The sequence below is a fragment of the Felis catus genome, chromosome B2 (assembly GCF_018350175.1).
Source record: "Felis catus isolate Fca126 chromosome B2, F.catus_Fca126_mat1.0, whole genome shotgun sequence".
Lineage (NCBI taxonomy): Eukaryota > Metazoa > Chordata > Mammalia > Carnivora > Felidae > Felis > Felis catus.
The window spans coordinates 119,027,525-119,171,703 of NC_058372.1; the positions used below are offsets into that span (position 1 = coordinate 119,027,525).

A 144,179-nucleotide genomic window follows, 5' to 3' on the forward strand; every position below is an offset into this window, starting at 1 on the left:
TTGAGCTGAGAGATGCATCTTCTCCCGCCCTTGAACATCAGCACTCCTACTTCTTGGGCCTTCAGATTCAGATAGGGATTTTCATCATCAGCCCCCATTTCTCAGACCTTTGGACTCGGACTAAATTACACCAGTTCTCCTGCTTCTCCAGCTTTCAGACAGATGTCTCTGACTTCACAACAATGTCTGCCAATTCTTATAACAAATCCCCTCTAGTCTGTTTACCTGTCGTGTACCTATCATTGATCTCCTATTGGCTCTGTTCCTCTGGAGAATGTTGATGAATATAGACCTCATAGGATGGCCATACTACGCAGTTTCAAATTTAAAGTTCATTTACACTCTCTTTATTTTAGAAAGCTGAGAAGATAGACAATTTTTAAAGTTTATGTATCTATGTTGAGAGAGAGGAGGCGGGAGAGAGAGATCAAGCAGGGGAAGGGGCAGAGAGAGAGGGAGAGAAAGAGAATCCCAAGCAGGCTCCGCACTGACATGGGGCTCAAACTCACGAACCCTGAGATCATGACTTGAGCTGAAAGCAAGAGCTGGTTGCTTAACCAACTGAGCCACCAGGTGCCCCAAAGATAGAAAAAAATTTAAAAAAAAAAATTTTTTTTTTTTCTAACGTTTATTTATTTTTGAGACAGAGAGAGACAGAGCATGAACGGGGGAGGGGCAGAGAGAGAGGGAGACACAGAATTGGAAGCAGGCTCCAGGCTCTGAGCCATCAGCCCAGAGCCCGATGCGGGGCTCGAACTCACAGACCACGAGATCGTGACCCGGGCTGAAGTCGGACGCTTAACCGACTGAGCCACCCGGGCGCCCCGAAAAATTTTTTAAATGAACCAGAAAAGTATACCTCCCGTTTAGGAAAACTATGTTAATATCTATTTTATTTTTAAACAAGCCTACATTGTGAACAACTCGGTTCATTTAAAACAAAATAAAACATAGGTAGTTTTTTGCTTATTACCCAGCACAAACTTTTTGAAAGTAAGAGCTGTATCTTTTCTCCCTGTTCACCTTGCATACAGTGCAGCCCCTGATATTTAGCAGGGACAAAATATGTGTTTCATCTAATAATTTCTATTCAAGCAGAAATATTAATAGAAATATTAAATATAATAAACATATTAAATTTTATAGTTCAAAACATAAAAGTTAATTTGCACAGCTTTCATGACTTAACTGGTTCCTCCATTTCATGATAAGAATCATATCTGAATTCTCACAGATAGGAAATGTAAAGGTTTCTATTCATTGAAATAATTCAGTGAAACCAGTATGTTTTTATTATGCCAGACACCAGTTAAACATTCAGGTTCTTGAGATAAAATCTAAATTTAGCAACACTTCTCACAAATGGATGTTGGCAATAAATTGAGGAGTGTCTTATTGTTTGTTTCAATTGGAAGTGTCTAGGAACACTTATATGTCATTGTTTTTGATAGATTCCACTGTGTGCTAGACAAGAGACTGGGAAGCACTGTTTGGGTTCAAAACCAGTACTGTACTTTATGACAAATGTCTTTGAAAAGCATATATAATAAAGGGTTAGTACCCAAAATCTAAAAAGAATGTATCAAACTCAACATCCCCCAAAAACAAGAAATTCAGTTAAGAAATGGGCAGAAGACATGAACAGTCATTTTTTCAAAGAAGACATCCAGATGGCCACGAGACACATGGAAAGATGCTCAATATCACTTATCATCAGGGACACACAAATCAAAACTACAATGAGATACCACCTCACACCTTTTGGAATGGCTAAAATTAACAACACAGGAAAACAACAGATATTGGTGAAGATGCAGAGAAAGGGGAACCCTCTTACACTGTTGGTGAAAATGCAAACTGGTGCAACCACTCTGGAAAACAGTATTGAAGTAAAAAGTTACAAATAGAACTACCCTATGATCTAACAATTGCACTTGTAGGTATTTATTCAAAGGATACAAAAATACTGACTCAAAGGGGCACATACACCCCAATGTTTATAGCAGCATTATCAACAATAGCCAAATTATGGAAAGGGCCCAAATATCTATTGACTGATGAATGGATAAAGATGTGATACACACACACACACACACACACACACGCATATACACACACACTGGAATATTTCTCAGCCATCAAAAATGAAATCTTGCCATTTGCAATGATGTGGATAGAGCTACTAACCAAAATAAGTCAGTCAGAGAAAGACAAATACAATGTGATTTCACTCGTATGTAGAATTTAAGAAACAAAACAGATGAACATAGGGAAAGGAAAAAAAAAAGAGGAAGCAAACCATAAGAGACTCTTGATAATACAGAATAAACAAGGTTGCTGGAGAGGGGGAGGAGTGGGGAATGGGTTAAATGGGTGATGGGTATTAAGGAGGGCACTTGTTGGGATGAGCACCGTTATATGTAAGTGATTGAATCACTAGGTTCTACTCCTGAAACCATTACACTATATGTTAACTAGAATTTAAATAAAAACCGGAAACAAACAAAAAAAGATGAACTTTATTGTTTTTATTATGCAATAATAATAGAAAATTAGGATTGCATTCAAGATTTCTATGCAGATCCTTAAATGCCCATCCAACCTTCTGACAAAATTCAAATCCTTATTAAATTCTTATCTGGATTCCTTCCTGAGAATTTACCACTCTCTTTGCAGACGTGACAAATCTACCACAAGAGGGCGCTGTGCTCCTAATTGGCTCCAAAAAGAAGCTAAAATCAAAACCGCATTTAGCATTCTGTCTTGGCTCATACACAAAGGTTCCAGCTGTTGCAAAAAAAAAAAAAATGTTTACATGGTTCTATTGTATCTGGATGGTGATAAAACAGATGCCATTATGAACTCAATAGTTCCAAATGCAAGGAAATAAATATGTAATGAGAACTTTTGGCTTGCCTACACTTCAAATCATTTTTCATTTGTACCACAAGATGGCGCCTCCTTCCTGCTCATAGCTATGTTGACCGCGCTGAGCCAGCAACAATTTCTTTTTTAACACTTTGGTTTAAATAATCAGCACTGTCATTCTGAAAGTATTTCTTACAGGTGGAAGTTTTATTAAGAAACTTTGTTAACTGTTAATTTAGCTTTTTCGTATTTTTCATCTATGAAAATGTGTTATTTGTAGAGAATGTGTTTCTGTTAAAGATGAGCAAATGTTAAGACAATAAAATGGAACTGTTTACTATGTCTGAGGGATTTTCACTAGTCCATTGAATATCGGCACGGCTGTGTTTCATGTGTCTTTCATGTCCAGTATTAGCTTTAAAATCTGTCCACAAAACTGATAGAAATCTTTCTTTCACACAATCAGCAAAAATTCTTCCATGAACCATGAGGAAGATAAATTATTTTTTGAGGAAAATGATTTCATTTCTTGGTGTTGCAATTGGGTTTTGGGCTCTGAGTTTCTGGATCGTTTTCTAACTCAGAAGGCTTGCCCGTGTTTTGCCTTTTCACTTGCGTGGTCCATTGTTACAGTTCTCAAGCTTGAGGCATTTCTGGGTTGTCTTGCAGCATCTTGAACTGTGACTTCTTTTTGTAGTATGAAGGTGATGTACTTTCCTCTCTAGGAAGAGGGAGGAAGAGGGCAGCATGAGTGTGTGTATGTTTATTAGAAATATAGACCAAGATGATATAACAATAAAGAATTTTGATGAGTACTTTTGACAAGCTATCACATTGCTTTAACTAACCAATTGTGAGCGTTCCAAGCCCATCCTCTGAGATTACGCTTCAGTAGGTATGACATAAGGATGAGACTGGGAAGTTTTATGTTAACAAATTATTCCAATATGATTCCGACACATCCAGGTTTTGGAATCACTGACAAGGTAACTGGCAAAAGACCAAACGAAAGATAATAAGAATTTGAATTGGGGGTGCCTGGGTGGCTCAGTCCATTAAGCGGGCTAAGCGTTGGACTCTTGATTTTGGCTCAGGTCACGATCTTACAGTTCGCGGGTTTGAGCCTCCACTCAGGCTCTGCACTGACAGCTCAGAGCCTGCTTGAGATTCTCTCTTTCCTTCTCTCTTCCTCTCTCTCTCTCTCTCTCTGCCCCCCTCCCGCACTTGTGCACACCTACTCTCTCTCTCTCCCTCTTTCTCTGTCTCTCTCTCAAAATAAGTAAATAAACTTTAAAAAATACAATTGAACTCATAACACTCAAGGATCTATGAGACACAGGGACAGATGACTATGAAAATTGAAGAGGTGGGTGAAATCTATGATGAGTTCAAATTTTCCAGTTTAGGTGAGTGAGAAGACTGTGGGATCAGTTCACGGAAAGGAAATAGATAAGAAGATGGACTTTTTTGGAGCAAGGTGAGTTCTAATAAAATTTGACCTAATATAGATGCCATATATATTCTTACAAAATATAGTATATACCTATATAACATAACATATAATATATGTTATATATTATATAATATATAATGTAACGCCATATATATAACAATATAATTATACACACACACATATATATATATGTATATATATATATATAAAATCCATGTTGCTGTATCTAGTCCAATATGTTGGAGGCCAGGAATTATCATGATACAAACAATAATGAACCCCAAGAAGGACAGAACCCTAAAGAGCACCAACATTGAAGCCTGAAAGTTGCTGGATCACATAAATCCATTCTGTATGGCTGACTCAGCATTTTCTAAATTTAACTTAATTTTAAAAAATTGAAACTTTTAGTTTAGGCTTGTGTTCTTCAATTTGACCAGAGACTTCTTCTTTCCAAATTTTCTAATAATTGACAAGTACAATGCTTATTTATATTACTGGCTTGGCCACCATAGTTACTGAATTTGCCACCTTAAATTCAAGGAGTGGGTAGGGTTTAGGAAAAGGAAGTCTGGGGAAGAACAAGAAGAGAAAACCTGAAGAGAGAAGGAGGTAGTGATCCTTGCATTAAATGTGACTGGGAAATGAGATGAGACTGGTCTTGGAAGCAACCTGGATTATCATCTAATAATTTGTAAAAGAATCCATTTATTCAACAAGTGTTTATTGAGCACTTTCTCTGTACCTGGTAGTATGTTGGGAGCAAGTGAGACAACAATAAACAAGATGGTTAGAATTCTTATCTTTGTGGAATTTAAAGGTCAGAGGACATAGAAAATGATGCAGGGAATATATAGTAATGAATCTTCTGAAAAAGGGAGCACATGATATTATTGGGTAATAGACGAGGAACCACCAATCCAGATGTGAGGGATGGGAAGAGTCAAGAGACCCCTGGAGAAGTGAACACCTACAGCTGGCCCCTTCTGTCTGGATGTCTGACTTCCTGTGGCTTGAACCAATCTGACTCAAACTCAGAAAACTCAAGAGGTTTCTGCTCCTCTTGCTTCTACACTCTTCCCTGACCTTACTGTTCCCTTTTCAGCTGGGCCCCATGAAATGGATGGAAACCTCCCATTCCTGCCCCACACCCAAGGAACCCCGCTGACCAGGTAGGTAGGCTTTTCTCCTTCCTTGTGGGAAAAGTAACAATTCAGGCAGAAACCAAGTCATTTCAGATATCAACCCATAATGAGATTTGTTGACATATAAGCTTACCAATTTCATAAGTATTTATCTAGGCTGTCCTGTTCAGTGTCAAAGGAACCCAGTAATCTCCCCGAGTTGAGGAGACAGAACGGGGCTTACAAGAAAGCCAAGGATGTTAGTATTCACAGGAAGGGTATAGAGAGGAAAGAGATGAACAGAGAGAAAACCCCAGGCATCTGCAGGGATCCTCATTAAGCATTCAGTTGACTACTAATCAGCTCAACTGAAGCCAGGGGAAAAACCATCTGAATTGTTTGGAGGGAATAGTGCCTGGAGGTTACACTACACTGAAAGTAATGCTAGAGTCTGTTTCCACCAGAGTGAAAAACTCATAATTAATGGGGGCATTGGTTAAAATGCTGAGACATTTCTTGCTTCAGAAGTGAGGAAAAAATTAACCCTAGGCTAGATGTTTCCACCAACAAAACTTAAAAGATCTGGGGATTGAACTGTTTCCAAGTAACTTAAGAGTGATCCAGAGCAAAATTCAAGAATATTCATAATAACACAAAAATATCCAGCAACCACTACAGCAAATTTCAAAGTGTCCAGCATTTAATCAAAAATTACTGCCAAGAAAGTCCTTTAAGGATACAAGAAGATACAGTCCATGGTGGGGGGGGGGGGGGGAGTCAATCAGTTGAAACTGATCTAGAGAGGGGAAGGTCATGGGATAGTAGCCAAGGGCATTACAATAGTTATAACTATATTCCATATGTTTCAGAAACTAAAGGAAAGATAGAGCATGCTAAATAGAGAAATGGAAGATATAAAAGATTCAGTTAAAATTTCTGGAGATGAAAACTACAATGTCTTTGATGAAGAATACAAAGAGTGGTAATAGAGGGGCGCCTGGGTGGCTCAGTCGGTTGAGCGACTGACTTCGGCTCAGGTCATGATCTCATGGTCCATGAGTTCGAGCCCCGCATCGGGCTCTGTGCTGACAGCTCAGAGCCTGGGGTCTGCTTCAGATTCTGTCTCCCTCTCTGTCTGCCCCTCCCGCTCTCTCTCTCTCTCTCTCTCTCAAAAATAAATAAACATTAAAAAATTATTTTAAAAAGACAAGGAGTAGTTAATAGAGTGTACATTACTGAAAACACATTACTGAAAAGACATAGCAATGGGAAATGACCAAAATGAAGCACAGTGAGAAAAAAAGACTGATCTGAAAAAATAAATACATAAAGCACCAATCACTGTGGCACAATTTCACGAAACCTAATATACAAACAATTGGAGTCCCTAAAGGAGGAGGCTGGAAGACAGAAAAAATATTTGAAGAAACAATAGCCAAAATTTCTCCAAATGAGATGAAAATTCCAAATCCCAGATCCAGGAATCTCAACAAGCCCCCAGTGCAAAAAAACATGCTGAAAAATACATCAAGGCATATCATAATCAAATTGCTCAAAACTAGTGATAAATCAAAAACAGAGAAAAAGACCCACTATGCACAGAAGACCCACTATGCACATAAAGATGATGATAGTACATTTTTGTCAGAAGTAATGTCAAGAGCAACGTGTTTAAAACACTAAAATAAAGAAAAGAAAGAAAACTAACAGCCTAGAAATCTTTACCCAGCAAAATGTCTTTCCAAAAGAAGGTGAAACATAGACTTTTTCGCAATATAAGCTGAATGAATTTAATGCTCGAAGACCTGCACTGCAAGAAATGTTCAAGGAAATCTGACAAGCAGAAGGCAAATGATACCAGATAGAAAGCTGGATCTACATAAAGAAAGGAAGATACTGGAATGTTGATTGCATGGGTCGAATGCTTTTTCTTATCACCGAAATTTCTTTAAGGGTAATACACTGTTAATGTCACATATCATGGGGTTTATAACACATGTAGAAATAAAGTATATGACAATGACAAAAAGGTCTCAAGAGGAGAAATGGGAACATAACGTCGAGAAGTTCTCACACTGTGCACAAAGTAATGAGAAATCACTTGAAGGCAGAATGAGAAAAGTTAGAGACACACACTCTACCCCCTCCAGTAACCACTAAAACAACATAACTAAGAGTCATAAGTCGTCAGCAAGAAAACAAGGTGAAGTTATAAATAAGATTCAGTTAATCCAAAATAAGGCAGAAAAAGAGAGAAACGTGAACAAAAACCAGATGGAACCAGTAGGAATCGGTAAGGTAATAGGTTTGGAACCAACCGTATCAATAATGATATTGAATGTAAGTGGTCTAAAGACATCAGTTAAAACACAGAAATGACCAGATTGAATAAAATAGCAAGACCCAACTACACACTGCCCCAAAGAAACTCACTTTAAATATGAAGACGCATATCAGGGAAAAGTAAAAACACGGAAAAATAACTACCATGCTAACACTAACCATTATCAACTAAATAAATGAAAATTACTTTGCTAAGAATAGCATCAGTCTGCTGACTAAATTTATTTATGTGAGAAATATATAAGGGGGCGGGCCATGGAATATGTGAGGAATGTCTGTACCTTCCTCCCAATTTTGTTGTAAACGTTAAAGTGGTCTTTAGAAATAAGGTCTTTATGGGACGCCTGGGTGGCTCAGTCAGTTGGGTGTCTGACTTCAGCTCAGGTCATGATCTCGCAGTCCATGAGTTCGAGCCCCACGTCGGGCTCTGTGCCGACAGCTCAGAGCCTGGAGCCTGCTTCCGACTCTGTGTCTCCCTCTCTCTGGCCCTCCCCTGCTCACACTCTGTCTCACTCTCTCTCTCAAAAATAAACATTAAAAAATGTCTTCTAAATAAAAATAAGTTCTTAAAAAAAAAAACAGTATCTACAATTAAGTGTCTTCTGTTAAGCACTTCTGTTTGTCCCTTAAACATCATCCAAATAATGTTTCATATATTTCCTAACTGTAGGAGAGATGAAAATGTTGTGCTGTTAGGGCGTAGTGACATTTTAGAGCAACCACTAAAGGAAACCGAGTGTTAAATGAGAGAGCGGACCTGAGCAGCGGTATATGTATTGTTGGTATCCAGACATTATCAAGGGAAAACGTTATTTTGCCCCCGTACACTCTGACAGAATCAAGTTGGCAATGATCTTTGAATAAGAAAGACTGTTCTACAGAAGTTGAGAAAGTCTGGCTTTTGGAGGGAAAGGTTTTCATTAAAAATCACATCAGCCCTGGCAACGAGGCTGAGACCATGGAACATTCTCAGACACACCAGGGGCCTTCGCAGCTTCAGCTGAGATGAGTCACCAGACAACAGAGGCGGCACAAATGAGTTCAGCTGAATTAAAGGGCACAGCAGCCCCCGTCCTCGTTGTAACTGCAGCTGGCCCCAAGCTGGAGCAAAGCAGACGTTCCAGATGATGTTTCTCAACTCCCATTCCTGAAATTGAACGTTCTCCTGACACTCCGCACTCCCCCACGGAGGACAGATCCCAATCCTAATAGTATTTGTGTGACTTCTCCAACAAACACGCAGTGAAATGTTTCTGGTACTTAAAAAATTTTTCATGTACACTTCTTTATTTTGGAATAGCTTAAGATTCACAAGGAGATGAAAAATTAGTACAGATAGTCTGTGTACCATTCACCCAGCTTTCCCGAATGACGACACCTGATATAACCATAGTGCATTGTCGAAAGGAGCAAATTGATGCTGGTATAATACAATGAACTAAACTACAGACAGTGTTGGTATTTCGCCAGTATTTTCATGAACTTTCTTTCTTTCTTTCTTTTTTTTTTTTTTTTTTTTTGGAAGAGAAGGGTACATAGACTGAGAGATCTCATCACATGTATATATTTGTGTAACTATCACAATCAAGAAACAGAACTACTCCATCACCACAAAGAAACATCCTCACTTTATTCCTTGATAGTCAAATCCTACACCCAACCCTAATTCCTAGCAACCACTGGTCTCTCTTCCACCGCTATGACGGTGCCATTTTGATAATATTATATAAGTGGAATTGTACATTGTGTAACCTTTCTAGATTGCCTTATTCGCTGGGCATAATGACGTGGAGAACCATCCAAGTTCTCGTATAGCAGCTCATTCCTTTTTACTGCTGAGTGGCTTTTACAGTGGTTGCATGTACCCCGGTTTGTGTTTCCATTCATCCACTTAAGAACATTTGGGTTGGGGTGCCTGGGTGGCTCAGTCTGTTCAGTGTCCCACTCTTGATCTTGGCTCAGGTCACGATCTCATGGTTGGTGAGATCGGGCCCCACATTGGGCTCTACGCTGACATCGCGAAGCCTGCTTGATATTCTGTCTCCCTTTTCTCTGCTCCTCCCCTGCTCATTCTCTAAGTAAATAAATAAATGTTATAAAAAAGAACATTTGGGTTGTTGTTTCCAGGTTTTAGTTATGCAAATAAAGCTGCTGCGAACATTCATGTAAGTTTTTGTGTGAACACAAGGTTTCCTGTCTCTAGTATAAACACCCAGGAGTGTGAAGGCTGAGTTATATATTAAATGAATGTTTCCTTTTATAAGAAACTAACTGCAAACTTGTTATCAAAGTGGCTGCACCATTTTATATTCCTACCAGCGATGTGTGAGTGATTGATACATTTTTGCTTCATTTCCTCATTGGCATTTTCCCAGTGTATTTTTATTTTAGCCATTCTAACATATGGACAGCGGTATTTGTATGATTGTTGTTCATTATATTTCTCTCCCATTAGGCGGTCGGTTCCAGAAAGTTAGGAAATTTGTCATGTTTCTGGCCTGATCAAGTTGGTGCTAAACACGTGCTGTCCAGCTGAGAGGAGGTAAACAAGAAGAAAGACAGGAAGGGAGAGTCCGAAGGTTTAAGGTGGAAGGTAGCAGGGAGGGTGGGGAGACATCACGAGGGAAGAAGAATGACGAATCTAAGGGGCCACAGTGTTGGCTCAAATGGCTGGATCCCCCAGTGATGGAGAATGTTCCTGCCGCTGGCTGGGCATCTGTTCACACAGTGGAGGCCACGTCCCTTAAAAGCAAAGGAGGCCTTCGACAATATGTGGCTCCTTCCGTTCTTTGGTAGGAAGAAGGTCACACCTACCCCCAAGGGACAGGAGGGAGCCCCTCTTTTCCCTTGACCTCCCTCTCCATAACTTTGTTCTTATTTTTTTTTCAACGTTTATTTATTTTTGGGACAGAGAGAGACAGAGCATGAACGGGGGAGGGGCAGAGACAGAGGGAGACACAGAATCGGAAACAGGCTCCAGGCTCCGAGCCATAAGCCCAGAGCCTGACGCGGGTCTCGAACTCACGGACCGCGAGATCGTGACCTGGCTGAAGTTGGACGCTTAACCGACTGCGCCACCCAGGCGCCCCTAACTTTGTTCTTTATTAGTCAAGCCCATTTCTTCTTACAGCAGACTGAAAGACAATGCACCTGCTGTTTAGAGGGCGCCCGTTTTCAACTTTGCACTAGATTCTCCTCTTAGGATAGAAGCCTCTTGTTGTCCTTCTTGTTTTATACAGACGCCGCTTTTGTGGGTGACAGGAGAGGATGCATTAAGGGCTAATTATCTTGCCAAACCTTGGGTATGGCTTATGCACACACCTACTGCGGACGAAGAAAAAGGGAGAGAAGTTTGCTTTTGGCTCCTTTTTAGCGCCTGTTACCTCTTGTAGGAACACACGTTCATTCTTTTACCGGAAGACCCCTCACCCAGCACATCTCCTCAAATCCTTTTACTCCCACCACATCCTACTGAATTCCTTCTCTTTTCGGAAGGAATAATGAGGTTGGCTGTATTATTTTCCCCGTGACCAAATACTAATGTTCTATTTTTCAAATTTTAGGCAGCAGCCAGGGGGGCAGAGTTTTTCCCTTCATCCCATACGCCTTCGAATTCTTGAAGCTGGATCACATGAATGGTTATCAATTTTGCCTATTTACAGAATGAGCCCTGCCTACAAAACCTGGCCTTATACTAGTTTTGTTTGCTGTGTTTTTCCACCAGAAATAAGCTATCCCATGAAAGAACTTCACACGAAAACAATTTATTTTGTCTGATGTTACATCAGACATTTGTATTACATTTGGTACAAAACACTCTAAGTTCAGATTTTTTTCTAGAATTTTAAATACTAAATATATTTAGCTTCTTGGGATTTGGCAACCTACTTTAAAATTTTTTTAGGGGCGCCTGGGTGGCTCAGTCAGTTGAGCATCTGACTCTTGATCTTAGCCCAGGTGGTGATCCCAGGAGCATGGGATTGAGCCCTGCATCAGGATCTGTGTTGAGTGTGGAGCCTGCTTGATTCTCTTTCTCCCTCTTCCCCTCTCCCCTGCTTGCTCTCTCTTTTTCTCTCTCTAAAATATTTTTTTTTAATTTTTAAAAGATTAAAAAATTTATTTAATGTTTTATTTATTTTGAGAGAGTGGGCAGGGGTGGGACAGAGAGACAGGGAGACAGAGAATCCCAAGCAGGCTCCACACTGTCAGTGCAAAGCCCAACGAGGGGCTCAAACCCATGACTGTGAGATCATGACTTGAGCTCAGATCAAGAGTGGGACACTTAACCAACTGACCACCCAGGTGCTCCAAAAAATTTAAAAAAAAAAGCATAATTGGAGAAACTGTAATCTACATATTTCACAATTATTCAACAAATATTTATAATGAAAGGACTAAAGACAATTTGCTGTGCTAAAGTCTAGAGGGGTTACAAAGGAAAACGATAAAAACTTTTTGGCTAAATCACATTCTACAGTCTAGTGGATGTGGATTTTTCAATAACCATCAAAAGAGGATTTTTTAAAATTCAATATTGTATCATACCTTTTTCATTGTACTTGGGTCACCTTTAAATCAACCCTTTGTTCACTGTAATGAAGTAAGGCAAAGATTTAAAGTCAATTCCTCACGTCAAAATAGGTTCTTAGAGCTACTGTGAGCTTCAGACTAAGCATGCACAATTGTCTTCTGTAGATACACAATATTGGCCAAGGGACACAGTCCAAGCTCTCCTCCCCTGCAGGCTCTCCGCTCACACATCCCGGCCCCCAGTTCCCTTTTCATTCTGGTAGGTAGAGTGTTCAAGAATATAATTTATAAACTAAATAGAATAGGATAGGACCAAATCACATGAAAAATAAAATTTTTATTAGAGATCCAGGCATATCTTACTTAAAGAAAGCTCTTTTATTTTTTTAAGTTTATTTATTTATTTTGAGAGACAGAGAGAACATGAGTGAGGGAGGGGCAGAGAGAGAGGGAGAGAAAGAAAATCCCAAGCAGTGCTCTGTCAGTGCAGAGCCCGACGTGGGGTTTGAACTCATGAACCCTGAGATCATGACCTGAGCCAAAACCAAGAGTCAGATGCTTAACTGACTGAGCCACCCAGGTGCCCCAAAGAAAGCTCTTTTAAACTATTGATTTAAATAAATTCATCTACAGATAAAACTAAAAGTAAGTTAAGATTTCTAAAAATACCACTGACATTGAGGGGAAATAGAAAACTTAGCTGTATACAATATACCTGTCAAATATTGCAAGTAAAGATGTGTACTATAGGTGAAAAGAAACTATGTCCTATGGCCATCAGAATTGATGCTATATTAGCTATAAAAAGGGGCTCAAAAATTAGAGTCGTAAAAATCCAACCTACAACCTCTGTTTTTCTCACTATATTTGAGTTTCAGCTTTTTTTGTTTACCAGTGTATTTCTTTTTTTTTTAATTTTTTTTTTCAACGTTTATTTATTTTTGGGACAGAGAGAGACAGAGCATGAACGGGGGAGGGGCAGAGAGAGAGGGAGACACAGAATCGGAAACAGGCTCCAGGCTCTGAGCCATCAGCCCAGAGCCTGACGCGGGGCTCGAACTCCCGGACCGCGAGATCGTGACCTGGCTGAAGTCGGACGCTTAACCGACTGTGCCACCCAGGCGCCCCTACCAGTGTATTTCAAGTCTGTAGCAAAGTGTCTGACTCAAGGTTGAATATGACTGATGAAAAGTTAAATTTGTTTAAAGGATGCATAGAGTTCTTGCAGAGCGCATATGTACAACCACATCTCAAGTAAGAAAAGACGGACTGCAGGAAATCTGTTAACCATAAAAATAGAGATTTTAAGAGAAGGAGAGAGAGAATTTCTGTAGCTAATGAGGAATCACAAAAGCAACAGAAGAAAACTGGCAGCCTGAGAAGTAGGCTCAGTATACCGTATTTGCCCAGTTCTCCAAGTGCAATTACTGTATATGGCTCCTGACCAGAGTCTGAAATTGTCAAAATTAACTCCAAACCCTGTGGTTTCATAACTTGGAGACTATGGAGTTTTAAAGAACAGAGTACTTCATATGAGGACTGAATGGATCTATGGAAAGCAACACCATTCTTACAAATCCACTGTGCTGAGTGATGGAATCTATGACTCTAGCATCTGTGACATTAAGCATTGGGGAATTTTCAACTGTCCTGGGAAACCCTTTACACGGAGCCAGTGATGTAGATTCAGAGAGTTTTAGGGGGGGGAAATTCCTCCACTGCATCTTGTTTGCAAAGTGCATCCTCACAACTGCTCATGATTTCTGCTGAAGGCCTTCGGGCTGTTAAAGTTTACTTTTAAAGAATCAAGAACTAATGGACGAAGTAATAAAGAGACTGGGAAGTAGTGATCAAGATGGTTAGATCCAAATTAAAAGTGGAAATTAAATTAGAAAACAAAACCAAAAAAGGGAGAAATGAGAGAACAGAAGGTTAAAGAACCAAATGATTTCAAAATGGAAGGTGAAGTATGAAAGGCAAGCTACAGTAAAACAGCAATTTGGAAATTTTAAAAGGAAGCTTAGAATCATCTCTGTAAAAGCTTAACAGACTTAAGATTGATCTTGGAGCTAAACCCTCAGAAAGAAAGTTTAAGCTTCAGGTAATTGAAGTTAGAATTAGCTCCGATAGGAGCACCTGGGTGGCTCAGTTGGTTAAGCATCCACCTTCGGCTCAGGTCATGATTTCGTGGTCTGTGAGGTCTGTGCTAATAGCTCAGCCTGGAGCCTGCTTTGGATTCTGTGTTTCCCTCTCTCTCTCTGCCCTCCCCAGCTCTCTCTTGCTCGCTCTCTCTCCCTCTCTCTCAAAAAATAATTAAAAAGAAAGAAAGAAAGAACTCCAATAAAAGTAATAGGGAAGGAAGTAGAGTTGGTGTGAAAGGTCAGAGCAGGTTCTGAAAAGACCAGCAGATACACAGAACGCCCTCTAGTGGCTAATAGAAATACTTTCCTTGTAATACAGATCCCTCTCCCACACCATTCTTTAATTTCCCCTATCTTTCCTTATTCTTGCTTAACAGAATATCACCATATGTTCGGAAAAGCTTGTTTTTCCAGATATACACTATTAAAAGAAGTCAACTTACAGAATAATTGCTCAAGGTGATGTGAAGTTACTGGTAATCAAACATGGAAGAAAACGTTTCACAAAGCAATAAAAGAGCAGAATTTATAGCCATTCACATACAAAACTAATCATATGAAAGACAATAAAGGTAAACTGGTTCATTTTAACTCTGAACTAGCATTTCAGTGAGAAGAGATTATTTCCAAGAGGAAAAAAAAAGCAAAATATGGTGTTTTTCTTCCTCAGAAACATAAGACATAACTAGCAGTCATGAGAGATTCTTTCGAGTGAGTGATTGTCAAACTCACTCATATCTAATATTCATTTGATTAAGTATCATTCACTCAGCCAAAGTGATTTGGGTAAAGTCAAATTTTAGTTGATTATATCTGAAAAGTAAGAGAAAAAAATCACCATTTCTTGTCTGAGAGTGTGCATCTCAATGTGAGATCTTGAAAAGAGAGGAAGAAAACTAACCTTGACAGCTCGGTGTGCCAGGCGCTATATCTTCATCACCACTTTTAGTCCACAAGCAACTTTATAAGGTTAGATATTATTATTCCCACTTTATCAGTGAGAAGACAAAAACTTAGTAAGTCCAAGTAATTTGGGTCTGACTTATCCACGTGTAGTTTGTAAAGTGATTGAAACGGGTCTCCCATGATTCCATGCTGTCTATTTAGCTTTTCTGAATATAAGCATTCACTTATAAGAGCAGTTGTAATTAAATGAGAAATGTTGTGAAAACACTGCAAGTTCCAAAGCATTATATAAATGCACAGCATTATTTTGCTTGTGGATATTTAATAGGGTTATTTAAAATTATTAAGGAGGCAATTGGTTCAACTCAGGCTTGCATCCTACACTTGTAGATTATGCCCCACCTTTTCCAATACCTTTTTTTTTGTATTCCGTCAGTTGCACACCATTAGTCTATGTCTATCGATCATAAACTTTCCAAAGACAGACAGCCTTATTTGTCAACTTTTCTCAAATACCTTATTCATCCCGTGTAATTCATTTTAGTATATTTCCTTTTACTATTTCCTCTTAAATTCCTTTTTAGAACTCTCTCTATGTATTATACTACCTCTAGATTGATAAAAATGTAGTGTTTGTGTGTTGGCAAAGTAAGAACCGGAAGGAAGGAATAGACCAGTGAGCACACATGAAAGGCCTAGGACTGTCGGGCTATGTTTTGTAGTTGCCCATGAACAGTTTGGAATCTTCCAAAACCTTGTTACAGAAACCTGAAGATGTTCTGCCAGGAAGGTAGTGTGCCCCAAAGCATGTTTCTTGGTGAATGTTGCTTCACCACAGCATGGTACATTGGGAGATGTTTCGTATTACACAGCTTCTCTTGGACTTTCAAATGTAGATTTATATTTTATTTTATTTTTTTAATGCTTACTTATTTTTGAGAGAGAGAGAGAGAGAGAGAGAAAAAATGCAAGTGGGGGAGGGGCAGAGAGAGAGAGGGAGACACAGACTCAGAAGCAGGCTCCAGGCTCTGAGCTGTCAGCACAGAGCCTGATGCAGGGCTCGAACTCGTGAACCACGAGATCGTGACCTGAGCCGAAGTCAGTCACTCAACCAACTGAGCCACCCACGGGCCCCTTGTGTATTTATATTTTAAAGACTCTGGAGAGTTCTGTTGTAAGCCTGTTTAACCCTGAAATAGTTTTCCATGACTTTTTATATTTTCCAGAGAACACAGCTCTAGCCAGGGGAGTAAGGGTTGCTGCCATCAGTCTATTCAATTATCCGTTTTCTGCTCATGAAGTACCAGTTTGACTATGCTGGACTTGGGAGATGTTTCATAGTACACGGCTTGATTTTGTAGGGCTTAGATGATCAAACTAAGATATAAACTAGATTCATGGTCCAAGTCTACGGAAAAAGGATGGTCCTTGATGATGAATAAGCTTTTCACAAAGCTCAATCTATTCAAGTGGAAGGACTGGCATTTATTCTGAATACTTCCGCTTTTCAAAGCGAGATGTCGGCGATGGGAGATTTTAGCTGACTCAGTCAGCTATGAGCCTCATCACAAGACTGTCATCTCCATCACGGCAGAGACAATATCTGCTTTTGAGTTCTGAGGCCAGCACTCTAGGGTAGAGCCTGGTTCCAAGCAGGCTTTCAATGGCATTTGTGAAACAGCAGTTATTCTGACTAGCGCTCCATTTGACAAAATGTGCAGTTGGCACCCCTCTACTGGTCTGATTGTTTCCAACTCAAAACTCTTGGAATCACTGAGCTAGGTGAAAGTCAATTGTGCTAAAAATATGTATTTCAGCAGAGACAGCTTCTCCCCTATTTTGCTACAGGCAGCTTATAATTAAGCATAATACACCCAGCCCCATTTACATCCTAGTGAGGCCATGTGACTAATTTTAACTGACAGAGTGACTCTGGAAGTGATTTATGTCACTTTTAGATCATGTATCTCTCCATTAGCAAGGTGAATGCACAGGACCCTTAGGATCTGGGGTTGTCGGAGTCACCAGCTCTCGAGTACCTGAATCACCTTAACAAGTAGAGTCAGTTACCAAATGAGTCACATGCATTGAACTATTAAATAAACAGGAAACAAACCTTGTTGTGTTAAACCACTCATATTTTGGTATTTGTTGCATTAGCTAGTGCTAGCTTGTATCAACAGATGGATTCCCACAGATATCCTTTCATGGGCATATACTAGAAGCATATGCACCAAAAGGTTAATTCTCTAGGTAATAGGGCTAACAGAATTTGCTATTTCCTTTTTCAAAGTTACCATATTTTCTAGATTTCCTTCAGCGAATAGGCATTATTACACATTAGGTTTATAATCAGGGAAAAACACAAATAAATTATAAATATTTTTGAATGATTCCAAACTCCAAGACCTCTTGCTCTTTTGTTTTGGGGGTCCTTCCTCACTCCCTGGATTTTTCAAGCCCTTTGTTCTGGACCTCCAAACTAGGCATATGCCCATCTGTAGCCAGAACCGGCAAACTGAGGAATAATCCCCCAGCGGCATATGAGGAATAGTCCCAACCCAACTTCTCTTCTCGCCTCTCCAAAATGGTGGGCTAATGCCTAGTAGAGAAAAACCACCTGGGTCACTGTACTGTCAGTGGATCCTTAATTATTTCATTCACATTTGTAACTTTGTATTCTGAAATAATTTCAAATGCCAAAGAAGAGATTTTTAAAAACCCTTCACCCAAAGTCTTCAATTGTGATCATTTTACTATATTTGAATTATCATTCTCTTACTGTAGATACATAGATAGATATATAGATAGATAGATAGATATAGACAGATAGATGATAGAACTCTGAACCATTTGAAAAAACTTAAACAAGTTGAAGACATCTGGCAATATTCATCTAAGTTCAACTTACAGTTAGTAGTTTAAAATTCTTGAAAAACACAACTATTAATTCTGTAATTTCATTCAAAGTAATTTATTGGAAGAAGATACTTATAATCACAGCAAAGTTTATCATACTGAAAAACAGACGGCCTATGTGTCCAACAATGAGTTTGGGTGAGCAAATTGTACAGTGTCATCACGTACAGGGCACTTACAGTGCTTCCCTACGTCGTCCTGTTTGCTATTCATCATTGTCTCCATAGCCATTAAAATTGAAGTTCAAAGTTCTTAATAGGTCTGCCTCTGTGCATTGCATCTGTTTTATTATCACTAGGACTCTCTTGATCCTGTCTGAGACCACCTCAGAAAAAAAATGATCACCCCAAATACCCTCAACCTCACATGGCTTTGATGAATGTTCACCTTATCACATGTTTTTACCCACCCTTCCTGCATTAAGAATCAAAGCAGGGATCACCAGACGTGGACACTCCATCCTCCACTGGTCTCAGGCACTTCTCCCTGCTGGCCTAGGAGACAGGTAATGCAACTTGACGAAGGGCAGCAGCAAAAAAGCCGGGGCTGTTCAGGAAGGTCTGCTCATTGTAAGAACAAACTAATTTAGAATTGATCAGAATCCTACCAGGTTTTCAACAGATAGCCTATCCTAATTTCAAATAGAGAGTCCTGTGCCTCAAACACATACATATTCATGAGAATTCCTAAGAGAAAAAGAATGTCAGCTTTATTCTTTGCAACATCAGCTGAAGAAGTTGATTCCCTGGTTCCACCAACGCAAGCGGCCAAAAGCTGTGTATCCCTTTCTAGCCTGTAGATTCACCTTCCTGACTCAGAACACTGAAAACAAACATATCACTATGGAAGTTCCGCAGGAAATCACTTTACTCTGACATCTCAAATTCAGACATTCTGCAGTAAAATAAACATGCAATTTCAAACAGGGAGAGTTTGGGATTATCGTGTTCCTTGTATAAATATCTGTATGGAAAATCACAGAATTCGATATAGCACTTATGAAATAAAAACAAGTAGACTATGAGATACGCCTCATAAATAGTACAAACATTTCAGTAAGTGGATAAATTCTGACAACCAGAAAGGAAACACTCTAAAATACGGTATTTATTCAAAAGACGATATTGTTTGCAGGAGAGAAAGGGCTTAAAAGAATGGAATACAAAATGCAACATTTTCAATCAATTTGGCTGGAAACATCAGTACTGAATCTCTTGCTTCTCTCAAGGAGCATACAAGACACCACACAAAAACTTAATTTTATTGAGTTTATTCATACGATCCCAAAAGACTTTGCTTAAGAAATGAGGAAAGGACACACAACAACATTTGGCTGAACTATACCAAGGGAACCTAAAAGGAGACAAGATCTTCCACTGGGGACATTCTACTAAGGAAGGTTAGTTCACTAACTAATATAAAAAATAAATCTACAACAGCAACTGTGACTCAAATTGAGCCAGGATGCGGCACGTGTGACACCCAACGTGGTCAGGGAGGTACTGCAGGGACCTTACGCCCTCCTAGGGTGGCTCAGACTATCCCCCTTTGACCTGACACCTCATAAAGGACCCCTCACGGCATGGGGTTTGCAGCCAGCTACATTTTCTCCTCAGCCTACAGTCCACCATATACCATTTCCGTGTTTCTTATAGCTTCTTTCTTTTTAGAGAGTGATAGAGCTCAAGATAAACTCACCTGTCCAGTGCAGAGCAGGGAAGGATAAAGAAATGCTTTAAGATGGGTTTGGGGTCATTTGGGGGTACCAAGAGACTCAGATAAACCAAGAAACTAGAATGGGCATCTTCAAAAAGCACAGAGGTAAGGGGCCCATTGGTTTTTCCCAATCCCATTGGATTGACAATGAAACACAGAAAGAACCATTGTTGCCCTGGGGAAGTCACACCCAAAGAACAAGAAAGAGGAAGGAACACGGGGAGAGAGAGTGCTTCCTTTTACGCTGTTAAGATGGAAGTCTTCTGAGAAAGGACTATAGAAGCCAAATGATCAAGTAAAAAGTGAAATGGCGATGATGAGTGTTTACATAAAATGAAATATGGAAGGAAATCAGACACTCTTTCACTTCCACTTGACTTTGTCCGAATTTTTAAAAAGGTGGTGTTAAGTCAGTCCAGTTTTGCTTTATTGGCAATGGATACATTTTATCAGACGTATCTCAGCAAAAGAAAGAGAACCCAATCAGCATCTCTTGGGTAGACGGGGAAGGATGGTGTAGGGAGGAAGGGCGTGTGTGACGGGAAGGTCTCCACACTCCTCACGCTCTGCTCTTCATGTCCAAAGTGTCTTTGACCTGACACGTTCGGATCACAGAAAACACTGTCCCCCAGCACAGAATTATGACCACAAGTGGGTGCTGTGCAACAGGCTGCAGAGTACCATGAAACACACGAGCAGCTCAAGAGGGTGGTTTCTGGGCGGAGAAGAGGAAGAAGAGGTTCCACACACCAAGGGCTCTGCTTTATACGGTCTTTCCACATGTGGAGGTAATGCTGTCATCCCTTGAATCTGAAAATGAAAAAGTAAACAATGCCAGTGATTGAAGAGCAGGTTCACGGCCAGGCTCGCTCAATGCCCCCCCCCACCCCCCGGACTTCTGCAGGGTAAAAGGGGTGGGTGGCATGGGTGGCTGCTTAAGGAGTCAAAGGTCAAAGGAGTTGGAGCCTGAGGGATTCTGAGGGACGTGGAGAAGAAAGCCAGATGCGCCTTTGGGATGGAGAGACACAAACCAGGCTCTGTTGCTTTTCGAAGCTCTCATCTCATCCTATCCCCGCTTCATTCCAGCCTTAGCTTAACAGCCAATCTCCCTCTTCAAAGGGAGTGGAATCAGGAGTTTTCGGTCAACCCGAGCAGTTATGGAACAAGTAACTTATCAGACATATCAAACGACAACTGAAACATCGGATTCATGGATATTTGTCTGTTCCTTAGATTTTGCCTGGAGGAGATTAGGTAACATGTGACATCTGGCTTCTCCAAAGATTCAAACAAAGTAGGGCTCACCGACCACTCCGCGTTGTCCGTCTTGGAGCATCTCACGTTCACCGGCAAGCTAAGGACAAGCTTGTTGAAAGAGAGACCTTCCTTTTTAGCCCATTTAAATTTATTCATTGCGTCCATGAAAGAGAGGTTTTTATACTGCTTGGGGCTTTTGATAATGAAAGGCCAGGTCCTGAAATTAAAATAACCACAATTAGTCAGGTTCAGAACAAAAGCATGACACGTTTCCATCACTGTTCAACATTCTAAAATAGACCTCACGCTGGTCCATTTTTACACACATAGAAAACCTAACGCAAAGGATTGATAGACCCATCAGCAATTGCCAGAAGAAATACAGGCCAAGTAAGGAGTCTTTTGGAAAGAATGAAATTCCTTATTGTAGTACCAGATGGGCAATACCCTAGACAAATAATTTTGACTCAGAAAGCTTCCCCAGCCTCACAACTCCTTGCTTATGTGTTTTGGCTCTAGGTAACAACGTAACTCAGTACACGTCCAGTTCTGCAGAATGTAACGCGAATGGCGTAATGAAGAAATCTGTAGGCTTTTTTGTAAGAGACAGAAATTTCAATTCCACACAGTTGAAAAGCCTGACCCCTGCTGGCTGCCTTGTTTTGGCTTGCCTAAGAGATAATAAATGTAACAAATCTGGAACTGGACCAGTGTTCTAAAAATTCTACTGAGAAAAAAATACTCTTGCTTCTACTTGCCACTCTAAAAAAACACATTAATGTCCAAGAACGGAAGAAGAGATCCCAGAAGAATGATACAGTCTGCTTGAAAAGATACTCTTCAAGTGATGTCTTTGATTAAATGTTAAGTTTTGTGTTATTGATTCCTAAAAAAAAGAAGTGTAAGGAAGTGTTGCAACACCACCAGGATTTACATGAATAAATCCATGGGTCTTCCCAGAGATTATCATGGGTAACCAGCAGGCATTTGGCTCCCACAACATCCCAAGAAGCTATTTCAGTGGTTTTGGTAATTACCAACCAATTAATTTCCAGTTGAGGCATTTACACTTTTAATATTGGATCTTCTTCATTTATTTATGCCTTTAATTAGTCTCTCTCTTTCACACACAAGCTACTCACGCACTTGGAATATTAGCTTTTTAATTAAATTGAACATCTTTTATTGACCTTTTAGAGATAATAAAGTTTCAATGTCTAAAATAAAATTATTTCCCCCTTACTCTAATAAGTGAAACAATGAGTAAAACATTGGGTAATATACAAGGACCTTTACATTCTTCATTTCTAACTTCCTTTTTCTCTTAATTAAAATCAGTATATCTTTGTTGAGTTTTAAATGCATTATTTTGTACAGAGACCTTAAAGTACCTAACTTTAAATAAAGAAAAAGCAACTGGCATCACACTACACTAAACACAGCTAGCAATGACCTAAAATCTATAGCATTCACAATTTAAACATCCTGTGAAGACTTGTAGAGATGTAAATCAGAATTCGTATAAAATAATAACTTGAAAGGGGCCCATTATGTTTACATACAAAGTCCTTTTAAACACACGAAAAATTACAGCTAGGTTTTATTAAAAATAAAAGTTTTAAAATCAAATATTAAAGGGGCGTCTGGGTGGCTCAGTCGGTTGGGCACCCGACTTCAGCTCAGGTCATGATCTCGTAGTTCATGAATCGAAGCCCCGCATTGGGCTCTGTGTTGACAGTTCAGAGCCTGGAGCCTGCTTGGGCATCTGTGTCTCCCTCTGTCTCTGTCCCTCTCCCGCTTGCGTTCTGTCTCTGTCTTCACAGAAATAAATAAACATTAAAAAACTTAATTAAACATTAAAAATAAAATTTGATTTTCAAAAAAATAAGATGTCTCTCTTGAAAAAAAGAAAATCAATTTCACAACCAGGGAGAAATGCTGGAAGGAAATCAGCAGCCTGTAATTCCCTAAAACACCACAAGGTGGCACTGGAATCTGTACTAAGGCGCTAAAGCGGCTTAAATCCGCTGCGCTGTCTGCTGCCTTGCAGGTAAGAGTGAATAGAGTATTACACGTAGATGAAATCTTTAAAAAGCTTTGCTGCTAGAATAAATCAGGAAACTAGTTGTTGGGTTTGTTTTTTTTTTTGAGATTTCACAGCATAAAGTAACAGAAGTGCTGTCAGCAAACTTGCTAATTTACTGTAAATATATGAAAAAGGATCTAGAAAAGGGCAAACCTAATGGCTCACGTGATGACAGCATGACTGGGGCTGGTGACCTCGGGACATGGCTGTGAGCCTCTCTCGTATGGCAGCTTGACTCATATTTATTGTCTCCTCTCCATTCCTGCTGACGTCGTTCAGGCCTCTATTCTATAATGACATCACCCCAACAAACCTCCCACCCTCTCCAGCCTGCTACCCCATATTTCCTGATTACCCCTGGAGAAAAAAGAAGAAGAGACAGAAAGAGGAGAAATTCTGAAAAGGTAAATATTTTTCCTTAAAAGACTAAGCTTTAAACCAGAAACAGGTAACTTTGAAGTAGAAAGTTCTGCTCTCACCTGGGACCGGGAGCTGGTTAGGAATATTGGGAATGGTCTAGAAATTCAGTTACATTTCTGCATATCTGAGCAGTGTGTAAATGTCTACCCAGATGCATCTATAAATAAGAGGGTATTATTTATATATCACTGTAGTTGATAAAAACAAATTATATTAACATGATGATTCATTATGGGTGAGAAGTCTTCCTTTGCAAATTTAATTGACAAGTTGATTTAACTATATATATATATATATATATATATATATATATATATATATAAATGAACTTAGACTACCCTAAATAATTCAGGGAAAAGAAAAAAATGACAAAATTTTGGGACTTACATGCTCTTATTTCAAGATCTATCATAAAACTATGATAACAGAGAGTGATACAAGAGAAAGGCTAAATATGAACATCAATGAAACAGAATTCAGAGTCCAGAAATAGCCAGTATATGATCTAATGATTTTCAACAAACATTCCAGGGTAATTCAATAGGAAAAAGGTAGGCTGTGTTTTGTTTTTGTTTTTGTTTTTTTAGTCAAATGGTTCTTGAATAACTTGATATTCATGTGAAAAACAATGAACCTAGATATTTACCTCTTAACACACACAAGAATTTACTCAAAATGGATCATCAACCTACATATAAAAGCTGAAAACTGTAAACTTTTTAGGGAAAAAAAAAGGCTATTCCAAAGAAAGCTCCTATGAACATTATTGTATTAGTCTTTGTTATGGGCACATGTTTGGCATTTTCTGAGCTAGCACGTAGTGGCTGAATCACTGCATTGGATACTAAATTTATGTTTACCTCATAAGACTCTCAAAATATTCCCCAAAATGATGTACCTTTACATTCTTTACATTCTTTACAAAAAAAAAAAAAAAAAAAAAAAAACAGGAGAAAGAAATCTTGGGTAGGCAAAAATTTCCTACACAGAATATCAAAAGCACAAAATAAACAAAAATGATAAAATGGTCTTCAAAAAATACAATTAAAAAATGAAAATGAAAATCTCCACAGACTAGGAGATCTTATTTGTAAAATGTATCTGACAAGAAGCTTCTATCTTAAGTATAAAGAATTCTTTAAAAATATAAAGAACTTGGGCGCCTGGGTGGCTCAGTCGGTTAAGTGTCTAACTCTTGACTTTGACTCAGGTCATGATCTCATGGTTCTTGAGTTCGAGCTTTGCATCAGGGTCCACACTGACAGCACAGAATGTGCTTGGGATTCTCTCCGTCTCTCTCTCTCTACACCCCGCCCCCTTCGCTCGCTCTTGTGTGTGTGCTTTCTCAAAATAAATAAATAAACTTAAAAACTTAAAAAAAGAAAACAAGTAACCCAATGAAACAATAAACAAAACTCTGAACAATTAAAAAGAAACATATATAAATGACCAATAAGCATATGAAAAGTGGCTCAACACTGTTAGTCATAAGAGAAATGGAAAATAAAACCACAATAAGGTATCACTACATACACATTAAAATAAATAAAATCTAAAATATCAATAATACAAAACACTGGGCATAATGTTAAGCAATAGGAGCTCTTACATATTATTGGTGAGAATGTAAAAGGTACATCATTTTGGAGAATATTTTGAGAGTCTTATGAGGTAAACATAAATTTAGTATCCAATGCAGTGATTCAGCCACTACGTGCTAGCTCAGAAAATGCCAAACATGTGTCCATAACAAAGACTAATACAATAATATTCATAGGAGCTTTCAGAGACTGGAAACAACCCAAATGCCTTTTTTTTTTTTAATTTAATGTTTATTTACTCTTTGAGAGAGAGACATAACATGAGTGGGGGAAGGGCAGAGAGAGAGAGAGAGAGAGACAGAGAGAGAGAAACAGAATCGGAAGCAGGCTCCAGGCTCCGAGCTGTCTGCACAGAGCCCAATGCGGGGCTCGAACCCACAAACTGTAAGATCATGACCTGAGCCAAAGTCAGATGTTTAACTGACTGAGCCACCCAGGCGCCCCAGACCCCAAATGCCTTTCAACTGGTGAGTCAATAAATGAATTTTGGTGTGTCCACACCAAGGAATAGAACTCAGCAATAAAATGGAATGGAATTCTGACACGTGCACCAGCATAGATGAATCTCAAAAACCTCCAAATCAAAGAAGTCAGGCATGAAAGAGTACATGCTATAAGATCCCATTTTTATAAAATCTAGAAAAGATTGAACTAATGTGGCGACAAAAGGCCAGTTTGCTGTTTCCTGGGGTTTTGTGTGGGAAGTGGGGTTGTCTCCAGATAGCAGAATAGAACTTTTGGGGGTGATGAAAATGTCCTATATCTTGTCCGTGCTGGGGTCAAGTAGGTATACACATCTGAGAAAACAGTATAGTTAAAACAGGTGCATTTTGTCGTAAGTTCTACCTGTAGCAATTGGACGTTAAAAAATAAATAAGAAAACAGAAATCAAAACATACCAACAGGCCGATGAAAAAAAAGCGACAGAATGCCATACATTTTATAATCTAATTGTTAAAGAAGAAAGCCAGGAAGTCTGACCTAACAAGATATAACTTCTAATCCTTTTGACACCCCAAGAATATATGAATATTGGGAAGCCCACAGTAAAGTTGTCTCCCTAACTGTAGAGAAGACCCCATGATGTGAGGCCTCAGACGTTCCTTTGTGAAAGGGGATTCAATCCCAACCAGTTAGGAAACTTCCTTGGGGCGCCCCTGGCTCGCTCGGTAAAACACATGACTCTTGATTTCTGGGTTGTGAGTTCGAGGCCCATGTTACGTGTAGATTACTTAAAAATAAAAATCTTTAGAAAGAAAGAAAGAAAGAAAGAAAGAAAGAAAGAAAGAAAGAAAGAAAGAAACAAGCCTTCCTCAGTAGATTTTCTAAAAAACATCCGAGGAAGGAATAACCCATGCACTGTAATACAAAGTTAACAGTCCCACCTCTATACCCACAGCCCTTTACCCTCAAAATATAGTAAGGTGTGTACATAAAATATGTGAGCTGAACCTCAGACTGTGGTGTAGAAAGATAGAAAGCTACTGTCAGATTTGTTTAGAAGGTAGACAAGAATTCACTCACATTTTTTTTCAGAGCAAAGAGAAGTGTTAGACAGAATTAGCTCAGCATAAGCAAGAAATGACATAACAACCCTGCAAACATAGGGTAAAGAACTTCTATTACATTTCATGAAAAGAGACAGAAAAAGTTGACTCTAGTAGCAAATATAAACCAGTGATACTGGAGAGAATTCCCATAAGTGTTTCATGTTGTAAATTTATTTAATAAAAACATGAATTGAATTAAAGAAGAGCCCGCATACAAGAATTTAGAACAACTGAATGAGATGAAAAGGGAGATAGCAGACCAATGGAAATAAATTTAGGACAAACCAAATTTAACACCAAATAAATCAGAAAAAGCAAGAAGCAGAAGAACCCTTCCAAAAAACTACAAGAGAAAGTACTTGTGAAAAATTCCAAATAGATTTTCAAAAAACTTTGTAGATATAATATAAGAAAATTTCCCTGAAATGGAAGAAAAAAAATAAGTGAATATATGAAAAACATTTCATGTTTCAGGAAAATTGAATGCAGATGTTCCACACTGAAGTATGTTCAGTTTAACTTATGAATTCTACAGGTAGACGAAGAATGTTCGCATTCATCCAAAGAGACTTCCCAAGGGAAGGGGAGGGTATGACCGCAAAACGTTATATCCAACCAAATGCTGTCCAAATATAAATGCAGAAATTCTCAAATACAAAACAAAACAAAACAAAAAGCCCCAGTCATAAAGCATCTGGAAGCCCCGCTTGATTAACTAACTTGCAGATAACATTCTGATGAATCAAACGAAAGAACTCAGAAATGCAGAAATCCTATAAGATTAGGGATTACCACTGAATCTATTTAACTTTAAAATTTTCATTAAATATTGTGGGACTTTGGTTTGAGAATTAGATGCATAAATTTAAAACCTTGCAAATACAAAATTATAATATGAGTAATAAATACTTGGAAGTACGGAAAGGGACGTGGGAGAAAATATAAAAGTATGAATGTCCTCATCTTTTATGATCTAAAATTGAAACATGTAAAGTGTGTGGGACATTTTAATGTCTTTTACAATCTATGTTCTCAACATTTAAGACCCGTTTACAAAATATTACCCCTTGTGGCTAAAGCCAACAGCAGCAACAGCATTCATCTGAAGTTCAACAACTGTTCAGTTTTAGTTTAGTGGTTTTTAAAAAAAATTTTTTTAATGTTTATTTATTTTTGAGACAGAGAGAGACAGAGCGTGAACGGGGGAGGGTCAGAGAGAGGGAGACACAGAATCTGAAACAGGCTCCAGGCTCTGAGCTGTCAGCACAGAGCCCGACGCGGGGCTTGAACTCACGGTCCGCGAGATCATGACCTAAGCCGAAGTCGGATGCTTAACCGACTAAGCCACCCAGGCGCCCCTAGTTTAGTGTTTTCATATAAATTAAACAAAATCACGATTTAATGTTTTTATTTTAAACAGTGCACAAATTATAATCTTTATTACAGTTAATTTATTCATCTTTATAGCAACACCTACATAGAAAGACATCTGTAATAACCTTCAATTAATGTTAATATTGTTTATTTCTTTTCTTATGTATTAAGGTTTATTTATTTTGCGAGAGAGAGGGCGCGTGCACGTGCACATGTTGAGCAAACCAGGGAAGGACAGAAAGAGAGGGAGAGAGATAATCCCAAACTGCCTCCCTGCTAGCACTGAGCCTGTCTCAGGGCTCAATCTCACAAAGCATGAGATCATGACCTGAGCGGAAATCAAGAGTCGGACACTCAATGAACTGAGCCACCCAGGAGCCCCAGTATTGTTTACTTCTAACAGAATTTGAGATGATTGCTTGTGTCTTTTTTTTAAAACCTTTTCTTCTGCACTCCTTAAAAGCCCTATAATAAGCATGTGGGATTTTTACACATTGTAAACATAAAGTGACTTTTCCTACAAAGAAAAATACAAACACGACCCTTGATTCTTTTTTAGAAATAGAATAAATTATATCAAACTTTCCATCACATAAGCCTCACTGGAACTACATCGTGTTGATGTGTGGTGCAGCAGAGAATACAGAATTTATCTAAACTCATGATCTATTCTGTTATCTGATCTTTATGAGTGTTTTGTTTTTCCTTAAGCCTCGCCAGATCTGCAGGAGGCAGAGAAAAACTGCATCCCTTAGAACAGACAAATCCTGAGACAGGATGTAGTTGTCTCTATGTTTCTATCAGCTCCTCCTCTAATCCTAGGATTGTTACTGAATGTTTGAAATAAGACAAAGCACCTAACTAATCATTATATTCAAAGCACTGAATACGAGATTTGGGGCTACGTTTTAAGTGATATTCCTCTTGAGTACTGTATCCTGAAACCAAATTCACAACATTCTCTTAAATAAAACAGAAAACAAAATCACCCCAACTGTCTCTCTTTCTGATCTTTTAGCCAGCACCTTGTTGGTTTGGCTTTCAATAACATTTATGTCAATGTGATAAGCTAACTTGAAAGACTGATTTAAAGCTTAAACATAATTTTATAACAGAGCCTCCTTTTCACTTGTATTTTTGAAGAATGCCTAAATTTAACCATGTAGTTAAATGGTTCTGTGTGGGCAATGACATCTCAAAACGGGTCCTGTTCTGTGAAGCAATTCTCCTTGTCTTTTTAAGAAATGAAAAACCCAGCTTCAATATTTCCTGGAGGAGACCAAAGGTGTGGACTCAGAGCTCTCTGTAACTTGGAAGCGGAGCATTTTCAGAGGATCTACACAAGTTGAACACCAAAGAAAATAATGAGGCCGTAGAATACACTTTTGAACCTCATCACCTTGTAAAACAAACAGCTTTCAATGTCCATGCGTTTTCAAGATTCTCTCGGATTAACCCTTGAATAGGAAAAGTTTCTAGCCAATATGTAAAAACAAAACAAAACAAAACAAAACAAAAACCAATATTCTAAAGGGGAAAAAAAAAAGACTACCAAGTCTTTGTAAGAGATAATGTTGATATTTTAAACAAGACTATCCCCTAGTGTTTTTAGAATGACATTTTACATACTGTTTTGATAGTCACTACTATTTTATTTTTTGCATATGTAACTATTTATTTTGAAGAAACAGGAAGATATCTAGCTACCTACCAGAGGTAGGCGAACAATGCAAACACTAGCTCCTTCATTGCTTATGTAGATATGATGTTGAACAGCCTCTTAATCCCTGAATTTCCATTTCCTCTTCTATAAAAATAGGATTGTAAGCCCTGCTCTACCTATTGGAAGTGTGTGAAAACAAATTAAACGAAATTATACATATGGAAATACTTTATAAACTACAAACTAATTTACACAAGCATTTTGTTATTTGTATTTTAGTAGATACAGATTTCTGACGGTCATTGGGTTGTCTGGATAGGAACTCACTAGAACGTATTCACAGATAGTAAGTACAATTCAAAAGAAGAGTGCTCTTAGTTCATAATCTACAATCTCTATAATATTTTGGAATAAAAAAGTAGACCATAATTATATTCGACTCAGTGAGTGCATTTACCACTTAAGGGTTTTTTAATCCTTAAACACACTCCCTCAAAGATCTATGTGTTTCTTTTGCCCAATTTCATCAGTCTCTTTTATTTTGAAAAGTCCTAATCATTAGAAAATTCTTCCTTATATTAAAACAAAACCTATGCTCCAAAATTTCTACCAGCCACTCTAATTCTTCTTTGTGCTAGTACCAAGAATGAATAAAATCATTTTTCCTACATCAGCCCTAATATATTCAAAGGAGAACTTTTGATTTCTGCTTCAAATCTGTTTCCCTACAGCACTCACACATCCTCATTTTCCCCTTCCTCTTTTTTTCCCCTCGTCATCTCCCTGAAATGCCATCAACCAACAAGTCCAGTGTGTGCTATCTTGAGAAAGTAACCTGCTTGCAACCATTGCTCATTAGTTCTACTGCCATCACTTGGTCCCAGACACATTCACCTCTCAACTGGGCAATCACAACAGTCTCCTGGTTGGTATTATTTCCAATCTGGTCCTCCTAGAGTCCTTTATCAATTCAGCAGCCAAATCAATTTTGTTTATATCCAATAGCATTTTCTTTGCACTTAAAACCCAAAGTCTTTATGTCACCTATAAAGTCCTACATGATCTTTGTGTCACCTACAAAATCCCACTTGAAGTCAGACCTCCTCACTTATTCTCTGCCGTGTTTCACTCTGTTCCAGCCAAACTCGCTTTCTGGCTGTTCTTTGAACATGCTACCTTCATACCCACCATAAGGTCATTACAGTGGCTCTTCTGTCTGCAAACAGTATACTTTAGATCTTTCCATGGCTGGCTCTTCACCACTGAGGTCTCTGCTCAAACATCACCTTCTGCCATGGATTGAATGTTTGTGTCCCACCCACCACCACCGCCCCTGCCCCCCCCCCCCCCCCCCGCTGCAAATTCATATGTTGAAATCTTAACACTCAAGGTGGATGGTATTATGAGGTGGTATTATGAGGCAGAGCCCTCATGGGATTAGTGCCCTCATAAAAGCAGCTTGAGAAACCTCCCTTGCATCCTCTGCTATGTGAGGTTACGGTGAGAAGATGGCCATCTCCATCTACGAGGAAGTAAGTCCTCACCAGACACTGAATCTGCTGGCACCTTGATCTTGGACTTCCCCGCCTCCAGAACAGTGAGCAATAAATTTCTATTTATAGGCTACTCTGTCTATGGTATTTATGTTACAGCAGCCTGGACAGACTGAGATACCTTCCCAGAGAGGCTTTTACTACCCTACTGACAACAGCTACATACCTTCTTCACTGTCTCAATTATTTTCATAACATTTACTAATATCTAAAATATTATATTTATATTATTTATTCCCTCTCTCCCCCTGTAGCGTATATTCCCAAGAGGGCAGGAATAATATGTATCTTGCTAATTATTTATCTTAAGTAGTTTCTATGATGTGCAATTGTGCAGACAGAGTGAACCTAGCAAGCCTGAGACTTCCATCCGTAGAAATGCCCATCTGGAAGGCTGGCCTTTGGCTGGTGTCAAGGAACTTAATTAGTAAACAATTTCCTATACTGATATAAAACTTTCTCTAAATGAAGAGTGACTCATTGCGCCTTGAGTATTTGTACAAACAATGCAATTTATGTTGACCATCTGCTTTCCTTCTAAGAGTCTAGATTTTGGTACTTACTAGGCATAGAACACCTATGTAACCAGCCCTTCATAAAAACTCTGAGTATTGAGTATCCAATGAGTATCTCTGGTTGACAACATTTCATGCATCTTGTCATACTTTGATGCTAGTGTTATTAAGTACATTCTGCGTTATTCCACTGGAGAGGCCCCTTGGACACTTGTGCTGGGTTTCCTCTGGACTTGGCCCATAACCTTTTTCCTTTTGTTAATTTTGCATTGTATTCTTTCTCTGCAATAAATGTCAGCCATGAACACAGTAATAGGCTGAATCCTTTTGGTCCTTTTAGAAAATCACTAAACCTGGCAGGAGTCTTGGGGACCTGGATATGCCAACCAAGAAGCTCACCTTGTCACCCAGCTAAAAAAAGAAAAATTAAATAGGATAGGACTTGAAAAAATTCTATAACATGGTGGTAAATCCAATATGAAGACAAGCCCATCCTTCTCTGAAGTATACTATCCCACTACGAAATCCATTTACTACTTACGTGACTGGCCTATAGATCTCCTTAACGCCAATGAACTGAAGTTGTTCCATAATGTCAGGAATACTTGCACATCGAGTAAGATTAATTCTTGGGTAATAAAGAAGGTATGAAAGACACATTTCATTCCTGGTGCTTAATCCTCCCTGAAAATGGAGATGTTTTATTTAGAAAAGTATATGTTCCACCAACTTTGACACAGCACCCAAGCCACCAATGTCATACAATTCCATCCAGCTTTAATAAATCTTAAACCTGAAAAATAATAATCTCCTTGACAATTTGATTTTTAAAAAAGGTAGACACACGTTGAAAAATTAATAGAATTATTTCCTTCTCTTTAAAAGTTGCCTTTCTTTAACAACCTAATAATCTCTTTCAAGTTCTGTTCATATGATGTGAATTTCTCACCACAGTGAGGATTATGAGGCTGTTTGATTAACAAACAGGTTATGAATCAGTCAGTTTGATGGAATCTTTGCCCTATTGCACTGAATTTTCTATAGTCTTGTTTTCATGTGTATCGACATCAGCAGATGCATACCACAGGGAAGACAGGTTTCACATTTTGCATCCAGGTAATAAACTATCTACTGAAATTAAGAAGATCAAAGCTTCTCAGAAGAACAGAATCTAGAATAGAATCTAGAGTTGATACAATATATTATCCACAGTGTTGAATTTTCAACCAAAGGTTATTAAATATAAAAAGAAAAAGGAAACTGTGATCTGTGCTCAGGAAAAAAAAATGCTAGCAGCAGAAACTGATTGTGAGAAGATACAGATGTTGGATTTAGTAAAAACTTAAAAACACATATAAATATGTTTAAAGAGTTAAAGAAAGATGTTCAAGTAATTAAAGGCAAATACGTTACAAATGAGTAAACAAGCAGAGAATGGCACCAGAGAAAGGAAAACATAAAAAAGGACAAAATAAAAGTTCTGGAGTTAAAAGTTATCATCATTGAATAAAAAGTCACAGGATGGGTTTAACAGCCAATTTGAGATGGCAGAAGAAAGAATCAGTGATCTTGAAGATAGATCAATAGAAATTTTCCAATCCAAAGGACAGAGAGAGAAAAAAAAAAGTATAGAAAATGAAAATATCCCAGAAAATATCTCAAAATGCAATATTAAATGTTCTAACATACATGTAATTAGAATTCTACAATGAGAAGGAAGAGAAAAAAAGGGTAGAAAAAATATTTGGAAAAATAATGGCTGAAATCCTCCCAAATTTAGTGAAAAACATGAACTTACAGACCCAAGAAGGTCAACAAATTGCCAAAGATAAATATGAAGAGAGCAATATCTAGACACATCAGTCATACAGATGAAAGACAAAGAGAACATTTTGAAAGCAGCAAGAGAAAAATGACACATAGCATACAGGCGAACAATAATAAAAATGACAGATGACATTTCGTCATAAGTGATGGAAGAAACAAAAAGATATAGGGATTATAGGAGCTCCTGGGTGGCTCAGTCGATTAAGTGTCTTTCTCTTGATTTTGGCTCAGGCCACAATCTCACGGTCGTGAGATTGAGCCCCACGTGGGTCTCCTCACTGGGCATGGAGCCCGCTTAAGATTCTCTGTCTCCCACTCTCTGTCTCTCCCCTGCTAGTGTTCTCTCTCATCTGTATCCCCAGATGTGCTAATATTCTTTAATGGAAACTCCATCCTTTGCCACTTGAATCAATGCCATGTCTATTCTAAACCAAGTTTCCGGACAGGGGGTTTATAGGCCAGTCTCCAATGTTGCTATTATGTTCTACTGTTCTAACTCTGGACCCAAGTACACTATCGATCACCATAGCTTTAAAATAGTCTTCATATCCAATGGCTTGTCTCCACCTTTTACTTTTTAGTAGTGTCTTGCCTATTATTAACCTTTGCTCTTCTAGGTAGATTTTAGAATCAACTGGTTCCATATAAAGGCTAAAACTAAAATTTTTAGAAATACATTTTTTAAAAAGAAAATCTTTGCAACTATGACTAGGCAAATATTTCTTAAGATACAAGAATCTAAAGTCATAAAATTTCTGTGAATTTTTTACTGGAATTACATCAAATTTTTAGGCCAATTTGAACAGAAAGATTACTTTATTGGGCTTTTCTATCCATGAACATAGTATCTCTTCATTTCTTTTGGTGTACTGTAGTGTTTTGCAATCATGATTTATAATTTTTTCCAGAGACCAAGTAATATTAGATGTTAAGTAAATATTAGGTTTTATTTCTATAGAACTTCTTGAGATAGTTTCTTATATACTAAAATACAGTTAATTTTAGATACCAATTTTCAGGGGGTTTTTGATGTAGAAAATTACAATGCCTATGAATACTGTGTTTTGCTCCTTTGCTTCTTCCTTTCTGATCCATAGATATTTTTTTCTTTCCCAGTAATATGTTGAATAGAAATAGTGATAATAAATACCTATCTTCTTCCTGATATTAAATTAGTACTTCCAATATTTCATTTAGTTAGATATTTGCTACAGATTTTTCATAGGTAAGCTGTATCTGGTTAAGGCACTTCTCTCCTATTCCTGGTTTGTGAAATGTTCTTTTTTTTTTTTTTTTTTATGACTGCCTTAAATTTTATGAAGTCTTTTTCTGCTCCAATTGATGTGGTCACATGTCTTTTTCCTTCAATCTCTTAATGTAGAATGGTATTAATATATTTTCTATTTTAAACCAATTTTACATTCCTTAGCTAAATTAATCCCAAATTTGCTCTAACATTTCATTTTTATATCATGCAGAATTTGGTTTGTCAATACTCTGTCCAAGATATTTCCATCAGGTGCATGTTGCTGACCTCTTTCATACTGTCATCATCAAATTTTAGTATTAAGAGTATGCTGACTTCATAAAATGAGTTGATGGGTGATGTTCTCTGGAAGAGACTGGGTAAGGCATGAATGTTTGTCAGGACTCCCCCGTCAATCTGTTTGGTCAGAAGAGCGACCTTAGGGTCATACAATTCATTCTTCCTTTTGAAGTCTTGATTCATCTAAGTCCAGACTCAAGCAGATGGTCATTTGTGATCACAGGTCTTTAATAAGTTTTGGTGAGGAAAAACTAAAAGACTAGAGATAGCTTTTCATGAAAGAGCAAATAAATTATACTGCAAATATTGCTATAGTATCACTAGTTAACCTGATAAAATGCTAAAACAGCTCTAACTTCTCTTTTATGATGTTTCATGCTCAAGAGGTTCAGGAATTTTGCCTCTAAATTGGAATGCTTTTTACTTTTTCTCCTTCTCCACAAATGAATTTTAATAATAATAAACATTTTCTTACCCAAGTCATCCGGGCTCTATCTTTTGTGTTGTAACGACACTCAGTAATGAGATTATCTCCCTAAAACATAAAAATAAAAGCTTTCAGATTGGAGTTAGTTTGCTTTATTTATGTAATAAATGTAACAAATAAAATCCATTTGTAGGCCAATAGTTTTATTTGCTACATGAGTAGATTCATTAAGCAATTTGATTCAGGGAGACCTTTGATCTACTTAATTCTAAGAATACTAGTATAATAAACAAGCAAACAAACAAATAAGGCTCTCTCAGGCCATACTCCACCATGTTCTAGCTGAATGACCTTAAATAAGAAAAGAATTAACTGGGAACAATTTATTTATTTAAAAAGTAATATATAAAATAACTGTTATTTTTGCACAGCTGTTGTGAGGAGATTAAATGATACAACACACACTTAGCTCTTAGATTAAACATTTCATAAATGTTAGCCATGGATACTAGTTATTGTGTTACCTCTTCGTTTATATTGTTTTCTTTAAAAGTCTTTAGTCATGTCTTTATTTCCTTACAACAGAATTCTGAAGCAAAATAATAGTAATTTATTGCTCCAGTGTTTTCTAACCTTTTGAACAATTCAGTACGCATAGAAAATAATTTTTTTTTTTATGGCTCACCCCTGAGGTAAATGGACAGACGGCTATTCATAGACCAAAGAGAGCTCGCTCTGGGTGTTGGTCCCTAGATTTGCTCTCCCTGGCCTACTGCTCAGAAGGTGCAGAGATCAATATCTCAACACATGCTCTTCCAGAAACCCAAGTATTGTTGCAAGCCGGATTACAGAGTATAGTATAATTAGTTTTGTCCAAAAACTTTGTCAAATGAAAAAATTATCCTTATATTCATTTTCACTGAACCATAACTTCCCCAAACCATCCTATGGTACAAAAAAGATCTCTGATTTTTCCCATCACCAGAATTGCCATGCAAAGGTTTCCTGGAAAGTTAAGTAAGAAAAGAATAATGTTTGGTACTCAGAAACCAAGTTTTCATTTTCTTCTTAAAACAACTTGAATTGCCCGTGGGAATAGTAAGAAAAATGAGTTTTGATTTTGGAAAAGAGATCAAACACATTCCATCTGGGTTGTGCAACACCCACAGTGGGTGGTTTAAAGAATGTGAATACGATGAGCAATTCATTTTACACATAGAAACCTTGCTAAATCTCAGCTGATATATGTCTTGACTTTTCTAATATTCAGTGAAAGAGAAGAAAGCATTCATACTGGTAAGATTGTTTGTTCTTCCTTTAGATACTGAAACTCCTGAAAATTGAAGTCAAAATCATCATCATAAGCCAGTAATCTCAATTCCTCCCCTTTGCGAAAGTGACGGAGCCTGATGCCCCTGCCCGCCAGGTGAGCATGAAGAAGCACAGCAAACACATGGATTCCACTTGGCTTTTCAGCTTCCAGAGCCTAAGGGCAGGGCACACAGAGGAAGACACAATTAGCCCAAACAAGCGCATGTTCAGACAGTTCACAGTAAAAGAGACTTGGAGGGACAACTAAGAAGAAAATCTAAAGCAATTTAAGTGAATGCTTGAGCAGCCAAACATTTTGAACTTGGATTTTTTCATGACTTATTCCTAGCAGGGTTATTAGCTTTGTGAAGTAACGTTTGTAGGGAGAGAAGAAAGGGAACGAATGCTTACTGGGGACCTACAGAACCACTCCTAAATATTATCTTTCTTTTTCTTTCTTTTAGGAGGTAAAGAGTCAATCAAAGCTCCTGGCAAAAAGACTCCAGTATGTTAGTGACCTGTAAATGGAAACTCTTAAAAGCACAAGTCATTCCCACTTTTTAAGATAAGAAAACCAAGTGGAAGAATGGAATTATGTGAATTGTCCATGGTCCTACAGCTAGTAAATGATGTCATGGCAATTTGCATCATGGTCTAAATAACTCAAAGGGCTCAATCTTTCCACTTCATCCATCTGCCATCTGTCTACAATTCTTTATGGTTCATAAAGAATATGATCGAATATGATTGAAATATGTTTGCTTAAGAAAAGAAGAACTATAAATGGAAGTAGCCATTATTAAATACTTAAAATATTTTTTTTCTTATCCAATATGTATTTTTATATTAGGTATTCTTGCTCTTTGGTTTAAGTAGGGAAACTATAAGCAGAGAAAAGGAGAAAAAATTGAAAATGAATAATGGAAAAAAAAAAACAAATGTAGATGAAAGGTAGAGAAATGCAAAAGACACTAGATAACCAAAGGTAGAAATTGTAAAAGAGAAAATAAAGTGTCCAATATGAAATAAACAAAGGAAGTAGGTCAGGAAGAAAAACATCCTGGATATTAGTCTTGTCCAGAATTCTACTCCTATAGACTTCAAGATTTAAAAAACCATCAGATGTCTTCCCACGATGATAAATAATGGCTTTAAAACATGACAACAAGAAAAAGATTGGTAATAATAAACATGAGATTTTCCAAACATAGTTTTCTAAGAGCATTACTCTGTAAGTGGCAGCTCGCAGACTCACATGTTCCACATACCTCTTCTAGGCATTCCAGAGTGCAGTGACCCTCAGACCGAAATTCAGGCATCCCTGGAGGGATGGTATGGAAGAGGCTTACCCAGAGGCCAGCCTCAATCACCCCAGCATCGTATTTCCTTATATCTGTTGTATGAAATAACCTCAGTCCGGAATTATCTATTAAGCCTGGAATGCGAGCATATAGTTAAAAGTGAGTTTGAGTTCTTAAAAAAATAAAAATAAAGGTTCTCCACATTCAGCTGAAATGGGTTTATTCATTTTCCTTAAAACTTCATAAGGGACAGAATTACAAGTAAAGATCACTGAAATACAACATTCACTTTCACAAATGGGAATTAAAAGACAAGTCGTCACACTGTCTGCAACCATTTTTGACTTCCAGAGCATACCATGGGAAAAATGTTTGTGTGGTCTAGCCGATATAGTCCACAATTATCTAACATAAAGACAAAAGGGAAATTCTAAAGTCACTCAATAGAATGTAGAATAACTCAACAAAAGTTTTATTTTATATTGTTTTCAGGTAAAGTTCAGTAACATTTCTATAAAGGGAGAAACCCCTTGGTCTAGAAACCATCCGCTAATAGAATAAACTATTAGTGATAACGTTCTTTATAGTTTGCCACCATTCTTTTAATCATTCAACAACGGTCATTCAATCAACAAAAAATAGTAAGAATCTATTATGTGAATAGCATGCATGATAAAAGGCATGGGGGGATTAACGATGAGTAAGACACATTCCTTACTGTGACAGTTTTCATAGAGGGGAAAGTATGACCCAAACCCTTCATAAATTTGTTCCACTGTCTTGGGAATTAATTGACTCCTTTCTGGAGGGTTGACTTACCTACCTGTGACTACCAAATTGATGGTTTGGAACAACTGACATATACATAAATTTATATTAATTGGTGTGATTAGTTTTATTGTTTCTCTTTCCCACCACACTGTAATTTCCATGAGGGTGGTTTGGTTTGTATCATAAAGCACAGACCCAAGACAAAGTTGGTGCCCAGTATTTGCTGAGTAGTTGCATAAATCAATGGAAAATAGTAACTTTCATTTGCTTCTTTTGATAGCTTCATATTGAATCTTTCAACTTTTTGGTTTTGGAATATTACATAAGTCGATTTAGAAAAGTAGATTTAGAAATCAAATGTAAATACGCTCATCTCTTCATTTCAATATCATATTACGCAGTGTCACTGCATAAATATTTCTTTAGCATATTTATGGTCTTCCTACCATACAACAAAATCTTAACATTATCTAGTGATGAATGGCAGCTTTTCATATGTGCAGTTAGAAAGAAAATGTTTCATAAACACTGTGTATTTAGGACTAATTTACATCGCAAATAGAAAAATCTATTATTCTACTTTCTGGAAAGTAGCATGCAAATTGTTTTTTTAAGATCAGTGACCACACATGCCCATTTGCCTGGTTCAGTGCTGGTTAATCACTTTTGTCCCAGTATAATTATTAATAGTACCCTCTTTCGCTCTAAAGAGTATCCTAATTTGGATGACAAATATATAGGTTAATTCTTTCTAACAATGATGCTAGTTTGTTTCAACTCTGTTAAATTAGGTGTTCTAAAACTTTTAAAAATCAGAGGTAGAATACACGAAGAATAAACTCACCCTCCTTATATGTCGGATTGTCATAATGGACTTCCAGGAGCACATAACGAGGATCTAACGGTGTGCCAAGGGATAATCCAACATGAGGTGGGTAGGAAAAACCCTAAATAAGGAAAATTCCATGAGACGTGCCCTATGAAAGTCCTTACAAGCTCTATTCCTCCAAAAACCCCAACCATTCTCAAAGATATTTCAACATTCTGGAACCCCATAATCTATAGTGGATAAAATAAAGGGGCTTAAGGAAAGAATCCCTGCCAGTGGAAAGAAAAATAAGCTACCCTCATATCAGAAGTAGTGTATAAAGCGGGGTGCCTGAGTGGCTCAGTCAGTTAAGCACCCGACTTCGGCTCAGGTCACGATCTCACGGTTTGTGAGTTCGGGCCCCGCGTCGGGCTCTGTGCTGACAGCTCAGAGCCTGGAGCCCGCTTCAGATTCTGTGTCTCCCTCTGTCTGCCCCTCCGCTGCCTGCACTCTGTCTCTTACATTGTCTCAAAAATAAATAAACATTTTAAAAAATTAAAAAAAAAAGAAGAAATAGTGTATAAAGCTTTACTTATAAGTATGAGAACCGTAGGGGAAAAACATGATCAGTGAATAGTGTCACATCTCCGTAATCAGTCATTAGCCCCACCTCTCCACCAATGGCCCAGGCAAAAATCACAGTCTCGCAGGTGAGGAACGCATCAGGCATGTTAGGATGGTAACACTCATGGCCATAGTCCAGAACGCTGTCATTAAAGCTGCTACTGCACTGATAGAGCAGGATGTGGTGGACCAGACTCTCGTGGCCTCTCTGTATCACTGGCTCCACCTAAACAAGCACAAATGAGAGGGAGGATGTGATAAATCCAACCACCCGACAACACCCTACGGTAAGCATGAAACTAGCATAAAGCATTAGCAGTTTTGCGAAGGAATCGTTCGTTCAACGATGTAAAGGTTATGATGGGGTTCAAGTATGATGCATTCTGGATATGAAAACAATGATGGTGATGGGAACAACGGCAACAGCAAAGATGAGATGATAACCTGTTCCTCCAAGAATCACAGGATTTACTAATCTGTTTGTGTTTTGAACTCCCTTTTGTTTTCCTGATCATTCTGCATGGCAGCTGTTTCAAAAATTGCTTTCTTCCAGGCTACTTTGCCCTTGGTCCCCTCCTTTTTTTCCTTTCTTTTCTCCCCCCGCCCCACACATAAAAAAAAAAAAAAGAAATTAAGGCTATAGACAGGCATAAACTCCCTCAGTCTCACTCTCTTCCACCTCAAAATATTTTTATTCATCCCTACTGAAGGCAGTAGATGATGCCTTATTCATCTATTACCTATCTATCTATCAATACCTATCTATCATATACATATCTACCCGGTGCTGAGCACAGTGCTGGGCACAAAGTAGCGTTCAATAATGGATATTTTTATTCTAGTGATTAAAATCAAATTGTAATAAGAATCTTACCATTAGAATTTAGGAGAGAAAATAACACGGTAGTGATGTGTTCCTGTGACACTGCTGAAATTAGGAGAGGGAAGGTAGAAACCAGCGAACAGAGAAGGGGCAGTAAAGTGGGTTCTAATCTTGACAGCACAATGCATATGAACACGTTCCTTCCGTTGTCCTTTCTGTAAGCTCCCTTCATAACACTTGCACACCTCAGCCCAGAGAACTCACAGTGAGCTGAGCCATCCTAAGGTCCCAAAGTGCCTGACCTGCAGAGGACGTACAGGAGCCCTGTCTGTACCTAGTGGAGCTGGGCTACAGGTGTTGCCATCAGCCACAGGGTTCTTCGAACGCTCCATTCATCTGCTAAAGAAACCATGGTCTGTCCCTAAATTTCCAAGGCTTGACCTGTCTTAGAGCTCAACACCTTCCACCTTTAGCCCTGACTACTCAAAAGCAGGCGAATGCATTTTGAAACCCTTGCTTGTCCTCCAATTTAGACGTGCTTATGAAGATGAAGTGTTTTCAGCTATTGTCTCCTAAGGCTTTCCATTGTGATTTTCTACATAGTTTTTCTTTCTTTCCTTCTTGTTTTTAAATCAGAGAATCTAAGCAGCCCAACAGGGAAGCGGTAGGTAGTAGGCAGAGATCTGAACAGGCAGCCGGGGGTTCGACTTTTAAAATCCAGCTTGCCTTTGTGTTACATAGTGAGTCGTGCCATAGCTAGACCACACGTACATTTTAACATCACATTCACAGCAATGACACTGCGCATGGCTTTGTTTGCACTTGTCTCTCATCTCTAAAAGACTGCGTGCCCTGAAGGCAGAACCTATTTTCTATTTTGCCTGAAAATGACAGTTATTGTTCAAGCATGGTTGCATAACACATTACACAGAAGGGCAACCTAGGATGCCTATTAGATTTTAGTTTCCGTGTCTAGTTTGAGCTCTCTTGTGAAACTTGACTTATTCGGGCACCTCAGTACTCCAAGGGGAACAGGGCACTGCTAATATGTCCAGAGTAAGAGAGGGACGTGAGGCATTTTCACCAAGTGCCTTTTCAGTTCTGGCAGAGCCTGTAGGTTGCACTGAGCTCCACAAGGTAGGTGCTAGAAAGGAGCCATGAGGGCTTTAAAGAAAAGCTGGCTCTTGCCAAGGCAGCTACAAAGACAGACAGTCTTCATCGAGGCATAGCAAGAGAAAGCTGAGAATGTGCATGATGAATTATGTGTGGTTGGTGGTGCCTGCTTTGAAGGAGCATCACTAAACTCCTTGAGAGAATCTTTGAAGAGCACGCGTTGTTGTTGCTACTGTTTTTAATATAGGAAATGCTGAAACCAACCCCAGCCTTCCCAACTACCAATGCATCCTAGGAATAATAATAGTAGCATCTGCATTTTACTTAGCACCTACTATCTGCCAACCACTGTATTAGCCACTTGCTACATTTCATTTAATATTTACAATGAATCTATAAGGTAAATATTATTGTCTCCATTTTACAGATGAGAAAATTGAGACTCAGAAGATTAAGTAACAAACTCAAAATACCATAGCCAGGCAATCGTAGATGGGGATTTGAGACTAGGCAGGTCTGACCCCAAAGTCAGTATTCCTCCCACTGCAACACATCATTGGAGGAGGACACGTTGGAGATGCATCGGGACCTGGAAGCTTCTGCCTGTGAGTGGGGGGAGGAAAGAGTGGGAGCCTTATGTCTGGGGGGGATTCCTGTCCTCACCCCAGTCGCGTGTCCTTTGGCCCTTAGGGAGAGAAGACAGAGTGTGGCCTTTCAATGTGTTCTTTCCTAAGGAGAGCAAATAGTAAGGTCTCTCCTCAAAACCTGGCAAGGTCTTCAAAGAAAATTAAACTGTAATCTGACCTCCAGATTACAAACTGAGGGTAAAGCCTGGAGGCTTTTTCTAAGAAAACAGTACATGTATAAAACAACAAGAAAACGTTCTGCATGCAAACCTGAGCACTGATCACAGGAGAAAATAAGAAGGCCGTGAAGAAGCAAAGCTCTTGGCAAAACAGAGAGGATGTGGGAAATGAAAGGGCAGAGTGAGAAAGAGAAGTGCCCCAGAAGGATAACAACTGAACTAAGGAGCCACTGATGTCAGAGGAAAAGCACAGGTTACCAAATTCTTGAAGAACAGAATTTTTGGAGAAGGAATTTTAAGATGACCATGTAGAATACTTAAGGGGAACCCCAAGCATATTCTTTTTTTTTTTTTTTTCAACGTTTATTTATTTTTGGGACAGAGAGAGACAGAGCATGAACGGGGGAGGGGCAGAGAGAGAGGGAGACACAGAATCGGAAACAGGCTCCAGGCTCCGAGCCATCAGCCCAGAGCCTGACGCGGGGCTCGAACTCCCGGACCGCGAGATCGTGACCTGGCTGAAGTCCGACGCTTAACCGACAGCGCCACCCAGGTGCCCCGCCCAAGCATATTCTTATGGGAAGGCATAACCTGCTCCGTGCAGGGGACACGTTCCAGGGATCGGGAGCACCTTGGCCAGAATGGGTCTGGCTCTCGGTGCCCCAACACGGAACAGAATTTCCCACAGAGCTTCCTGCCACGTTGACCGAGCATAGTGATGCCAGCACACAGCTACCCATCCCCAAAAAGCCTGCTGGTCATTATCTGCTGCTTCCTCAACCAGTTCCACAAACCTTCGAAGCAGTCACATCACCTGTTGTGATATTCTTCTTTAGCCCAAATAAGGCTGCGGCAGAGACCAGAGGGCACTAGAGGAGGTTAAACACTGCTCTTTCTTGGATACTCGGTAATTGTCCGCACGAGAAAGACTTTTTCCTTTCGCATCATTGCATCATTTGAAATAATGGTGGTGTTATACATTTTTACATTAAAAACCTTTCTGAGGCAAATAAAGCTATAGTGTAGTGAATCACTGCTGTAAGAGGTAGCACTTTAAAAGGGCGACTTATTTTGGTTGCTTCAGAGATGTCACATTGTCATCACAATCTAAATGAGAATGCCAAAGGTTGCCTCTATTAAAACAAAAATTAAACTTATAGAAATTGCCAAAGGAGGTCATGGCAACATAAAGCATACCAATGCGGATAAATTGGTATTTCTGAGACTGGAACAAACATTCAATTTCATTTTTAGGCCGGCTGTATGACTGCAGAAGGAATAAATAAAAAGGAATCGAAAGTAGTGCATATGGAAGTGGGTGGCAATGACACAAACACCTGATGACATATTAAACTGTGTTATTAACTACAGTGTTCTCGTACACAGGTGGCATTTACAGACCAGAACGGATGACAGTTCCATACACCCACCTTCATATGCAATAGAGGCCAGGCAAGGATGGCCTGGCAGCTGTGGGTTACCTGTTAGCCCCAGTGCCTAGTAAAGGAACAGCCTAGAAAAGAAACCACAGGTAGAAGGGAGGTGAGGAGGAAGCCTTCAACCTGAAGTATTCTTAAGAGTAAAATGGTCTCTTCTTGTACCCTATGTCTTCAAAAAATTAAAAATAGAACTACCCTATGTATGACCCAGCAATTCCACTACTAGGTATTTACCCAAAGGATACAAAAATGCTGATCTGAAGGGGCACGCATGTTTACAGCAGCACTATAGACAATAGCCAAAGTATGGAAAGAGCCCCAAAATCCATTTACTGAAGAAAGGATAAAGAAGATGTGATAGATAGATAGATAGATAGATAGATAGATAGATAGATAGACAGATAGATACAATGGAATATTACTCAGCAATCAAAAAGAATGAAATCTTGCCATTTGCAACAACGTGGATAGAACTAGAGTGTATTATTCTAAGCAAGATAAATTAGTCAGAGAAAGACAAATATCATATGCTTTCACTCCTATGTGGAATTTAAGAAACAAAACAGATGAACATAGGGGAAGGGAAGGAAAAATGAGATAAAAACAGAGAGGGAGGCAAATCATAAGAGACTTTTAAATACAGAGAACAAACTGAGGGTTGCTGGAAGGGAGTCTGGTGGGAATGGGCTAAATGGGTGATGGGTGTTAAGGAGGGTGCTTGTTGGGATGAGCACTGGGTGTTATATGTAAAGTGATGAATCATTGGGTTCTACTGAAGCCAATACTATACTATACTATATGTTAACTAACTTGATTTTGAATACATTTTTAAAAATTAAAATGAAAAAAAGAGTAAAACAGTCTCCAGTCAGTTCAGATAACTGGACCTTTGAGGTACTCTTGAGAAGACTTAGCAGTAAAAAAGCAAACAATAAGAGAGCTACTAAGCATAGTCAAGACCAAGGTGGAAATTAACATCAACTATAAAACTGGGAATTGAAAAGCTCCAAATATTATACTGTTCTCATGACCTCATCACCTTCTCTTACTCTCTTTATCCAGGTCAATATGTCTAGCATAATCACTGCAACACGCAGACTGCTTAATAACTATTTATTGAATGGAAATGAAGCCTTTCCATGAATGAGACTGAGTCATCAAATTTATTGCCTCCTAACTTCTTGATAGTCTAAACTCCAGTGACCTACCCTGCACCCCACTTCAGCTGCCCAATCCCACCGTCCCAGCCTTCACTTAGAACCACTCAGGACTGTGCTCCTCTGAAACTCTCAGTGCTTTTTTTCCTGCTCTGTTGGTTCTCTCACGCCTCCCCAGCCTCTCAACATTCCACTTTTTCCCAGGAGGCTACTTGAACTACTTGTGCACCAGCCCCTCACAATGGACTCAGACACTCACAGCTGCGGACCAATCCTGTAATCTCCCCCTTCTGATCCTCTACTTGGGATACTGAAGAAGCTTGCACAACCATTAAGAGCTCAAAAGTCAGGATTCACATTTGTACTTCCAGGCATCAATCTTTCTTTATTTTGCCACGTTCTGTTCCTTGGCTAAGGATGAGCATAATCTGTTCGGTGCAGGGCACACGTTTCAGAAAATGAAAGCAGTTTGCTCCCATGCAAACCTTTTAGCATCTATGTATACTTGCTAATCAACTCTTGGTAAATGACTCAATTATTTTGGTAAGGGAGGAAACAATTTCAGTTCACTCTGTCACTGAATGAGGGCAGAGTTGGGATGGAATTTGATACAAAGGACACAATATGGTTGGAGAATTTTAAAAATTATATAATATAATGAAGTGAGGCTAAGAATTTTACTCGGTGTGACCTAGGTCTATAGAATAGGATTAGATGGGGATAAGACAAAAAGTTCCTAAGTGTCTCAGAAATCCTTAGAACCTAGAACCAAGACCACTGTATCAGAATAGAAGGTAAGAAAATCTTAGTGGAAATGTATATTATCTTTCTGACGTAAAACATTTGGGGTCCTTGACAAAACTGTGCCTGCCTGATGGTCTCGTACCTGCACCTACTGTGAAACTGATTCAGTTCCAAAAGGACTTCTCCCAAAAAGCCACTAAGCATTGGCAAACTGAAGAATCCACATGCTTTTGCAAACGTCAAATACCAACTACCTTAACAATAACAATAAAGAAATATATATAAGGGCACCTGGGTGGCTCAGTTGGTTAAGTATTTGACTCTTCATTTTCGCTCAGGTCATGATCTCATGGTTCGTGAGTTCAAGCTCCAGGTCGGGCTCTGCGTTGACAGTGTGGAGCCTGCTTGGGATTCTCTCTCTTCCTGTCCCTCCCTCACTTGCACGCACATATGCTCGCTCTCTCTCTCAAACTAAATAAATAAATTTAAAATTAAGAAATATGTATGTTTTTAATTGTTTATTTAGTTTAAGAGAGAGAGCAGGGGAGGGGCAGAGAGAGAGAGAATCCCAAGCAGGCTCTGCGTTGACAGTGCAGAGACCAACACAGGGCTCAAACTCACAAACCGTGAGATCATGACTTGAGCCAAAATCAAGAGTTGGATGCTTAACTGACTGAGCCATCCAGGCGCCCCAAGAAATAGATTTTTTACTTACTTCCCTTGTGCTGGGTTGAATAGTATCCCTCCAAAATTCATGCCCAACTGGAACCTTGGAATGTGACCTTTTTTGGAAGGAGGGTCTTTGCTAATGTAATTAGTTAAGATGAAGTTACTCTGTCTTAGGATGGGTCTGAATCCAATGACTAGTGTCTTTATACAGAAAAGAGAAGGAGATTCAGATTCAGACACACACAGAGAGGAGATGGCCTTGTAAAGATGGCCACAGAGGTTGGACTCAAGCTGCCACAAGTCAGGGAAAACCAGAGACCATCAGAAGCTGGAAAAGCCAAGGAAGGATTTTCTCCTAGAGACTTTGGATGGACCATGGCCCTGCCAATGCCTTGATTTTGGACTTCTGGCCTCCAGAACTGTGAGAAAAGAAATTTCAGCTGTTTCAAGCTACACGGCTTGTGGTCACTTATCATAGCATCCCCAGGAAGCTAATACATCGTCTGCTCTCAATTGTTGTAATCATAAACTAACAATTCACAGATTTGTACATTTTTACCTAGGTCATGAGTATCCCTGCATTTGTTTGTGGCAAAAAATTATTACAAATATACATTGTTTCCCCTTACATGATTGATGTTGTATAATTCCATGTACTTACATAGTCATAAGGCTATTTCACTTGATAAATATGCAAGTGCACTTGAGAGAGTTAAAGAAGTTTTATTATCTGTAGCTAAGTATATGTGTACCTTACTTTAGTTTTTACATTTGGAGGGTAAAAATAAGTGGGCGGGAAGGGTGGAATGCCCTTCTTGACTTGTCCAAGTACGAGAGAAAAACAGGTGTGAGAAAAACAGGAGGTTATTAGAGCTCTTATAAGCAATTTTCCTACACTTATTCTTCCAAGTCTACCCATTTAAGATGTTGCTTGTTGAAACATGAGTAGAGCACAGCTCTCCAAAAACAACTTGCAATTCAATAAATTAAAAATTAAAACAAAAGGAGAGAGGTGATGGGTGAAATCTGTAATGAGCTGGAAATCTGGTAAATCTCCATCACTTTTCTTCCTGCCCATTCTTGTTCTTGGCACCCTGATTTCCATACACACCCCAGGCACAGGTTGCTGTCCACGTAAAAGCCAGGAAACCATCTCTGACAGGGGTTATCCAAAGGGCATCTGGTTCATAATGCAATGCTGCCTATGAAAACATTTCAGCCCAAACTAGCAGTGTAGACAGACAATTACAAAATCATGCTAATATATGCTCATGGGATTATGGTAGGATAGGGTAGTAGACGGTATCTACCTGTCCCTCTTTCCTTATCCTCATCCCCAATGGGGAGGGCTTTTTTTAGCATGACAATATATCCAACTTATGAGAGGAGACAACCAAATTGAGCAAGAAAATGATATCATTGTCTCACAGGTAATCCACTCTGAAAAAGGTCAGAGTTCAAAGCAAAACCCGACCTGCTGATACGGGGCTCAAACTCAGGAACCATGAGATCATGATGTGGGCCAAAACCCATGAGCCCCTGTTTCTTCATATTCATGCAGCTTTATGACTTTGTGATTTCCAGCTATACAAATGAGTCTTCCACCAGCACTGTGAAACAGTCAACAATTCTATTTTCTTCAGTCTCAAAGACTGGGACGGTCACCATCTTGACACCTATAGCAATGTCTAAAATGACAACACCAGGGTTCTCAACAAATGTAACTTTCACCACCTCAGTTTCACAAAACATACCCTAGATGCCATCGACAATGACCACAACCCACAACACTTCAGTGACATCTGTTACTTCAGCAGTAACAAAGATGTATCAAAACTGACCTGTTTCCTATGCTGAAAATAGTTGTTAAATGCCACATTTTTGTCTTTGTTCCATTCTGAAAAAATACAAATGATGTCATATTAAATAAATTAATGGTATAGATCCTAGTATTCTTGTCCCTGTGGAAAATGAGTTTCCAACTTCATCAGGCCTGCTAATGAGTGTGAATAAGTGACTTGTGCTACCAGGGAATTGTACTTGGATATGATTTGAAATGTGCCACGCCTTTCCCTCCTGGGCCCCTCATTAGACAACAGAATTAGGCAGCATTCAGTCTACATGAGTTCTAAACCAAATGGTTAGCTTTGGTTTTCATTCATATGTGCTATAAAGATATTTTCCAATGGTATTAGATACAGTGTAGTAACAGAAAATCAGCACTCTTCATTTTCTGGATTTTTAAAAAAACATAATGCCTATGAAACTACAAATTCAGAACCTCAACATTTTCTTTTGAACTTATTCAAAGTTCAGTTCCACTTAAAAACTAGTTACTACATTCGTGATAGCAGCAGACTTTATGGTATTTTCAGTGTATTTTAAAAATTTGTTTAAATGTTTATTTATTTTTGAGAGAGACAGAAAGAGAGAGAGAGAGAGAGAGAGAGAGAGAGAGAGAGCAGGAGAGGGGCAGAGAGAGAGGGAGACACAACCCAGAGCAGGCACCAGGCTCTGAGCTGTCAGCACAGAGCCTGACACGGGACTTGAACTCACAAACTCTGGAATCATGACCTGAGCCAAAGCTGGATGCTCAACCGACCAAGCCACTTAGGCGCCCCTTGTGTATTTTCATGTTTCTAATCCACAGTTTTATTACTACAATTTGTATTTAAAATCAACTAATTGCTCAAAGTCTCTTGATGCAATAAAACCAAAACAGTTTCAATTTCCAATTTATTCAAAAGGAGAAATTTCAGTTAGAACCATTTATTCAGATTAGATCTAGTTGCAAGATTAGACCTGTGTTGTGCGGACCTATTGTTAAGGCACTAACTCTTAAGAGGACCGATAAGGGGAAAACAAAATCCCCAAATCGTACTGCCTCTGAGGTTGTGGTAGGCGATCTAAGTTCAGCATCACAAACAGCTTCAGATGCTGGGGTTGCAGTTCTGAGGACGGGGGTGATTGGGAGATGTGTTAGATCAACTAGAACCCAGCAGTCACTAGACAAAGCAGGCTGGAGAGCAACCTTCTACAACGAGACTTCCTCTTCCCCCATTCAGCATTCTTATGTAGAAATTCAAAGTTTTAGCTTAGTATGATGTTTTTTAAAATCACCAAAGCATACTTTTTTTGTTTTCTTCTAATCACAGCAACTATTAATTCTAAAGAAAATACATTATCAAAATTTGATATTGGCAGCTTTGTTGGTGGTATTGTATTAACACCGGAAATCTGTCGATTCTTTACATTGGATGCAAAATGTGTTATTCAAGAAGAGGCATTTGGTATGGAACCATGTGAGTTTTGATTAGCCAGGACTTTATTATAATTTCTGCGTTTCTTTAAATGTCACAAGAAAATACCAGGACGGGCCACAGATTTATGAATTACACTCCTACTAATCCTCTATGCCCAAAGTAAATTGTTTAAAAACATGGAACGCCTCACAAATTTGTGTGTCATCCTTGTACAGAGGCCATGCCAATCTTCTCTGTACCGTTCCAATTTTAGTATGTGTGCGGCTGAAGCACTATTAAAGCTGTTTTACTTGATGAATATGCAAGTACCCTTGAGAGTTAAAAATATTATGATTTACAGTCATCAACTTCTGAATGTGAATTAATTAGGTTCTCTTTTTTAATGTTTGTTTTTTATTTTTGAGAGACAGAGACACAGAGAGTAAGTGGGGGACAAGCAGGGAGAGAGAGAGAGAGAGAGAGAGAGAGAGAATCTGAAGCAGGGTCCAGGCTCTGAGATGTCAGCACAGAGCCTGACATGAGGCTTGAACCCACGAACCGTGAGATCATTACCTGAACTGAAGTCAGATCCTTAACCGACTAAGCCACCCAGGCACAACAAATTGATTAGGTTCTTTTTGCCAAACACCTCAAGAATATAAAAATACAGAAATATAAAATATTTTAAAATTGCTTTTAAGAAAGTTTATAACAACATTCTTAATATGTATATTGTTCTTTGAATTTTTAACAGATTATTCATGAATTCTAAGGTTGCTTTTAGCCTTACATTAACAAATATTAATGTTCAGTTAACGGAGATATTCAGTAAACTAGAGGTCACCTAGCTCCTCTAAGAAATGTTACATTAATACCAATACGACCCACAAGGCATAGTGAAAGATCTGATGGTCAGGAGACTAAGTTCCCTTCTTGGCTGTGTCACTAAATAGCTGTGTGACAGGACTGTGAGCAGGTCAGTAGGTCATAGCACATGGGCTTTTTTTCCATCATTGTGTGTGTGTGTGTGTGTGTGTGTGTGTGTGTGTGTGTGTATTTATATATGTATTGGAGCTCTGAAGAGCTCTAATAATCTATTTTTCTCACACCAAGCTAGTATACTTGGACAAGTCAAGAAGGACATTCCGCCCTTCCCACCCACGTTTTTTTTACCCTCCAAATGTAAAAACAAAAGTAAGATACACATATATTTAATTATATATATAATAAAACTTCTTTAACTCTTTCAAGGGCACTTGCATATATATATATATATATATATATATATATATATATATATATATACCTTCATCTAATTCTCAAAACAAGCTCATGAGTTTAGGTAATAGAATTATCACCTATTTTATAAATGCAGACAATAATGCACATGTAAGTTTAAAAATTTATCCAACTGTCAGAGCCCGGATCTCACCACTGGTGACTTGGATCAGGAATTGGTGCCCCTAAACCAGCATGCTGATATACAGGAAAACCTTGGTTTGCGAGCATAATTTATTCCGGAAACATGCTTGTAATCCAAAGCACTTGTATATCAAAGCAAATTTCCCTATAAGAAATCATGGAAACTCAAAGGATTCCTTCCACAACCCAAAAATTTTCATATAAAAATAATTACAATACTGAATATAATACAAAATAATAAAGAAAATACAAAATATAAAGAAAAATAAACAAATTAACCTGCATTTACCTTTGAAAACCTTCATGGCTGGTGTGAGGGAAACAAGAGAGAGGAGGGTTATTGTGTAGGACGACTTTCACTACTACTAATGGAATCACTGCTACCCATAGGCTCAATAGAATCTTTTTCTGCATGGGGGCCATTGTATACATTCACACAGGTGTTGAGCACGGTACAGCATTAACAAGTTCTTAACATATACTGTATTTAATGTAACTGGCAATAAGGCAGCAAAGGATCTATATCTGCAGGCAGCCTGATCCAGAATGAAGCAAAGCATTCCTAAGCTGACTCTTGTATGGAAAAGCAAAGAACCGTCCATAGGTGCTTTGAAGTGACAAAAAATTCACTAGTGCCAGTTGTGGGCACCTTCCAACGTTCTGAAAAATCACTGATTTCTACCAAACACCTCGGCCTGAGACAGAGCATCCAAGCACGGGAGAAAACCGCCCACAATCCCACAGCGAGATAAAGAGACAGAGGCAGAGACAGAGAGACAAGAAGCATTGGTTCAGCTGTGATCATGTGACATTCGGCATCACGTACTACTCATATGGCAGGACATCATTCGTTTATCAAGGTAAAATGTATTAGAAATGTTTGCTCATCTTGCAGAACACTCACAGAACAGCTTACTCGCAATCCAAGGTCTTACTGACTCCCATCTTGAATGGCAGGGGAGTGAATGAGACAGTGTCAGTGCTCCACCAAGGTCACTTTGGGTTTCTTTAACCTTTTCTGGGGGCCTTACTTCCAATCACTTGCACCTGTAACATTCCTCAAAGGCCCGATCCTGGGCTCACTTTGCAAGGAGCAAAAAATGCCCCAAAATGTACATTAGTCTGAAGAAAGTGAAATGGACAACTCTAAACAAAATGAATGTTTTCCATGGGTGCTATGGACTGAATATTTGTGTTTCCCTCAAATTCACGTATGGATAGTCTAACTCCAAAGGTGAGGGTATTGGAAGGTGGGGCCTTTGGAGGACAATTAAGTCATGATGGCTGATTTCTCATGCATGGGATGAGTGTCTTTACAAAAGAGACCCCATGGAGTTCCCTTGCCCCTTTCACCGTGTAAGAACACAGTGAGAAGACGGCTGTCTATGAAGTGGATCTCACCAGACACCAAATCTTCTGGTATCCTGATCTTGGACTCCAGAGGTGTGAGAAATAAATTTCTGCTGTTTATAAGCCGCCCAGTCTATGGTACTCTGTTAGAGCACCCCGAGTGGACTAAGACAATGGGATTAGGTTACAGCCGGAAGTACAGTGCAATAACACCCTTGCTTGGCTTTCTCTTCCTCAGTCTTACTCTCCCACCTCGTGTTTTCTCCTGGAACTTCCTTAGTCATTTGTACACACATCCTTCTCTCAAAGGACTGCAGCTGAGAACCCAATATAAAACAAGTAGCATAATGGAAGAGTATTTTATTGGACCACATGTTTTGGGGTTTGAATCTAATCTGGGGGGTTTAAATCTTGCCCCATTATTTTCTATTTATTTATTTTCTTATTTATTTATATTGAAGTATATTTGACATGTAACATTGTGTACATTTTCAGGTGGACAACATTTTGATTTGAAACATTTATATACTGCAGGGACACCTGGGTGGCTCAGTTGGTTAAGTGTCTGACTTCCGCTCAGGTCATGATCTTGCGGTTTGTGGGTTTGAGCCTCACATCGGGCTCTGTGCCAACAGCTCAGAGCCTGGACTCTGCTTCATATTCTGTGTCTCCCTCTCTCTCTGCCTCTTCCTCACTCTCACTCTCTCTCTCTCTCTCTCTCTCAAAAATAAACATTAAAAATTGTCTTAATATAAACTCCTTAAAAAAAGAAACATTTATATACTGGAATATGATCATCATGATATGATCATCAAACATGCTAAAAGACTAGGTCTTAATTATCTCTACCACAAAAAAAGAATTGATAGTTATGTGATTTTTCCATTTCTTTTTCCTAGTTGCTCAACTTCTCTTTGTCTCAGTTTCCTTATCAGTAAATCAGTGACAATAAGGTTTACTTATAAAATTACTTGAGAATCAAATAGCTGACACATCAGAAGCAACAGACGCCTTGTAGGTGTTCAAAGAATGATGTGAGTATATTTATTAAAAGTTGGACTCTGGGTTTTAAATACAATTTTAACATTGCACCCAAATAAATAACGTCTATACTGGTAATTTATTCACAAAGTCCAGTGTTTCAAAGCCTAACTTTAAGACTTTTATGTTACAAATATTCAGGCAAAAAAAATATTGCCATGGTCACATGCTGTATTGCAAAATACATAATCATATGAAATATATATTTATGTGTGCCATGTCAATTTATTTAGGATTTAATTTGTATAATAGTATGTTCTTTACAGAGAAGTTTTTCTGAAATATGACCTCCCCCCTTCCTCTAAAAGAAACATAGGTACACTGACACTTCATTTTTTAATTTTAATTTTTTTTTTTGAGAGAGAGAGGGAGCAAGCAGACAAGCTGGGGAGAGGGGCAGAGAGACAGAGATAATCTTTTTTTTTTTAAGTTCATTTATTTTGAGAGAGAGAGAGAGAGAGAGAGAGAGAGAGAGAGAGAGAAAGCATGAACAAAAGAGAGCAGAGAGACAGGGAGAGAGAGAGAATCCCAAGCAGAAACCACACTGTGAACACAGAGCCCCATGTGGGCTCGATCCAAAGAACCATGACATCATGACCTGAGCTGAAATCAAGAGTTGAACAATTAACTGACTGAGCCACCCAGGCACCCCGAGAGAGAGAATCTTAAGCAGGCCACATGCTCAGCATTGAGCTAGACACAGGGCTTGATCTCATGACCCTGGAATCATGACCTGAGCAGAAATCAAGAGTTAGATACTCAAATGACTGAGACACCCAGGCGCCCCTACACTGACACTTCTCGTGTGTATTTATGCACAGTTTTGAATACACATTTCCCTTACTATTTTGCTCTGAAAATCTTTTCATCTCAAAGAGATGTCTTCCATTCCATTCATTCATTCTTCATTCATTCATTCATTCATTCATTTATTCACTCAACTAATTAAAGAAAAAATACCCCAACTATTTGGCTCTTTATCCGATGCCAAGAAGTAAACAAACACGGGTCTGACAATCATACAGTTTATATTCTAGAAAGGTAGAGAAGTTAAGACCAGAGAATGATAATTTTTGGTTGCCTTCCAGCATCAGTTCCCCCAGAAGAACTACCAGGATCCTGAATTGGCTTAGCCACACTCTTTGACTAAAAATGATTCCCACTTCTCTTAAGTGGCCCAAACCCATCTATGTGGTCCCAATCTTGAACTTACATTGGTCAAATCACAGCGACTTTCAAGTGGTGGCTGGCAGAAGAGCTATCCTCCCAAAGTAAGAGAGAAAGTGCTATTGCAGGGAGTTTGGGCTGTCATTTTTCTACCATAAGGGAAAACAGCCTAAGGCTGAGGCCCAAACAATATTAAGGGCAAAGCTCAAAAGGAGCTGTAGCTCTTGAAACATCATAAATCTCTGGACAAAGGGATTTGCTTGAAATAAACCCAAGTGACGTTCAGCTGAAACAAAAAGAAGTTCGGTGCTGATAGTAATTATCAATGACAGTTGTTCTCTTCAGTCATCTTTGGTTTCTTTCCCCTCTTTAGTCCATGAAAACTGAGATGACTACCCAAACCTGGATTAAGTCAGAAGCTTGGTTAATTCAGATTTCTGAAAAACACAAAACGAAGTTCCCCAAATAACTAGTTGTGTTCTGTAATGTGTTTGGAAACCACATTTTTTCATGAGAACACTGAATACTTAGAGCATGCCAAAGCAGTATGACTCATCCTAATTTATATTTCTCATCTTCAAAATGTTTCTCATGTTACACTCTAGGCACGGCATTCATCCCAGTCCCCACTTCTATACATCCCACCTGGGTTCCACCAATAGCCACCAACTAATCTTCTTGGATGCTTAGGGGGTAGCTTTCCAGACAACACCCCATATCCCAACCGATCTTCCCAAATCACTTTTCATCTTGGACATCTGACCGATAATATTCAGTGGCTCCACACCACCCTTTCTATAGCGATCAAGTCCACACTTCTTTTTCTGACATTCAGGATCCTATGTGGTTTGCTGCACGTTACCTACACGGTGCCCTGTGCATGAATTCCCAGTCACAGGGATCCGTTCCTTTTACACACCATGTTGTTCTTACCTCCATGGTTTCGTTCCGTGTTTTCTTCCCCCGATATGTCCTCCTACTCGCTCTTGAAAGCCCAGGTTTTGTTTCCCCTGGATGCCTTCTCTGATTACTTTGGCAGACATTCGCCTTGTTTCTCTAAGCTTCTTTCAGGAGGCAGTACTGTGTGGTAGCATGAGGCCAAAGACTTGGTTTGGAATTCAACATCTGGCACTTACTAGCTGTGTGATCTAAGACAGATTGCTTAACTTTACTGAAACTCAGTTTTCTTATTTACGAAATAAAAACACGAATCAACTTTTAATCCATTATAAAAAGTAAAGGAGAAAATGTGTCTAGCACATAATCATTTGTATCAAGCAGTTGAAAACGATCCTCAGTTCTGTACAACTTAGTACTTTTTTATCGAATGTAATTAGCGCCTACATAAGAGTTTTTCTTCGTATTTGGAGTAGCAACTCACTGTTCTGCTAACTTGTTGACAATTCATTACATGGAGCAGACTTTTTCAAGGCCTTTATTATTTGCGATGATTGTTGTAATGAAAATACAACATCAAGACTAAATCTTGCTGGTTATTTTTTGGTATGCTCTTGCTTACCTCTTTATAAGTATGAGCTGTTTTAAAATGATAAATTGAATTGTTTTTCAGGTTAATCTGCATTGCACGGCAATTCATGGAATTGGAAGTTCATAGAAAGTAGATGTGATTTTATTGTTTCACGCTGCAGGAAATAAAGTTCTCTGAACTCATTTTATTACTTCAACACATGACTTTCAATGCAGCAATATGTATATCAGAGGTATGAGTACATATGGATTTCTTCCAATCCTATGCAGAGCAGAGAGACACGCATAGATCAACTTGTTTTACATAGGATAAGAATGCAGGAAACGGGGAACTTCTCATGGAAACATAGCTCATCACAGAATGACAGAGGAGATAGATCTGTGCAAAAAAATGCATAGACAGTACAACTTTATTTTATGTGACCCATCTCTTATCCTGGAGAAATGAATTAAAGGTTAACAGAGGAAAGAACTGGAAGCAGCGTGCACCTGAGCAAAAAGATAAGTAAACATTACGTTACCAAAACCAAGACGAGAAGAGTTGCAACACTGATGTCAAGTAAAGGGCCGGTTCCTTTAACACAGGGAGAAGACAGCCATAACTACTAAGTCCACATACCAGTCCTCAGAATAAAACCTACCTTGCCGGACCTTGATCTTAGACTTCTCCACCTCCAGAACTCTGAGAAACAAACTTCTGTGGTTTGAGCCATCTCGCCTATGGTATTTTGTTATGGAAGCCCAAGCAGACTAATACAGAAAATTTGTAAATGGCATAAAATTGAAAATAACTTAATGTTGCTCTTTATTAAATTATATTAAATTTAGACAATGGCTTACCAGACAATCATAAAAGAATAAGATAGGTCTGTACATAATGTAGTGGAACACTTCCAGGACATACCGTTAAATGTAAAAAGCAAGTGTCAAAATAGATGACACTATTGTCTCCTATATGATCCTGAGATCTAAAAATAAAAGCAAGAAAAACCACATATATCTATATAAATATATACTTATATACATATATAATATATATTATATACTTATAAGTATATAAAGTATATAAATATATACTTATATAAGTATATAAGTATATATATATACTTATTATATATACTTTAAGAATATATATATTATATATATTATATATAAGTATACTTATTATATATATATACCTATTATATATGTATATAAAGTATATATATATATACTTTATATACATATGTAATATAAAGAAAGATGGATGAAAATATACGCAGAAGTAAACATAAACATAAAGGTACATGATTGCATACATATAGAAAATTTCAGGGGTACCTGGGTGGCTCAGTCAGTTAAGCATCTGACTTTGGCTCAGGTTAAGATCTCACAGTTTGTGAGTTCAAGTTCCCCCATCAAGCTCTGTGCAGACGTTTCAGAGTCTGGAGCCTGCTTCAGATTCTGTGTCTCCCTCTCTTTCTGCCCCTCCCCTGCTCATGCTCTCTCTCTCTCTCTCAAAAATAAACAAACATTAAAATTTTTTTTTCAAAAAAATTTCAGAAAAATACAAGAAAATATTAATTTGGCTTTCAGGAAGTAGAACTTGAATGGTAGAAGTCAGAGCTTTTTGATTTTCACTTCATGGCCTTCTGTATTTGAATTTTTTACAGTGAACACATATTAATTTTATAATATATTTTTTAAATTTTGTTTTCATCACCTACGAGCTCAATGTCCCTGACAAGTTAATGAATATGTGAGACAGAGATTATCTACATCCTACCTCACAAGGTGATCTTGAGAATTACATAAGATATCAGGAAACCCCTCACAGTGCATGGTATATACAAAGTATACATCAAATGTTAGTTTTCATATTTTCTATGCATAATCTATCTACGGTATTACATATGAAGTAGATATATGTTATGCTATTATATACTTAATCATATAAAACAAAGTCTCCAAGAACCTTCAAAATTGTTTATTTCCCTACACAATGCAAAATAATCTATTTTGTTTAAATTAAATCTGTTATTTAGAGAAATAATTGACCAGGATGTATTTGGCGCTAGGTTTTTAAAACAACATGTTGATCCTCTACAAACTCAATTATATCTGCTGCGTTTGTAGGCTCTTAGAAAAAAAAAAAAAAAAATAACCAGAAGAATTTTCTACCCCAAACCTGTTGTCAAGACTTCATAGCCCAATGGCAGATGTGAGTATATGTGACTAGGGGCAGCTGCTGCTGGGAGGGTCCCCACAAAGACATTGAGACCTTCCTTGGTTCTGCATCAAATGTTTTCTGTCTCTGGATTGTTTTTCACTTTGTAATCTCCTTTGAAGTAATGGTTGCTAGTCTGCTTTTTGTTGTTTTTGTTGTTGTTGTTGTTGTGTGTGATTTTTTTTGTCTTTTACAGTTTAAAGGACTAATAATTCCATCCATGAAAGGACAGAACTCAATTACTAACAGATGATCCTTATGATAAAATGTCACAACCCCAAGTTAGAGAAAAGAAAAACAACTTCATTTTTCATTTACTCCAATACAACTTACACATAAAAGGAACTAATTTAAATGTCTTTATAGTAAAACTAACTTTTAAAAACTTATTTTCAGGGCATGTGGGTGGCTCAGTCAGTTGAATGTCTGACTTCGGCTCAAGTCATGATTTAGCGGTTCGTGAGTTTGAGGCCCGCGTCAGACTCTGTGCTGACAGCTCAGAGCATGGAGCCTGCTTCCGATTCTGTGTGTGTGTCTCTCTCTCTGTCCTTCCCCTGCTCACGCTCTGTCTCTCTCTGCCTCTCAAAAATAAATAAACACTAAAAAATTTTTTAAACTTATTTTAATATCCTAAAACTTCCAGTACTTGTGTTTGTATATAATTTACTGTAATAATTTGGCAGTTTTAAATAAATATTTTAACATTTATTTGTCATAATTTAAGGATTATACTTCCTGAAGAAATTTAATAAATGAACCATCTTTGTCTTCTTCTAAGAGTAGGGAAATCATCATTGAATGACATTTCTTATTCCCTCAGGCACAATTTAAATATTAGACCTAATTGTAGGCAACAAATTTATAACACTGCCTCATGCAGAATTCTTGGTTGGCTTTTATCCAGAGGTCTTGAATTCACTGCTCTTTCATTTTAAATTAAATTTGAATGTAAAGTATGTTGTTTTATCCTGTAATGAAAAGAGAAACTGATGTTGAGTGTTTTTCTCTATGATATCGAACAATGTTGCTTTAGAAGTGATAATAAATGCAGGTCTTCAAATCCTACTTAATTTTATTGAATTCTGGCCCTCTCTATAAAGCATCTGCAAGTAGCCCAGCAGGACTGTTCAGTTCGGCACTTAAGTTAGTTACAGACTCCACAGTGTCACACACGCAAAATTCCTTTGTCCTGGGAATAAGATAGATTTTCAGAACGTTGTTTACAACTCACCATAATTGAATTAAGTCTAGATTCGAGTCATTAATCCAACAAGCACTCACTAAGCACCACTACCAGGAAGTGCACCCCGAGCTGAACATCCAAGGACGTGCCTGGCCCAAAGGGAGAGAGCCTGGTAAAGAGAGGAGTCCCATAGCCAATATGGGGGTGTTATGACATCAATAATAACTACCACTGGTGAGCATTTACGTGTACCAGGTACATTGCACATATCAACACATTTAATTTCATTTCATCTTCCTGCATTCTGGAGAAAGGTATTACTCTCTTTGTTGCCCAGATCAGGAAACTGAGGCACAGTTACGTAAACCAAGCAAACTTGCAGGGCTGCTGTGTAGCTGGCTTGAACCAGCACCGGGGGCTGACCGCTAAGCACCATTCTCTGGGAAAGCATGCCTGCCTTTGTGATCTGCCGTGGAGGTGTGAAAGGGCAGTGATGGTTAGAAGGGAGCTGAAGTCAGTTCAATAATTTTGTACACTAATGTAACAGTATGCTTCAGAGAGCCACTTGATTTTTTTTTTTAATCTTTATTTACTTTTGAGAGAGAGACAGAGTGTGAGCAAGGGAGGAGCAGAGAGAGAGGGAGACACAGAATCCGAAGCAGACTTCAGGCCCTGAGCTGTCAGCACAGAGCCCCACATGGGGCTTGAACTCACGAACCGTGAGATCATGACCTGAGCTGAAGTCAGACGCTCAACCGACTGAGCCATCCAGGCGCCCCTCCATTTGATTTTTTAAATGGAGTTTTGCTGTCTGGTTGGAAAAGGGATAATAAAATAAAAAAAGAAAAAAGAAAAAGACTATTTTTGCTTGACCTCATCCAATTTGTTTAACCATGACTATAATTAAGAAATATAGTCTTTTATATTTCAAGAAAGTGAAGCAAATAAACGAATATCAGTGGATGGCTTCTGTCATTCTGGCTCCTTTCTTATTTTCTATGTGTTTCAAACATGAGTTCTCCATAAAAAGAAGTCTTAGTTTGCAGGGCAATTCCATGAAAATGGGGAAACAAAAAACTGAAGTGTGTTCAGACTATGACTGAGTTAAACACTGGTCTTCTGTGGGTGAATCTCCAGTCTGGGTGGATAACCCCTAATCCACGAAGCCTTTGCTCAGCTTAGTAAACAGGTTCACACTGAATTCACCTTTTCAAAGCCTTTAAGTCTCCTGCTGCCTTCCAGCTATTTAAATAAAGAAGTCTCCTCTAGATGTAGGTTTCTGGAAAGCAAAGCAAATGTTTTATTAATCTTTGAAGTTATTCGTTTGCTTGCTCGCTTTTGAAAAGTTTATATACAGAGAAAATAATATAACATTATTCATATAATAACCATCCAGAGCTAGTTAACATCTTGTCATTCCTACTTTGCTATCCATCTTTGTCCCCACTTACTCCAGCACATCTCTCTGTTCCCTCTAGGTGCTCATGTTGACCTCAATTGCCAACCTGACCATCAAGGTGAGAGCCAAGTATAAACTCAGGTACTTAGTCTTAACAAGTCTGATCTGCCTTTTTTCCTAAACATGCCAGCCAACTCCTTTAAATCAAACCTAAAATAACTTTTCCATTCAATACTTTTTATCAGTTTAAATAGTCTCAGGTCTGCAGTTATAGAAATTACATTCAAAAGGGATCTACTTATGAAGGAAACATAAAAAGCATGGGTGATTTATTCCATATTTGCTCAATCAGATAAAAGCCACACTCAACCGAAATGTCATAATTTACAACCTGCGTAGATATTCAAAGAGAATTTTGCAGTTTCAGAAATGTGGCCAACCTCCTTTCTTGGCAGCTGAAACAAGAAACCTAAAAAGGATCTGATAAATTGAGTTGCGATAATAGTTCCAAAAGGGAACACACCATCTTCTCTCCCCCATGAAACATCACTTCTTTCAGATTTGTTTAAAAGTCTTCACCCCTAACATCAAGCGAGTGGGGAGGATTTCCATCTCTACTGCCACAACAACCCTTGTGGGCATTCTCTCCTTATTTCCAAAGACACTTCCCAAATAAGGTTGCTTTTCCTCTCACATACATTTTCCTAACATGTCCAGGCTAAACTCTTGGCTCTAATCCTCTGTATTCTAAAATCTCCACAACAAATCATGCCATTTCTCCAGCCAAAACCCAGTAGTCCCACGTTGCCTCAAGAGAAACTCACTTCTTGGCTTACAATTCCTGCTCTTTGTGGTCCTTTCACAAGATCTCCAAACATTACTAGGAATATGTGTTCTCAGTGTCTTTGATCATGGCATTCCAGCCTTCTCATCCTGAACCTGGCAAAACTGTATTGTATCCATCAGAATTTGTACTTCCAGTGGGAAAACTAAATGTTCAGAACACCTCTCAGTTGGAAGACTGATTTTCATGATTTCCATGATTTTCAAAACTTAAAACAATGTGTCTTGAAATATATTGATAAGCTCAGTAAGAAATTAAGGAAGACCAAAGGTAAAAGAAGAAGAATATAGAGTCAAAATCAAAGTGATAAAAACAGAAACTAAGGCTCCCGTGGGAGCATATGTCATACTATGATTCTAGAGTCTCCAGGAATAATGGTCACAGGATAGGATCATCAAATGATGTGGGACTCAACTTGACACACACCTCTCCCTCCCACACCCCTCAATTAAATACAGAACCGGAACCCTCCGAGCTCATACCAATCCAGTAAAGTGAAGAACTAGGAAAAAAAAAAAATCTAACTGCTAACAAAGGCAGCTGATGAAAAAACTTGTCTGTCTCTGCCACAGTTCTGGGTTATTATGGATCAAATGTTTTTGTCCCCTCCCCCCCCTTCAAATTTATAGGCTAAAGTCCTAACTTCTAATGGGATGGTATTTGAAGATGGGATCTTTGGGAGGTAGTTAGGGTGCATGAGGTCATGAAGGTGGGGCCCTCATGATGGGATTAATACCCTTATACGAGACACCAGAGAGCTTGCTGTACTCCTCCTCTGCACCCCATCCTTGCGCATTAGGAGGTCATATGGGCACACGGTGAAATGGCAGCTGTCTATATGCCAAGAGAAGAGGCCTCAGAATGAAGCCCACCTTCCAGAACCTTGATCTTGGCCTCCTGGCCTCCACAACTGTGAGAAATAAATGTCTGCTATTTACCAGTCTATGGTATTTTGTTATGGTAGCTAGAGCTGAATAAGACCTGGTTAGAAGAAAATAATAACAATATTCTCCCCTGGAGGTGTGTAAACAAAGGTCCAGCCTCATGAGCCAGTAAGATTTGAATTTATAGTCCTGTATGGTTGGGGAAATTCCAAACCAAGAAAATAAAGGATCCCTCATGGGTTGCCATCCCCTAGCATCTGGCAAAAGTAAATATAAATATAATACCTCCAGGAGGGAGCATCCTCTCCTCTGGTACCTTGTGATTTCCATGGATGACATTAACTTGGCAAAACTTAGCAAACACTTGGGGAAACAAGAGACTATCCACGACATATTTAGATTCCCAATGACTTGAGCCATTGGAATTATTAAACATAAAATCAAAAATAACTATGTATGCTTCATTTTTTAAATGTTATGCATTATATTTATGTGGTTAAAGAATAAAGATGAGCTTGAAAAGATGAGCAAGAAATATCAAGATTGAATCAGCATATTTGAAAAAGAACAAAATAGAATTTCTAGAAATAAAAAATAATTGGGATTTAAAACTCTATGGGTGAGTTAAACAGCACATTAAAAAACAATTTAAGGAAGAATTACTAAATGTGAAAATATTCTGACCTCAAACTTCTCCAAGACAACATTTCTTTCACTTTTATTAAAGTGTAATTTGACAAGGGCACCTGGGTGGCTCAGTCGGTTAAGCGTTCAACTTCAGCCCAGGTCATGATCTCATGGTTTGTGAGTTTGAGCCCCGCATCAGGCTCTCTGCTGTTAGCACAGAGCCAGCTTGGGATCCTCTGTCCCCCTCTACCTCTTCAACCCTCCCCTGCTCACACTCTCTCTCAACAATAAACACTTTTTTTAAAAAAGGTATAATTTGACATACACTAAGCTGCATATATTTAAAGTATAAAATTTGTTGTTTTGACATATGTACATACTCATAAAACCACAGGCTAGATAATGAATATGCACATTATCCCCCAAAGTTTCCCCAGGGCCCTTGCCAGACCCTCATTGTCTTCCCACCTTGCTTCATTCTCATCCCTGGAAACCACTCCATGGCTTCCTGTCACTATAGATTACTTGAATTTTTTAGAATTTATAAAAACTAGAATCATATTATATGTAGTCATTTTTTTCTGGCTTCTTTCATTCAGCATAATTATTTTCAGGTTAATCTATGTTGGTTTTATGTATCAATAGTTCATCCATTTTAATTACGGAGTAGTATTCCACTGTACATATACGCCATGATTTGTTTATCCATTCACCGATTAATACACATTTGGATTGTTTCCATTTCTTAGCTACTATAAAGTAAGGTGCTACAAAAACTCTTTGACAAGTCTTCGTATGATCGTACGCTTCCATGACTCTTGGATACACAGCTAATAGCAGAATAGCTAAAGTAAATGACAATGTATGTTTATTATTTAAGAAACTGCCAAATGATTTTTCAATGTGGTGTACCACTTTATATTCCCATCGGCAGTATATCAGAGTTCCAGTTGTTCCACATCTTGCCAACCCTTTAATTTCCATATGGCAATTCTTAAAGGTGGTATCCCAGTGTGATTTTAATTTATACTTCCTTAATCAGTAATGATGTTGGGCATTGTCTCAAGGAAGTGGACTGATATCAGGCAGAGAAGGACACTGATCTCTGAGAAACAAGAAACAAGTGAGGTTAGTCCTGTGGGTTGTTCAGATGGCTGTCTATAGAGAGATTTTTCAGGCTGTTGCATAGGAAAGTGAAACTCAAGCAGGACCTGCCATTCTCCTTGAGTTGTGGAGATTGAATTGGCCCAATGAGGCCAAGGAGGTTACAGTTCACAGAATGTAATATGGGAAGGGAAGAGATGCACAGAGAGATAACTCAGGACACCTACATAAAGTCTGCTTCAGGTGAGTTACTGAATACTGATCCTTTTACAACAGGTAAAATCACCCTAAAAAATCCTACCCAAGACCAGGTAAAAATTATTCTAAAGGATTAAAAGAAACCATGATGGAAATATCACAATGCAGAATAGAGCCTTTCCCCAACACAGTGGAAAATCTTGTAATTCACACAGCATTAGGTAAAAGTACTCAGAAGGGCTTGCCTTGCAGTGGGTAAGATGAGGATCTAACAAAGCTCATAAATAAGATCTGAAAGGTCTGATTTCAAGTAACTTAACTACGTCCCAGAACAAAGCTCAAAACTATTTACAGAAGTGCAAACATAACCAACATCCAGTAAGGTAAATTAAAAATGTCTGGCATCCAACAAAAGATTACTAGTTACACAAAGAATTAGAAAAATAAAACCCATAATGACAAAATTCAAACCAAATTAACCCAGAACTCACGCAAATGAAAGAAGCAGATATTATAACTGTATTTTATATGTTCCCAAAGATAGACCAAAGACTGAATATGTTAAATATAGACATGGAAGATACTTTTAAAATACTTAAATCTAAATTTTAGAGATTAAAACTACAATGACTGAGGTGAGAAATACAGTGTATAGTATTAAGAGCAGAGTAGATCATAAAGAAGAAAAGATTGGTAAATTTGAAGACAGAATAATAAAACTACCCAAAATCAAAGCAGGCTAAAAAAATGAAATGCAAATGAGTTGCAGGATAACTTGAAACAGCCTGATACACTTACAACTGGAGTCACCATAAGAGGGGAATAACCGAAAAACCTGTAACTAACAGCATACGTAAAGATGAAAGACTGAATACTTTTATCCTAAGGGAAGGAAAAGGCAAGGAATCCACTCTCACCATTCCTATTCATCATTATACTGGAGGTTCTATACAATGCAATAAAGACAAAATTTTAAAAAGAAAGAAGAAAAGGCATCAGATCAGAAAGGAAGAAGTAAAATTGTCTTTATTCTGAAACGGCATGATGATCCCTGCAGCAAATCCAACTGAATTCTAGCAATGCTGCTAGAACTCATAGGTGTGTTTAGCACATTTAAGGGCCAGAAGATCCACATACAAAATTCATTTGTACACATTGGTGACAGATAATCAGAAAATGAAATGTGAAGGTGAATACCATCGAAAATACCATCAAAATATTAGATATTTAGGAATGAATTTGACAAAAGCTGTATACAAACCCTACGTTAAAAACTAAAAACACTGTTTAGAGAAATCAAACTAAATATTCATGTCCTAGAGTTAGGCAAAAATGTCTTATAAAGCCAAAAGCATAATCATAAAATTTTTAAAATAGACTAGACTTGGCCAAAAGTAAGAACTTCTGTTCTCCAGAAATACTGTTAACCGTGAAAAGACAAACCACAGATTAAGACAAAACATCTGCAAATCAAATATGTGGTAAACAAATTGTATCCAGGATATTAAAGCATACTCAAGGCTCAATAATAAGAAAACAAACATCCAATCTTAAAAATGGACAAAGATTTGAAGAGGCTTTGTTTCACCGAAGCAAATAGAGGAACGGCAAATAAGCACATGAAAAGGTGCTCAACCTCCTTGGTCAGTAGGGAAATGCAAATTTAAACCACAATGAGATACAACCATTAAAATGACTAAAATTTTAAAAGACTGACTATTCCAAGCGACGGTGAATATATGGAGCACCTGAAACTCACTTATTTTTGCTGTGAATGTAAAACAGTGCAACACTGGGGAAAACTGTCTGGGTCTGACAGCCTTTAAAAGTGTTAAACACAGGGGCGCCTGGGTGGCTCAGTCGGTTAAGTGGCCGACTTCAGCTCAGGTCATGATCTCACGGTCCGTGAGTTTGAGCCCCCGCGTCGGGCTCTGTGCTGACAACTCAGAGCCTGAAGCCTGTTTCAGATTCTGTGTCTCCCTCTCTCTGACCCTCCCCGTTGTTCATGCTCTGTCTCTCTCTGTCTCAAAAATAAATAAACGTTAAAAAAAATTTTAAAAAAAGTGTTAAACACATTGCATTGCATACAACCCAGTCATTCCACTCCAAGGTATACATCCAAGGGAAAAGAGAGCATGTGTTCATAGAAAAAGTTGTACCCAAATAAATGTTCATGGCAACTTTAATGGTCATAGCTCCAAAATAAAGACACACAAATATCCATCAAGTGAATGGATAAACCAGTTGTGCTACATCCATACAATGGAATGCTATCCAACAATAGAAAGAATGAACTATTATGGAAAACAGTCCTGTATCTGAGTTAGAACTCCTTCTTGGGGCAAGAGTACTGGTGTGCCAGTCCCAAGACCAGGCTTTAAATGGCTTTAGAGTTTCTTCTCTCTCATTTGGAACCTTGCCACCACCATCTGAACAAATTTAATCTAGACATCTGCAGAACATGCTCCATACTATAAAGGAGAACCCACTTCTCAGCTGAGGACTCCTAGCCCCACCTACAAACTGCTGACTCCCAACCATACGAGAAAGCCCAGCCACCATTCAAGAACCTGCCTACACAACCCAAGCTGGTTACACACATAGGAGTAAGCAAAGCGGCTAACAGAAGAACCCTCTGGTCGATCTGTAAACTGCAATATGTGTGTATGTATTTAAAGGCTTTGAACGTTGGGTGGTTCGGTGCACAGTAATGGCTGATACAAAATGAATAAAAAATTCTGGTATATTCAGATAATTAAACTCTATAAAAGATGAAAATGAACACATTTTTTTGACACACAAAAGCATGGTAGACTCACACATTCTGCTGAGCAAGAGAAGCCAGACACAAAAGAGTCTAAGGTTCATAAAGTTTAAAACAGGCAAAAGTAACAAGTAGAGATCAAAGTCAGAATAGGGGTTAGGTCCAGAGACAGGTAGTTACCTGGAAGGGATATTGAGGGCCACTTTTGGTGGACTGGTAGTGTTCTATTTCTTGATCTTAATTCTGATTCCATGAGTTAGTTCACCTTATGAAAATCCAATGAGTTGTATACCAGTGTTTTGTGAATTTTTATGTATGTAACTCAATTAAAGAGTTTTTAAAAAATGTTTAGGGGGCGCCTGGGTGGCGCAGTCGGTTAAGCGTCCGACTTCAGCCAGGTCACGATCTCGCGGTCCGGGAGTTCGAGCCCCGCGTCGGGCTCTGGGCTGATGGCTCGGAGCCTGGAGCCTGTTTCCGATTCTGTGTCTCCCTCTCTCTCTGCCCCTCCCCCGTTCATGCTCTGTCTCTCTCTGTCCCAAAAATAAATAAAAAACGTTGAAAAAAAATTTTTTTTAAATAAATAAATAAAAAATGTTTAGGTTGAACAGGAAATTCACCGAAGAGGAAATAAAAATAAAAAGAGCATCAGTCTCACTGGTAGTCTGAGAAAAGCAAGTGAAAACAATCATAAACATCAGTTTTCACCCATCGGTAGACAATAAGCTTAAAAGACGGCAATACTCAGGCTTGAAAGGAAGTGAAGAAATATTCACACATTGCTAGTGTGTAAATTTTAGAAGGTAATCTGACAAATATATTAAATTTTTGAATGCATATAACCTTAACTCACTGCATTTAGAAATCTTTCCTACAGAAATGAAACCGCTAAGGATACATATAAAAGAATATTTATTAAAGCATTGTTTCCAGCAGCAAAAACATTAAATCACCTTGAAAGTGAATCAGCTACAGCCGGCTGCCAAAAAAAAATGTGGTTTATACATATTAGGGGATTTCATTATGCAGATATTAAAATAAAGGTGTTATTATGTTTTGAGCTGCACTTCTATGGGTGGCAATTTGAAAAAGCAAATTTCAAAGTAATATGGACAGTGATCCTACATTTTTTTAAAAAAAGAAGGGTGATTAACTCAGTAAAATCCTATATAATTTTGTAAGGGTTTTCTTGAACATAGATTATAGAAGGACCCAAATAAATGTGTTAACATTGGGCACCTCCAAGCTGGATTTTAGAGAAATGGGGACACCACTATTATACACATTTCACCTTTTTTCCTGTTGTAATAAGCATATGTCACATTAAAAATGAAACAATTACACGTTAGATAATACTTTTGTAAATTTCCAGCATTTAATTTTTTTTCTTAATTTTTTCTAATGTTTATTTTTGAGAGGGGGAGAGAGAGAGACAGAGTCCGAGAGGGGGCAAAGAAAGAGGGAGACACAGAATCCGAAGCAGGCTCCAGGCTCCGAGCTGTCAGCACAGAGCCTGATGCAGGGCTCAAACTCACAAGCCGTGAAATCATGACCTGGGCCAAAGTTGGACGCTCAACCGACTGAGCCATCCAGGAGCCCCCAGAATTTAAATTTTTTAAAAAAGAACACCAAGTCACTTAATAAATACAGTTTTCAAATCTTATGTCAAATCAGTGCAGGTAGACACAGGCTTCGTACAAAATGGATTAAAAAAAGGAGAAAAAATGGGCATCCGGGTGGCTCAGTTGGTTAGGCGTCTGACTCTTGATTTAGGCTCAGGTCATGATCTCACAGTTCATTCTGGGGGATTGAGCCCCCACCTCGGGCTCCCTGCTGACAGCAAGGAGCCTGCTTGGGATTCTCTCTCCCTCTTTCTCTCCCCCTGCATACACACTCATGTGTGCTTTCTCTCTCTCAAAATAAATAACCTCAAAAAACAAAACAAAACAAAAAAACAGGAGAGAAAAGCCTAAGCGTTCCCTTAAGTAATAGTGTACGGTCTTGGGGCGCCTGGGTGGCTCAGTCAGTTGAGCGTCTGATTTCGGCTCAGGTCATGATCTCATGGTTCATGGGTTCGAGCCCTGCACTGGGGTCTGTGCTGACAGCTCTGAGCCTGGAGCCTGCTTCGGATTCTGTGTCTCCCTCTCTCTCTGCCCCTCCCCCGTTCATGCCTTATCTTTCTCTGTCAAAAATAAATAAACATTAAAAAAAAAAAAAAAAGAAATTAGTGCACAGTATAAACTCCTTAACCTTTCAGACAATGAGGGATAAAAATTTAAAAGTTGTGATCTCTTTTCAGGATTATTAGAGGAGCACCTCATATTACATATTAATTTCATATGATTATTAATTCAAGCTGAGGAACACATAAATTATTCCATAAAATATCTTTTAGCAACTTGGAATAAATATGCTTTGAAATAATGTGACTGAACCAACAATCTGTTGGAAAATTTTATTTGCTATATGAGTGGAAAATATTACTCAGTACTGACATTTCCTGTTTATCATTAAAAAAAGAACTGAGCTCGCTAACCTTGCAAATTTAATTCAGTTGTAAATCTTACAACCTCTTGCAATAAGACCTTGCCTTACATAACAAATAAAATGTATCTGACAGGCTCACTCTTAAAAGAACTAAGCTTTATATCTTAAAAGTGAATATAGAAATAAAAAGCAAAGATAGTAAAATAGTGAAATCCAAGACATAAAAAAAAAACTAACATACCATACAAAACCCAGTTGGATATAAACAAATCTATTTCAATGCTTTCCCTTTTTAATGTCTCAAAAAAGTCAATGAAATCAAAATGAGTTTCACGACTGCTCTAAATTACTGGATAATTATATCTAAGTAATTTTTAAAGTTTGAAAAAGCTTTAAAAGTTATTTCATTATAGATTATTAAAATGACAGAGCAGAAAGGGATATATATCTGGCTATATTTTTTTATCTTGAAATTGTTTTCTATTTCATATGTTGAAAAAAAATAGACAAGTAATAGCAATTTGGAATTTATGACCTAAATTTGAATTCTAGTTTCAATTAATTAACTAGAGGAGACAAGCAGAGTTTTTCCCCTAGACTTCACTTTCTGCAACCATGAAATAAAATGTTGCCAAAAGTAAACAGGTTTAGAATGTCAGAGTAAAAAGAAAGTGACTGCAGAATGACAGTATTTCACATCTACCATGCTTCAGATGCTTTATAAAAACATCTTCAGATAATTTTCCCAGCCATCTTCTAAATAGGCAGGATCTCCATTTTGCCAGTGAAGAAACTAAAACTCCAAGTTCTGTTGAAATTACCCAAGTTCACGTGAGTGGTAAATGAGCCAGGATTTGAAAACAGCTCTAGGTGACCAGGCAAACAGGCACCTCCAAACTTAGGCTCATATAAATTAAATGAATTGTACAAGTTCCCACTGCTAGACTACGTGAATGATGTTTTGTAATACTAAGTACACTATGACGTTAAGTAAAACATGATTTTTCCTGAGCCTCAGTTTCCTCATCTGCAAAATGGCATAAATAAAGCAGTGTCTATTACATAATGAGTAATCAACAAATATTTGTTTTCTAAAATTCAATGTTTTTAAAGCACTTTCAGAGTAATCTTGAGAAGACAGGAATTGTTATTTCCATTCTGCATATGCGTATATAGTCTTACCAAGATAAAATGTAAGAAAAAAGCAAAGGGGCATGTTCAATAACATGGTCCTGATTGTCATAATGTGAAACAACGATGTTCAGTTTCCATCCAAAAGGACCAATTTTGCCTTGAAGTCATGAAGTTAAAACCAGCTATTGTGAAGGACATACCCAATTTTATTCATAAAGATGAGTTTAGAAAGTGGAAAATTTTAATAATTATAAATATCATCATCTAAATTTGAAGCCTAGTTTCAATTAGTTAACTGGAAGAGAAAAGCAGTTTTATTCACTAGACTTCATTTTCTGCAAATGAAAAAAAAAAGGTCTTCAAATGATAAGGGTTATACAATTTAATGGTTGTGGTCTCTTTTCAGGATTGTGAAAGGCCATTCCCTGAGCATGTCATGTCACATATGACTTTCATATGATTATTAATTCAAGCTGAAGAAGAAAAAAATTAGTCCATAAAATGTCTTTCAGGGTGGTTTTAAAGCAACATTTTTTTTTAAATCTTAGACCATAAGTAAATTATCTCTTGAGATCTTCATTAGGCTCATAGTCCAATAAAATGAAAAACTAAATGATATAAACTTCCACGAAGAAGCTCACATACATTACATACATTTAAGTTATTAACAACACGTAACTGACATTGACAATGGGAACAGAGGTCCAACAAACTCAACAGTCAATCACTCTACAGTGACTGCAGCTCTAGGGAAGTCCTCTTCATTTCCACAGGAACTGAAAGGCCATCACTCTCTTCCCAGGAAGAGCCTGCAGCTTTTCTTTCAAGAACTAAATGGTTAAAGCACATTGTGCAATTAAGAGGTAGCCTTGATTTCTATTTCGGAGACTATGACGCAACTTGCCAGAGTTTTCACATTAAGTGAAACTGGTAAGTTCATGTCTGGGGATAAAGCCACACAATGGTATCATTCAAGATAAAAATCAGTGACCCCATTTAGGTACTAAAGGCCACGGTCTGCAGTTCCTTTCAGTGTTTCACACTAGGGGCTTTGGTAGGATTCAGGCATTCTCTGATCAGAAAATGCAGTTACCCTGACAACAAGTAACTGGAGAGATTCTGCATTCTAATCTGACACGACTCGAGGATGGATTTCAATGTTAGGCAGCAGCTGTGAGCTGGCTGTAGCACAGGCAGATGTTGGTTTCAGCATCCTGTATTCTCTACCACATGTGGGACCAGATGGAGCTTCCGCACAGACAAGTGTGTAATACTTGGGAATTCTAACGCTGAAGCAAGAGCCTTACTTTTGAGCCAATGAATGCTGCTCTCTGCAAACCTAAAAGTCATGTTTTGAGGCTAAACTAGCAAAAGTGCTCATACATGTTTATTTAAAAAAAATATACTGTCTTCTTCGGGGAGAAGTATACAAACAGGAAACTTACCAACAATGCGCAAGTTACTTAACTTCTCTGGGCTTCAGTGTCTTCCTCTGTAAAATGAGGATATTAATACTATCTACTTCCTAGTTTTTTTCTGATGATTAGTGATCCACAAAATGGACAATGCTCTCAGTTTTATCACGTGCTTAAGCATGGGAACAGAGTTTGTGTCCTAGGCATCCTCACCACACATCCCTACTTCCCTAAGATCCATTTAGTTGTACTTTCCCCAAATTGTTCTCTCCATATGGCTTGAGATGGTGCTCAGACCTTCACTCCTTTCTTCTGCCTATACTATGTACTTTGACAGCAACGTTCACTTTCCACCGTTCGGGTTTCTCGGTTATTCAGATGTGCATGTCTTCTCCCCATCTAAACTGGGAGGTCCTTGGGGTGAAAGACTATGTCTTATATTGCCTTCTATCTGACAAAAGACATAGTACGGGGACACCTGTGTGGTTCAGTCAGTTAAGCCTCCAACTCTTGTTTTCGGCTCAGGTCATGATCTCACGATCCATGGGATTGAGCCCAGCACCCAGCTCTGGGCTGACAGCGCACAGCCTTCTTGGGTTCTCTCTCTCCCTCTCTCACTGTCCCTCTTCCGCTCGCTTGCTCTCAAAATAAATAAATAAACATTAAAAAAAAAAAAAGACTTAGCTGAGGCAACATATCATCTGGGAAATGTTTCTTCAAAAAAAAAAAAAAAAAAAAAAGACATAGTACTGAGTGCTGTCCAAAGCAGGCGCTCATTAGACACTCTGATTCTTCTTTGCAATTGGGAGGGTAGTGCAAAGGGATGTCTCCAGCTGATTATGATACATAATATATTAAATACACTGATTTCTGAAACATACCACAGAAGGCCTCTCCTATATTCTCAGGACTTCCTCATGCCAAGCTAAAGCCTGAGAGGCACTAGGCAGCATTTACATAATCATTAACAGTTCTTTACATGGTCTTGCCCTTACTTAATATTTAAAGTCCCACATAGACCAATTCTGTGAGATTTCAGCGATAAACAGATCGCTCTTTATTGGTAATGGAATGCATTTAGAGTCAGCAAGGTCGCCTTCAGTATACAGTTTCTAAAATGAAGCCATTACATTATAAACATTAATGTATAGAGTTTACTTCGATGTATATATTTCACTAGGTCATAAATCTTCTCCCTTCATAGAAGAAAGTATCCCTTATATCTGAATTAGTTCATGTTGAAATTTTATAATGAAAGTCAGCTGTGGTTCCAGGAAACAGCTGGTGTTTTTGCCTCTCTGCTTCCATGAAGAAATATGCAATGCATCAAGGAATGACTTATCTCATAAACTTCTTAAATTTTTTTCATATGCAGACAGCTAGCAGTGTATTTTGATAGGAGATGCTCGGTGTGAGTTCAGTTTTTACAATATTTGTTGAATAAAACAGCATATTACTATAAAAATGAGTATTGATGCTACTTAACATGAAGAACCTTTTACTAGGTGCTAGAAAATATAACCTAAAAACAGTCTTTCCCAATCTGCTGGGAAGTTTTAATAAACGTAAAACAATGATTCTCGCTCAAGGAGCTTGTATCAAGATCACTTGGGGACCTTTCCAAAGGACAGCAACCACCACCACCAACATAAGGGGCTCCATCCCTAAAGATTCTATCAAGATGATTCATCCCAGGTTATGAATCAAGAAAAGTACAGTGATTCAAGGAAGCAAGATTCAACCATAATGTTTTTGATACATGAGAGTAAATTTTTCTTTATAAAACATACATTATTAAGCTTTTTGTATACTGTAAATTTTTAAATTTTTAAAAAATGTTTTAATGTTTGTTTTTGAGAGAGAGAGAGAGACAGAGAGAGACAGAGAGAGAGAGAGGGAGGGGGACACAGAATCCGAATCAGGCTCCAGGCTCTGAGCTGTCAGCACAGAGCCCGACAGGGTTTGAACCCACAGGCTGTGAGACCATGACCCGAGCTGAAGTCAGACACTCAACCGACTAAGTCACCCAGGGGCCCCTAATCTAAATTTTTGATATAGAAATACATTCATTTGGGAGCGCCTGGGTGGCTCAGTCGGTTAAGTGCCCAACTTTGGCTCAGGTCATGGTCTCGTGCTCCAAGAGTTCGAGCCCTGCATTGGGCCTCTCTGCCCCTCTCCTGCTCACACTCTGTCTTTCTCTCTCTCAAAAATAAATAAACATTAAAAAAAAAAATAAAGCAAAAATAAAACATTCATTTTAAATGCTCCAAGAGAAGCTTGATATTAAAGAACACATCTATGCCGTCCTTTATAACTTGATTAGGATTATATAAAACTAACCTTTGATTTATGAGTTTTATAAACTCGAATAGTAGATATCTCATTTATTTAAAGTGAGATCCTACCACATACATAACCTTTTTCTGCTACTTACTAGAAGTCCCCTTCATAAAAACCATAAAAAAAGTCATTGTTGCAATCAAAAAGGAAATAATGGACACCATCCTGTTTTGATAAATATATATTTTTTTACATTGAAAACAGACACCAAAATAAAATTGGCATATTATATCCTGTGGGATCACACACACAAATTATCATTTCTTTCACGACTTTTTAGGACAACCTTTTATCACAGTTTATCTTATAAATTTTACACATATATCAAATGTATAGGTTTGTTGTATAAATTTCTGGTTTTCTTAATTCCAATATTTGACTAAAGTCATAGAATTGAAGAGCTAACAAGACTGCTTAGAACAACCTCTCAGTTACACAGATTTACAGTCTTTGAACTGTTACTGATCTGAATGAATCTCTGGAAGGGCTGTGGTGTGGCCACATTAACTTTCGGCTGAGCGAGGGCTAGTGTAGGATGAAAACCGTGCTCTCAGCTGGTTCATAGGCCACACAGAGATGCCAGTACTTCTGGCTCTTTCTCCAACAATGGAGCTCTTCTTGTTTTTAGGGTACTTTTCTCTGGGTATTTTGCCATAAATTGAACTTCCAAATTAAAATGTTAGTACTTCGGGGCACCTGGGGGGCTTAGTTGGTTGAGCATCTGACTCTCGATTTTGGCTCAGGTTATGATCTCATGGTTCGTGAGACTGAACCCCAAATCGGGCTCTGCACTGACAGTGTGGAGCCTACTTGGGATTCTCTCTCTCCCCCTTGCTCTCTGCCCTTCCACTGCTCTCTCTCTCTCTCCCCCTCAAAATAAAAATAAACTTTAAAAAATAAATAAAATGTTAATATTTCTTTCCACAAGTCCCTTTTTATAGACAGTTATAGTGAAAGGGGATAAAATAGGTCATTACCATTATTTTCACTTAACTCCAAAACGGACTGTAACTGCTCAAACAGGAGGCTATGGTCTTCTTCTCAATGATCCTTATGCTACAAGATGTGTCCCATAAGATTAGCAGGCCACTCTTTTCAGTGAAATTATTTCCAGTTCCTACCTCCCTAACATCATCTGTGAGATTTAACACTGTGCGCCTTTTTATAGCACGTGCATCATCTTTCACCTAATCATCTTAACTCGTCTTATTTAAATAACTTTCTAAATCACAAATGACATTTTATATGTGGCATTTCCTGTTAAGGAGCATTTCCAAACCCCACGTGTGAAAAGAGCAGAGTTCTGTGTGCTCAAAATGCTGCCCAAGTAGGTCTAAATCAATTCCCAGGATCTTTGAACTGGTATCTCTGGCGGGTTCTGATGGGATTATTCACATAGCCCTCGGCCTATGCACCAATCCTGTAAGGATTCAGAAGCAGCCTTGGCTCTGAGAAAGTGACTCAAAGGCCCTGTGGCCTGATACAAGCTATCCGTCATCTCTCACCCAAATTATTTGTCACTGCAACATATACCAGCTAGAAGGCTTGGGCTAGTAGAATTGCATGGAGAAAGGTCCACTACTTTTGCTAGGAAGATCTGTGCTCAGTCTTCGCTCTGTGTCACAGAATTTCCATATAGGGTTAAGCAAGTTACTTATGCAAGCTATGTATGCCTCAGTGTGTTCATCTGGAAAGTGGTGGTAATTCAACTTGCCTTGTGGGAGGCTGTGAACATCTAACAAGAGAAGCTATTTAAAGTAGTAAGAAACAGATAAACATATTACCTGCATATCTCCCTGCATTTAAGTAAAAGCCATTCCTATCTTAATATTCCCATACTTCTTCTGAAACCTACTTTGCCATCAATACCTAGAATCCAACATAAATATGTTAGTATGAAGTTAGTGCTTTTGATAAAAATGCTGCTCATAAATGATTTACCAACTTTTATGGCCAATAATTATCAATAAATGTGCTAATGCTTTTCAATTTTGTCATTCAATGTTTTAGACTACTTTAAAAAGATGTCCTAGACTGAGATTAGAGTTGGGCAATAGAAGAGTAATAAAGAAAAATAAATATCTCTTTCTGTCTGTCTGTTGAAAATGGTATTATTTAAGACCAACTTAAGGAAGGCTAATGGGTGACCTAAGAATGTGAAAGAATATTTCCCAGAGGATAGTCACCAGCTGGCTTTTATCCTTACTCAGACAAGAACAGGAGGAAATTAGGTTAAATTTCATTTGGGTTAGAATAATGAGAGCAAGCTATGAAATCTAATTCCCAGGGAATCTTTTCTTCAAAATAAAATAAAAACTGACTTCCTACTGTGGTTTCAGTGCAGCCCTGATAAGTATGAGAAAATACTGGATGAAGTTTGAGTCGTCTGTCTCTATAATCCCCATCAAGAGAAAAAAACGAAAAATTACGAGCCCTTTATGCAACAGGTGTTTTCACTGGTACTCATTACATCTTCACTGGAAATCATTTTTCCTGCTTTACGAGTAAAGCTATAAACTCTGAGAGTTGAGTTTGCCCAAGGTCATCAAGCTAATGAAAAGCAGAGTTGGAATACAATCCCTACCTATCTCCAGAGCCCATACTACGCGCTGTATCAACCGGTCAGCCTTGCTTGCCTTGGCACTCTTAGGTCCTATCCTTATTTAAAATTTGCATTCTGTCCAAGATTCCGATTTAGATTTGGATTTAGATTTAGATTTAGATTTAGATTTAGATTTAGATTTAGATTTAGATTTAGATTTGGATTTGGATTTGGATTTGGATTTAGATTTGGATTTGGATTTGGACTTGGATTTAGATTTATTTCTCTTTCTTTCTTCCTTTCCTTTCTTTACTTTTTCTTCCCTTCCCTTTTTTTCTTTCTTCCTTGTCTTCTTTCTTTCTCTTTCTTTCTTTCCTTCTTTCTTCCCTTTCTTTCTTTCTTTGTTTCTTTCTTTCTTCCTTTTTTCCCTTTCTTTCCTTACTTATCTATTTACTTATTTATTTACTTATTTGTTTACTTAGATTTACTTCATTTAGATTATTTTCCAAGATTTAGAGGTATCTGAAATCCAATGTAAATTGGAAATGTAGCCGGTATTTATGACCTACCTAATATATGCCAAACATATAAGAACTCTATGGATATTATTTCATTTGATAATGGCAGTTACCATTTGAGACAAGTAGTATTACTATCCCCTTTACAGATGGAAATCTAGGCTTCAAAATACATGCTAGAAGAGCCCAGGTCCAAGGGATTAAAGAAAGGGGCTTTTAAACCTCAAGGGAAGTGGTGGCGTCCTAAGCATTTTTACCCAGGTACGCCTAGGGATAGTAAGAAGCAAGCGTACGAGGAATTCAGACCACAGGGCATCCAAACCCCAGCACATATTTCACTTTTAGTTTTAGCCAGTCATAGATATTTAGAAGTAAAAAGAGCCATTTGGAATCATCGGGCCCAATCCCTTTATCTTACAGACAAGGAATCTGAGGACCAGGGTGAGGTTAAGTACTTTCTCTAGGGTCAGAAAGCTAATTAGTGACAGAGTTAGCAATAAATCACTTCCATGAAAAAGCATGCTTTCAAAGTGAATTCAATTACCTTGTACTCTCAAGTGGCTATTAAGAACACCCAAGTAGTTAGACAATCTCCAATGTTTCTGTGAAGTAGATGTAACTCAAGAAGATCGAGAAAGAACTTTGCAACACTGAACATTCTAAGTCAGCAAGCTTTAAAAATGTGCTAATTTGAATCAACTTATCATTGATAGGAGCAGTGCTCTATTCACTTTTTTTTTTCTGTACAAAGTTATAATTTCAGCCACAGTAAATGGTCAAGTATTCTTCATCTCTTGGATAAAAGATACATATAAACTTTCAGATCCACTGATACATGTATATATATTACATATAATATATATAATTATGCTAATATTTACAAACTCTAGATGACAAATTCCCAAAGAAAAGAATGATTCTTATGATTTTACAGCATAATTTTTCTACAAGATAAAGAATTATCCATTTTGTCAATGGGTGACAAAATCCACAGATGCCAGTAGTAATGCATTGGTATTAAGAATTTAATAACCAAATATAGCGCTGCCATGTATTTAAAACGAATGCAAAGTACTTTCTCAAAAAGCATACTTTGAAAGTTAATTTCTTTCAACATACTAAATAGATCTAGCTAAATATCCAAGATTTGCCTTTGTGAAATATGGTTGAATTGGTAAAAAAAAAAAAAATAAATAAATAAATAAAAGGGAACACTGGTCAGCCAAAAACGTTCCAAAGAATTGTAATGTAAATGAGTGAAAATACAACTATTTGGTTAACAGTCAATAGCAAACACCTGTTAGTCTGCCACCTAACAGAGGGAAACTGAAGGTGAAGGCATGAAAAAAAATGAGAACTAAAGCATAAAGTCTGTGGAAATGCACCCTGATGAGAAACCAATTCTATCAGGGAAGAAAAAAATCACATCAGTGAAAATATATTTTGAAATATGATTTCAGGGGAGAAAATGGAAGACGATATACTGACAAAGAGGAGAGCATTCTAATAGTCAAATCATGTAGCTTGACAGTGAAAATTCTTACAATTTACTAAATTTAACCTGGAAATCTTACACATTTTCAGAAATAGAAGTCCTCTATCACACTTGACATTTCAGAATACGTTAATGCTAAAGTTTCCCATGTGATGGTGTTCTTATATTAAGAAGAAGAAAGAAGAGGAGGAGACGAGGAGGAAGAAGGAGGAGGAGGAGAGAGGAAGAGGAAGAAAGAAAAAGAGGAGGAGAACAAGAAATAAACACAATAGGGAAACTGACCAGCAATGTTGATTTAACATAGTGCATAAACCCAAATGTTCATACTACGTGTCTAGGATAGGAAAATCAAAGTTTTGAAGGACTATTTCATGGCTATACAGTACTCTGGCTTTAAGAACATTTCATGGTCATTCAATATCAATTATCCTTAGATTTTCTTGTCCTAGGAAACATTCCCCCAAATTAAATCATTCAGATTTATGAGTGCCACCAATGGAAAAAAAACAGCAGCATCTAATATCAAGTCAAGAAAGATGTTCTGTTCAGTAGCAAGTGACAGCACAGTATCTCATTCTATTGATGAATAGAATAGAATAGAATAGAATAGAATAGAATAGAATAGAATAGAATAATGATAGTGTTTTGTTTATCTCCACTTCACATTTCTACACAGGAGAAAGTTTTCACGGTGGCCTCCCCACATGAAGAGTGAGAATCTAGGTTTTATTTGGAATTCTGACTCTCTAGAAGGGATTGGCAGGCTTGGGATCCCTCAGCAACCCAGAAACCTAACAAGATGATCAATAGATGAGCAGTTGTGTTTATTGCTAGTGATCTACATAATTTTATTTAGTTACTTTATTTAAAACTATGTGCCAGGCATTGTTCTAATTACATATGTTAAACTCCTTTGATTCACTTAATAGTTGTAACAAACAACCCTATTAGTTGAGGACTATTATGCCCATTTTCCAGGCGAGAAAACTGAGGCACAAGGAAGTAAATAATTTGTCTGAGGTCACACAACAAGTAAAGGTAATCCTCTCTTAAAACTCAGCAATGGTCAACCTTTCAGCATGATGCTCTTTGCTTTTCTGGGTCTCTTTACTAAACAGCAGTTTTCAATGAAAAGTCATTCAGACAACATTGAAAATAAATGGCCTGATAATAATAGTTGGGGTTGTTAAGAGTTTTCTATGTGTCAGATATTGTGCTAAGTGGTAATACAATTTTATTAACTACTATTTAACCTTTAGTCTAAACAATTCCATAAGGAAGTTACCATGCAAATTTAAATGATAAAATTGACATGTGAGTGACAAATAACTCACCCATGGTTAAATGCCTGATGATGGAAAGCAAGGATCCAAATCTGGCCCATCAGAGTGCAGAACCCACCTATGCTACCATGAGGCTCACTGTCTCCCTACTAGAAAGGTGGGCCTTTAAGGCAAGATGGAGATGGGATGATGAGTCAGCTTGGATGTTTTTCTTGTCTAACCCTAACCCTAACATAATAGGCAGTCAGCAATTATTTATTAAGTCAAATAAGATAGATCATGCTTAAACAGATGAGTTAGGAGTTTAGTTTATCTATGAGGAGAATTCTCTGACAATAAAAGCTACACACACATACACACACACACACACACACACACACACACACACACACACGGGTGTGTTATACCAGTTGATAACCTCAGCTTCTGGCAGAGTATATTCAATTTTCACCATCAGGTGATAATGATGTTACTATTGACTACAGAGAGCGGAAAGAACCACTTTCTCTAAAAATTTTTAAATTTAGGGTAAAGCTATGTATTTGGCAAAGCTTAAATAGGGTCATGTTTAAATATGGAGATATGGGCTGGACAGTGGGTCTCGAGAGTGAGAGACACAGAGGTGATCTCATATGAGGAGTGTGGTTTCGACATAAATTACCAAGAGCTTTCTTTTTCATAATCTCCATTTCTGTCTTCTAGTGTGGCATGCTGTCATCTGACAATACCAATATTTTGAAATCACAATTTTAAACATTTTTCACAAAAACCAAAATACAAATCAATAAATGTGAAACCCAACTGAAATGAAACCCCAATAATTTTTATCATAATCCCATTATTCCTGTGGATGAAATTATTTGCCTTTATTAGTTTATAATTTTAGAAATTATTTACTTTATTATTTCATATTTTTGGTAGTAAATACTTTTGATCATTATATGATTAAAATTTAAATTAAGTGTAATTAATATGTTTAAGTTTACTCATTCGCATTAAATATATTCACACACAGCCACTGATATATTTCATTTATCTGCTTAGTTTTATAGTTATTACAACTACAAAATGTATGTTGGGCAGCACTAGTAACATTTAATTGCAATTACACACTTTTCTTTGTTTGAAATGAGAGTCCAGACAACAAAATTGATTTCTTGCCATATTACTATTATCAATGTTCTTAAAACTTGCTGCAAACGACACATAATATAATACAATATAAAAAAAATGTTCTTTTTTCTGAGAAAGTGCTTTTTGGTTTTTGTCTCAGAGAAGGACTGAGGCTTTTTGATACAGTGATTCACGGGACATAAAATACAGAATAAAGATAGGCACCTAGCTGATGGCTCTTCAAAACAGGCGTCTTTGATTCTATGGAAAGAAGATATATTTGTCTTAAATTACTAGAAATCATCTCTGCTAAGGAAAAGAGAATGGGAATTAGGTAATTTCTTAAGGTAAGTTTTAGATCTATGAATCCTACCCTAGAAATGAATTGACATTTTATTATAAACTGGCATGAGTTGCAAACGAAAACTGTTTTTTAAAAACTGTCTCAAAACGTATACAACCTGAATTTTTTTGCAACGTAGATATTTTGAATTTGTTTTCCAAGTAGAGCTTCCTCTTCTCTCTTTTAAGATTTCATTTTGAAGTAATCTCTACATCCAACATGGGGCTCGAACTCACAACCCCAAGATCAAGAGTCACCACATGCTCCTCCGACTGGGCCAGCCAGTCTATTTAGGCTCATTTATTTTGCAAAATGTTCCATAGTACTTGATGACCTTTAGGATATTTTAGGATTCAACGACAAGCTCAGGAATCTATTCTGTAAGTGGTATTCTTAAGTAATAATAGAATTTTAAATGCCAGCCACCAACCCTCTGCCCCTGAAGCAACCAAATTTTGTACAACCACCCCCTCCTCTCTGACTTGCAGCCTGTACCCCAAACCCCCTCTTGCTAGGAGTAAAGAATTTCCATCGTCCTACAGAACTCCAAATATTCAATACATGCCCACATATCTGAGTAGTACTCTAAAAGCATGTGCCGGGAAAGCTAGCTAAGAATTCTCAGATGGGATACCAGGTAAATGTCCTACGTACAGTTAGAACATATACTGACCTCCCTTAAGAACAAATACTTTTATTTCATTCGACTTAATTATTAGCATTAATAATAAGAAAAAAATGCATTCATGTAAGTAGTTAAGGGCTTTATATCCTATCCGTTAACATTTGCTGAAAAATGAATCCAGGACCCATTTTGTGAAACATGTGTTTTTATTTCTGAACCTGTAGTTTTACATTTGTCCCTTAGGTCGAGTTCCCATTAAATTTGCTGCGAATGACACACAGTATTATATGGCACATAGTCTATATAAATATAACATCTTCTTTTCTGAGGAAGGCTTTTCATTAGCATAAGGGAAGGCCTTAGGCACTGGTATTAAGGCACATGCAAGAAACAGCAAATAACATTGCACAGAGGTAAACGGCTTATCCAAAGTCTCATGGTTGGTAAATCTTCTGATTGCAAAAATATTCTCAAGTATTTAGGACTACTTAGTAATTCAAAAAACACTCCCTTCCCCTGCGCTTCTTGCCTGTGTAAGTAGTGATGAATCATATCCGTAAGCAAAAGGCAGCTCTGTGCCACTAAACAAATATATTAGAAACTAACAAATCTAAGTCACTTTACAGAATGTACTCAGTGTTTCCAACTCTGCCAAGAGGTTTTGAGGTTAAGAGGGAAAGTGTTATGTTGACCACCCTCTGCAGACGAAGAAACCAGGGCATTATCCCAGAGCAACTTACCTGAGAGCACGCAGTGAGCTAAAGAGACGACCTGCGAGTCAAACCCATGCATTTCCCTCTCGATTCCAGAATCCACACGTTTTCTCCTTTCTCACATCCACCCTGCTTTGTTACAGAGTCCGAGGACTGACAAAGAGCTGATGATGTCTGGCCTTCTGAACGTTTAGAGTATTTGTATGCATGATTTAATTCGATCTTATTCTTTCCTGTGTCAAGGACACTTCTCCTACCTTCTTACTATAGTTTCCTGGAGAGTATGGATTATACATTCAGCCTCTGTGTAACTACCAAGCAGTACCTAGCACAGAACCAGGGACACGGAATTCTTTGAAAATACCTGTTTCTCCACTAGCTAGATACAAACGTTTTGGGAAGCTGTTCCCGGTGGAGGTGGGAGGGAGTTAGGTGCCACAGGCAAATTCTGTAATTTTTAATTTTGTAGGAATCCACCAATTTTCCTATTTTCTTATTTTCAAAAAATCACTGTAAAAATAGTTTTGTTTTTTTTTTACAATATCCAATGTTTACAATGAAACAAGCCATTCTCAAACAATCTTGGTGGGGAATGTAATGTTCCTGTATATAGTTTATCAATATGCAAATACGTTATTTAAATTGCAAGTCCAGCAATTCCAACTGTACACAATGTTGCCTAGGAAATAGGTAGCACTATTCAAATGCATCTTTAACTTTTACCTTAAAATGTAAAATTAGGAGCCAAAAGCCAAAATCCTAGCTACAATCCAAGATTTCCCTCTAAATTCAGTAACTCGTAAGACAGGGTGTGAGTCAGAGAAGCCAGTTACTTTGCTCTTCAAATAACTTTCATACAATTGAAAATCATTTCTATTTTTTAGATCATTTTCATTTTAACAACAATTTCTCCTCTATTTGTGCAAATTAAATTTAGCCTGTGAGTGAGTCACATACCTTTATTACATGATGCTTTTCCTGGAACACAGGAATTTTAAACATTTGGCACCAGTAGGTCGTACCTTTGTTTGGGATGGGGACCTGTCTTAATAAAAAGGGGAGGGGGACACAAAGTCACATTCTCTTGACACACTATTAAACACAAAAGTGTAAATAAAAACTCTTACATGCTTTCCATAAACCCACCCCTCCAATCATAAAACCTGAAAAAACTTACGTCCTGATTTACCAGGTCAAAGTATGGGATGGCTGTAGACAACACGCTGGTTTTCTCAGGATTCAACAGCCGCAGACTCTTGGTGCCACGATTGGAGTCGTGGTACTGGGGGCCGGCTTCTCCCACATCTTCATGGTGGTAAGCCCAGATCACTCTCACTGTGCTCTCCTGGTGAGCAGACATGGGCACCATTATGTCTCATGAGAGCACTTCCCTTACCACTGAGCTGAGTTTAAGGAATTCTATTTAAAGCAGGATGCAGACGTGAAAAAAAAGAGAATAATGGGGGCGCCTGGGTGGCGCAGTCGGTTAAGCGGCCGACTTCAGCTAGGTCACGATCTCGCGGTCCGGGAGTTCGAGCCCCACGTCGGGCTCTGGGCTGATGGCTCAGAGCCTGGAGCCTGTTTCCGATTCTGTGTCTCCCTCTCTCTCTGCCCCTCCCCCGTTCATGCTCTGTCTCTCTCTGTCCCAAAAATAAATAAACGTTGAAAAAAAAATTAAAAAAAAAAAAAGAGAATAATGACATTGGAAGCTCTCAACATGGTCTCTAGCATTAATTGTGTCAATTTGATTCAATCATTAAGTGTCCAGATAGGTGAGTTTCTTTTTGGAAGAAACGGTATCTCTTAGCACACAAGATTATGGCTTCCAAGGCAGAGTGAAAGGCAACTGACTCAGAGGTTATGCTTCCGTGCACATGGCGACGGTAAATTGTCATCATGCCAGGTCTGCGCACCAGCAACTAGTAGTCGCCAAGCAAATATTCTTGTTAAGAAGCAAGGATTCTGGAAAACTAAAGTCACCTTTCAGGTTAGCACATTTACATTCACTATAGATTTTCCCCAGAACTGGCCCCGTCACATGTACGAATTGACAGAAAGTGCAAACACAGGAGGAATTTCTGATTCTGGGTTTATTATCCTAGAATCTAGCGTTAGTCATTTTATGAATCCTGGGAATTTCCAAGGGACTAGGGTATCCCAACAAGGGAAAGTACTGTCAGGTGAAATTGGTTTCCATTTAGCAAACAGGAGAGATTGCCCGAGGGGTGGTGGGCCAGGGGGAGGGCTTGGTGAGGTATGAAGAAATTGTTCAGTCCTCCCACAGAAAAAGGTGTCTTTGCCAGATCTCTGTAATAAGAACTTTGAAAATAAATAATAAAGCAAAAGCTATTTATTTTAAAAGCTATATTCTTTCTTAATAAGTCAAATGACTATAATTATTTTTCCCATTAAAGTATAATTGCACGGTATATTACATAAAAAGTGATCCACGTTTTTGCATGTGTTTTTCTTCTTCTTTTACTCTTTATGCTGAATGTTAATCAAAACTGGCTTCATATTTTTACATTCCCATTCTTAAAGCTTTGATTTATCAAATAAAAAAGATAATTTGATTGATCTATACAAAATGAAACTGATCCAAGGAATTCATGGAAATTTCCAAAGTACCACATGAATTATATGCTGTCTAAATATTTAATTTGCATATGCATAAAGATATTAATTTTTGAATGAAATCTGACAATAAGAAATCTTGTGTCGAGAGGCAATTTTAATCAGTCTACTATTCATCTTGATTTTAGAAATTTACAAAAATAAATCACTCACAAATCAGATGAATTATACCCTAAAATTCAGTATCATAATTCCCTCTTGTGTAATACATTTTTTCCAACCTTTATCTGTTGTATAGTTTCAAACTTTATGGAGAAAAAGCTAGAAATCTTACAGATAAAATCATACCCACTTTAAATGGCCCTTCAAAATGTTAGATTCACACAAAAATTGCCTTTATTGAAATGCATAGTCTTAGATTTTCTGTGGCTTCTAAAAAGAATTCAAAGATATTCCAAAACAGACTGTGTGACTTTGTTTTCAAAGGTTATTTTTAAATATTTGTTCCTTGTATTCTATAAAGTTTTTCACCACTGTAAACAAACGTACAATTTTTTCCTGTGGCATTCACTCATAGACTACTCACCGTTATACTCTTGTCATTTATGTCACATGTATGCAGTTCTCTGGTAAATTCAATTATTGTGTGTGTACTATTTTCCATGGCATATTCTAGGTGGTAATCTTGCTGAGCATCTTTTTTTAATTCTCTATTTGCATTTGTAAAATAATCCTGTGGAAAATATAAAAAAAGAAAAATTAGGCTATCCCAAATTCAGAGTGGAAAAAATTTAGGTTAAGAATATTTAGGGGCGGGGCGCCTGGATGGCGCAGTCAGTTAAGCGTTGGACTTCAGCCACGTCACGATCTCACGGTCCGTGAGTTCGAGCCCCGCGTCAGGCTCTGGGCTGATGGCTCAGAGCCTGGAGCCTGTTTCCAATTCTGTGTCTCCCTCTCTCTCTGCCCCTCCCCCGTTCATGCTCTGTCTCTCTCTGTCCCAAAAATAAAATAAACGTTGAAAAAAAAAATAAAAAAAAAAAAAGAATATTTAGGGGCACCTGGGTGGCTCAGTCAATTAAGCGTCCAACTCAATTTCGGCTCAGGTTATAATCTCAGAGTTCGTGGGTTCAAGCCCTGCGTTGGGCTCTGCACTAACAGTGTGTAGCCTGCTTAGGATTCTCCCTCTCCCTCTCTCTCTGCCTGTCCCCTGCTTGCATTCTCTCTCTCAAAATAAATAAATTTTAAAAACTTAAAAAAAATATTTGCAGAACCTGAAAAAATTGATTCTGGATTTGCTCACTACAAAATACGGTATCTATAGCCATTTTTAAAGTCCTGGGAATTTTCAAGGAACTGGAGTATCCCAACTAGGAAATCAGTTCCCTAAAAGAGTGGTCCATATTTGAATTTCTGGCCCTTCAGGAAAATCTGGGAAGGATTTTATAATGTCATAGAGCATCAAAAGAAATGGAATAAATAGACATTCAAGATCACTTAGTGATTTTCATTCATACAAATGAAAAGAGGAATTTCAACACTGTGAAATGGCTTGCCCCAAATGGAATTGACTAGTTTGTGATAAAGACAGGACCAACCCCAAGATAAGCACTTTTCTTACTATTACAGCAAGTGGAACTTCCTTTCACCACTCCTGAAAGCTAAGAGACCCCATCTGAGGTTATAGGCCATTTTAGTATGTGCTTTAATAGCAAATGCATATTAAAATGAAATGCAATGGAAAATTATGGAAAGAAATGAAACTAGTTGAATTATAAGACATCGAAAAACTGGAGAAATTTTGTTTTTATGGATCACCTATGATTTTTGTACTAAACTTGATCAATGGTATGCAGATCACTTCTGGGAGGCAGACAAATGCAATGGGGAGATCATGGGTTTTGAAATAAAATGGCTAGGATCTGATCCCTAGCTCTACCCCTAAATAGCCTTGGAGAATTGTTAAAGTCAAACTCTGAGCTTTTGTTCTAACATTAGTAAAATGGGGATAATACATATCTATTTTATGGATTTTAAAGATAAAGAAATGAAACCATATATGGGGGGGAACTGCCTATTTAATATTGCCCATTTACTACTAATTTCCTTCCCCCCTTTGCAATATCATTTGGTTTTTATCCAAAATATTTTCCTGTATCATTTACCATTTGCTTTCTACAGTAAGAGTCATAAAATTCATGGTGCTAATTTTCATTTCTTAGAGAAGACACAAAGTTTGCCTTAATTATAATGGTCTTTGCATACATGATGATATTTTATCTCTAAAACCTCATAAATGGTTGGGGTGTCTGGGTTAAGCATCTGACTCTTAACTTTGGCTCAGGTCATGATTTCACAGTTCATGAGATGGAGCCCCATGACGGACTCAGCCCTGTCAGCATGGATTCTCTTTTGGGATTCTGTTTGTCTCTCTCTCTGCCCCTCCTCACCTCTCTCTCTCTCTCTCTCAAAACAAATAAAATAAACTTTAAAAAATATAAAAATTTGTATTTAAAAAATAAAAAGTCACAAATGGTTGATTCAGACAATGCATGCTAAAAATGAACTACTGGGAGCTTATCAAAATAAAAAGCTCCTGCACAGAGAAGGAAACAATCAGCAAAACTAAAAAGCAACCGACAGAACGGAAGAAGATATTTGAAAATGACATATCAGATAAAGGGTTAGTATCCAAAATCTATAAAGAACTTATCAAACTCAACACTCAAAAAACAAATAATCCAGTGAAGAAATGGGCAAAAGACATGAACAGACCCTTCTCCAAAGAAGACATCCAGATGGCCAACCGACACATGAAAAAATGCTCAACATCACTCATCATCAGGGAAATACAAATCAAAACCACAATGAGATACCACCTGACACCGGTCAGAATGGCTAACATGAACAACTCAGGCAACAACAGATGTTGGCGAGGATGCAGAGAAAGAGGATCTCTTTTGCATTGTTGGTGGGAATGCAAGCTGGTACAGCCACTCTGGAAAACAGTATGGAGGTTCCTCAAAAAACTAAAAGTAGAACTACCCCTATGACCCAGCAATTGCACAACTAAGCATTTATCCATGGGATACAGGTGTGCTGTTTCGAAGGGACACATGCACCCCCATGTTTATAGCAGCACTACCCACAATAGCCAAAGTATGGAAAGAGCCCAAATGTCCATCGACGGATGAATGGATAAAGAAAATGTGGTATGTAAATACAATGGAGTATTAGTCGGCAATCAAAAAGAATGAAATCTTACCGTTTGCAACTACGTGGATGGAACTGGAGGGTATTATGCTAAGTGAAATTAGTCAGTCAGAGAAAGACAAAAATCATACGACTTCACTCATATGAGGACTTGAAAAGGCAAAACAGATGAACATAAGGGAAGGGAAACAAAAATAATATAAAAACAGGGAGGGGGACAAAACAAAAGACACTCATAAATATGGAGAACAAACTGAGGGTTACTGGAGGGGTTGTGGGACGGGGGATGGGCTAAATGGGTAAGGAGCACTAAGGAATCTACTCCTGAAATCATTGTTGCACTTTATGCTAATTTGTATGTAAATTTAAAAAAATAAAAAAATAAAACAAGTTTAAAAAAAGAAATTAAATACATATAAAAAATGCATGCTAAAACATAATTGTACCTACTTTTACTAACATTAAAATTACATTTGAAGAAATGATTGCCGTGCTCTGCAAAAATAAATAAGTAAATAAATAAAAATAAAGTGTACAGGAAAAAAACCTTAAATTGTAAATGTCACACTCAAATGGATGGCATTTGGTATTTTTATTCCTAGTACCTTTTCAAGGTAGCTATCAAGCGTATGTAAATTTCACATGCAGAGCATGCTCAAAACCCACATTATTAGTGATGGCTGGGGCCTAACTAAGCTTTTTTCACCCTGGTAACAACCAACTCACTGAGTACATACCACGCACCAGGACCAGTTTAAGCATGTATTAATACATGCACATGTGTTAACTCATTTAACCTTTACGTCAAGTCTATGAGATAAAATTATTTTCCTACTTCACCGATGAAGACACTAAACCATAAAGTTAAGCATCGTGTCAAGTTCACACGGCTGGTAAATAGTAAAGCCAGTATCAAAGCCAGAGAGTCTGACTCCAGTCTGTATCCTTCTTCATCGTTATACACCGTAGCGGCCATTGCTGGAAAAGTGTGAGTTAGTTTATATTTTCTGTCTACAGAAATGTTTCTGTAAACATTTTTTCCATGTAAAGTGTTACTTTTTCTACTGGTAAAGTTGGAGGCTGTCAAAAAATTTATTCTGAGAGCCGGCTGTAACTGTGAAAACAATTCAAATGAAATACTCCTATCATATTGTGATTTTCCCACTTGTGATCACGTAGATTTTCAATATGTAGATGAGATAGCAATGCCTATGGACAATGAGAGATTCAGATAAATTGCACCTTTATACTGAGTTCACATTTCACTACATGATTCAAGCAATCACAGTTTTTGCAAACAAAAAGAACACAACACAAAATGCAATCAGCCAGAAGAGTAGAATAATTATCCTAGTGTTGCAAACATGCTTGCAAAACCATTAGTCCCACAGAATATTCAGCTGGCTCCCCAACATTCCATTCCTTCTATTTCTACTCACCAATAACAATTCCTTTCAGCTATCCCACCTTATTCTGGCTTTTCAGATAACTTAGCTATGAGAATATGGAAGAAACTGCACTCGGGTCTCACTGAATATCCCTTGAGTGCATCTATCCTGTGTAAACTACTGAGTGTCCAATATTTCAAAAAGATGGCTTCCAGACAAGCTCTGGACTCTTGGCAAAATGTGATTATCTAAAATATCTTCAACCTTATGGAGGGAAAACATGAATGGATTTTATTATAACTGAAATGTGAAACAGCCTAACCACCACCATAATTCCATTATAATTTGTTCACATTTTCTAGTACTTAAGGCCTATTTTAATGTCTTCAAATTTGATCATAGTGTACCTTACCTATCACAACAGTATTATTGGTTACATGTTTACATAAGCTGGGCCCCTACTAATGCTTAGAAATCCACATGCTAATCTCTCACTGTTTTCTCAGGAGGCCTCCCAAGACAAATATTCTAACCTTCTCGATTTAAGATGCCAACATTTCCCCACCCTCAGCTTATGATCACGCATCTCACTTCAAGCGAATTTCAGTTTCGACACACGACAGCCACATCTTGCCTTTTTTCCATCCCAAATAACATCCACTCTTTTGGAATTATAAAAATACTCAATGTAAAAGAAAGCAGGAGGGGCACCTGGGGTGGCTTAGTCGTTTGGGCGTCCGACTTTGGCTCAGGTCATGATCTCCCAGTCTGTGAGTTCGAGCCCCAATGACAGCTCAGAACCTGGAGCCTGCTTTGGATTCTGTGTCTCCCTCTCTCTCTGCCCCTCCCCCACCCATGCTCCTCTCTCTCTCTCTCTCTCTCTCTCTCTCTCTCTCTGAAAAATAAACATTAAAAAAAATTTTTTAAAGAAAGCAGGAGAAGAGAAATATAAAACAAAGAGCAGATGGGACAAGTACAAAACAAATACATATAAATGAAATAAAAGGGAAATATTACAATAGATCCTACAGACATTGAAAGGTTAATAACTTCATGGGGATGCATGGGTGGATCAGTCTGTTAAGCTTCTGACTTTGGCTCAGGTCATGATCTCACAGTTCGAGACTTCGAGCCCCACATCAGGCTCTGCACTGGTGATGCAGAGCCTGCTTGGGATTTTCTCTCTCCCTCTCTCTCTCTGCCCCTTCCCCACTTGCACTCTCTGTCTCCCTCTCAAAATAAATAAACTTTTTTTTTTTTCAACGTTTATTTATTTTTGGGACAGAGAGAGACAGAGCATGAACGGGGGAGGGGCAGAGAGAGAGGGAGACACAGAATCGGAAACAGGCTCCAGGCTCTGAGTCATCAGCCCAGAGCCTGACGCGGGGCTCGAACTCACGGACCGCGAGATCGTGACCTGGCTGAAGTCGGACGCTTAACCGACTGCGCCACCCAGGCGCCCCTAAATAAACTTTTTTAAAAAGGCTAATAATATTATGCACACCTAGACATAAACAACTTGGATAATTTAGATGAGAGAAGGGCAAAGTTTTTGAAAGACACAAACCAGTCAAATTTATTAAGGAAAACAGATATTCTGAATAGCCCTATAATCTACTCATGGGTAAAAATATTCTTACAAAAAAAAAAAAAAGCTAAGCCAAGGTGCTTCCACTTGGAATTTTGCCAAATATTTACGGAAGAGATAATACAAATCCTTCACAAACTCTTCCAGAAGATAAAGAACAGAAAACACTGCCCAACTCATTTTTTGATGACAGCCTTACCCTGATACCAAAATCAAAGGCATTACAAAAAAAAATGAACAAAGCAGTATTTTTCATGGGCTGAAATGCAAATTTTCTTTATATGTTAGCAAATATAGTGATATATTTTTAAAAGGATAATATATTGGGCACCTGGCTGGCTCAGTCAGTTGAGTGTCTGACTTCGGCTCAGATCATGATCAGGTCATGATGTTTTTGATACGTGAGAGTAAATTTTTCTTTATAAAACAGATGCATTATTAAGATTTTATGTGTAATCTAAATTTTTTTAAAAAATTTAAATGTTTATTTTTGAGAGAGAGGGAGACACAGGATCCAAAGCAGGCTCCAGGTTCTGAGCTATCAGCACAGTGTGATGCGGGGCTCAAACCCACCTACCATGAGACCATGACCCAAGCTGAAGTTGGTCACTCAACCACCTGAGCCACCCAGGCGCCCCTAATCTAAATTTTTGACATAGAAATACATTCATTTAGGGGCGCCTGGGTGGCTCAGTCGGTTAAGCACCCGACTTGGGCTGATCTCACAGTTTGTGAGTTCGAGCCCTGCATCGGGCTCTGTGCTAACAGCTCAGAGCTTGGAGCCTGCTTCGGATTCTGTGTCTTCCTCTCTCTGCCTCTCCCCTGCTCCTGCTCTGTCTCTCTCTCTCAAAAGTAAAACAAAAACATTAAAAAAAACAAAAAAGGATAACATTAGCACGCAGATTTGGTTCAACATTACAAAATCAATCAATACAATTCATAATATCAAAGTCTAAAAAAGAAAACCATACGATCATCTTAATAAATGCAGAAAAACTATCTGAAACATTCATTCATGGTGAAATCGCTCAGTAAACAGCAGCAGAAGGGCACGCCCTTAACCTTATAAAGAGCATCTGTAGAAAATCCTACAGCAAACATCATACTAAATTCTTCCCCTAAACTTGGGAACAAGTCTTGGGTATAAGGCAAGGATGTCCACACTGCCAGCTTCCAGACAGCCCCACTATTGACTGTCCATTTCTGACAGTTTATCTCTATTTTTTCCCATTCCTAACCATACACACCAAAGTTCTGTCCTTGACATTATACTCCTCTGTCTTTGTATTTCATCCTTTGGGAATCTCGTCTACTCCAAGAGTTTCCAATCATCACCTTCATTCAGTATCACATATCCAAAAAGTCTAACTCTACTTGGAAGTCTTAGTGTCCTTTCAAAATGCAATATATCCAAAATTGTATTTACCCTTTGTCTGTCTCCCTGATTTTCCAGTTTCCCTGATTTTTTTTTTTTCCATTACACTGCCACTCTCCTATCATCCAGATTCAAAACTGCAATCTTCTTTAACTTCTTCCTCAATTACTCATACCTCCACAGAACCCGTCAGTTCCTTCTTTGAAAAAATAACCCGTCTTTCACTTCTACTCGATTACAACTTCCTCTACCTCACTTCAGACTATCACCTGCATTATTTCTGTCAAAGTTTTCCTTGAAAATCACTCTCAGTGGATCACTGTGTTTTATTCGATGGTATATGGTAGAATTCCATTGTAGATTCAAGTTTTTCTACAATTTAGTCTAACTTAATTTTCCGTGTCTATCACTAATCCTAACACATGATCTCTGCTATCTATTTATTATTCCCCTCAAATTCTGCCCTTTTCCTTCTTCTCCTTTTGTTCACACTCTTCTTCTCTGTCCTCCCTACTCTCTTCACCCCACTGAGAAATCCTCTCCACTAACTCCACCCATTGAAACTTAACTCCATTGAAATGCTTTCTTCCCTTCAAGACTCATGATTCTATCTGCTCTATGAAGTTTTCTTTGATCATTCCAACTGGAAGTGATCATTCCCTCTTAGAATCCTTACTCCTCTTTTGCATTCCCATGTCGCCTGTAATATATTCTAGACATAGAATTATCTTCTCAACCATGTAGTAACTGCCTAAAAATAGAAAGCTAACCTTATCAATCCAGTTATACATTTGTACTTTTAATATAGTTGTGTGCACTGTAAATGGAACAAAAAGAGGGAGAGTGATTATTTTCCCAATTGCTCTCAATTACATTTACATATGGTTAAGATCCATGTGGAATGTGCTTAACCAGATGCTAGGATGAGTTGAGTCTGCATGATCGGCCATCTAGACACATCTGGCACTGAAATCTGGGAACGTTGTTGTGACCTTTTAGCCCCTAAATGGACATGAATCTTATGGAACTGACATCCTCATTTAGAAAAAAGAGTTTATGCATGCAACAGCTCTTTGAAATCCTTTTACACTAAGAAGGCATTCCCCACCTATTTTAAAGAAATAGGACAAAAAACCAAAAACAAAACAGATCTAAGAGAGACAAATCGTGTTTCAGAATCTTTTCTAATGTGAATTTATATCCCGAGTGACTTGTATGTTGCAGATGTTTATTAAATATAGGTAATTTTAAAAGGAGCATCCTGCCTTTCCTTTTGCCAATTCTAAATAAGGGGACAATTATGGAAATAAAAGAGAAGAACTCAAGAACCATAACCCAATATTCACATCTTAATGGTATGAGAATAGATTAACTTGGGAGGTGCACAATTACTCCCCAGAAGCACCTTAATTCTTCCTTCAGCCTGTGTTAAGAAAATACATGAACTATAACCAAACACAGTCTTAATGGTGTCGACATTATACAATAAAAAAATGGCATATTGGCAAACCTTAAAAGGATAATTGAGGCAAGAGAAGAGAAAAAAAACAAAAAAAAAAAAGATCTGCATCCCTAATTTCCTATCATTCAACTATTCTTGCCAGGAGGAAGAAAAGAAGTAAGGGAGGGAGAAAAAAAGAGATAAAAAGAAACCAAGTCAGTCAAAGAACAGTCAATCTTGAAAATCCTTCATGCATATTGGCTAAACCTAAAAGAGTACGCTCAGTGAAGTTAATGGTTTCCTGACAGTTTGACAAAGGGATAAATGTTATCTGAGTAGGTAATTAAATGGAATAATTATTTGGTACTATTATCCACTTGGAGAAAAAATAAACTGGAGAATGAAATTGACGGTAAAACACCGACCAATTAAGAATCTGATACCAATAATAGCACTTAGAAATTTATTTTCACCAAACCATACTGTGTAGCACTTATGAGATATTTATGGAATTTTCCCAGATCACTATTACTCCCTGGTTTTCACCTTTACAATTAGAACTGAATGGCACCCGTCGCCCCCACTGCCGGTCCCAGTTAGCAAATAGAGCCCAGATGCAACACTGTCACACACCCATGGTAAAGACCGTTCCTCAGCCATCGTCCTATGGTGCCTGATATTCCAGTACTTTTAAAATAAAAATAGGGGGCTTCTGGATGGCTCAGTTGGTTAAACATCTGACTCTTGGTTTTGGCTCAGGTCATGATCTTGTGGTTTGTGAGTTCGAGCCCCGCACAGGTCTCCATGCTGGCAGTGTGGAGCCTGCTGGGGATTCTCTCTCCCTCTCTCTCTGCTCCTCCCCTGCTGTGTGCTCTATCTGTCTGTCTCTCTGTCTCAAAAATAAATAAATAAACTTAAAATAAATAGGATTATTGATCACAGTGCACTCTCATTGCCACAGTTGGATGTCATAGCTGTTATAAAAATCTAACTGTATGAGGGGCGCCTGGGTGGCGCAGTCGGTTAAGTGTCCGACTTCAGCCAGGTCACGATCTCGCGGTCCCTGAGTTCGAGCCCCGCGTCAGGCTCTGGGCTGATGGCTCGGAGCCTGGAGCCTGTTTCCGATTCTGTGTCTCCCTCTCTCTCTGCCCCTCCCCTGTTCATGCTCTGTCTCTCTCTGTCCCAAAAATAAATAAAAAATGTTGAAAAAAAATTAAAAAAAAAATCTAACTGTATGATATATATTGCATATATTATAAATTAACATCAAATACTGGTAAATAAAAGTAGGCTTCAATTAAGTATCATTAATAACGGGCTTTATGAGGACAAGAGGGTTGAGGAGGACACAGAGAACCATGGTTCTGTAAAGATTTTGTAAAAGCTTAAAAATAAAATTTGAAGATGTTTTAATTATGTAAATATAAAAGCTGATTCGCAGAAGTCATTCTTCTTTATATTTACTCAGCTTTAATATTCTGTAAAGTGAAATATGAAGTAATGTTACCCTACATAAATGGGGTTATGTGGATTTCAATCATATTCTAACTCAGCTACATGAAGATCAACTTCAATATGAATTGCCAATGAGGTATTATTTTTGTTTTTATTGTGGATTACTATTATTTTAATCAGGTGTTTAGCTTGTTTTACTTTTTAAAGATAGAATATTACCTGCTACCCTTGAAAATCTGAGTTGATAATTAGACTCCAGCAATCAAGTTAATCCGTGGTTGTGTCCTAAAAACGAAACATGTTCTCACAGGATATAGTTTCTTTTGAACACCATGCTTTGAAAAAGATTATGAAATACAGCATCGAGGTTTCAAAATGCTGTGTGGCAATAGTAAAGTAAGTGAGCATCAGCATCCATTGGCATTTATCAGTTAGCACAACAGCAGGAATCCTGACTGCCACTTTAAAACTAACCTCCTTAAAAAGCTAGCTGCGATAATCTGCAAGATTGCTCTGACCTCGTGTTAAAAAACGTGATTACACAGATGTTAAATTGGTTCTTAAGCATTGTCAGTCTTTTTTCTCTCTCTTGAATAAAATCTCTGCAACAGAAAAGAGCTTCGACCGGCACTGTGTTAAACAGGATGAAGTGAAAACCCTTCTGGGTGTAATAAAAGATATGAATAAACCCGGCCCAGCCTGGAGAACTGAATGTAAGCACAGCTGCAAGGGAACCTTGAGAAAAATGTTACCATCTGTCATCATTTTCTTCAACAGGTGCTTGTAGTTTTTCCTCTTTTTGGAAATCTCAAAAGCCTTGTTACTTCAAACATTTCTGTTTGCAATATCAGCTTCTATAATAAGTGTTATGGTGGTTCAATAATATTGATAGTATAATAATAAATATTTTTGTGTTAAAGAGAATCTTTGATCCTAAAAAAAAATCCCAAACTGGATAAACAAACTATACAAACATAATCTTCAGATCTCAGCGTAAGCTGGTTTTAAGAAGTCATTTCTTCACTAACCTCAGAAATTGGAGAGGAATGTCAAAACAGAAGGGGCGTGCCTTCTAGAAACCACTTCAGATAAAATTGAAACTCCTTACATCTAATAAGAGATCTGTGAATAGCTACTGCAATGCCAAAATAGGAACCCTGTTAGCTTGTGTTCCAATGAGGGGCCCACCTGAGCAATCTGTCAGTCCTTTAAGTGCCACCTTCTGAAAATACACATCCTGCATTTTCCCCTATAGCCCATCACCTCAGTTCAGTTTTCATGTAGAGTAATTTAATACTTTGCTATGGTTATAGAATTATCAGAGATAGAGTGCAAATTAACATTTTGACTCTTTAGGTCTAACAATAAACTTCAATGGAAAAAACAATTTCAGATTTTATCATAGAAATAAACTGCATTTTACCATCATTGCATCCTATTCCACTATCTTAATTTCCTAAAAGTTTACATGACTTCTTTTAACTATGACCAGTGAATGCAAGATATAAATTTTGAGAAGAAATCTCCCTTCCTTCCTTCCTTCCTTCCTTCCTTCCTTCCTTCCTTCCTTCCTTCCTTCCTCTCTCCCTCCCTCCTTCCCACTTCTCCTTTCTTCCAACACATATTTCATTGAGCAGCTAGTATTCCTAGGCTTCTGTTGCAGGGCTGAGGGCACAGGACTATACAGGATAGCAGACAAAGTCCACACTATAATGAAACTTATAGTTTAATTTGGGGTTGGAGGAGGCAAACAATTTTTTAAAAAAATTAATAATAATATAATCAAAATGCTTAGATAATAAATACTTAGAGGACAATAAAACAGATTATAGAGAAGGATTGGAAAGCCTTCAGGTTGAGTTATCAGAAAAGTCACCACTGAGGCTATGATATTTACTCTGAGAAATTAACTACAATTAGGAGCCAGCCATGAGAAGTATGGATGAAGTAGATCCCAGGAAGAGGGAACAGTTATTGGAAAGGACTTGAATGGGGCTGGGTATCCATTTTGATGAAGCAAATAAAAGCCAGGATGGTTGAACTGTATAGCGCCCAGGAGAGAGGTCAACAGGAATCCAATGAGGCCCCGGACATCGTAATACCTTATTGGTTAGTGTAGGAAGTTCAAATTTAATACTAAGCTTATATAAAAGTCATCCCAGCTTTAATCAGCAAGTGATATACTCTGATTGACATGAAAAGTGTGTGTGTGTGTGTGTGTGTGTGTGTATGTATTGCTGTGGCTACCATGTTGAGGATGCCAAGAAGTAAGAGTGGTGGTCAGAAGACAAGAGTCATGCAGTGGTCCCAGTGGTCGGTGCTTGAGTGCAAATATTAAAACTGAAAATATTAAAACTGAAGGGAAATTGGCAGTTTTAGATTGAGCTTGGAGGAAAAGTCAACAGAACCTGAGGATGTGTTTCATACATGGGGTGAAGCAAAGAGAAGAAAAAAGGATGACTACTAATTTTTGACAGGAGCTACCAGGAGGTGCCATTTACTGAGATTGAGAAGGCTGGGAAAGAAACAGGTTGAGGGTGAATAAGATTAAATTTGAGACGCCTACCTCAATATCCCAGTGGGAAGGTCTGGAGACAGAGAACATGCAGACTGGTATGAGAGAAACCAAAATAATGCAGCCACCAAGTTTCAAAAATTCTCCAACTTCACATTCAGCCTCCCTCATGAAGCCCTCCATATTCTTCTGAGTTATATACAAATCACGAAGCATTCTTTTTCTTTCTTTTTTTTCAGATTTCAAATACACATCCACTAATATACATTCACTAAACATAAATCAAAGATAGTGAAATACATAGTAGGGAGAGAAATGAAATTCTCTCAGACACTGTAACGACCTAGGGCCCACCCACCCACAGAGACAGGACAACTCCTGAGACAGGTTAAAAAACAATATCGACACTTTCCAATATAGTTGCTAGTATCTTCTCTCCTACTAAGTTCTTGAATAACCTAAAAGCATGAATGCAGAATAAAGTTATCTTCAGCATCTCATTAAAGCTGGAGGCAATCTGAGGGACACCTGATCCTAGTTCCCACCAGAGGAGGATTTCTCTCAGAAACATTTTTTTTTTAATTTTTTTAATGTTTACTTATTCTTAAGAGAGAGAGAGACAGAGTGTGAGTGGGGGAAGAGCAGAGAGAGAGGGAGACACAGAACCTGAAGCAGGCTCCAGGCTCTTAGCTGTCAGCAAAGAGCCTGACACGGGGCTTGAACTCACAAACCACGAGATCGTGACCTGAGCTGAAGTCAGACGCTTAACCGACTGAGCCACCCCGGTGCCCCTCTCTCAGAAATATTTTGAAAGAGATGATTACACAGTATTTAATACCTGCAGTGACAAGCTCATGAATTTAGAACTTCACAAGGCAATCTGTTCAATTTTAAGACCTCCCACTGTCAGAAATGCATTTGTTATATTGGCTAAAATCTTCTACTCTTTAATGTGTATTAATTGGGTCTTTTTTCTTCCTTCTGGAGCCTAACATGGAGCATCTAATCCCTATTTCTTGCGGAAGACTGTCCACTGTTTCAAAAACAATGATCACGTCTTTTCTAATCATTTTATTCTCCAGGCACAACACTGACAACTGTTTCCCATTGCCCAGGTAACCCTGATTTCCAGAGATTTCAACCATGTTTGTAATCCTCTTTTAGAATCTTTTTAAAAATGTTATTCTAGAACCTATCTTCTGATGCGATTAGCCTTGTACAGAGTACTATGTCAATATGACTTTCCTTGATGTAAACAGCAGAGTTTATAGGTTAATATTGCATCTGTGTGTATAGCAAACATATGTTTTGAGTTAAAATGAGCTAACAGTTAGACCTTTTCCATATGAATTCCAATTAAATTCAACTTTATACATTTTTTAACCAAGTGTTTAATTCTATTTGTATTCTCAGTGAATTTTTACCTTTTAGTTTCCTCTTATTATTTTAATATATACTATCTTTGAGTCTTTATCCTGTAGTCTAATGTAGACAGTCTGTTATCAACATATTTCGGGTATGAATGTTTAAATATTTATGATTATAATGAATTCAACTTTATTAGTCCATCCTATACAAGAAATCATGAGAAACCTTGCTAATTACCTTATCATCATTCAGATGCACCATTTAATACTCCAACTCCACATCCAGCAAATCAAATGCAAGAGAAAATGCAGTCTTGTCAGTATAATCTGTGTTTTTTGAAACCAGGCTGGTCTCTGGTCATTAATGGTTGCAAAGTATTCACAAATCAATTGCTTAAAGTTTGTCCTCAACTTTTCTTAAAAATTGCTATCAATATTCCCCATCTTCACATTTAGCGGGTACCTTTTCCCCACGTTGAAAAGCTGCCGTATTTGTCTCCGTGTCATCTTCTGACAATTCTGACATTTCACTGACTGCTTGATTATAATAATATGCTGTATTTAGTACACACTTTCAATGTGCCACATACTTTGTGTAAGAGCTTTACATGCCTATTTCATTTAATCCTCACCCAAACCCCGTGCTTTCGATATCAAAATTCCCTTCTTCATAAAGGAAACTGTCATTTAGAAAGGTGAAGAAGTTTGCGAAGGACCACACATCCAAAAGGTAGCAAGCAGTGCCGGGATGCACACCAAGGATTCCTGCTTTTAGGTGTTCAGCAGTTATTCAGCAGGGATTTCTTGACAACCTGCCAAGTACATGGAATTGGTCTTGGTACCTCAGGAAGATGTGGCAACACTGACAGTCGTCGACTTGTAAATGTTCCATCCATACCCTAATAAAATACTAATTATCTACCACTCCTGCTATCTTTTCTCCCTCTCCCTTCTGTGGTGATGGCTTGAGGGCATTTCACTGCTTATTAGTAACCTTAGAGAATGGAGCTTTGAAGGAAGGGAACGTATATATCTATTTACATAACTGGAAAGACACTTGAGAGTTTTCCAATTACAGAGGAAGCCCATTGTGTTACTGTTAATTCTAATAAAAAGATTTTAAAGCAGAACATGTCCCTTGCCTTAAATACAGGGTGAGAATTATCTGGAACTTTCATTTATTAATGCTCCTTTGATGCCCTGTAACCATATATAACTTATAAATTTTAGACTCTGTGTGGGCAGATATTCTTGTTGCCTAGAAATATGGCAGCTAGTACCAACTGGCAAAAGGTGTGTCGAAATGATAGAGGGGTATGAGGAGGAGACAGATTTCTGGTTCAGCACATGTTGAAATACACCACTACCCACAGTCCTTCCACTGCCACTCTTGTTTTAGCATGTAAGTTTGAAAATATACTTAGAATTGTCAATAGCTTTGTTAAACTCATCTCAGAAGTGTTTCCATTTTAGGGAAATCCACTTTATTCTTCTATTTTATAAAATAATTGTCAGTATCCAAACATATGCTAGCCTTTGCTTCAAAAAGCACACTTCAAAGGCACTGTGAATTACTTTGCATGGAATTCTCCTTTGTATCCCCCTGCCCAATGCCTGGAATCTTCGAAGCTTCTGTAGGTCTACCACAAAGGGGTAGCCTGATTTCTATCAAAGAGCCGGACCACATAAGATCAGTAGTTCCTGAACATGTCTGCTGCTCCTAATCACCTGGGAAACTTTAAAATTTATTAATGTCTATGTCCACCTCCTCAGATTGTGATTTAATTGGTATGGAAGAGGGAGGGCGGTTACCTGGACGTTGGAATTTTTTAACAGCCCCTAAGTGATGCTAATGTGCAAAGAAGTTTGGGAACTTCTGGCATCAGAAGTATCTTTCCCAGTGTCCGGTTCTCTGTTGGCTCCACTGCTCATCACTGGGCTATGATCTGCCACTGCATGAATCCATTTTGGCCCTGGTTGTCCGAAGTACCAGCAGGCCTAGCTTCTACCCATGAGTTTCCTTGTATGAGTGAGTTTCAGTGCGTGAAATTTGCAGTGGAAAAAAAGGGCAGCAATGTAGTTTTATTTAACAAACTGAGATTTCAGAGTTTTAGTTTAAAAATTGCCTAAAAGATAGAAATCTTCTACAGGCACATGTGGTTTTGCTGATCTAGCTTCTCCAAGTTCTTTGGGTCTCCAATGTTATTGCAGATAAGAAAGAACAGAGGATAAGCGAAAAACATTCGCACCTAGAATTAAGAAAGAAACTCCTATAAAATCACCAAGTCTCTAGATCAAAGCTTGAGAGACTCTAGTTGAGCTTACTAAACATCTGTGCAGCAATGCCACAGAAATAGAAAAGAGAGCTTGTGTGGTTCAGACATTTGTTAAAACATTAATTATATTTCTTGCAGGTAGGCAGTTTCCTATATTCGAGGTCTACTAACTTCTTTGATGCGCATGCCAGATCATCTTCTTCATAGTATATAGTATTTTGAGTTGTAAACACTATGATTAATCTCCAAAGGCCACCTTTAAGACCTGGGACATTTGTTTAACTTCATGTCTTGATTATAAGCATCCTTATCTGAAATAACCACATGGTTACTCCTTATCACATCGCCCTATTTTAATTCTCAACATTTCCTTGTATTTTTATTTGTTTATGTACCTGCTTATCCCCCACCAAAATGTGAGCTCCATGATGTCACTGCCTTCATCTCACTTAATGTTATACCCTTATGACCATTCATTGGTTAAATGAGTGAGCGAACATCCCAATATTCACTGCCTCACTGTGATGTGAGAGTCAAGTGATCCCCCTACTGTGTGACCTGGAGCCCCAAGTTAATGCATCTACAAAATGGGAGAAATAAGACATTGTTCTCACAGGGGTATTGTGAGAATTGCAGAAGATCACACACTTCAAGGACTTATCAAAATGTAGGGCATATATGAAGAACTCAGGAAATGAAAAATCATATCATAGAAATGAGTATCTATGACATTTATAGCGGAACAAAAGTAAGAGAAATACTCTGATTTTGTCTTGCCAACCTGTTTTAACATGTATTTCATTATACATGTTCTTTCACTATTAAGGAAGAAAATTGGAATATGTATTTTTTAAGTTTATTTTTGAGAGGGAGGGAGAGAGAGAGAGAGAGAGAGAGAGAGAGAGAGAGAGAGAGAGAGAGAGAAGATACACACACAAGCAGGAGAGGGGCGGAAAAAGAGGGAGAAAGAATCCCAAGCAGGCTCCATGCTGTTAACACAGAGCCGGCCGGACACAGGGGCTTGATCCCATGAACCATGAGATCATGACCTGAGCAGAAACCTGAGTTGGACGCTTAGTGACTGAGCCACCCAGGTGCCCCTGGAATATGTTTTTATGTATGCAACTGCTTACTTGAAGGAGAAGACAGAACAGAAAACCAGGACTCAGAGGAAATAAATCCAGGCTGCTGATATACATGGCCTCCAACAAGCCATTTAACAGGTACCTAACACTCACAGTAAAAACACAGCTCCTCACCTGTAAAAATTGGTGTGGGGAAAGTTTGGAAATTTGAGGGGAATCAACCGGACTCCGAGCTCTTTTTAAGTCTGTTTATTTTTTAGTAATCTCTGCAGCCAGTGTGGAGCTCAAAATCATAACCCTGAGATCAAGCATCCTATGTTCTTCTGACTGAGCCAACTAGGCACCCTTGAACTCTGAACTCTTAAGAACAGCAATACACAAAACATCAACACTTAATTCATAAAAGCAATAACTGTTTAAAGATTTTCTCATAATTTTTGGATATAGGAGATGAATAGGAAAGACCTCAATAGCAGATTAAATCTGGTCTATACATTATTTGCATAGCCCTCGATATATAATTCCAACTTTACAGTTAAGAAAATTACCCATTTGAAGTTACTTTTATAGAATTTTCTGCTTATGTGCTAAATGCTATCCTTATGAGCATCATTTTTTTTTTTTAATTTGGAAGAGAGATTGGGAAGACGTTTCCTGGACAAATAACTTTCTATTTAAAAGTTCTATACTAGTTATCTTTTAAGTTACAATAAACAGCCTTGTGGGGCATCTATATGCACTTTTTTTTTACATATGGATCAAACATTTTCAAAAACATGATGATGTATAATGAATTCATTCTTTTTGCCAGCAACTTTATTGTAAGAGGTCTGTATTACAAAAAACAAACACACAAACAAAAACGAATCAATAAGCCACCATTCACTTTCTTTGAAGTGGACTCTGCCTTCCCTTCCAAGAGTCCAGAAATATGCCATTGGTTGCTTGAAGCCTTGAACACTGTTGGTCAGTTCAGGTGCATTGTACCCTTGGTTCTTGGGTCTGCCCTGTATCCTCAGGCTGGCATTATGAAATCATCTGCTCTGCCAGGGAGAACCACACAGCTGAAGAGTATCATCTTGTGTGAAGCATTACGTTCGTGCATGTGTCCTTATTACTAATGCACAAAGCACGAAGCTTGGAGACATCCCCTCGTCATCTGGAAATTGGGGTGTGTGGGGGGGGGCATAATCTGAAGACTTATAAATATCTCTTAACAAAGCCCCAGCTGAGCTGTGTCAGGATTGTACACTCTCTTCATCTTTCCCTTACAGCTTTTCAATTTGCTTTCCAAACATTTCTTTGTTGCCGTTGGCTGGGGCGCACTTAAAAGCAGCACATCGTTAACCACAAAGAATGCTCACTGTTTTCTGTGATTTCAAATCACAGCACAATTTCCAAGCACTTCCTCAGCGAGCAGCCCAGCAGCAATTACCCTGCTGCTGAAGACTTACTTGTCAGCACAGAAATGTTTCAGTTTTAGAGACAGCCAACACCACAAGGCTGTAACAAATGATGACATATGCTCCAGCTTCCATTCACTAGCGATTTCTACCCCCAAAGGAAGAGTGAATCAATTTTTGTGCAAATTCAACAGGCACATCCGACAATGCTGCCCTCTTCTCTTAACTCACACAAACTAGGCATTCATCAACCCGGATTACTTGCCTCCAATAGGGACTCAGTTGCTAAGTGGTTCGGGTGGGGGTGGGATTGCACTGTGTCAAAAAGGGGCAAAGTACAGGGAAAGGACATGAATCCATCAGGGAAGTGAGAGTTGAGTTCATTCATTGAGACAAAATAGTGAGGTTTTCAAAAGCCAATGCAAGAGGAAAGACTGCTTCCCACCCCCTCTCCAGGCAATCCTGTGAAAGACAGTGCAGAAACCCACGGCAGCATCCCAGGGGTCCCAGGGGTCACGTCTCCCCAAGAGCAAGCGGCTCTCCAACAGTGTATCTGATGGAGACAGGCTCCACTTCCCAACCACATTTTTCTCTCTCATTTGATGGTATCTGGTTATATACCATTTGAGGAACTCTCTCCAGACTGGGCAGGTGGGTTACAAAATGGACAGGGCAAGTTTCCATAATGCCTCATCTCTGGGTCTATAGGTTTTAAGGGTGGCCAAACCTACTGGCCTGAGGCGAGGAAATCAAAATTTGATTTTTCACTGCACAGGACTACAAGCAAATGTCACACTGCCCTCTGGAGGTATTCTCATTGGGTCCAACCCTGAATTAGTGATTGGCAACCACTGAAAAATATGGGTTGTAGAGGTTCACAGGTCTTTTTTGGCAGGGGAGTATGGAGGAGGAGAATTAAGTGTTCACTCACTCCTTGTGAGTGGTGTGAAAGACTACAAGGGAAGAAGGTGAATGTCAATATCGCCTCCCAGTCTCAGCAGCATCAAGAGAAATTAGACGCATGTAGACAGACTCTCAAAAGTGGTGGCAAGAAAGAGACTGTGACTAGTCAGTGGGAATGGGTGTGGAAGGAGGTATTTTGCAAAGATGACCTCACCTGTATATTCCGTTCCCCTGTGAGCTCCTTATGATGTGATACTGAGGTGGAGTCTATCTTCCCTCCTGAATCAGTGGGATAGGGCCACAACAGAAGATGACTCAAAGGCTAAGTTATAAAAGCCTATCCAGTTTCTACCTGGGCCTCTCAGGATATTCACCCTTAGGACCCAGCCACTCCGCTGTGAGGAATCTGAGTAGCTGCATGGAGTGGCCACTCTCCCACCACCATGGCACCTGCTGAGATCCCCAGCTAAGAGCCAAAGCCAGCTGGTGTCAGACAAGTAACTGAGGGAGCCTCCTGATGACTCCAACCACTCACTTTGGAGTTGGCATCAAGTAAAATAGAGATCTGTCCCCACTTAGCTCCTCCTCAAATTGCAGATGTGTGAAAAACGAAGGGTCACTGTATTGAGCCACTATGTCTTGGGGTGGTTTGTTACACAATAGGCAACCAAAAAAAAAAAAAAAAAGGCAAGGTCCCCTCTGACACGGGACATTTCTTGGCACAGAATAAGCTGGGCCTGAAGAGAAATGGGACCTTGCCTCTCTGCCTTTCATGGCTTTTCATAATCTGGGTTGATTCTTCACCAATCTTAGCTTTTTCCCCTCTTGACCCCAGATTAAGTCGAGCTCTATCTCAGCTAGAATTGTGTGTACATGCGTGCTCTACGTGGTGCTTTGCACAACATGGAATTGTGGCCAGTATTTAGTGATCAGATTTACACACATCTACATTTCTGTCTTCCCCCCCCAAAAAGCAAAAACAAAAACAGAAGATCTGCCAATACTTGATTTGCACACCCACATAACAGTAATTTGGTCACAAAAACTCTTTTTGTCCTCAATCCTCTGTCCTGTCTGTTGCATTAGATCAAGCCCGTCACTTTGTTATACTTGCTGTCTGACCTCTATAGGCATTTGGGTTTGTGGCATCTATTTTAACCAACATTTCTTTACTGGTTGGCTGGAATGAATTCTCACACAGTTATCCAGGAGTTCATATACTATTGAAAAGAAAAGCTTAAGATAATCAGCAAAATAGAAGTCAGAATAATAAAAAATATATATACCTAGAGGTCAAGGTTTTGAAAGTTAAATATATGAAAATATATTTCATAAAATATATGAAAAAATATATTTCATAAACTATATGAAAAAAAGCCACAAGGGGAGGTGACAGGGATGTCACCTTGGGTTATTACCATACAGCTTCATGCCATCTGCAATCATCAGCAGCCGCTACATATACACGAGAGCCCAGAAGCCAATGAACGCTCTGTCTTGCAAAGTTCGTTCGCACTGGGAGCAAAATTACCTGAAATCCAAAGTCTACTAACTGAATCGAATACACTGTTTAAGAACCCTATTTACCTTTTGGTATAGGTACTGAGGAGGGCCTTACTACACCACTGTATAAAGACTCTCAAGGTGATAGTTTCTAGAGAGAAGATTCGATTTCAAGTTTTGGAAAATCACCTAGCCTGGATGACCCAGCTGGAACTGATACATTTCATTTTATTTTCAGTGTTTGGTGTCTTTCATTTGATTAAAGAGGTTGTTAATAAATTTTTTCCCATATAACTGACTAGCATAATTTTTACTGTATTTTATATGTCCTGTAATGAGTGGGATTAAGGAAATGGACCAGTAAAGGATGTCAGTCCACTAAGAAAATAATTACCATTTGTATATGGAAATAAGGATTTTATCTCCTGAGGAATAAAACTGAAAAGGAATATCCTATTGCTTTCTTATTAACTATGTGGGAGAAGTGACCATTTTCTAAGGTTTATCTCATAGTGATCGGTATTCACTGATTACTTTAAGAAAAGTTCCACGGTTCAAAGTCAACCCAAAGAGCACTTAGTTAATTCTCATGCAGTCTTTATGAGAATCATCAGCAGTGTGAAAACACTCTGTAGTTTAACGAAGTCTGTTTTTGTGGTGGGCCAGTTATGGCATGTTGAAACACTACTCTACGCTTGGTCTTTCATTTGATATCAAATTGGATGGGCTTTCTAGAAACGCTACTCTCTGGCGGGAAACAATATCAAGTTATCCTTTAAAGTATACCCTGTTTAGGGGTGCCTGGGTGCCTCAGTCAGTTAAGCGTCCGACTTCAGCTCAGGTCATGCTCTTTTGGGGTTCCTGGGTTCGAACCCCAGGTCAGGCTCTGCGCTGACAGCTCAGAGCCTGGAGACTGCTTCAGATTCTGTCTCCCTCTCTCTCTGCCCCTCCCCCACTTACACTCTGTGTCTCTCTCTCTCTCCTCTCTCTCAAAAATAAACATTATAAAGTATACCCTGTTTTATGATATTACCATAGTAAGATTTTCCACGTCCCTTTCAACAAAACATGCAAGGATAGTTAAGAGGCATAGTACCCTCCCCACCCAAAACAAGCAAACACACACAAAGACTTGGCTCACACAGATATTTAAACAAGGTATTTTCTACTTCATATCAGAAGAGAGTTACGTTATTCAGCTAGTGAGGCCTGTGTTTGGGGTCAAATTCACGGTTTACAAATTCAATGTCTGAGATGCCGCTGCAGGAAGAAATTTATACATCAGTGACCTCAACAAAGTGCAATCCTCATAAAACTCATTTTTATTGGAGCTGTGGAACACTTATTTTGGGAGGAAAGGACTAATTTATGAAAAACCAGACAACAGGATGGTTTTGAACTTGTTCTTACTATCATTTTCTTTATTTCTACCCAGAGTTAATAGCTGAGTGCCAGAATTAGGGTTAAAATTGGATGGCATCTCAGCCAGAAAGTTGTGGAAATCAAACTTAGAAGTCAGGAATAAAATTACTGAGAAATGCACTTTGAAATCGATCGGGTGCTTTGATTTTAATATCATCAAAACCTTAACACAATGCCAGAACAGCAAGGAGTTTTCATTTGGAAGAAGAGACTTTTAGCAAAGGGCAGTATTTTTGGATGAACTTTTATAAGTAACAGAGTATACTCACCACGATGTTATGTAACTGTGGAAAAGTGTCCAAATGTTGTCAAGATCAGATAAACAAAGATGTCCAGAAGACCTAACCACCTAATCATTATGGTTACTTCACAATTCTTTTTTTCCCCCCTCCTATGCATGAAGTTATCTATGAACAGGCAACATATCTACTCTGACTCTTTCAAAGCAAATCAGCAGCTGTCAAATCAACTTTGTTGGCTATTACAGTAAGCGAAAAGTTTATCCACTTAATAGAGGATTTTGCCGGGGACACTAAAGATTTTGCAGGTCTCTGAATGCGGCATCCTAACGGGCTCCCAGAAGAGCAAAGTTCCTAAAAGATTCTTAGTGGGGGGCCTTTCATTCATCTCTCAGATGAGGCAGCTGACCCCAGCTCCGTGCCTGGGACCCCAGAATAGCTATGGTTTGGGAAGTTCTGGGATCCTGGTCCCAGGCAGCAAGACAGCAAAGTGCTACAAAGCTCACAGGTCCCTCCAACCCTGAGAGCCGTCCTGCTAGAGCCCCAAAGGGTCGTTCTCCTTTCCCATTAGAGGTGAATAGGGATGCGTGGCAGGTGTGCATGCAGGGGATCTATTAAGTAGGGTGCTGGGGACAGGAGAGTGTTCAGAGACAAGCTGCCCGAGGTCACCCGTGCTCAGCTTCCCGGGGCGAAAACTCGGGGCCAGGCGGCGGAAGCTGGGAGCCCAGCCGCAGGCGCCTTTGGCTCCGGGCGTGCGGGAGCTGACCGTCCAGGGAAGCGCATGCCGGGCGGGGGCTGCGGGGGGGCGATGGCGTCCAGCCTCCGCCGCAGGGGACACCGGGTGGCCCCCGGGACGCCGGTACTCGCGCCTGCCCCGAGGGCGGGACGGGACGGGGCTCGGTGGGGACGCGCTTACCTGCAGGTAGGGCCGCCCGTGGGCCACTCCGCCCACGACGATGTCCGCCGAGGCCATGGCCCCGGTGGGCGAGAAGCCGAAGCCTACGTAGCCGGCGGTGCGCACCTCGAGGCGGAAGGCGAGCCCGCCGCCCCGCGGGCCCCAGCTCAGCCAGTACTTGCCCTCGGAGTCGAGGAGGGTGCGGTGCGGGAGGGCTCGGCCCGAGCCCCCCGCCGCCGCCGCCGCCGCCGCGCCGGGGAGCAGCCCCCACAACAGGAGCAGCGGCCAGCGGCACATCCTCGGGCGCCTCCTGCCCGCCGGCACCTGGGTCGCGCAGACTGGGGGAGCGAGGAGGCGGCTCGAGGGGCGGCGGCCGCGCGCGGGAGGCCTGGGCCCGCCCCCTCGGCCCGCCGCGCGCCCGCCCGCCGGGAGGGGCCCCACCCGCCCCCACTCCCCCTCCCCGCCGCGGGCGACCCCCGGCCCGTCGGGCTGGCGGCCCATCCACCTGCCGCCCCGCACCCGGGGCTTGGTCCCCGGGGTCTAGGTTCCGTGGGGAGGGAAGAGGGGGGCGTCCTGGATAGAGGAGGCAGAGAAAAGGGGGCTGGGGCCCAGGGGAAAGGAGAGGGCAGGCTGGTTCTGGGAGACCGTGGGCGCTGGCTGGGACCGTAGGGCGCGGGGGAGAGGGGGGAGGGGAGGGGGTGGAGGAGGAGGGGCGGGGTGAATCCCTGGGGAAAGGAGAAATTGGTGAGGGAGGGCAAGTTTAATCTGTCAGAGAAGGGGAGGAGTTGAGGGATCAAAAGGGATAATCCTGGGTTTGATGGAGGGAAAATGAGGGAAAGTCCCAGCCAGAGCAACTCTTTTAACATTCCTGTATCCATTGCAGTTGCTTTTCCGAAGCCATTGTGCTCAGGGATCCCCCTACCCCACAGAGGAACACCGTTCATTTGTCCCAGGACATTTGTCTCACCCTTTCACCCTGTGGGAGTCCCAAGGTTGGGGAAGTCTTGCTCATGACGGCAGGAGTTGGCTCTCTGATGCTTGCCTTCCGCCTGGGTTTGGTGTAGTTTGGTTTTGATGGGACAACTACTGGCAAACTACTTTGCTATCAGTGGGGTAGGTCAGGGATAAAGTATCACTTAGAAGATACGCTATAATTTGAAATCTTCTTTTCCTGCTATTTCAAGTTTTGATCGTAGTCCGGTTCAGCAAGAAGTGTTTTCGCCTCTACCTATGACCACATCACTCCTGTCTTCAGAACGCTGATTACTCCATGCGGCAACTGTACATTACCTTCTTTATTTAGTCATTTATTTATATGCTGTCATGTTTCAAAAAAAGAAGTTTTAAGGTGGCTTACAACTACACAATGTAAAATAGAAGATCAAATACTAGAGGATATCAGATGAAAATAGGTATAAGAAGAATACTATAAATATGTACTATTAACTCTGGATTTGGGGGCTCCTCACAAGCCACCCGTACATCCTGTTCCCCCTCTTCAAGTTTCGTAGTTCAGCCTGATTTTTCTTCCTCCTGTTTTCTCTTTCCATTCCTCTTCCCAGAACTTTTCCAAAGTTACCTCTTCCCAAAACTTTTCCAAAGTTTCCAAAGTTACCAGTCCGCATCAAAACTATGTTCTCCCAAGGACTCGGGCATATTTCACCATGTCTGGAAGGAAACCAAGTGGATCTGCTCACCAGAGAGTTCAAGGAGTGGCCTGAGAAGAGCCAATCCCAGGAAGAGAGGAAATACAGGTCTACAGGTTTAGCCAATGACAATAGGGCAGCAACAGAGAAGAGTGCCATTGAAACTGTCAGACAAGGCAAGAAATAAAAAAGCCTGAGATGCCTTAAAAGACCTGAGGCAACAAGAGCGTGAACTATCTATCAGGAGCAGTGGGGGTGCACTGCCCAGACATCAGGGACAGCAGGAGAAACTGCAGCAACCTAAGAACTGCTCAGTCTTAGAGCTGAGTTTCTACAAGCATCAGGGACTTGGCTAGTGCTGCTGGCTCCAGCCATGAAGAGAAGAGGAATGTGGAGAGAGGGGAACAAAATGGTGGACAAGGGGCCGAGAGGAATGGGTCTTGGCACCCTGCGAGGCACACTCACCACACTGAGCAGGATTTCATGGAAGTTCAATTATTCCAGAGCCATCAAAGGCCAACTTCCTGCTCTGTGACCCTACTGTTATTCCTAGCATGGAGGAACCTGGGACACACAGCTATATCTGCTTCCTGAGGTTTGTTTTATAAGTCCCAAATCCCCATCTAGAACCTGACCCCCGTTTCGTGTTCTAGCCTCACCTTCCCTCACTCTCATCTCACTCACTCACCCCAGACCCTCTAGATACATGAAAACTACCTCTAGAATTTTCAAAAGAGAGCCCTGCTGTTTCCCATCACTTTTTCAGATGTGCCTTTTCAGATTGCTCACTCTGCCACATTTGCCTTTTCTCCCCTTTGTTCTTTGAAGTATTTTCTGGTCCTTCCTCCCGTGCTCCTGCCAGATGACATTGGCCCCTCCATGGTGGTGTTCATGCAATGTTCCATCCAGACTTCATGATGGCAGCCCTAACACCTCGGTATCTTTATATGTTTGTTTTCCTCCATTAGCCTCCTTAGATCAGGAACTGCTTCTGGTTCCTGGTTATAAACACATTGCTTAGAGTGTAGACCATCATGCAACAGGTGCTTAACAAGTATTTGCAGAAAAAGTGAGTAGATGCATTTCCAGATTTTCCTGGATCCTCTTTACAAAGTTGGACAGTGGGGAAAAGCTTGGCCCCTAGATGTGTTGAATGTTCTGCTCTGCATTAGTATTGAAGCAAAAGCAGGAAAAAAAGACCACACGTGGATGCACAAAAGAGAAAGTCTTAAATGGTGTTTATTATTTCATTAAGTAAAATCATTGAGTGTGAAGTTTATTGTCTTCTGTTTGTCTGTAACTGACATCGTATCTGAAACCCCCGAGTGCTCAAGAAATATTAAAACTAATAAGATCATCTTGAGATTAGGTCAATAAACAGATCATTATTAGCATAGTTCATATGCAGGAGACCCACTCTGCTTTGACTTGAATTACCTCAGTAAATGAATTTTATCTAAGTGCTTCATATGCTGCCTGAGTACCTTAGATCAGCACTAACTGCCCACTCAGTTGCACAGAGGACTCACTTTCCCAATTTGGAAGTTAATTACTATATAACTTCTTGTCTTCAATTTGTAAGGAAAGCAAGGTGAAAGCATAGGTCTATTACAAATTTGGACTATTTGGCAAAGAGGAGAATGAAATCAGTGGTGAGGGCTTTCAGTGTTATTATTTTTTTAAACTATTGTTTTGGTAAAAATGATACTTGCTCCTTACTTAGAGGGAAAAAAGTCAGGAAATGCAGGAAAGTATGAATAAGAAAATAAACTAAAAAGATCACCTGAAAGTCCACCATCCAAAAATAATCCTTGTATGCATTCCGAGAACATCATTCCGGAACTTAGTCCCATTAAAATCTTGGAGGAACAGCCTCTTGGACAAGAATTTGCGAAGAAACAGGTGAATTAATTTTGGAAGACTCCACTTGAAATAAACAGACTCTAAACATGCCAGTTACAATCCCATTTTTTAGGTTTCTTCTCTCCACATGTATCCAAAAAGGAAACAGAACCAACAGCAGTAGAGATTCAGTAAGGTCTTACTCAAGTACAGAGATTCAACCAAATTACTCATTCTTAAAATGAATCATTTGCTCACACTTTTCAATCAGGGATTTTAAATGTAATGTTTATTTTGAATCCTCACCCATTCTGATACACAGCTTGAGATCAGCCAGTATGAATACACCCATGCTGAGCTCCTCACCTTCCTACCCTCTGCTGTGGAAGTTTATTTATATTTCCACATTCATCAACTGCAAGAGGGGGAAGAGGAGACAGGAAAAAAGCCCAAGGGACTCTAACAAACCAATGCAAAGTTGCTAGGGCTGAATGGGAATTGTCTGAAATAGGTTATTTCTTCCTTAAACATGGGAGTATCATAATTTTCCTGTCTACTTGTACCTAAGGTGCAACGATAATACTAAATATTTATAAAGTTCCTGTCTTCTAGGGAACTCAAAGAAAAATATTTATATAAGTGATCTCAGTAGTTCTCCAGCTTCAAATAGGGAAACTGAAGCATTTTCTCGCTCTTATGAGGATAGGCTCAGTTAACAGAGGATGAAAGCTGGTCATTGTGATGTGGGAAACAAAGGCAGAAGGAAATGATAAAGTTAAATTTCTTTATAACCTGCAGCCCATTGACAAATACTTGAGGCAGGCAGAATATAGCATTCCTCCAGGAACTCCCCACTCTCTTAATGTTAATGCTTTGCTAGAGGGAAAAACAACCTTAGTTTCACAATAGCCAGGCCTCCAGTAGCCTATAAGTCTTCTTTAGCATATGGCAATCCTTTTGCAAATCTCCCCTTGCCTTAACCTCTCCCAGCTCCCAAGTGTATAATCAGTCCCTCCTAACAATCCCAGGGCCACTCTTTCTGCCCACAGGTCCTGTCCCTGTGATTTAATAAACCACCCTGTTTGCACCCAACATTTCTCTTTCTTGGCTGTGGGCTCTGAACCCCCACCACTACTCCAAAACCGCATCCATTGGTTCAAGTTAATACTATGAGTCAGTACAGAAAAGCCAAAAATAGAACTAGAACTTTGGTTCCTTCCTTTTTCTTTCTTTCTTTCTTTCTTTCTTTCTTTCTTTCTTTCTTTCTTTCTTTCTTTCTTTCCTCCCCTCCCTTTCTTTCTTTCTTCCTTTCTTTCTTTCTTTCTTTCTTTCTTTCTTTCTTTTCTTTTTCTTTCTTTCTTTCTTTCTTTCTTTCTTTCTTTCTTTCTTTCTTTTTCTTTCTTTCCCTCCCTTCCTCCCTCCCTTTCTTTCTTTCGTCCTTCCTTCCTTTCTTTTCTTTCTTTCTTTCTTCATTTCTTTCTTTCTTTCCCTCCCTTTCTCTTTCTTTCTTTCTTTCTTTCTTTCTTTCTTTCTTTCTTTCTTTTCTTTCTTTCTTTCTTTCTTTTCCTCCCTTCCTCCCTCCCTTTCTTTCTTTCTCTTTCTTTCTTTATTCTTCCCTCTTTCTTTTTCTTTCTTTCTTTCTTTCTTTCTTTCTTTCTTTCTTTCTTTCTTTCTTTCTTTCTTTCTTTCTTTCTTTCTTTCTTCCCCTCCCTTTCTTTCTCTTTCTTTCTTCCTTTTTTTTCCCTTTTACCTCCATATTTTCTCTAGCTCTCACCTCACCTTCAATAAAAAACAGTAATTTTTAAAGCCACCTGTTCATCACCATGACATTTTCTTCCAGAAGAGCTGATATTTTTCACATGGGCAAGACGCTATGATCCACTATTAGCCCAATGATACACTCCTCACTTCAATAAGGGGTGAAAGTAATGATGACTATGAAGTGTAGGACAAAGGTGAGGCTATAGGGCATGTACTTCTATTCTCAGGAAAACGAGATGGCCTTAACGGACTTCTTGAGGTTACTTTGAAGTGGAGAGCCAGTTGGCATTGGAAATCACCATTAGGCTCTGACATAAGAAAACAAAAATCACAGCAAGCCAACCACGTTCTCTGCTGCAAAACCTACACTTTGATATTATCTACAAACTATGCTCTGAAATACGACTGTTTCAACTAAAAAAAAGTCTGTGAAAGAAAAAAATAATATTCTATTTTATTGCTAATGACCATCTGTTAGTATTTCCCTTTATAGGGAACCATGATGTATTATCAGTAATGCGGTGAAGAAAATGATCTATACTAGTTTTTAGCCTATGTTATTATAAAGCCATGCTTAAAAAGTTGTTTGGGTACTGATGACAGCACTAGGCCGTGGAATTATGCCCTTCATCAGCGTGATCTGTAGCATAATGAAAATAGCCGTTTCCTCACATTTTGGCAAACTGCCCTTCCGTGGGGAGGAAGCCATATTAGCTGTCAGTGATGGTGGGAGGAAAATGAGGAGTGGCAAAATGTGCTGAGTTAATCCTAGGAGTGTCAGTTTTGGAAGGAACCTAGTCAGTACGCTCAGCCTGCAGCTGGGGAAAGTAAGTCCTAGAGAGAAGTGAGTTGTTCAAGGTTACGACTTTTTTCATAGATGCCAGCAGGATGCTGGGTGCCTGGCACAATTAACAACGTTTGACTCCTTCCGCATCCTTCTCTTAACAGTTAGTTCTTTTAGATGTCTCGTGTTCAATTCACGTTGGTATTGGTTTTACCAAGTTCTAACTTCTGTAAACATGTTTGGAGAAAGAAGAGAGAGGAAGAAGACAATGTGAATGAGTGCTATTCTCCCCAGGCTTAGGGCTCCCTAGATATTATCCTTCTGGTTATGCGATGCATTTGGCATGTAAGTAAGTGTGCTTATACTTCTGTGGACATCAATTTAACGAAAAGCCTGAGTGCTTAGATGAAACGAGCAACCAGTATCAATTCAAAACTGACTATGAAGTTGGCTCCACACCAAGAACGAGATGATTCAGTACCACTTGATTCCAAAGTTCTGCACGTGGTTTGGGAAAAACTTAAAGAAGTACGTACTATAATGAAAAAAACATAAAGACCAGAAATATAAATATGAAAATGTAGTTGTCCAAAAAGTTAATTGAGGTCATTACAATACGTAGGCATAATAAATAATTTAAAAAATAGGCATAAGAATGAAAATAATAGTAAATAATGAAATAGTAAATAATGAAAAAAATAGGCATAATAATGAAAAGCGGCTTCCTTAAATAAAAAACTGGAATAATTAGCAATTTTTTTTTCCATGTAGAAACTGGCAAATATAAGACATGGTCTGGGAATGAATGTTAAATAAGTCTTTGATGCTCTCTAATCAATACTTGGATAATGGGAAAAAATGTAGCAGCAAGGCGACAGGGCAGGTCAGAGACCCCAGCAGGGAAGCATCGCGGTGCCAGAGCCCTTGGGCACGATGAGGAGTGGTGGGACTGGACAGGATGCTTCCCGGCCCTTCTGGGCCCACAAGTCTGTCAGAGACAGTGAACAGGCCACAAGAAATGGACCAACACCATCCCAGAAAGCAATAGGAATTGAGAAAGGAAATTAAAAAGGGTAAAGGGCCAAAGCATGGGAACCAGAGAGATGGGCAGCGCTGGCAGGCGCCTCTAAGGAGATGACTTTTGAGCTGAGACCTGGATGATGACTGAGAGATGGCTGGGGAAGATCCGCAGGGCAGATTTCCGGAAGGAACGGCAAATGCAAAGGTCCTGTCTCGAGGGGTTGACTGGGGCCAGAGGTTGCAAAAACCGAATTGAGCACAAAGCCTCACAGGGAAATGGAACCCTAATTCCAGCCCAGTTCTTTATGACCCACAGCCCCATGGTCTTCCTACTACATTGCCTCTCAACACGATACTTCTGGTACCTTAAAATTCATCTTTGCGATTCAGAAGAGGTAAAGAGCTCCTTGGAGGAGGCTGCCGTGTGGCCTTATTTACAATAGTGAAAGACTGGAAAGCACCAAAGCCCAACTACAGAAGAACATCTAAGCGAATTATGTCCCACTTCAAAAGGACTCTCTTGCAGTAGTCAAAAATGCTAATTATAAAGACGGAACCCCAGGGAAAGGCTGATGGTAGTACATGAAGTAAGAAAAAGCCGCGTGCAAAGTAGTCTGTATGCCATGATTACAATTGTGTCAAAATACGGCCTTGTGGAAATGTGAAGCTGAGAATACTTGTGCGTTTGGTTGGTGGAGCTGTTTTCGTCGTGCTCAAAGTTATACTTTACAGTTGGTGTTAATTTTTATTCCAAGCAGTCTGTGTGTCTAAATCCACCCCACCCCCAGAAGCCTACTTTAGGCCCCCCCACCTCCATAACTTCCAGTAGGGCATCACATACCTTCTTCATGGAGTTGTCGTAAGGATATCGTGTTATACCTTCTCATAGCAGCCTGTACTTTTTCTTCATGGCGCTAGAGGCAGGATAAGTTACTGACGTGGCAGCTTGTGCTTTACGTGTTCTACTTCCAGCCACTCATTTAGATATTGTAATTCCTCTTCTTTTTTTTTAAGGTTTATTTTATGTTGGGGCGCCTGGGTGGCTCAGTCGGTTGAGCGGCCGACTTCGGCTCAGGTCATGATCTCGCGGTCCGTGAGTTCGAGCCCCACGTCGGGCTCTGTGCTGACAGCTCAGAGCCTGGAGCCTGTTTCAGATTCTGTGTCTCCCTCTCTCTCTGACCCTCCCCCGTTCATGCTCTGTCTCTCTCTGTCTCAAAAATAAATAAACGTTAAAAAAAATTATTTTTAAAAGTTTATTTTATGTTGCGAGAGAGTGCAGGCGAGGGGCAGAGAGAGAGAGAGGGAGAGAGAGAATCTCAAGCAGGCTCTGATCTGTCAGCGCAGAGCCTGATGTAGGGCTCGAATTCAAGAACTGTGAGATCAGGACCCGAGCTGAACTCAAGAGTCAGGATGGAGCCACCCAGGCACCCCTGTAATCCCTTTTCACAGAGATTTTAGCCTGTTCCTCAAAGACCAACAATCAAAAGCCCCAGGTCTTCTTCACTCTTCTCCGATTTTGAAAAGCTAAACTCATTGAAATGACTGTAGTGGGGCTGAGGGGAGGAGGAAGAGGACTTGGGAGAAGCCAGGAGCAGTACTCCATATACCGTTCTTATAGCATCCCTACGACAGGCAGGGACCCTGTGCCTGCCCTCAGAAGGACTCCAACTCAAAGGATACGAAAATCCCTGGGGCTCCTGGGTCGCTCAGTGGGTTAAGCATCTGACTTCAGCTCAGGTCATGATCTCCCAGTCAGTGAGTTCAAGCCCCACATCAGGCTCTGCGCTGACGGCTCAGAGCCTGGGGCCTGCTTCGGATTCTGTGTCTCCCTCTTTCTCTGCCCCTCCCCCACTCATGCTCTGTCTCTCTCTCTCAAAAATGAATAAACATGAAAAAAATCCCTTTGATTAAAGATCCCTTTGATTAGAGGTACCTGGGTGATTCAGTCGATTAAGTGTCTGACTGTTGGTTTTGGCTCAGGTCATGATTTCACAGTTCATGAAATCGAGCCCGGTGTCAAGCTCTGTGCTGACAGAGCAGAGCCTGCTTGGGATTCTCTCTCTCCCCCTCTCTCTAACTCTCCCCTGCTCTCTCTCTCTCTCAAAATAAGTAAATAAATAAACTTTAAAAAAAATGATTAAAAATCATTACAGCAATATAACCAACACAAAGAATCTATTATGAGCCAGATAACTTGCATGGGAAAAATATATATATACACATATGTATGTAAAAAAGAAGAAGGAGGAGGAGGAGGAGGAGAAACGTGTATGTTCACCTCCTATGCTGCAAGATTTTATTTCCACTCATTTGTAAATGGAAGCTTAGTCTTAATCCTTTGGAAATGTCTTCATTTAAAGGTTCATATTAGGGGCACCTGGGTGTCTCTGTCAGGTAAATGCCAGACTCTTGATTTCATTTCAGGTCATGATCTCGCAGTTTGTGAGTTCAAGGCCCAGATTAGTCTATTAGGCTCTGCAGTGACAGTGCAGAGCCTCTTTGGGATTCTCTCTCTCTCTCTCTCTCTCTCTCTCTCAAAATAGATAAATTTTATTTAAGAAAAGATACATGTGTTAAAGAAATGAAGGATTAAACAATTTTGCCTTACAGGGGCACCTGGGTGGCTCAGCTGGTTAAGCATCTGACTTCAGCTCAGGTCATGAACTCATAGTTAGTGAGTTTGAGCCCCATGTAGAGCTCTGTGCTGACAGCTCAGAGCCTGGAACCTGCTTTGGATTCTGTGTCTCCTTCTCTCTCCCTCTGCCCCTCCCCCACTCACTCTCTGTCACAAATGAATAAACATTAAAATTTTTTTAAAAATATTCTAAAAATAACTTAGCCTTACATAAATGCAGTTTGGTCTTTGAAAATCATCTTTTCCCTTACTTAGATAACTTTTAAAAGGCTATGCATTTATTTATGTATTTGTTTTTGCTGATATCTACTTTTTTTCCCAAATTTGTATTTTAGATTCTAGTTAGTTAACATATAGTGCAATATTGGTTTCAGGAGTAGAATTCAGTGATTCATCACTTACATACCACACCCAGTGCTCATCCCAGCAAGTGCCCTCCTTAATAGCCATCACCCATTTTAAACTAAACAATCAGATTGACTGTCACTGCTATAATTGGCCAGATAATTACTGTCACTTCACTTACAGCAGAGTTTACCAAAACAGAGTCTATTAAAACCCCAGGCCATTAAAAAATTAGCCATAGGAGTAAAACTACCAATAATAATGAGAATGCAAGAGTATGACCAGAAGGGTAATTTCTAGAGAGCCCTAGGCTTGGGGAGAACAGCACTGTATTCACAATGCCTTCTTCCTCTCTCCTTTTTCTCCTTCCACCATGTTTGTGAAAATTAATATTTGGTAAAAACCAATTTCAACAATGAGCTTGAGACATTTAAAGAATAAAGAATAACTATTAAGGGGAGGTTATGGACAAAGCCAGGTATTATAATCATTGGGAGTAAAACCACAATAGTGGTGATAATCATAGCAATAATAACAAATTTATTGAGTGCTGTATGTTACATGAACCATCTCATTTAAGCTTCACAGTAATTATATGAGGTCAGTGGTGTCGTCTATTTGGAGGAAATTGAGAAAGAAAATTGCTTTTTGATGTGTGTAAGAGCAAAGACAACAAATAGGATCTTCTTTCAATTGTGAAGGAAGAAACCCCTTATAATATTAAATGTTTATTAATACCATACACTGTTATGGATCTTAGAAAAGTCTTTATATCTCTTATCAAACCACTCTATTGGTAGTATTTTTAATGAAAAAAAGTAAAATAAACAAACAAAAAAAAACCCCCAGAAAACCATTTTGCTACAGATGTTTGAAGCTTTTCTTGACACAAATCTCTAAAATTTTGTGTGGTTACTGTGTCCCCAGAGGAATGGTTATATACTGAAATTGGTCCTATGGCAATGTAACATATAAAAATTTAATGGTGAGGGACGTACGCGAAGAGGTAAAGTGAGTTCAAGTGAAACTGAAGGAAGTGAGTCATCTTTTTGTTTTTTATTTCTCTGTTATTGTCTTTCTACACTCCTCCCCGACCCCACCCCCCCCACCCCCCCAACACACACACCTTAAGATAATTCAGTTATTTTTGCTAGGGGGAATGGTAATTATAAATTCACTTTTCTCCCGTCTTCAGATGTTAGGAAAAGGAGAAGTAGATGTATTGAAAACTCAAACTTCACGCAACATAAAATGAGAGAGAAGATAAAATGTTCTCGCAAGGAACAACATAGAAAAAAAATAAATAATCAAGCTCTCTCAAGTATGTAATCAGGGCTTGGAATTCACAGCAGCAAAAAGTTATGGAGAAAATTGCCCCGGTCACATTTTTTTTTTTTTTTTTCAAATTGTAGGCTTATGTTGTGACTCCTAGTGACATTAGAGAGTGAAGGAATTTAGATAATTCTGACAGTGACTAAAAGCATTAACCAGTTAATGGGTATTAAATATTTTGAAAGCCTAATTTTAAAAAGAAAGCTTGCTTTTTGAAAAAACTGACAACATTTTATTATTGCTACTTTTATTGCAGGTCTGTAAAGTCAGAAAAAAAATATTCAGGAGAGTAAAAAACTGCCACAATTTTGTACATAAACCAGAGAAATCAAAATATTGTGTCTGTATCTCTTACACTGCTGAAAAGCATTTTTCACAATCGTAACCAATGTTTTGATTTGAAACTATTTCAAAAATATCTACCCTTGTAAGGTAGGCTCATTCATGTAAAAAATATTTAGAAAGTCTAAGTATTCCAGGAAAGGGAATTGACCTGACCTATTGGATCACTTTGACCTGCCTCCCGCAAATAGGAAGTCACATAATCAGTCAAAAGAGACCATCCTCTGCTCCATTCTTCCACCCTCTTTAAAAGTGATACCTTGGGGGAGAGGTGGGGAAAAAAATAAAAATAAAATAAAATAAAATAAAAGTGATACCTTAATTCGGTCTTTCAGAAATTCCTGGATCAATACATCTCCCAAGGAAATAATAAGTAATACTGAGGAAAGAATATTAACTTTAATTCTCTAATTCACTGTGAACAAGAACAAACACCATGCAATAAAATGCACGTTATTTGAGAGTACCGAAGTTAGGCAAACTGATAAGTCATATGGCAGAAATTTCCTAAAGCATGTTTATTGTCAATTCTGAATTACCTAAGGAAGCAAATGACCCCTTTAATATGAAGAAATTACCTGAAAAGTGTTTGTCTAAGGCGGTGTGAATTCTATATGGTTTTTTTGGTAACCAAAAGTGGAAAAAGAGGAACACCTGGGTGGCTCAACTGGTTAAGTGTAGGACTTTTGGTTTGGGATAAGGTCATGATTTCACGGTTTCATGAGTGGAAGCCCCTGTTGGGGTCTTTGCTGATAGTGCGGAGCCTGCTTGGGATTCTCTGTCTCCCTCTCTGCACCTCGCCCACTCACACTTTGTCTCTTTCAAAAAAAAATAAAAAGTCTTAAAAAAAAAAAGAGTGGAATAAGAGAGAACTAGAAAAAGCAGCAGATGGAATCCCACTGAATGAGTCAGAGGAGTGGGAGACGTAAGGGTCAGGGTGATAGGGAAATGCCAAAGTCCTGTCAACATCAAGCACATGGCCTCTGCCTGCATTGTCTCCACCTCCCTCGATAGCCCATTTCAAGATAACTCTCCATCGATTATGGCCATTGCCCGGATTTGGCTAGTTTGTGATTTTTCACAATACAAATAGAAAGCTTTCTTTCTAAAGCCAGAGAGTAGAACCTTGGGATGTTCCAAAAGAAAGCAGAAACTTAACTAGATTATCCAAGGCTACTCTGCCCCAGCCAACTACGATATTGATGAGGGGGAAACCAAGTTGGTGCAAAGAAATGAGACTAGGAGTAGAGCTTATCTAAAGGAAAGTTAAAGATCAAAATAAAATGCGAAAGTATTTGTTAGATATGAAGTGAGATTTATGAGCAATCTCCTCTGTAGTTTGGTTAGTAGAATGATCTCTATGTATAGGACAAATTTTAGTCTGGGGAGCACCAGAACTTCAAAATCAGAAAGTCTAAGAAAGAACAGTTTAAAAATGAAGAAATACACCTCAAATATTTAATAGAAAGAAATGTTCACAGTATGCATTCTATAACGGAGAAGGTAGTTTATTTAGCTTTTTGTGAATAGCTACCAGGATTTAGAAGCTTCTTACCAATGTTTAAAAATTATTAGAGCAGGCGCACCTGGGTGGCTCAGTCAGTTAAGCATCTGACTTTGGCCTAGGTCATGATCTCATGGTTTGTGAGTTCAAGCCCCACCTTGGGCTCTGTGTTGACAGCTCAGAGCCTGGAGCCTGCTTCGGATTCTGTGTCTCCTTCTCTCTCTGCCCCTCCCCTACTTGTGCTCTGTCTTTCTCTATCAAAAATGAATAAATTAAAAAAATTTTTTTAAATTATTAGATCAGCTGATTTTTCTGAGAACTTCTCAATAAGTGAACATAAAAAGAAAACTCACATGTACTAGAAAACAAAATTTTATTTTTTATTTCTTTATTTTATTTTTATTTTTTTTTTTTTAGAGACAGAGACAAAGGGAGAGAGTGTGAGTGGAGGAGAGGGCCAGAGGAAGAGAGAGAATCCCAAGAAGGCTCCTCACTCAGCACAGAGCTTGATGTGGAGCATGATCCCCCAACCCTGGGATCATGACCTGAGCCAAATCAAGAGTTGGACACTCAACTGACTGAGCCACTCAGGTGCCCTAGAAGCAAAACCTTTCTAAGAAACCATCATATTTACACAACTTTATCAGAGAACACTTCCTTAATTCGTTGGGATTAATCCCTTGACATACTTTTTGTTTGAACTTTGTGATTTTTTTAGTTAGATTGCATCCAGGATGTTATTTTACTTACTTATTCACAAATACTTTTGAGACCCTGTGTGCCTACCTATCTAGACCCTGGTGCTATCTCGCTGAACAAAACTAATAAAAACAAAAAAAAACAACAACAAAAAAAACCTGTCCCCTCATGGAGCTTGCATTCTAGTGATTTAAGTAACTCAGGAAGCATCAGAAGAATCAAATTCTACGTAGTCAAAAATGGGACAGGCTCCCCCCTTTTTTTGATAGCTATAGAACACATTTTTCTTTAATATAAAACCATTTTTCAAATACTATCACTTTCTTATTTTGAGCTCTATCAAAAGAAAGAACTAAATAAGGGCCTCTGTTTTCCTACGTAAATAAAGTGTTGAAATGTTTTGCTCCATGTGGTAAGAATTATCGGAACATGAAGAGTAACTAAAACAAAGCAAAAATTTGGGGGAAGAGTATTTATATAAGAGAGAACTGCATCGAGATACTTTTAGTGGTGCCAAGACACAAAGTTTAAACCACCATAAAGAAATAATGCGTCTAAGGTCTGAAGAAATGGAGATGTGCTGTCCTGAGCAGGACTAGAGTATAATGTTCACAGAGGTCTAAAACGCTAATGAATTTTGTTATGTGACACCTCAAAGCATAGCTGTCTAAATTATCAAGTTCATTTATTAGGAAGCAAATTCAGTCAACCAAACAAATGTTTGGGTATGACATTTTGAATTATTAGCTTTGTTCCATAAATATTGTCATCTCTTCCTGTCTTATATTTACTCAAATCTCTTCACACACAATTATTCTTTGGGTCCCGGGTCCCAGCGTTCCAGCTTCCCTTCCGGACTCTTATTTCCTCTGCATCCTGACATCCTGTTTCAGACCGCCTGCCTCCTACACACACACACACACACACACACACACACACACACACACAAAGGGCATCTCTAATTTCATAATGCATTTGATAACCACATATTTAAGAATATGTATATGTTATGAATAGCTCTATGTGCCTAGAAAATACACACACACACAGAGAACATCTTTCTAATGTCTATTTAACACACTTTTGCAAAAGTTAAAACTCTGTTATCGATACATTTGAAAACAGAATATGATTTTTAGGAACACAGTAGAAACTGAAACCTTTCTTCGAATATACATTTTTTTTTCCCTTAGCCAGTGGTTGAGAAACTTCTGAACATCCTGAAAAATATTCCCCCACAATCTTAGTCTACTCAGCAAATTAATATGTTTGGTTTAAAGCAGATGCAGGGGACACCTGGGTGGCTTAGTCGGTTAAGCATTCAACTTCAGCTCAGGTTATGATCTCACGGTTCAGTTCACGAGTGAGTTTTTGCCCCTCATTGGGCTTTGAGCTGACAGTGCAGAGCCTGCATCAGATTCTCTGTCTCCCTCTCTCTCTCTCTGCCTCTCCCAGCTCACACTCTTTCTCTCTCAAAAATAAATAAATAGGGGCGCCTGGGTGGCTCAGTCGGTTAAGCGTCCGACTTCGGCTCAGGTCATGATCTCAAGGTTCCTGGGCTCGAGCCCCACGTCAGGCTCTGTGCTGGCAGCTCAGAGCCTGGAGCCTGCTTCAGATTCTGTGTCTTCCTCTCTCTCTCTGGCCCTCCCCTGTTCATGCTCTGTCTCTGTCTGTCTCAAAAATAAATAAACATTTAAAAATAAATAAATAAATAAATAAATAAATAAATAAATAAATAAATAAGCATTAAAAAAATAAATAAAGCAGATTCAGATTTTCATGTATTATTTCACTGCTTACAAGTACAGGTGCAGTTTGCTTTGCAGCATATATAAGATATTGGAAGCATTTGTAAATGGTACAGACTTTAAATGTGTGGAATCAAATTGAATAAACCCAACTTGTGATGACAGTGACTGATCACTGTTATTTATGATTTTCTTTCTCACTCAGTCCTTCCTCTTTCTCTTGTCTCCTTCCTTCCTTCCTTCCTTCCTTCCTTCCTTCCTTCCTTCCTTCCTTCCTTCTCTCTCTCTCCTTGCCGTTCTTCCTTCTCTTTCTATAAGCAGATTGTACTTATGGGTAACAGGTATGGGTTTAATTTTTTAGAAAATGAAGAGCATGGATTTGGGGGTAGACTATCTGGAATTGAAATTAGGCCCTGCCGCTTGCCAGCTGTGCAACCTTGAGGAAGTTTGTTAACTTCTCTGTATCTCATTTCTAAAAAATATTCATTTTTGAGAGAGAGTACGTGTGAGCAGGAGAGAGGCAGAGAGAGAGAGCGGGACAGAGGATCTGAAGCAGGCGCTGTGCTGACAACAGAGAGCTCCATGCAGGGCTCAGTATCGGGAACCGTGAGATCATGACCTGACTCGAAGTCAGACACTTAACCGACTGAGCCACCCAGGCACCCCGCTGTGTCTCACCTTGTATCACTTATAACATGTGGGTAAAATTAATCATTATCTTATAGGATTGAGCTCATACTTACAAATCCCTTAAAGATTGGCACTAGGAAGTATGATATAAGTACATGTTAAATAAAACAAGTTCACAGGGCTAAAGACAAAACTATTCTTCCCTCCTGGAAATAATTTCTCAAGAACAAAACCATGGAATGTTAGTCAAGCCACCCAGTATTTTTGTTTCTGTCGTCCAATGCACCTGTTCTTGCATGGCAAATATACTTTCTCAAGAAATTGAAACTGATTCCTTTTTGCCTATTTAATTCACACTGGTAAACAAGAACTCCAGAAGTTACCTACTGTGTCCATTCCATTGGTTGTTAATGAAAGGGAGGATTCCTTCTGAATTAGATGTCAGTGGAGAAGTAGCAGGGAAAAGGAGAAAAGTACAGCAGAAGTGACTGAAAGTAAAATACAGGAGAGCTGAAAAAAAACATTGAAAAACCCTGTAATTAAAAGCACGCAAAGGGTGCTGTTGACCTCAGCTGACTCCAATAACACGGTTACAAGAGAAGTGGTCTACTCCAGCATGTCGTTAACCGTAAATACAGAGGTGAAGAGTTCCAGAAAAAAAGAACATCAAAGGGAAAGACCGAGGAGACGAAGGGGCCCCACCCAACCTCCCTGGGTGAGCTGGGTTTAACATAATTTTCCAGCAGACTAACCAAACCAGCAGCTTTGACCCTAAGTGTGAATTTTCACCAACTCTGGCAGACGAGCCTCCAAGAGGAGTTACGGCAGTTGCCTGGGATCAAGGCGCACCCTGAAATTAGAGATAGACATTACATTCCCTTGTCTCTTGAGTGACGACTGCTTGAGACCCTTGAGTAGGACTTGTATGAATAAAGCCGCTCTCAGACTTGCAGACCCCCCCAAGGCTTTTGACATCACTTGCAAAACACTCACTTTCCTATGAGCTGCATCACATCGCCCTCTGACCTAACAGAAAGATCTAGTTCCTGAGAGAGTTCTGAAATAGATATTCATTTATAAGAAAGTTAAAATACAAGTCTATGGACCTAGGAAATCATTTTGAACTAATCATTAATTCTGGAAATGTAAAATGCAAATATTGGGGGTTATATTTTTATTGCTTCTTAATTTCTAACTTACTAAATCACTATTCATTCAATGCCTATTCTCAAAAAAAAAGGAGTAAAATGCGTAGCAAGAAAAAAAAGTCAAAAAGTATTTTTATTTATTATCTATATATTTGCCGAGAAAAGGAGATCAGGAGAAACGTAACTTCTCTGTGTGGCAGAGATTGGTGGCTCCATATGGTATGCTGACAATACAGTGTCACTCTTAGGATATATAAATCCCCTTACCTGTAACCCACCACCAGTCTTGCCCTGAAAGTCTCCATTTCTAAGCATGAAATCTTTCCAATTAATTAATTTAAATTATGAAAGCTTTCTGGCACACAAAGAGACAAAGAATAACAGAAAACACTTTCAGATGAATATGGGCAACTGAACACTTGATTTGCCTGGACTCCCTCCTTCCTGAAACTCACTAACACAAATTTTTCAAAGCCCTAAACCCCCAAAGGAAAAGAGAATGCAAAGGGGGAAAAGAGCAGGAAACTCGTGGAAGCCATAAAGCATCTAAATCATTGGAAACGACTTAGCAGATCTGAGAAAACTAAAACCTAACCTGGCAATAAAAAAAGTCCAGGGAAAAGGTGACTTAAACCCCAGAATCTCCAAATGGCCTAGCCCTACAGACTTCAGTTACTCCTGCAAGTGTAGCTGACTGGTGGGGAGAACAGTGAAACTATGAAGAGTGGTGTTTGCAAATTCTGGAAGCCAGAGGCAACCACATCCCCTCTCTTCCACTCAACCAAGCCTAAGGACCCTCTTCTGCTCCAGCCCCATACTGAAGGTTTACTCTGCAGAAAGGGTAGCAGAGCAACTCTAAATGGGGAAGGGGGTGTGGGGACCAGGCGGTGCTGAGGGCAGGAGTCCTGGAAGAAAAGAGGATGAATAAGTGAAGTGCAGAATGTCAGATGACAGTCCTCTTTCCACTAGCTTCTAGAACCCTGAGAATTGACTTAAACCCTCCAGACAGAAGGTTATTCATTGGAGAATGTACTCAGCCTAAAGATACTCATGTTGAGGACTCCCCAGTAAAACTGCCCAGTCAGATCACCCCATCATGAAGACCATGGTGTACAAATCCAGCTAGGTTCTAGAACTTTAACTTGAACTCCAGGGCTTTTGGTATGAGTGAAATGCAAAGGATCACAGGGTATTTGAGGAAATTCTCTGCTATTCTAAAATGAAAGAGACCAAAGGAGGGAAAAAAAGAAAACAAAACAAATCATCAAAACAATGCAACATGAGGAAACTGAAACTATTCCTGATAAAACAAAATACAACAAAAATCTATCATTAATGTCCTCAGAGAGCTAAGAAATAATATAGCATCTGTGAGATAATAGCAGGATGCCATTAAGAAGGAACAATCAGATAATAAAAGGAGTCTGGGAGATTAAAAATAAAATACCATAAAAGAAAAGCTCAAGAGAAGACTTGGAAGATAATTTTGAAAAAAACCAAAAAACAAAAAACCTAGAAAAAAATAAAACAAAAAAAAAGAGAGAAAGATGAAAATAAGATGCTAAATAACTATTTTTTAAAACACCAAATCAGCAAATAAGTTTCTATATGAATAATAGAAGTTCCAGAAATAGAAAGGAGAACAATTTGATTGGAGAGGAGAATTACCAAGAAAATTTCCCAGAGGGCACGTGGCTGGCTCAGTAGGTGGAACATGGAACTCTTGATCTTGAGGTTGTAAGTTCAAGCACCATGTTGGGTATAGAGATAACCTTAAAATAAAATCTTAAAAAAAAAAAAAGAAAGAAAGAAAGAAGGAAAAGAAAATATCTGAGAACTGTAGACATGGGGCCACTGGGCTAAGAACCACACCAAACATCATCATCATGAAGTCACTAAACATGGGGTGAAAACAATCTAAAAACTGCCAGAGAGGGGAGCCTGGGTGGCTCAGTCAATTAAGCATCAACTTTAGCTCAGGTCATGATCTCATGGTTTCTGAGTTCAAGCCCTACATCGGGCTCTGTGCTGTCACAGCACAGAGCCTGCTTGGGATCCTCTGCCCCTCCGTCTCTCCCTGCCCGTGCCCTGCTCATGCTCTCTTCTCTCAAAAATAAATAGGCATTAAAAAAAAAAAAAAAAGGAAAAGGAAATTGCCAGAGAAAAGGGAAGCATTGCATGAAAGGGTGAGAGTCAGATTGGTTCAAACTGCCCAGTGGCTGACTGGAAGCCTGAAGTCATTAGAGCAAAGCCATCAGATTTCTTATAGAAGACTATTTCCCACCTAAATTAGACCCAACGAATGAATAGTTAAGGATGAGGGTACCAAGAAAGAACCTACCAACTTGAGGAATCTGAGAAATTCATCTCCTTTGCATCTAAAACGAGAAAGAGGATGGTTATGGAGCCATGAATCAGAATCCCAGACACGGGAGAGACAAAAGGCGACCCCCCGCCCCCCACCAGAATTTGATGGAGAGAGATCCAGAGATGACAACTGTCATAGAAGGAAATCAATCCACATTGGCACAGAACAGAAGCCTCCAGAAGAACTTCCAAAACTCTGAAACTGACAGGGTACCTGATGTGTTCAAGGTATTGAGGGAATTTATACTTCTGGGATAATTTAAGGATAGATATATGACAAATACATAGGACGCTAAGTGAACAACGTACATAGGGCAAAAAGTAAAAATTTGGGCTTTTACATTTAGGTCTGTGAGCCATTTGAATTCCATTTCCATTTGAATTAATTTTTGTGTGTGGTGTGAGATAAGGGTCTAGATTTTCCTTGTGCATGTAGTCAATTGTCACAGCATTAATTTTTGAAAGGACTATCCTTTCTCCCCAAGGAATTACCTTTGCACTATTGTTGAATATCAGTTCACCATAAATGTAAATCTTTGTTATGGGACTTCATATTTTGTCTCATAAATCTACAGGCCTATTATTATGCCCATACTACATTGTCTTCATTATTGTAGTTTTATATATTCTTTGAAATCAGGAGTTCTAAGTTCTCCAACTCCTTTTTTTCTTCTTCAAAACTGTTCTAGACATTCTGGTCTTTTGCATTTGCAAATATATTTTAGGATCAGATTGTCAATTTATTCAATTCTTTTGCTAGGGAGGATTTGGGGAAAATTGCCATCTTAATACTGTGTCTTCTAATCCATAAGCGTGAAATGTCTCTCCATTTATTTAGTTCTGCTATACATTTTCTAAACCAAGTTTTTTTTTTTTTTTATCTACCTATCTGGTACTTTTTTTTTGTGAGAGATTGCATGTGTGTACATGTGGCACATAGTGTGGGAGGGGCAGAGGGAGAGGGAGAGGGAGAATCTTAAGTAGGTTCCATGACCTGAACTGAAATCAAGAGCCTGACACTTAACTGACTGAGCCACCCAGACATCCCTGTCTTGCACTCTTTTATTAAGCTTATTTCGAAGTTTTTAATTCTTTTTGATAAAATTGTGAATGGAATTGTTTTCTTAATTTTATTTTGAGATTGTTGGTGGAATATAGAAGTCAAAATGAATTTTGTGTGTTGATCTTATATCCAACCTTGCTGAACTTGTTTATTAATTCCAAGGGCATCCCTAGGGCTTTCTGGATACAGGATCATGTCCTCTGAATAAATACAATTTCACTTCTCCATTCCAAGGTGGATGTCTTTTATTTCTTATAAGAACTTCCAACAGTATTGAGTACAAGTAATGAGAGTGGATATCCTTGCCTTGTTCCTGCTCTTAGGGAAGAGCATTCAGTCTTTCTCCACTAAATATGATGTTAGCTGTAGGTGTTTCATAAATGTCCTTTATCAAGCTGAGAACATTTTTTTCTACCTATGATCTGTTGAGATATTTTTATAATAAGTGGTATTAATTTTGTCAATGCCTTTTCTGTGCTTATTGAAATGATCATATGGTGTTTTGTCCAGTGTTATGGTTGCTTTTTAGGGACAGGATTCGCTTATCTCCTCACTCTGACATGCATTAAGTAGGAGGCCAATGAGATTGTAATTTTGATTATTAGTATTTATTCCTAGTTTATTATTACTTATTCCTAGCACACAAAGAAACAAAGCTTTGTCAGTATTGTATTTCTTATTAAATCTGACTGATCATTTTTAAAATTTTACTTAGGGGAGAGAGAGAGAGAGAGAAAGAGAGAAAGAGGGGCCAAGGGAGAGAGAGGCCGAAAGAATACCAAGCAGGCTCCACTCTCAGTGTGGAGGGCAATACAGGGCTCGATCCCATGAGACTAGGATCTTGACATGAGCCAAAATCAAGAATTGGATGCTCAACCAACTGAGCCACCCAGGAACCCCTGACTGATCATTTTTTATATATTTGTTTCATTTTAAAATTCTTTTACTATAATAAAAATAGTTCATTAGATTTTTGTTGTCATAATTGTTGAATCTGAAATCCTGGGTGTTCAGTTTTGTAGCTTTTGTTTCTCTTGAGTGTCACTCATAAAGCTTTCTTTGTGTGCTTTATAATTTTTTAATGTATGCTCATATCTATTAAGCATATACTACATGGGAATCATGGAGGTCATAGTTTGATCCTCAGTTCCTCTAGAGAGGATTTAAGAATTGATTCTGCCAGACACCTCAACGCTACTAACTCAAGACCACTTTTTGTAACTTTTCTTTAGTCTGGCATTCTTGGTGCCTACATGAAGTGGAAATCCAAACCTCAAGTTATGTGAGGGTCTGACTGTGGCTATAAATTCATAAAACAATTTCTTTCCACCAGAACTCAGCCGAGTAAAAATGGCACTTACTGTTTTCCTTTCTCGGTGGGCAGATTTTTCTAGTTCCCCATTTGCTAAGGGTATAACACATTCAGGGTTCCAGCTATACTGTTAGATTCTTATTGCAAAATCTTTCTGAATCTAAGCCTTAGTTATTAATAACTGTTGTAGTTAGGGTGGGGAGTGGGTTAAATGGGTAACGGGCATTATGGAAGGCACTTTTTGGGATGAGCACTGGGTGTTATATGTTAGAGATGAATCACTGGGTTCTACTCCTGAGGCCAAGACAACACTATCTGTTAACTCACTTGAAAATAAATTAAAAAAGAAAGAACTGCTATAATTAGACTTGCCTCAGACCCAGGAAGATGGAGACTGGTAGGCAAATCCCCTGGGGGTAACTATTAATTCAGTGCAGCTTAGCACTAAGGCTTTTATTTCTTGAGTGTACACCTATATATAGGCAGTGGTGTTCTATCTAGATTCCAAAATGGCCTTCAATAATATCTCTCTCTGGTATTGACATTCTTGTATAGTTCCTTCCTACACTCAATCATGATTGTTGCCACAATGTGCCCATTAGGGTAATGTGGAAATGACAATGTGTGTCTTCCAAAGATAGGTCATAAAAACTTTGCAGCTGCCATCTTGGCCTCTCTCAGGGATGGCTTGCCCGAAGGCAAACCTGAGTCATGTCATAGGGACATTCAAGCAGCCTGTGGAGAGGGTCACATGGGGGATGAACTGAGGCTTTCCACCCAGCATCAACTTTCCAGCTATGTGAGGGAGCCACCTTGGAAGCAGATGGCAGCTGTGTTGCTCCTGAATTCTTGGTTTACCAAAGCTATGAGAGATAATGAACATTTACTGTTATTTTAAGCCATTAGGTAATTTGTTACGTAGACATATACAGATCTAATACAGGTGGCATTTATTGTATCATATCCGGCATTTAAAGATGTTTCTAAAGGGAGTGCTCACAATTTTTCAGTCCATCATATTTCTGAGAACAGAAGTATTAGCTATGAAATAAACACAGGTAGCATCCTGCCTCAAGGCTTTTTCACTTGCTAATCTCTTCCCTGGTCACCTTATCTAAAACTTAAGACCGTTGTTTAAACTTCATGTTCTCCTTTACTGGTTTCTTCCCCCTCCTTAACACATCATCATTGAACACACTAATAATTTCATTAATATCTTAAAAATTGCCTGTGTTACAACTAGAACATACACTCTATTAAGAGCAAGGATTTTGTCCTGATTCATTTACTGCTGTGGCTCATGACCCAGGAATAGTGCCTGGCAAATAGTAAGTGTCTAATAAGTATTTGTAGAATGAATAAAGAAGTAGATGAAATTTTAGACTGAACTTCTTTCACATTATCTTGATAAAACCTTCATCTATTGTAGTCTGCTATCTCCTCAAAGCTTTCATAATCCCCAGTCATATCAGCCATGAAATCGCAGTTCTCCAGATCTGGAGGTGGAGCGTGCCATGTTCTCCCTCCCATTCATTTCTATTCCTCGTAATGTCTGTAGCACTCATCTGACTCTTTTTTTTTTTTTATATTATTATTTTTTAAATTTTTTTTTCAACGTTTTTATTTATTTTTGGGACAGAGAGAGACAGAGCATGAACGGGGGAGGGGCAGAGAGAGAGGGAGACACAGAATCGGAAACAGGCTCCAGGCTCCGAGCCATCAGCCCAGAGCCTGACGCGGGGCTCGAACTCACGGACCGCGAGATCGTGACCTGGCTGAAGTCGGACGCTTAACCGACTGCGCCACCCAGGCGCCCCTCATCTGACTCTTAATTGCTGAAAATGTTTGGCTAGTAATCTCCCTGAGTTTCACATTTTTCTAGATAGGGTTTGCTTTGATGCAAGTTTTCTATCTCTTACCTGCTTCTTGAGAAATCTTATTTATATAGAACAAACTTCCATATAGAAACCAACCCTTTTCAGACCTCTAAAATGAGAAAGGGGGTATAAATTTCACAACCAGATCTTTTATCTGCCTCCAGCATTTTCTCTGTTACCTCCCTTAATTTTTTAACTTAGACACTGTGAGCCCTGTTCCTCTTAATATTGAACTTAAAAAGTCAGACTCCTACACAAAGTAACATTAGAAAACTCCAGCAAGAAGCTCAATGCAAAGGCTTTTAAGAATTTTATTCTTCCTTGCATACTTAGCCAAAATGGTCTTTTTTATGTTAGTTTAAATTCCATAAAAAGATTATGTTTATTTGGTTATTCTTCACTAAAAAAGGAAAAGTTGTGTTTGTTATTGTAAGTATTAGAGTGGGGAAGAATGCTAGAGTTTCTAAGTAACAAGAATGTGACCTAATTAGACTTATTCCTTGTTTTTGCTCTTACAGATTTTTGTTGTGCCAGCACACTGATCAAAGCATACCTACTTATTGTATTAAAAAGAATACAGAGGAACAGTTGATTTTTAACTTAAGCAATATTGTCTTCATAAATATTACTAGGAAATATTTGCTTGGCCAGAGTATGAAGAACAAGAGCACAAGCAGTGGGAAGGGTCAGAGAGAGAGAGGCATGGAATCCGAGCTTCAGGCTCTGAGCTGTCAGTGCAGAACACGACGCGGGGCTCAAACCTACGAACTGTGAGATCATGACCTGAGCCAAAGTGAGACAGCTAGCCAACTGAGCCACCCAGGCACCCCTGTGATTGTCAATTTAAATGGAACATGTTTGCAATTCATAACTGCCTATAAAACATCTCAAATTCCCCTTTCTTTGAGAGAGTCATATTTTGTTTTACTGAGACCAACTTGCCCCTTCCGAAATGAGTTTAGACTGTTTCCAATTCACTAGAGAGAAGTGTTTCAGAGTATACACAGGGGCAAATGGAAGCATGTGTGTGAACAGGCATGGACAGAGGGAGAGTAGATGAGCACAACTTTCATTTGTCATTCTACCTAAAGCCCTGAGATCAAGCTGTCAAGCTTGTACGTTTTCAAGACTTGGGGGGTGCCTGGGTGGCTCAGTCGGTTGAGCGGCCGACTTCGGCTCAGGTCATGATCTCGCAGTCCGTGAGTTCGAGCCCCACGTCAGGCTCTGTGCTGACAGCTCAGAGCCTGGAGCCTGTTTTGGATTCTGTGTCTCCCTCTCTCTGACCCTCCCCCGTTCATCCTCTGTCTCTCTCTGTCTCAAAAATAAATAAACGTTAAAAAAAATAAAAAAAAAAAAGACTTGGAACATCTTTCACTTAGTTTGTATAAAACCTAAATGTATGTAATTTTCCTGGAAAAAGTTCCCCTGTGCACCTGTGCTGGATATGACACTGTAGTACGTACTCAGTAAATGAAATAAATGAAATGAAATGAAATGAAATATTTCAATAAAATGAAATATAAAATATATAATAAATATATATATAATATATAAGTAAAGATAGCAAAGTTGTTAAAGGGATAGAGTATTGCAATTGAAGAGGGGAAAGGTTGTAAGACAACACCAGACCACAGGTAGAGTGGGATGGCAAATGGCAAATGCTTAACATCAAGATATCGTACCTTTTAGGTCTCTGGGCCACTGCTTCCATCAAGCTTAAGCCTGAGAAAAGCTCAAGATGTTTTTGCTTAGGGCATCTTCTGAAATACAAGAGAAAGAAGTTTATTTTCTCACCCATGGAGTAGCAGTCCTTTACTCCGGCTCATATTTGCACCCAGCAAGAGTCAATTACTCCTGGATCTGTCCCCACTTTTAAATTGAAAGTCCTGGAACATGAGTGTGTGAGACACATCACTGACCAACTCACTCAGCTGCTCCCTCCAAACCAAAAATGATAAATATGCACCAACTGACTACATATTAGTCACTCAATAAATGTTTTTGGTGGTTGGTTTTTTTTTTTTTTTTGAAGACGGAAGTGAAGAATAAAGGGTGAAAAGCATAAATATAAACATGAATCTCAATCTGTAATTGAACAGCTCATTCTGTTTTGAAGTTATAAAGTTCCAAGTTCAGATTGGTAAAACATCTGTATCCATAACGTATTCTGTTGTGCACAAGATTTAATACCATATTCTGTAATCAGAAAGTCAATAGGTTAACTGAGTAAAATATTTTTATGTGTTTCTTTTCTTTGCATATCCTGGATATAAATTCACAGCCTTCTTTTTCCCTACTCCTAAATTGTTTCCTAATTATGAACCTATCAACTATTTCACCTTTTGTTGGCCTTTCAAGTCATTTGTAAATGGGGAAATGGTTTGAACTTAAGTATAATGGAAAAGAATTATGATCATTGCCTGCTCTAGAAATACGCCTTCATTTAGAGTGTTTATAGTTATTAAACTTTAGGGAAACTATAATCGAAGGGAGGTAATGTGAACAGAGAAAAAAATTTACTTGTTTATAAATCACTTTAAGTTCACTAAAAACAACCTACGGTGAATTTTCTTAAATGTAAACAGTGTTGATTTTCAAATGTCAAAAGTTGCTCATTCAATCATGTTCTTTCTTCAAATGGAGCCAAATGGTGTAGTAGTCATCACTGTGCAATATTATTTTAAACAGAATCTGAGGCTACAAACAGAAAATGTATTATTTCTATTCTCTTTAAAGGTTCATCACTAAAAGCTTAGAAAGCAAATTTGATATTTGCTAATATTTTATCCTTTTGCTTTTATTCTAGATATTTGAGATCTCTGTTATTTATTCATTTATATGCTTTTTAATATTTGGATAGGTTATTCCTGGACTAGTTCACCGAATTCACTTTTTTCTGTGAAATCCCTTCTTTGTTCTAAAGTACAATATGTATTAATTCTGTGTCAGGCTTATTCCATTCTTCTTCCACAAGCTTGATTCTTTAAACATAGATACACCGAAGGACCATAATACCACACAAATATCCTCAAAACCATAAACCAGTTCAAACAAGTTTTCTGATCTTTCAATGCCAAGATTATAAATGAATCTCTGCAAGCGTGGCCAAATGTATCCACGGTCACGTACCTCTAGAGGAGCCAAAAAGCATACCTCAAAGAGATTCAAATGAAGGCGGGCCAACATGACACAAAAGCTATTGCACTGACGTCATCAGGCAGGTCTTTGGATTGAAAGGAGAGTCACTCTGTTCCCTGAAGCTTTCCATTGAGCCAATAATCTGTTTAATTCTTGGGAGATCCTCTACTGACGCTGAGAAGGGAAAGCTACCCTTTTTTCAGCTGAACTCATTGGGGAAATCCTGTTCCATAGAAGAAAGTCCTGTTTTGAGGTTTTGGAACCAAGTCTTCCATTTAAGTCAAAGCGTTTGATTCTATGTTGGTTATTTTTTTTTTTCAGCTGTCAGTTATTACTGCTATTATTATTATTTGAGAGGTGATGGTTCATGAACCCCATGAAGATTCAAGCACGATCAAGCACCAACAAACAAGAAGGATGTCATAAACACCACACACCCACACGTACCATTCACAAAATGTGTAGCAGGGTGACAGGCCTGGCTGGCTTAGTTGGTAGGTCATGTGACTCTTGATCCTGGGGTCATGAGTTCAAGCCCCGCATTGGGCATAGAGTTTATTTAAAAAAAAAAAAAATGTGCCATGGGGGAATGCTCAAGATAGAATCCAGGGAGAATCACCTTTGTTCCAAGGGGGAAGAATTTGGAGCTGCGTATCCTTAGTCACTGCGACCACAAAGAACCCCCAGGGATATGTGCAAGGGGAGAAAAATCTCATCATCCAGTCTTATAATCAATTTAAGTGCTTTTCTAAATATATGAATAGATCCAGATAAGAGAATCTAGTCTCTAATTGGTCACTTTGTTCTTTGGGTCAGGGCTCCCTTTCAGTGAAGTAGACCAAGGTCTATGCTTGGATTGGAATTGGTATGCATTAGAACATGCCTGCGAACTAATATGTATTTCCTTGCCCAAATGTATAGCGTTATCTTGGTCTTTTTTTGTGCTTTTATTTTTATTTCTGAAAGTGTGGAAGATAAATGTAGAAAAATCAAAATGTGGTTTCTCTCTTTAAAAAAAAATTTTTTTTAATATTTATTTATTTTTAAGAGAGAAAGAGACAGAGTGCAAGCAGAGAAGGGGCAGAGAGAGAGAGGGAGACACAGAATCCGAAGCAGGCTCAAGGCTCTGAGCTGTCAGCCCAGAGCCTGACGTGGGGCTCAAACTCACCAGCCATGAGATCATGACCTGAGCCTAAGTCAGACGCTTAACTGACTGAGCCACCCAGGTGCCCCATCTCTCTCTCTCTCTTTTTTTTTTTTTTTTAATAGAAAAGATCATTGATGATGGCTTTTTTTTAAGAGGGACCTTAAAAGTAAGGCCAATTTGGAATTTGTGAAACATCATTGGCATTCTCTTTTAAATAAATGGGTGGATGGGTGATTCAGTAGAGAGTCAGGAAAGGCTTTCTTTTCTGAAGGTTATATGATTCTTCCCAATATTTTTGGTAAATTAAAATTTAAAAAGATGACTTTAACATTAACTTATTTATTTGTCTGTTTGTTTTTGCTTTTCTAGACCTGAAAGGGGCTGGGGAGAAGTGATATAGAACCAGAGTCATATGTCCTGAGGGGAATATGATGTAGACATCGGTGATTTGGGGCAAGGAAAGCATTGGTGAGTTCTGTTCCTCTCTAATTCTTTATGCCTCTTCCAGTGGTGGGTAGGCTGAGGATGAGAACAAGAGTGTTAGGGAGAGAATGGTGGATGGGGAAGAGTCACTGAACCACAGAGCTGTTGAGCGACAGCAAAAAGCTTCTCAACAAACCCCTCCTCCCTAAAAAAGTCAAGCGGTGATATGAAGCATGCAGAAAAACGGAAGTATAAAAAACGGAAGTCCGAGGGCTCCTAAATGATCACAGGCTTCAGACAGCAAAGCTGAGATGCGGAGCCAGGGAGCCCAGGGCCAGGGAGCAGAGGCAGCCCGAGTGCCAGTAATGCAGGGGTAAGAGACAAGGTGAAGGGACAGCAATCCGAGAAGATGATGGTCTAACCCATGCAGTCCTGTGGAATTTCCTGGGGAGTTTGTTAAAATGCAGATTCCCTGGCCACAAATACAGGGGTTTCAAGCACTGTAGGTTTTGTATAGGCTCAGAAACCTGTATTTTAACAAGTACCAGAGGTTATTCCAATCCAGGATTTATCACCTACAGTTCAGGAAACACTAGTGCAAGGGATCAGAGGTTCACTGCCTTTGTCTTTTGGCAACAAGGCATGGACTTGACCTTTTTTCAGAGTTTTCAGAGTGTATGTAAGTTTCTGCCCTCATCCTACTGTGTGGTCAATTTCTGTATTCTTTGAGAAGTATGTGGGTCCATATACTCCAGAAGTTGTGAAGCTGACCGAATGGGCATTGAATGGTGGCTTTAACCATTCTTCACTCTTTGAGTTAAAACCCCCTAACTCAAGACAGTAGGGCAAGGCAGGAAGAATATTGGAGTCAGAGAAAAACCTTTTCAAGGTCTATTCCTTCTTCCAGAACATATGACTACAGGATTTACATTGTTGTAGGCAAAAGAAACATACAGTTTTGTATCCTATTTTTTTTACTTACATCACATCTTTTACCTCATTTCATGCTTCTGTAAAATCTTTCTGGGGGCACTTGGGTGGCTCAGTTGCTTAAGCATCTGACTTGGCTTCAGCTCAGGTCATGATCTCATGGTTTGTGGGATTGAGTCCCACATTAGGCTCTGCGCTGACAGAATGGAGCCTGCTTGGGTTTCTCTCTCTGCTTTTCTATTTCTCTTTCTCTGAAGATACATAAATAAACTTAAAAAAATCTTTCTGTTCTGCATAACGTAAAATATGACGCAGGCTTTCAATAATTTAAATAACTACTCCACTATGTCGGCATGGTATATCACTTCAAAGTTTTCGCTGTTACATTAACAATCTTTGGTGATACAGCATCTTCTCTTGTTTCCTCAGCTAAATTCTCACAAGTTCCAGAATACAGGTTGGGATCCTGACCAAATGGCACACGCCTTTTTGTTTATTTTGATACATACTGCTAAATGGTGAGAGTTGTTTCAGAAAAAATGCAGCCTGACCCATGTTTTCAAGGAGATGCTTCCATTTGTAGGCCAAAAGAGTTGTCCTAACAATCCTCTTTGGAAGACATTGGTTCATAAGTCTCGGGATCCAGTTTCAAAGCATCTGTGACATTATAGTAGATTTCTCAAAATATGCAAGTACCTGGGACTCTATGAAGGAAGGCTAATATCATTCCATCTGGACCCACACTTTGATTAATTCACTTGAAGTCAGAAATGTTTCTTATGCCCCATGAAAGAGAGGGGGCAAAAAAACCAAACAAGATTTGTCGGACCAGCTGCTTGTGTCTATCACACTAGATAACTGCAACTTTGCTAACACTTTATGATAAGTGTGTATTTGTGAAAACAAATGCCCTGTGACAAAGCACTAAAGCATTCATGTCCAGAGTCTACACTAAGCCAGCCCACTGCACAGACACCATTCATTGTCCACAGCACTGCCAAAGATGTCTAGTACATCAAATATAAAGTCTTCCATTTGGTATTTCTGTGGCTTCTGGGGTTTTCTCATGCTTTGTACAGATACTGATTTCTAGGGTCCTCCAATGAGCTGCCTTTATAGAAATAGAAAGGTTTACAGCCTGGAAAACAAGGAAAAAAAGAGATGATAGAGAAGTCCCAGAGCTGAGGAAGTTTAATACAGACATTGATTTGCCTTAATGCCAAGGTTGAGTCTTAAAGGAAAACTAAGGGACATTCAAGCTCATTCAAGATCATTAAGGCTAGAATGACAATTGAAGAAAAGGGCGATTGGTTTGGAGGGAGATTGTAAGAATAAAAAAAAGAAAAGTTTTGCAAGATGAAGATATAGACCACAGGAAAGTCCATAGCTACCAAGCAGGATGCAATCTCAGTGAAACTGATATCTGTGAAAACCAGTAGTAATTACTAGGATGGATACTGTTTATGATAATTACGAAGGTATGGGGGTAGAACAGCACAGTGATTGCGAACCCACTGCCCAGGTTCAAAACTGATCCATATTTTAAGTTAGCTGTGTGACCGTGGATAAGCTAACCTTCTTTGATCTCAGTTTCCTATCTGTAAATAATGATGGTGGTAATAGCTGCTTCTCAGGTCAATGTGAAGATTAAATAAAGTAATGCATAATAGTTCTTAACACGATGCAAGGCCTCTCAAAGCACAATCTGAATTTAGCCATTAAGGATCCTGTGTATTGTAATGATAATTATTAATAATTGCCCACAAAGAGTGCAGGACCATGAACCAGAACCAACCAAAAGTTAAATGTAAAGCACAACATACACAAGGGTTAATTTCTATACCTTCTCCCAAACCCCAAACCTTCACTAACATTAGATCACACCACAGTATCTGTCTAACTAGGGCCTTGGAAAACAAGGAGAAGAGAAAGGCTGGAGCAGTCAGCGGCATTACAGAACAGCCGATACAAATCAATAATCACTTGATTTCAGAACAGGATCCAGAGGTAGCCATCACCCACTATATTAGCATCCTCCTCAGGAATGGCCAAAACAACTGGAGAAAATGCCAGATCCCCAAACTACTTAGGCTGATATTTTATTTGCTTATTGATATAAAAGGTGACCCCAATATCCTGGAAAACTTAGAAAGATTTGAGTTACATACGTATAGATGTGAAATATCTATCTACGTAAAAAAAATTCTGGAAGGCTATAAATCAAAGTGTTAAACAACGTTTCTTGAGAAGGGAGATAATTGGAAACCTTCAGTTTTCTGTTTTTTAGATTTTCACATTGTTTACAAATAAGCGTGGATTATCTCTATAAACATGACGATCAGTAAAGATATTTTCCTGTCCATTATTGTTCTGTACCTAGTGATAACTTATCTGATGGTGTGGTTTAGAAGGTGTGGCTTGTGAGTTCGAGCCCCGCATCAGGCTCTGCCAGCACAGAGCCTGGAACCTGCTTCAGATTCTGTGTCTCCCTCTCTCTCTGCCTCTCCCCCGTTTGTGTTCTGTCTCTGTCTCTGTCTCTCTCTCAAAATTAAATAAATGTTAAAACAAAAAAAACCTTTAGAAGGTGTGAGCTTTGTTACTCTCCCTCCTTCTGCTGGCTAGCCAACGGGAGCACCAAGGCACCCTTCATCCCTGCCACATGTCTCGAAGACTCTTGTGGGCAACAGGACACTAGCATCTCCTCGTTACTCTTTAGAGGCTGTCAACTGCTGAATCAGGACCATTCCGCTGGTCATTTCTTGGTCTGGAAGGAACCAGTGACTCTCAGGGGAGGTGACTCTTCCTGGAGAATTCTTAGTACGAAAGCAATTCAAAATATGTCATCTGACGGTCCTCTAAATCCCACCAACAGTAGTATCTCATGTATGGTTACTTCTAATCTTATATTTGATAGATGAATAGATAAATAGCTTCAATTTATCAAGTAACAAAATCTCAGTCTTTTTTCTTGTGTCTGTCTGGAATTCTCCAGGAGAGAGGTGCTGCTTGCAGTTGGAGACAGCTCATTGGTTGCTTTGCACCAACTGATGCTCTGCCTTCAGGAAAGCCAGCTGCACCTGGATCCCCAGCACCTTAAACACATGCCCACAGGCTTGTCAAGAGACTCACGGGGTAAATAATGACTTCAGTGTGATCTGTGGGCATTCACTTTCTCTCCCCACCCCTTACTGCCAGACTTCTTCCTACCTGCCTCTGAGTCCTCGAACTTTCTTTTTTTCTCTTCCTTTTTTCCTTCCTTCCTTCCTTCCTTCCTTCCTTCCTTCCTTCCTTCCTTCCTCCCTCTTTTCTTTTCTCTCTTCTCTTCTCTTCTCTTCTCTTCTCTTCTCTTCTCTTCTCTTCTCTCCCCTCCCCTCCCCTCCCCTCCCCTCCCCTCCCCTCCCCTCCCCTCCCCTCCCCTCCCCTCTCCTCTCCTCTCCTCTCCTCTCCTCTCCTCTCCTTTCCTTTTCTTTCTCTGCAGATATAACCTGGGGCCTTCAGACTCTATTTTTGACTTCAAGAAGGGCCAAGGAGATGTTTCC

General features: G+C 38.9%; 1 protein-coding gene and 1 non-coding gene across 2 annotated transcripts; both read right to left on the reverse strand.

Moving 5' to 3' along the window:
• Positions 1-19,373: 19,373 nt before the first annotated feature.
• Positions 19,374-111,296, reverse strand: MOXD1 (monooxygenase DBH like 1). Its single transcript, XM_023254379.2, has 12 exons — positions 110,969-111,296; positions 87,469-87,615; positions 85,486-85,653; positions 85,266-85,349; positions 40,681-40,860; positions 40,047-40,149; positions 38,399-38,565; positions 37,114-37,305; positions 35,868-35,927; positions 32,561-32,703; positions 21,306-21,474; positions 19,374-20,810 (listed from the first exon to the last, which is right to left on the reverse strand). The coding sequence occupies exons 1-12, from the start codon at positions 111,242-111,244 to the stop codon at positions 20,640-20,642; spliced, it is 1,860 nt and encodes a 619-aa protein (XP_023110147.1). The 5' UTR covers positions 111,245-111,296; the 3' UTR covers positions 19,374-20,639.
• LOC111560618 lies at positions 50,818-50,920 on the reverse strand. Its single transcript, XR_002742623.1, has one exon. It is a non-coding gene; the product is annotated as a U6 spliceosomal RNA (small nuclear RNA).
• Positions 111,297-144,179: the final 32,883 nt, after the last annotated feature.

Excerpts from the sequence above, each read along its gene's own strand:
- MOXD1 (XM_023254379.2), bottom strand. The coding sequence starts at position 111,244 with ATGTGCCGCTGGCCGCTGCTCCTGTTGTGGGGGCTGCTCCCCGGCGCG. Across the intron at positions 85,350-85,485 it reads TTGACCTGGTAAATCAGGAC|GTCCCCATCCCAAACAAAGG; the intron begins GTAAGTTTTTTC and ends TTATTAAGACAG. Across the intron at positions 40,150-40,680 it reads CCTGGGCCATTGGTGGAGAG|GGTTTTTCCTACCCACCTCA; the intron begins GTGGGGCTAATG and ends TTCCTTATTTAG.